The 144,136-nt window shown below is 47.1% G+C and overlaps 1 protein-coding gene across 1 annotated transcript; it reads right to left on the minus strand.

Moving 5' to 3' along the window:
- Positions 1-1,153: 1,153 nt before the first annotated feature.
- Positions 1,154-117,248, minus strand: LOC137536213 (uncharacterized). The gene is made up of 7 exons (XM_068258324.1): positions 117,111-117,248; positions 76,366-76,830; positions 70,287-70,418; positions 66,680-66,736; positions 43,943-44,080; positions 22,368-22,491; positions 1,154-2,889 (listed from the first exon to the last, which is right to left on the minus strand). Exons 2-6 carry the CDS (start codon positions 76,816-76,818, stop codon positions 22,384-22,386), a joined length of 888 nt encoding a protein of 295 aa, XP_068114425.1. The 5' UTR covers positions 76,819-76,830; positions 117,111-117,248; the 3' UTR covers positions 1,154-2,889; positions 22,368-22,383.
- Positions 117,249-144,136: the final 26,888 nt, after the last annotated feature.

A 144,136-nucleotide genomic window follows, 5' to 3' on the forward strand; every position in this document is an offset into this window, starting at 1 on the left:
CCTATACTGCCCTGGCATTTTACGGGCCCAAAACTGTGAGTAGTCTGGAAACCAAATTTCTCAAAATGACTGATCAGGGGTATAAGCATCTGCAAATTTTGATGACAGGTGGTCTATGAGGGGGCAAATTTTGTGGAACCGGTCATAAGCAGGGTGGCCTCTTAGATGACAGGATGTTTTGGGCCTGATCTGATGGATAGGAGTGCTAGGGGGTGACAGGAGGTGATTGATGGGTGTCTCAGGGGGCGGTTAGAGGGGAAAATAGATGCAATCAATGCACTGGGGAGGTGATCGGAAGGGGGTCTGAGGGGGACCTGAGGGTTTGGCCGAGTGATCAGGAGCCCACACGGGGCAAATTAGGGCCTGATCTGATGGGTAGGTGTGCTAGGGGGTGACAGGAGGTGATTGATGGGTGTCTCAAGGTGTGATTAGAGGGGGGAAATAGATGCAAGCAATGCACTAGCGAGGTGATCAGGGCTGGGGTCTGAGGACGTTCTGAGGTGTGGGCGGGTGATTGGGTGCCCGCAAGGGGCAGATTAGGGTCTAATCTGATGGGTAACCGTGACAGGTGGTGATAGGGGGTGATTGATGGGTAATTAGTGGGTGTTTAGAGGAGAGAAGAGATGTAAACACTGCACTTGGGAGGTGATCTGATGTCGGATCTGCGGGCGATCTATTGGTGTGGGTGGGTGATCAGATTGCCCGCAAGGGGCAGGTGAGGGGCTGATTGATGGGTGGCAGTGACAGGGGGTGATTGATGGGTGGCAGTGACAGGGGGTGATTGATAGGTGATTGACAGGTGATCAGTGGGTTATTACAGGGAATAACAGATGTAAATATTGCACTGGCAAATTGATAAAGGGGGGTCTGAGGGCAATCTGAGCGTGTGGGCGGGTGATTGGGTGCCCGCAAGGGGTAGATTAGGGTCTAATCTGATGGGTAACAGTGACAGGTGGTGATAGGGGGTAATTGATAGGTGATTGATGGGTAATTAGTGGGTGTTTAGAGGAGAGAATAGATGTAAACAATGGATTTGGGAGGTGATCTGATGTCGGATCTGCGGGCGATCTATTGGTGTGGGTGGGTGATCAGATTGCCCGCAAGGGGCAGGTTAGGGGCTGATTGATGGGTGGCAGTGACAGGGGGTGATTGATGGGTGGCAGTGACAGGGGGTGATTGATAGGTGATTGACAGGAGATCAGTGGGTTATTACAGGGAATAACAGATGTAAATATTGCACTGGCGAATTGATAAAGGGGGGTCTGAGGGCAATCTGAGCGTGTGGGCGGGTGATTGGGTGCCCGCAAGGGGTAGATTAGGGTCTAATCTGATGGGTAACAGTGACAGGTGGTGATTGATAGGTGATTGATGGGTAATTAGTGGGTGTTTAGAGGAGAGAATAGATGTAAACAATGGATTTGGGAGTTGATCTGATGTTGGATCTGCGGGCGATCTATTGGTGTGGGTGGGTGATCAGATTGCCCGCAAGGGGCAGGTTAGGGGCTGATTAATGGGTAGCAGAGACAGGGGGTGATTGACTGGTGATTGACGGGTGATTGACGGGTGATTGACAGGTGATTGACAGGTGATCAGGGGGGATAGATGCATACAGTACACGGGGGGAGGGGTCTGGGGGGGGGTCTGGGGAGAATCTGAGGGGTGGGGGGGTGATCAGGAGGGGGCAGTGGGCAGGGGGGGGATAAAAAAAAAAATAGCGTTGACAGATAGTGACAGGGAGTGATTGATGGGTGATTAGGGGGGTGACTGGGTGCAAACAGTGGTCTGGGGGGTGGGCAGGGGGGGGTCTGAGGGGTGCTGTGGGTGATCAGGGGGCAGGGGGGGGGGGAAATCAGTGTGCTTGGGTGCAGACTAGGGTGGCTGCAGCCTGCCCTGGTGGTCCCTCGGACACTGGGACCATCAGGGCAGGAGGCAGCCAGTATAATAGGCTTTGTATACATTACAAAGCCTATTATACTATTTCCATGCGGCGATCCGGGTGCTAGTAACCCGCCGGCGCTTCCGAACGGCCGGCGGGTTACTACGAGCGGTGGGCGGAGCCAGTCCCCGGCGGCTGATCGCGTCACGAATGACGCGATCGCCGCATAGCCACCCACGCAGCCGCCCCCGCCGATGGGCGTATTGCGGTCGTTTGGGCCCGGACTTTGCCGCCGCCCATCGGCTGGGGGCGGTCCTCAAGTGGTTAATGTGTGATTTTAGTGTGTTTTTGGTGCGTTTGTGTTAGTGTTTTTTTTTCCCGCACATACGTTTTTCTTGCGCTTTAAAGGGCATTTTTATGTATTTGCAGATTGTATATACAAAACGCATTTGTACGTGTTTTCATGCATTTTTCAGGAAGTGGAAATACATCAGAAAACATTTTTTTAAATGCATATAAAACACATGAAAAATGCCTACCACTGTGTTACCATTGACTTTAATTATATGCGTTTTTGATGCATTTTTAAAAATAATGCAACAAAACCAGCGTTTTTAAAAACATGTTTGAAAACGCATCAAAAACGCATATGCGTTTTTTATATGGCTTTTTTGATGCGGCCCATACGTGGCGTTTTCCGAAACGCTAACGTTTCTGGTAAGTGTGCACCTGGCCTAAAGGTTATTATGCTGCTGCTTATATTTTAGAGCAGAGAGGAAGTTCTGAGTTCAGGTCCGCTTTAAATATGAACATCACAAATGAGTAAAATAAAGCCAACTTTGGTATCAGTATAAAGTTGAATTCCACAGTCATGAGATTTTCAGTGGTACTATATTGTGCCACACTGTCCCCTGGTGTGTACATAGCATGTATATTCATCTGAGCGGTGACTGGATGACTGTAACATGGAAGGTTGTAGAGGATTGGCTGATGAGACACTCCAGCATAAATACCTGTAAAGGATACATGGACATAAAGTGAAACAAAAAAAATCATGGTGCAACATTTTTAAAAACTGTCATAAAAGCATGAAGATTATAAACAAATCATATTGCATTGATGGGCAGATGTTATCCGTGATCATGGAATAGCCATGATTCACAAGCATTTTTCACTATTCGGCTTCGGTATTCGATCGTTTCTGGATCACGGAAATCAGCCACGAGGCAGCCGTGATTACAAATTAGATTTGTAGCGAACGGTTCGCCGACGAACGGTTCCAGGCGAACTTTGGTGGTTTGCGTTCGCAGAGAACCGGGAACTTTTTTTCAAAGTTCGGTTCGCCCATAGACTTTATTGGCTGCCGACTTTAACGGTTAATAGCAAAGTCCCCTTACATAGTAGAAACACCAAAATTGTTGGGAATGTTAAGTGGAATAGTGGGAACAAGAGGAAAATTTTTTTTTCAAAAAGACCTTATACTTTTTGAGAAAATCAATTTTAAAGTTTCAGAGTAAAATGAGCCGATTCATTAAAAAAAAGAACCGATCCATTAAAAAAAAACAGATGATTCAAGAACCGTTAGTATAGCAGAGAATGCGTCCTGAGCAGGACGTGAAGCTGCCGGCTCCGCTGCTGTCTCTCCCCACCTGCCTGCACCTGTCACCCTCACCTAGCCTGGCACCCAGCGCACCCATGGGTGCCAGGCTAGGTGAGAGTGACAGGTGAGGAGGTGGGGAGAGACAGCAGGAGCCGGCAGCTATCCGTCCAAAAGGACGCATTCTCTGCTATGTGGGAGGCATTGGAGATCTTCAATCAACTTAATTGAAGATCGCAACATAAGAGGATACAGTTCGTTGGATCATTTACCGTGGATATTGGCGTGGGAAAAGTTTTTTAAAGGTACAGGTAAGTATTTATGGTTAATTTAGAATAATAAAATACTTTTCTCGTGGTTGTGTTTTTATTTCATTTAACCCTTTGTCCAAATGTGTAAGGGGTACTTCCTCCATGGATCTGGATTATGAAAAGGTATTAAACTTTTTTCACATTTATGGCCTAGGAAGTCCGTTAAATATTGTTTCCTGCTATCTTTTTAACATATCCTGCAAATTTGGTGTTGCTAGGATGTAAGGGGCCTTTGCTATTAACAGCTAAAGTCGGCGGGTGATGATGATAACCAACCAGAATTATAGGGGTGCAAAAGTGCTGAATTCTGCCATAGGCTTCCATTAGGCTCCCTATTTCACTTTCAAAAATCTCAAATCTTTTCAAAGGGCTATGGCTCAGCAGTGGCAAATTTGCTAGCATTGTAGGGACTCTTAGGGGGATCATGACTGGTGAGTTTCGGGCCCCTAGGCCAAAGAGGTCATAGCCTAGGGCAGGGGTGCCCACACTTTTTCGGCTCGCGAGCTACTTTAAAATTTGCCAAGCCCATGAGATCTACCGACATTTAGGTAGCTAGGTATACGTGCCTTCAGTATAGGTAGATACGTATAGGGGCCTTCAGTATAGTTAGCCAGGTATAGTGTAGTTAGGTGTGGGTGCCTTCAGTATAGTTAGCCAGGTATAGTGTAGTTAGGTGTGGGTGCCTTCAGTATAGTTAGCCAGGTATAGAGTAGTTAGGTGTAGGTGGCTTCAGTATAGTTAGCCAGGTATAGTGTAGTTAGGTGTAGGGACCTTCAGTATAGTTAGCCAGGTATAGAGTAGTTAGGTGTAGGTGCCACTCACCTCCCTCCAATTCCAGCGGCGGTGTCTGGGGCTCCTCCTGGTCTCCCCTCCTTCGGCCGCGCTGGCTAGAGTCAGTGCAGATGCGCGGCATAGAAGAAGACTCCAGTGAGCGAAGGGGGCGGCGGGCAGCGGGCGCTGACGCATTGTGCCCAGCACTGCCCCCAGCTATGACGTTGCGGCGTCCTCCATTCCCGCTGCGCCGCCCCTCTCCTCTCTGCCTCTTCCGATTGGCTAGCGGCCGACAGGGGTGCAAAAGTGGTAAGATCCCCCATAGGCTTTCATTAAGTCTCCTATTTCACGTTCCAAAATCTCACAACATTTCAAAGGGCAATGACTCAGCGGTGGCAAAACTCACCAGTCATGATCCCCCTAACAGTTCCTACAATGCTAGAAAATTTGCCACTGCTGAGCAATTGCCCTTTGAAAAGATGTGAGATTTTGGAAAGTGAAATAGGGAGCCAATGAAAGGCTATGGGGGATTTTACTACTTTTGCACCCCTGTAACTCTGGTTTGCAGAGATGTAGGGAACCCATCTTTGGAGTCCAAGTCTAACAATATGTCTTCTACCTGCATGAGACATTTCGTGAGATTCAGACGTTGCTAACGGCCATGGCTGCGATTTATGTACGTCAGAATTGCCACCATTGAAATTGCCCAAATAAACAGGTTTTTGTGACACTAAGCTATGACCTCTTCGGCCTAGGGGCCCGAAACTCACTAGTTACTATCCCCCTAACAGTTCCTACAATGCTAGAAAATTTGCCACTGCTGAGCAATTGCCCTTTGAAAAGATGTGAGATTTTGGAAAGTGAAATAGGGAGCCAATGAAAGCCTATGGGGGATTTTACTACTTTTGCACCCCTGTAACTCTGGTTTGTAGAGATGTATGGAGCCCATCTTTGGAGTCCAAGTCTAACAATATGTCTTCTACCTGCATGAGACATTTCGTGAGATTCAGACGTTGCTAACGGCCATGGCTGCGATTTATGTACGTCAGAATTGCCACCATTAAAATTGCCCAAATAAACAGGTTTTTGTGACCCTAGGCTATGACCTCTTCGGCCTAGGGGCCCGAAACTCACCAGTTATGATCCCCCTAACAGTTCCTACAATGCTAGAAAATTTGCCACTGCTGAGCAATTGCCCTTTGAAAAGATGTGAGATTTTGGAAAGTGAAATAGGGAGCCAATGAAAGCCTATAGGGGATTTGACTACTTTTGCACTCCTGTAACTCTGGTTTGCAGAGATGTAGGGAACCCATCTTTGGAGTCCAAGTCTAACAATATGTCTTCTACCTGCATAAGACATTTCGTGAGATTCAGACGTTGCTAATGGCCATGGCTGCGATTTATGTACGTCAGAATCGCCACCATTGAAATTGCCTAAATAAACAGGTTTTTGTGACCCTAGGCCATGACCTCTTCGGCCTAGGGGCCGGAAACTCACCAGTCATGATCCCCCTAAGGGTCCCTACAATGGTAGAAAATTTGCTACTGCTGAGCCATTGCCCTTTGAAAAGATGTGAGATTTTGGAACTGTAAATAGGAGGCCCAATGAAAGCCTATGGGGGATTTTACCAATTTTGGACCCCTGTAACTCTGGTTTGCAGAGATGTAGGGAACCCATCTTTGGAGTCCAAGTCTAACAATATGTCTTCTACCTGCATGAGACATTTCGTGAGATTCAGACGTTGCTAACGGCCATGGCTGCGATTTATGTACGTCAGAATTGCCACCATTGAAATTGCCCAAATAAACAGGTTTTTGTGACCCTAGGCTATGACCTCTTCGGCCTAGGGGCCAGAAACTCACCATTTATGATCCCCGTAACAGTTCCTACAATGCTAGAAAATTTGCCACTGCTGAGCAATTGCCCTTTGAAAAGATGTGAGATTTTGGAAAGTGAAATAGGGAGCCAATGAAAGCCTATGGGGGATTTTACTACTTTTGCACCCCTGTAACTCTGGTTTGCAGAGATGTATGGAACCTATCTTTGGAGTCCAAGTCTAACAATATGTCTTCTACCTGCATGAGACATTTCGTGAGATTCAGACGTTGCTAACGGCCATGGCTGCGATTTATGTACGTCAGAATTGCCACCATTGAAATTGCCCAAAAAAACAGGTTTTTGTGACCCTAGGCTATGACCTCTTCGGCCTAGGGGCCCGAAACTCACCAGTTATGATCCCCCTAACAGTTCCTACAATGCTAGAAAATTTGCCACTGCTGAGCAATTGCCCTTTGAAAAGATGTGAGATTTTGGAAAGTGAAATAGGGAGCCAATGAAAGCCTATGGGGGATTTTACTACTTTTGCACCCCTGTAACTCTGATTTGCAGAGATGTATGGAACCCATCTTTGGAGTCCAAGTCTAACAATATGTCTTCTACCTGCATGAGACATTTCGTGAGATTCAGACGTTGCTAACGGCCATGGCTGCGATTTATGTACGTCAGAATTGCCACCATTGAAATTGCCCAAATAAACAGGTTTTTGTGACCCTAGGCTATGACCTCTTCGGCCTAGGGGCCCGAAATTCACCGGTTATGATCCCCTTAACAGTTCCTACAATGCTAGAAAATTTGCCACTGCTGAGCAATTGCCCTTTGAAAAGATGTGAGATTTTGGAAAGTGAAATAGGGAGCCAATGAAAGCCTATGGGGGATTTTACTACTTTTGCACCCCTGTAACTCTGGTTTGCAGAGATGTAGGGAACCCATCTTTGGAGTCCAAGTCTAACAATATGTCTTCTACCTGCATGAGACATTTCGTGAGATTCAGACATCGCTAACGGCCATGGTTGCGATTTATGTACGTCAGAATCGCCACCATCGAAATTGCCCAAATAAACAGGTTTTTGTGACCCTAGGCTATGACCTCTTCGGCCTAGGGGCCCGAAACTCACCAGTCATGATCCCCCTAAGGGTCCCTACAATGGTAGAAAATTTGCCACTGCTGAGCAATTGCCCTTTGAAAAGATGTGAGATTTTGAAAAGTGAAATAGGGAGCCAACAAAAGCCTATGGGGGATTTTACTACTTTTGCACCCCTGCAACTCTGGTTTGCAGAGACGTAGGGAACCCATCTTTGGAGTCCAAGTCTAACAATATGTCTTCTACCTGCATGAGACATTTCATGAGATTCAGACGTTGCTAACGGCCATGGCTGCGATTTATGTACGTCAGAATTGCCACCACTGAAATTGCCCAAATAAACAGGTTTTTGTGACCCTAGCCTATGACCTCTTCGGCCTAGGGGCCCGAAACTCACCACTTATGATCCCCCTAACAGTTCCTACAATGCTAGAAAATTTGCCACGGCTGAGCAATTGCCCTTTGAAAAGATGTGAGATTTTGGAAAGTGAAATAGGGAGCCAATGAAAGCCTATGGGGGACTTTACTACTTTTGCACCCCTGTAACTCTGGTTTGCAGAGATGTAGGGAACCCATCTTTGGAGTCCAAGTCTAACAATATGTCTTCTACCTGCATGAGACATTTCGTGAGATTCAGACGTTGCTAACGGCCATGGCTGCGATTTATGTACGTCAGAATCGCCACCATTGAAATTGCCCAAATAAACAGGTTTTTGTGACCCTAGGCTATGACCTCTTCGGCCTAGGGGCCCGAAACTCACCAGTTCTGATCGCCCTAACGGTTCCTACAATGCTAGAAAATTTGCCACTGCTGAGCAATTGCCCTTTGAAAAGATTTGAGATTTTTGAAAGTGAAATAGGGAGCCTAATGGAAGCCTATGGCAGAATTCAGCACTTTTGCACCCCTATAATTCTGGTTGGTTATCATCACCCGCCGACTTTAGCAGTTAATAGCAAAGGTACCTTACATCCTAGCAACACCAAATTTGCAGGATATGTTAAAAAGATAGCAGGAAACAATATTTAACCTCCCTGGCGGTAAGCCTGTGCTGAGCACGTGCTATGCCGCCGGAAGACACCGCTCAGGCCCCCTGGGCCGATTTGCATAATTTTTTTTTTGCTACACACAGCTAGCACTAGCATGTGCAATCCAAACGTCGCCGCTACCCGCCAATCCGCCGCTATCCGTCGCGACGCAGCCGCCCCCCAGACCCCGTGCGCTGCCTGGCCAATCAGTGCCAGGCAGCGCTGTGAGGTGGATCGGAGTCCCCTTTGACGTCATGACGTCGATGACGTCGGTGACGCCATCCCGCCCGTTGCCATGGCGATGGGGGAAGCCCTCCAGGAGATCCCGTTCTTTGAACGGGATCTCCTGATCTCCGATCGCCAGAGGCGATCGAAGGGGCTGGGGGGATGCCGCTGAGCAGTGGCTATCATGTAGCGAGACCTTGTCTTGTTTTTTTAAATGGCTTTGCTGCCCCCTGGCGGATTTTAATAAACCGCCAGGAGGGTTAAAGAACTTCCGAGGCCACAAATGTGAAAAAAGTTAAATACCTTTTAATAATTAAGATCCATGAAGGACTCCATCCGCGCCCTCCCGTTCATTCCCCCATGGCTCCCGCAGTAATTCTGGCCCCGGTCGGGTCCCGACTCCCGACCCCTCCGAGCAGGTCGGGTTCTCATTCCCCACTCAATATGGCCGCCACAGATTGTCGCGGCTGCGCAGTCCGCACAGACGCGATTGCACCTGCGCAGCTCTAGTTGGTATTGGTATTACTGCGGGTGCCATGGCGGAATGAACGGGGGGACGCAGATGGCGTCCTCCATGGATCTGGATTATGAAATGGTATTTAACTTTTTTCATACTTGTGGCCTCGTAAGTCCTTTAAAAAAAATAAAAAACATATATATATATATATATATGTATATATATATATATATATATATATATATATATATATATATATATATATATATATATATATATATATATATATATATGTGTGTATATATATATATTTTTTATTATTTTTATGTGCTGAGTGTGGGAAATCTGAAAAAAAAAATGACGTGAGGTCCCCCCTCCCAAGCCTCTGTAACCCCTTGTCCCCCATGCAGGCTGGGATAACCAGAATGCGGAGCCCGCATGGTCTATACCAGAAGGGGAAGAAGGGGACCCCAGATGCCCACCCCCTCCCAGGAGAAATGAGTATAGAGGTACAAAGTACCCCTTACCCATTTCCACAAAGGGTTAAATGAAATAAAAACACAACCACGAAAAAAGTCCTTTAATTTTCTTAATTAACCAGCAATACTTACCTGTACCTTTAAAAAAAAATTCCCACGCCAATATCCTCCGTAAATGATCTAACGAACTGTATCCTCTTATGTTGCGATCTTCTATTAAGTTGATTGAAGATCTCCAAAGCCCCCCACCCACATAGCAGAGAATGCGTCCTTTCGGACGCATAGCTGCTAGCTCCCGCTGTCTCTCTTCACCTGCCTGCCTGCACCTGTCAGCCCCCATCTAGGCTGGCACCCAGTGCACCCATGGGTGCGCTGGGTGCCAGCCTAGGTGGGGGTTGACAGGTGCAGGCAGGTGGGGAGAGACAGCAGCGGGAGCCAGCAGCTTCACATCCTTCCGAGGACGCATTCTCTGCTATACTAACGGCTCATGAATGAGCCGGATCTTTTTAATGAATCGGTTCTTTTTTTATGAATCGACTCTTTTTTTTTTACTTTAAAATCGATTTTCTCAAAAACTATAAGGTCATTTTGAAAAAAAAAAATTCTCTTGTTCCCACTGTTCTTCTTAACATTCCCAGTAATTTTGGTGTTGCTAGCTTTTAAAGAAGCTTTGCAATTAACCATTAAAGTCGGCGGGGGTATATTTTCCCACGGTCAAAAGGAGAATTTACATTGAAACTTTACAATTGATTTTCTCAAAAACTATAAGGTCTTTTTGAAAAAAAATTCCTCTTATTCCCACTGTTCTTCTTAACATTTTCTGCAAGTTTGGAGTTTCTAGCTTTTAAAGCGGCTTTGCTATTAACTGCTAAAGTCGGCGGGCGCTTAATTTTCCCACGGTCAGAAGGAGTTACTTTAAATTAGATTTTCTCAAAAACTATAAGGTATTTTTGAATTCCCCCCCTCTTGTAGTCACTGAAAGATCTCAGGTGTTAGACACCTTGAAACATCTTTTCCATCACTTTTCTGGCCAGCATAAATGTTTCTAGTTTTCAAAGTTCGCCTCCCCATTGAAGTCTATTGCGGTTCGCGAACTTTTATGCGAACCGAACCTTCCGTGAAGGTTTACGAACATCTCTATTACAAATATTCAGGCCGTGATCACAGTAAAAATCTGTGATTAGATAGGTCATGATTGGGCAGAAATGACATCTCTGGGCCAATAAGAGGCCCCCCAGCCAGGCCCTAGCAACCAATCATAGGAGGGAAAGCTATGCCCTCCCCTCCTGTATATAAAGCGGCGGCAATCTTAAAATGCTCTGTCCTTGCTAGACTGTGGCACTAAAGGATCATCTCCAGGCCATTTATTGGTTCAGCAAGCTAATTTTTTTTTGTCCAAAACATAGCGTTTTTACTCCTAACAGTGCTCTTATACTGTAGTATATACTTGTATTCAGCTAGCTAGCCAGTGAGTAATTACTTAAGTTAGGTGTAGTCAGTGATGTACCTAGGGTATTTGACACCCGGTGCTGGGTCTTAAATTACACCCCCCCCCCAAAAAAAGTAAAGGAGTGTGGCATGCTAAGCACACCATGGCGGGTAATGCCAGGTATAGGTGCCCCCAGTATATGTAGCCTGGAATTGTTGCCCCCAGTATAGGTAGTGTAGTATAGCCACAATAAGCAGTGTCTCCCTACAAAATACATATGATGCAGCAGTGTTTTGCCAAAATATATAATGTGACAGCTATTAGGTAGCCAGATAACCCCCCTTTAGTGCCGGTAGCCAGATGACCTCCACCATTTATTGTATAGGTAGCTAGATAACCCCCCATTTAGGATCGGGAACTAACATTATACCCAATTACAGTATATATAGTCAGATCTCTCTTTAGTATATAGCCATTGTATATAGTCAGACCCCCCTTTAGTATTATAGCCAGCGTATATATTCAGATCCTCCCCTATATATAGCCAATGTATACAGTCAGATCCTCCTGTACATAGCCATTGTATATAGACAGATCCCTTGTATATAATCAGATCTCCAGTGTATACAGTTAGATCTCCCCTGTATATGGCCAATGTAATTCTGACTGAGTGAAACCCAGGTGTACACACACACAGAGAGAGAGACAGAAGGAAGATAGAGCGGAGAGCATCAGGAGAGAGAGACAGAGCAGAGGACAGGAGGGAGAGAGACCAGAGGGAAAGAGGAGAGAGACAGAGCAGAGAGACAGGAGAAAGAGACAGAGGAGGGAATGAAACAGAGCAAAGAGAGACAGAGCAGAGAGAGATGGGGAGAGAGACAGGCGGGAGAGACAGAGGAGAGAGAGAGACAGGGGAGAGAGAGATGGAAGAGAAAGAGAGACAGGAGAGAGAGAGAGGGAAGAGAAAGAGAGAGAGACAGAAGGGAGAGACAGGTAGAAAAGAGAGCGGAGCGAGACAGGAGGGAGAGACAGAGCAGAGAGAGACAGGAGGGAGAGAGACAGGAGGGGGAGACAGAGAGACAGGAGGACGAGACGAAGACACAGAGAAGAGAGAGAGGAGGGGGAGACAGGAGAGAAAGAGACTGAGTAGAGATAGACAGGAGGGAGAGACAGGAGAGAGAGAGATAAACAGGAGGGAGAGAGAGAGAGAGAGAGAGAGAGAGAGAGAGAAAGGAGGAAGAGACAGAGCAGAGAGAGAGAGAGTCAGGAGGGGGAGACAGAGCAGAGAGAGAGAGAGAGAGAGAGAGAGAGAGAGAGTCAGGAGGGGGAGACAGAGCAGAGAGAGAGAGAGAGACAGGAGGGAGAGAGCAGGAAGAGAAAGAGAAGAGAGACAGGAGGGAGGGACAGAGCAGAGACAGACAGGAGGGAGAGAGAGACAGACAGCAGGGAGAGAGATAGAGCAGGGAGAGAGAGAGAGACAGACAGCAGGGAGAGAGAGAGAGAGACAACAGGGAGAGAGAGAGAGAGAGCAGGGAGAGAGAGACAGGAGAGAGGGAGGGAGAGACAGACAGGAGAGAGGGAGGGAGAGACAGACAGGAGAGAGGGAGGGAGAGACAGACAGGAGGGAGGGAGAGACAGACAGGAGGGAGGGAGAGACAGACAGGAGGGAGGGCGGGAGAGACAGACAGACAGGAGGGAGGGAGAGACAGACAGGGAGAGAGAGACAGACAGCAGGGATAGAGAGAGAGAGAGAGAGACAGCAGGGAGAGAGAGAGAGAGAGAGAGAGAGAGAGAGAGAGAGAGACAGCAGGGAGAGACAGACAGACAGGAGGGAGAGAGAGAGAGACAGACAGGAGAGAGGGAGGGAGGGACAGACAGGAGAGAGGGAGGGAGAGACAGACAGGAGAGAGGGAGGGAGAGACAGACAGGAGAGAGGGAGGGAGAGACAGACAGGAGAGAGGGAGGGAGAGACAGACAGGAGGGAGGGAGGGAGAGAGACAGGAGGGAGGGAGAGACAGACAGGAGGGAGACAGAGACAGACAGGAGGGAGGGAGACAGAGACAGACAGGAGGGAGGGAGACAGAGACAGACAGGAGGGAGGGAGACAGAGACAGACAGGAGGGAGGGAGACAGAGACAGACAGGAGGGAGACAGACAGGAGGGAGGGAGACATACAGGAGGGAGGGAGACATACAGGAGGGAGGGAGAGACAGAGGAGAGACAGACAGGAGGGAGGGCAGGAGAGAGGGCGAGACAGACAGGAGGGAGGGAGAGACAGACAGGAGGGAGGGAGAGACAGAGGAGAGACAGACAGGAGGGAGGGCAGGAGAGACGGCGAGACAGACAGGAGGGAGGGAGAGACAGACAGGAGGGAGGGAGGGAGAGACAGACAGGAGGGAGGGAGAGACGGGAGGGAGGGAGAGACGGGAGGGAGGGAGACACAGGAGGGAGGGAGAGACAGACAGGAGGGAGGGAGAGACAGACAGGAGGGAGGGAGAGACAGACAGGAGGGAGGGAGAGACAGACAGGAGGGAGGGAGAGACAGACAGGGAGAGAGAGACAGACAGCAGGGATAGAGAGAGAGAGAGAGAGAGAGAGAGAGAGAGAGAGAGACAGCAGGGAGAGACAGACAGACAGGAGGGAGAGAGAGACAGACAGGAGAGAGGGAGGGAGGGACAGACAGGAGAGAGGGAGGGAGAGACAGACAGGAGAGAGGGAGGGAGAGACAGACAGGAGAGAGGGAGGGAGAGACAGACAGGAGAGAGGGAGGGAGAGACAGACAGGAGGGAGGGAGAGACAGACAGGATGGAGGGAGGGAGAGACAGACAGGAGGGAGAGACAGACAGGAGAGAGGGAGGGAGAGACAGACAGGAGAGAGGGAGGGAGAGACAGACAGGAGAGAGGGAGGGAGAGACAGACAGGAGGGAGGGAGGGAGAGAGACAGGAGGGAGGGAGAGACAGACAGGAGGGAGACAGAGACAGACAGGAGGGAGGGAGACAGAGACAGACAGGAGGGAGGGAGACAGAGACAGACAGGAGGGAGGGAGACAGAGACAGACAGGAGGGAGGGAGACAGAGACAGACAGGAGGGAGACAGACAGGAGGGAGGGAGACATACAGGAGGGAGGGAGACATACAGGAGGGAGGGAGAGACAGAGGAGAGACAGACAGGAGGGAGGGCAGGAGAGAGGGCGAGACAGACAGGAGGGAGGGAGAGACAGACAGGAGGGAGGGAGAGACAGAGGAGAGACAGACGGGAGGGAGGGCAGGAGAGAGGGCGAGACAGACAGGAGGGAGGGAGAGACAGACAGGAGGGAGGGAGGGAGAGACAGACAGGAGGGAGGGAGAGACGGGAGGGAGGGAGAGACGGGAGGGAGGGAGACACAGGAGGGAGGGAGAGACAGACAGGAGGGAGGGAGAGACAGACAGGAGGGAGGGAGAGACAGACAGGGAGAGAGAGACAGACAGCAGGGATAGAGAGAGAGAGAGAGAGAGAGAGAGAGACAGCAGGGAGAGACAGACAGACAGGAGGGAGAGAGAGACAGACAGGAGAGAGGGAGGGAGGGACAGACAGGAGAGAGGGAGGGAGAGACAGACAGGAGAGAGGGAGGGAGAGACAGACAGGAGGGAGGGAGAGACAGACAGGATGGAGGGAGGGAGAGACAGACAGGAGGGAGAGACAGACAGGAGGGAGAGACAGACAGGAGGGAGAGACAGACAGGAGGGAGGGAGACAGAGACAGACAGGAGGGAGGGAGACAGAGACAGACAGGAGGGAGGGAGACAGAGACAGACAGGAGGGAGGGAGACATACAGGAGGGAGGGAGACATACAGGAGGGAGGGAGACATACAGGAGGGAGGGAGAGACAGAGGAGAGACATACAGGAGGGAGGGCAGGAGAGAGGGCGAGACAGACAGGAGGGAGGGAGAGACAGACAGGAGGGAGGGAGAGACAGAGGAGAGACAGACAGGAGGGAGGGCAGGAGAGAGGGCGAGACAGACAGGAGGGAGGGAGAGACAGACAGGAGGGAGGGAGGGAGACACAGGAGGGAGGGAGAGACAGACAGGAGGGAGGGAGGGAGAGACAGACAGGAGGGAGGGAGGGAGAGACAGACAGGAGGGAGGGGGGGGGGGGAGACAGACAGGAGGGAGGGAGGGGGGGGGAGACAGACAGGAGGGGGGGGGACAGACAGGAGGGGGGGGGGAGACAGACAGTAGGGAGGGGGGGGGGAACAGATAGGAGGGAGGGGGAGATAGGAGGGGGGGAAGACAGACAGGAGGGAGAGATAGACAGACAGGAGGGAGGGAGAGACAGACAGGAGGGAGAGACAGAGGTGTACTGTCCAGCGGAAGTGTCACATTGTAATGTTCACCAAAGGTGTACCTGGGTGGCCCAGCTTGTCGGGAGATGAGCAGCCACAGGGAAGCGGCAGGCAGGCGGCATCTAGTTGTCATGGCTGCAGCAGTGGAGGAGCTGCAGCATGGATGGGCCCGCCTCTGGGTTCCCCGTGAGCCTGGAAGGAGGTGCAGAGCAAGTCTTCCCTTGGAAGCATTTGGCGTCTGGTGATAGTCCCAGGGTGCTGCGGTGACGCGGAGGTGGCAGCAGCAGCAGCCGTGGTGGGGATCATGGCAGACATCCCATGTGCGTCCCACGTGCAGCCCTGAGCGGCTTCCCGCTGAAGGTGGATTTCCGGAGGATGGCTGAACTGACAGCCGAGGTGACGGAGGCGGGGCCAAAAGGGGTTTTAGCCGGCTGCCAATAGAAGGGAGGCGGAGCATGTACTGCTGGCTTAAAATCTGTGATAGGTTGGGCTGGCTTCTTTGACACCCCCATCCCCACCTGTCACCCGGTGCGTGGCGCCCCTGTGCGCCCAATGGACAGAACGCCACTGGGTGTAGTTCAGTGAGAGATTGTAGTCAGTGATTGCTGTGCTTAGTGCAGTGCAGACAGGCAGGCAGGTTTGCTGATTCTATCTACTACTGCTCTCTATTACTGTCTGTATACTTGTGTTTAGCTAGCCAATGAGTGATTATTAAGTTAGTTGTAGTCATTGTAGTTTAGTGAGAGAGAGTACTGAATACTGATTGCTGTGCTTAGTGCAGGCAGCCAGGTTCACTGTTTCTACTGCTCTATTAGTGACTGTATATCCTCATATTTAGCTAGCCAGTAAGTGATTAACTTCAGTTAGCTGTAGTCAGTGAAAGTGTACTTACTGATTGATTTCTGTGCTTAGTGCAGGCCGGTTCAACTTCACACTGATTACACTGCTCTATTACTGTATACTTTTTAGCTAGCTAAGCCAGCAAGCCAGTGATCAAATTCAGTTAGTTGCAGACTTTCACTGCCACTGTTCAGTCAGTGAGTGATTGAGTGACATTTTACTGTTCTATTAGTGCACTGCAGGCAGAACGCTGTCCGCTACTTTTTGTGTTCTATATTTTACTGTATATCACTTGTATTCAGCTCATAGCCAGTGATCAACCTTAGTTAGTTGCAGTCACTGCCACTGGTCAGTCACTAAGTTTAGTCAATGACATTGTACTGTACTAGTGGTGCAGGCAGACTGCTGTCCACTAATTTTTGTGTTCTATATTTTACTGTATCTGACACTTGTATTCAGCTCATAGCCAGTGATCAACTTCAAGTAGTTGCAGTCACTGCCACTGTTCATTTACTAAGTTTTGTCAGTGACATTGTACTGTGCTAGTAGTGCAGGCAGACCGCTGTACACTAATTTGTGTGCTCTTTATTTTTTTTACTGTATATCACTTGTATTCAACTCATAGCCAGTGATCAACTTCAGTTAGTTGCAGTCACTGCCACTGTTCAGTCACTAGGTTTAGTCAGTGACATTGTACGGTGCTAGTAGCGTGCAGCCAGTTACTTTGCTGTGCGCATAGTGCAGTCAGACTGCGGTGCTGTCCAGTGATTTTCATGTTCTATTACTGTATTCAGTATTTGCGCCGTCTGCACATTTGTTTGTATTTTTTTGTTCTTTTCTGAAAAATCAATAAAAGCCCCCTGTTATATTCTGTCTGTCCCCAGGCCCACACATGTATTGACTGTAAAAAGCAGCACACTTTCTCCACCTTGAAATCTTGTGCATAGTATACAACACGGTCATGGGTGTGGCAGGAGAGGGAGTGCCATTGCCTCTGCCACTTCTGGGACTGGTCCATGGCCAGTAAGAGGGCTAGAGTTGTCGCAAACTTCGTGAAAGTCACGAAATTTCAATTACGACCAAAATCGTAATTTTGCAAATTACGTGAAATTTCATGAAATTTTGGGTAATCGTAATTGGGTCATTACGCTCATCACTACGGCTGAGGCCTTAGTTTTCCTCCTGCTGTTGCTGATGTTGAAATTTAATACTTACGTTTGTGTTCACACTGCCAGGGTACACGGATGCATACAATTTTTAGGCACAATTCTCGTACTGTGGTGCCACAAATGAGGGGCCATGCCTTTCTGTGCTGCTACTGCTGAGTCCTTAGTCCTCCTCCTCGCTGCTGCTGATGTTGGAATTGAATATTTAAGTCTGTGTTCACACTGCCAGGGTCCACGGATGTTTACAACTTCCTTCCTGCAGGGAACCAAGATAGTGAGCCGGGAGCGGGCATTTGTTTGTGAGTGGGTGCCCTTGGTTTGCCTACTGGACAGGACAATGTCTGTTCTAATGGAAGAGGGGGAGGCAGACCTGAGGCAGCTGAATCAGGAACAGGCAGCACAATCCACATCACAGGAGAAGGAGAAGGAGGACTTAGAGATATTGGAGGAGGAGGAATTGGAGGTCCCTAACCTGAATGTTGGGTGGGAGCTGCAGAGCGCCGCTGTACGGGGGTGGTGGACTGAGGTGGAGGATACTCCGCAAGAGAAGGATGACGACTAGCATGTACTTGGGGACAAAGATGTTGTTACCAATACCCACCTGTTCCCCATGGCTGCGCACATGTTACGCTGCCTTTGTAGGGACCCCCGGGTGATCTAGATGCGTAAAAGGGAGGACATCTGGATCACCTTGATGCTGGACCCAGCATCTGGGGGAGTTTATGTCGCCATCCACCACCGAGCAATGCACAAAGGAGGCCCTTGCGTGCAAACTCTTGGAAGCATTCCCCCAGCCTTCCACCCCCCACTATTGCTATTCTGAACCCTGCAACAGGTGCCTATGGCCACCACCAGCAGCAGCAGCAGCCAGCACCCCGGAGACCTGCTAAACCTCTGCAGTGCAGCTGCCCAGAGCAGAGGAGCCAGACACAGCATCCTTCTCCAACCAGCACCAGCAGCGACTGACTAGCATGGTGTCTTACTACATGGGGTCATTCAGCGGGCTTGACACCGACAGCCCCGTGGACCCCATGGAGTACTGGGTCAAGAGACTGGATATCTGGAGGAAGCTTGCCCAGTACGCCCTGGAAGTCCTGTCCTGCCCCCCTTCCAGTGTCCTCTCAGAAAAATGTTTCAATGTGGCCGGTGATGTGATCACCAAGAAGCGCTCTCGGCTGTATAACGCCTCTGTGGACAAACTCAAATTCCTGAAAATTAACCAGGCTTGGGTGGAAGGTGAGTTCCTGGCCCCTGCTGTCGGCCACAGGGGGACATGAAGGGGCTGCTGCAATTTTTTTCAATGCCTGCCTTTACAAGGCAAGTTACAACCTGCCTTGTACTCGTATTTTACCTGGTTTAGTTCATTTGTTGCTGTGGTGACACCAGTGAGGTGCCATGGTCGTTCTCTGCTGCCATGCTGACTGCTTAGTTGTCCTCCTGCTGTCGCTGATGTTCCTTGATTAAAATACTTAAGTCTGTGTTCCCAACACCAGGGTCCACAGATACTTACAATTTTTGGGCACAATTCTCATGCTGTGGTGCCACCAATGAGGGGCCATGCCTTTCTATGCTGCTGCTGCTGAGTCCTTAGTCCTCCTCCTCCTGCTGCTGATGATGTTATATTTAACTTCAAAAGTCTGTTCCTACTGCCAGGGTCCACGGATACTTACAATTTTTGGGCACAATTCTCATACTGTGGTGCCACCAATGAGGGGCTATGCCTTTCTGTGCTACTGCAGAGTCCTTAGTCCTCCCCCTCGCTGCTGTTGATGTTGCATTTTACTACTAAAGTCTGTGTACCCACCACCAGGGTCCAGGGATGCTACAATTTTTGGGCTGATTTATCGTGCTGTATGGTGCCATCAGTGAGGTGCTATATACTTCTTTTGTGCTGCCGCAGAGTGCTGCTTAGTCCTCTTGCTGCCGCCTCTCATGTCGTACTATTGAATGAAAACAGCAGTCTGTGTATCTACCACCAGGGTCCAGGGATGCTACAATTTTTGGGCTGATTTATCATGCTGTGGTGCCACTAGTGAGGTGCCATACTCTACTTCTGTGCTGCTGCAGAGTGCTGCTTAGTCCTCCTGCTGCGACCTCTCATGTCGTATTTAGTGACAAGAGCAGTCTGTGTACCCACCACCAGAGTCCACGGATGCTACAGTCTTTGGGCCGATTTATCGGACAACTTTGCTGCCATGTCATTGCTATCGATGCATTTACAAAAAAACTTTCTGGGTTTGTTTTGTGGCATCACCCACTCATCCTATTCCAGTGGTGCCACCACCGCCAGGTGCCATTGGTACTCGCCATCACCTCTGTGATTAATTAAAGTGTATTTCCCTGTTTAAACCCAATTAAATATCAATTCATAACCCCATTTAATGTGTTGATTTAACTTTAAAATCCATTTACTCAAAAAGTAAAAGTTATTTTTGGTATGTTTTTTTCTAGGTTGTAGCCCCGTATCACCTTTATAATCTATGCAATTTGGGGGATTGTATCATGTATGGGGGCTTTAAGAATAGCTTAAACACTATTCCGTGATCACGGCTGTGTTTAGACGTGGTTGCCTCATTCACGGAAAAAATCGAATTTGTGAGTCCGGATGAAATCCAGAAATCAATCACGCTGTTTCTGGATTTTTTTTTTTAATCACGGCCGAACAGTCGAATCTGTAATCGGGAGGTATCCGAGCAGCACTGTCATATTGTAATAAATTACTTAAAGTTTATGTAAGCTTCTAATTAAGAGCATCTTCCAGAGCTTCAAAACAGTATATTAAGTTGCCATTCATAAGATCAGGGCCGGATTTCACCCAAGGCCACTAGGCCGTGGCCTAGAGGCCCAGAGGAAAAAGGGTGAGCTATGGGCAACTGGCTGGTAGTGGCATTAACTGCCCAAATAGCCCAAGTGCCTGACCGCGATATTTTCTCGCCAGGAGCAAATGCGCAGTATGCGGATATCGCTACTGCGCATGTGCAGACCACTCCTGACCGCGGGAGCACGATCAGGGTGCATGCACAGTAGCGACTGACTAGCGGTGACCGGCCAGCTTAGCGGGGATCGCTGCTACTGTGCTGGCCAGAGGGACTTGAAATGGCGGCGTGGGTTTCTGGCGCAGTCAATACCTCTGCACCCCCTATTGCTATGCCACTGCTGACAGCCATTTTGCATGGTCAGCACTTCTTCGGAAGCAGTACAAGGCAGGCCATCAGGGTTCAGCACCCTGCACCCACCGTCACCACCCACCTCATGGATTGGTATCTGCACAGTCTCCACAATTTTCACTGCCTGGTTGAATCCATGTGATGTGTACAGTATGTCAGTATTGGTGCACAATAAATAACTGAGGAGTGGCAATGTTTCTTTGCATCTTCATTGCATATAAAATTCTGTTTTACAATACGGTTTTAGTTAGAGGTTTTTTTTGGTCCTTTTTAGCCGCTTACACACTCCTAGGAGTTCTGGTTCACCATGAGTTTCCTGGGCAATCTGTATGGGCTGGTGCACACCAGAGCGGTTCTGGAGCGTTTTTTTTAAACGCTTGCAGGGGGAAAACCGCTTGGCTAATGAAAGTGAATGGGATGGTGCACATCAGAGCGGTTCATTTTTTCCACAAACGCAAATTCAGGGGCTGCAGCATCTTTTAGATTTCTGAGGTGTTTCTGCCTCAATGATAAAGTATAGGAAAGTGGAAAACCGCTCTGAAAAACGCTAGATCAGAGCAGTTTTCCAGGCGTTTTTGTTACAGTAGCAGTTCAGTAACAGCTTTACTGTAACAATATTTAAAATCTGCTGCACAAAAACACTCCAAAAAATGCTAGGCACGTTTAGAAATAGTCTCTAAACAGGTAACAGTAAATTCGGGCGCCTGAGGCTAGTGGACAAATCGGGCGCCGCCATTCACTCCTATAATAAATATCGTTTAATGGGCGCCCGATAGGAAAAAAGGGCGCCGGTGAAAAATAACGTTTTAAAAGCGGCGCCCGGAGACTTAATGTTTTATTACTGCTTCTCATGATTACACATTATTTAATGATTTATACATTTTTAAATATTATTTTTAAACGAAAAACAGTACAATATTTTTTTTCAAACATTATTTTTAAACGAAAAACAGTACTTTTTTTTTACATTATTTTTAAACGAAAAAACCAACAGGGGGGTCTTAGGTTTAGGCACCAACAGGGGGGTCTTAGGTTTAGGCACCAACAGGGGGGGGTCTTAGGTTTAGGCACCAACAGGGGGTCTTAGGTTTAGGCACCAAAAGGGGGGTCTTAGGTTTAGGCACCAACAGGGGGGTCTTAGGTTTAGGCACCAACAGGGGGGTCTTAGGTTTAGGCACCAACAGGGGGGTCTTAGGTTTAGGCACCAACAGGGGGGTCTTAGGTTTAGGCATTAACAGGGGGGTCTAGGGGTTAGGGGTAGGTACAGGGAGGGTTACTTAGGCACCAACAGGGGGGGTCTTAGGTTTAGGCATCAACAGGGGGGTCTAGGGGTTAGGGGTAGGTACAGGGAGGGTTACTTAGTAATTTTTTTTTTTAACGTTATTATACGTTTCAGTATTTAAACGAAAGATTAACGTTTTTACAATTGCCGATTTAATGCACATTATTTAATGATTTATAACTTTAAAAAACATTAATTTTAAACGAAATACAGTACAATACATTTTTAAACGTTATCCATGCTTATCGTTAAAAACCCGGCGCCCTTTTTTCCCAGCGCCCCTTTTTAACGTACGCCTCTAAACATGCCTAGAATTGCTCTGAAATCTGCTTTAAAAACCTCTAGCGTTTTGCAGATCTGCTAGAGGTTTTTGGTGTGCACTGGGCCTAATACAGTACTTGGTATTTATTTTGATAATGCAAGTACTCTAGCATGACTGCAGTCATCTCATTTAAAATAATTTAGAACACTTTATTTTGCAATAAAAATGTACATACCTGGACTGGAGTTTATCTATTGCTCATTGCTGAGAATGCATCCAAGAAAAATCAAAATAAGAGAAAAAAAGAGGATGAATCCATTAGTGGCTATGAGACCCCAATAAAATGGACTTGAATGGAACTGTAAATAAATATATAAGGGAGAAACAGGTTAGGAATCTTAAAATAGGAGAAAGCTTAAGGGGAAAAAAAACAAAAACAAACAATTAACATCAGAATTATACAATGAATTCAATAGCAGAAATGGGCAGCATGGTGGCACAGTGGTTAGCGTTCTCACCTTGCAGCACTTGTTTCCTGGTTAAAATCTCAGCCAGGGCACTATCTGCAAGGAGTTTGTATGTTCTCCCTGTGTCTGCGTGAGTTTCCTCTTTGCACTCCACTTTCCTCCCACATCCCAAAAACATACAGATAAGTTAATTGGCTTACCCCTAAATTGGCCCTAGACTACGATGCTTACACTACTCGTTACATACATAGACATATGACTATGGTATGGATTAGATTGTGAGCTAAGTGACAAGACTACTCTGTACAGCGCTGTGGAAGATGTTGGTGCTATATAAATACTAAATTATTATAATAATTAAATGGTGTTCCAAATGCCAAAGTACTAATATAACACATCCTGGAGAAGTCATGTAAAGGAAACTTGCAGTGACAGAAATATGAAGACTGCCATCTTCATGGCTGTCTGTTGTACTGGACTTTTGCCTTTGCTGATGTCTGAGTCACACATGTGGGACAAGACTGGAGCCAGAACACCTGAGTGGGAAGATCAGCAGAATAGCCAGAAAAAGACTATTTTTCTAAAGAAGGTCATCAATTGCTAGTCCATATTTCTTTCACCTAGTTTCCCTCTGAATAAGGATAATACCATTTCTTGACTACCTAAAAGATTTAAAGAGTTAGCCAATAAATAGCATTATTTAGCTGCATAGTTATCTGGGTTAAAAAAAATATGTGCAGCTATCAAGTTCAACCTCACAAATCATCTCTCTGACTGAATCACAGTATCACCATCCTACATCTAGCTGTCATAGCTTTTGTTAACTTTCAAACTTAGAGAAAGGCTCAAGCCCATTTTAAATACAAGTATGGAAATTCCAGTCACTACTTTCTGTGGTAAGATATTCTACTTTGTAACCACTCTAACTGTGAAGAATCCCTTTCTAATCAGGTAGTACAAGGTCCTTTCCTTCATGCATACAATTGTGTTCAAAATTATTCAACCCCCACTGAAATTGAGTGTTTTGGCCAGTTTGACATTGATTTTGATCATTTCAGTCATCTTGTTTACAATTAAATCAAAGAGGCACTTGTAAGTCAGACAAATATAACATAACATTTATAATGAAATAACCACACATGTCTTTTCTGTGCTCACATCATTATCAGTTTTATTCAACCCCCAAGTGACATTCATTCTTAGTACTTAGTACAACATCTTTTCCAGTTATAACAGCTGTTAAACATGAAGCATAGCTTGACACAAGTGTCTTGTTGCAGCTATCTACGGGTATCTTAGCCCATTCTTCATGGGCAAAAGCCTCCAGTTCAGTCACATTCTTAGGCTTGCTTGCTGCAACTGCTTTCTTTAAGTCCCACCAGAGGTTCTCAATCGGATTTAAGTCTGGTGACTGCGATGGCCACTCCAAAATGTTCCAGCCTTTAATCTGCAACCATGCTCTAGTGCCTAGGTTCTCAACGTGTGGTACGCGTACCCCAGGGGGTACTTCTGATGGTTCCAGGGGGTACTCGGGCTTCATATACTTAACCAAGAATAACAACTTTAGAGTGTTAGAAAATGATAAATCTTATTTAAACAACACCAAATTAGTATTTTAGCTGATTAAAAGCAATAGTAAATGCTTGGAAATAGCTTAGAACCAATTATCAAGTACTACAATTAAATATATATTTGTCAAGGGGTACTTGTGATAATGTTTACTATGCCAGGGGGTACTTGGAGAGTACTGGGCTTTAAAAGGGGTACATACCAATAAAATGTTGAGAAACACTGCTCTAGTGGACTTGGAGGTATACTTGGGATCCTTGTCCTGTTGAAAGGTCCAACGTCTCCCAAGCCTCAGGTTTGTGACGGACTGCATCACATTTTCATCCAATATCTCCTGGTACTGAAAAGAATTCATGGTACCTTGCACACGCTGAAGCTTCCCTGTACCTACAGAAGCAAAACAGCGCCAAAGCATGAATGCCCCCCCCCCCCCCCCCCCGCCATGCTTCACAGTAGGCAAGGTGTTCTTTTCTTCATAGGCCTTTTTCTTCCTCCTCCAAACATAGCGTTGATCCATGGGCCCAAACAGTTCTAATTTTGTTTCATCAGTCCACAGAACACTATCCCACAACTTTTGTGGTTTGTCCACATGACTTTTGGCATACTGCAGTCGACTGTTCTTATTGTTTGGAGACAGCAAGGGGGTGCGCCTGGGAATTCTGGCATGAAGGCCTTCATTATGCAGTGTGCGCTAGAGTTGGGCCGAACGGTTCGCCGGCGAACGTGGTTCGCGCGAACGTAGGTGGTTCGCGTGCGGGTACCGCACGCGAACCTTTTGCGGAAGAAGTTCGGTTCGCCCCATAATGCACTGAGGGTCAACTTTGACCCTCTACATCACAGTCAGCAGGCCCAGTGTAGCCAATTAGGCTACACTAGCCCCTGGAGCCCCACCCCCCCTTATATAAGGCAGGCAGCGGCGGCCATTACGGCCACTCGTGTGCCTGCATTAGTGAGAGTAGGGCGAGCTGCTGCAGTCTCTCATATAGGGAAAGATTAGTTAGGCTTAACTTCTTCCTGGCTGCATACCTGTTCTGTTCAGTGAGCCCTCAGCCCACTGCATACCTGTTCAGTGATCCTGCCACTGCATACCTGTTCTGTTCAGTGAGCCCTCAGCCCACTGCATACCTGTACTGTGATCCTGCCACTCCATACCTGTTCAGTGATCCTGCCACTGCATACCTGTTCTGTTCAGTGAGCCCTCAGCCCACTGCATACCTGTACTGTGATCCTGCCACTCCATACCTGTTCAGTGATCCTGCCACTGCATACCTGTTCAGTGATCCTGCCACTGCATACCTGTTCTGTGAACCCGCCACTGTATACCTGTTCTGTTCAGTGGACCCGCCACTGTATACCTGTTCTGTGAACCCGCCACTGTATACCTGTTCTGTTCAGTGGACCCGCCACTGTATACCTGTTCTGTTCAGTGGACCCGCCACTGTATACCTGTTCTGTTCAGTGGACCCGCCACTGTATACCTGTTCAGTGAACCCGCCACTGCATACCTGTTGTGTTCAGTGAACCTGCCACTGCATACCTGTTCTGTGAACCCGCCACTGTATACCTGTTCTGTTCAGTGGACCCGCCACTGTATACCTGTTCAGTGAACCCGCCACTGTATACCTGTTCTGTTCAGTGGACCCGCCACTGTATACCTGTTTAGTGAACACGCCACTGCATACCTATTGTGTTCAGTGATCCTGCCACTGCATACCTGTTCTGTGAACCCGCCACTGTATACCTGTTCTGTTCAGTGGACCCGCCACTGTATACCTGTTCTGTTCAGTGGACCCGCCACTGTATACCTGTTCTGTTCAGTGGACCCGCCACTGTATACCTGTTCTGTTCAGTGGACCCGCCACTGTATACCTGTTCAGTGGACCCGCCACTGTATACCTGTTCTGTTCAGTGGACCCGCCACTGTATACCTGTTTAGTGAACACGCCACTGCATACCTATTGTGTTCAGTGATCCTGCCACTGCATACCTGTTCTGTGAACCCGCCACTGTATACCTGTTCTGTTCAGTGGACCCGCCACTGTATACCTGTTCTGTTCAGTGGACCCGCCACTGTATACCTGTTCTGTTCAGTGGACCCGCCACTGTATACCTGTTCTGTTCAGTGGACCCGCCACTGTATACCTGTTCTGTGAACCCGCCACTGTATACCTGTTCTGTTCAGTGGACCCGCCACTGTATACCTGTTTAGTGAACACGCCACTGCATACCTATTGTGTTCAGTGATCCTGCCACTGCATACCTGTTCTGTGAACCCGCCACTGTATACCTGTTCTGTTCAGTGGACCCGCCACTGTATACCTGTTCTGTTCAGTGGACCCGCCACTGTATACCTGTTCAGTGGACCCGCCACTGTATACCTGTTCTGTTCAGTGGACCCGCCACTGTATACCTGTTTAGTGAACACGCCACTGCATACCTATTGTGTTCAGTGATCCTGCCACTGCATACCTGTTCTGTGAACCCGCCACTGTATACCTGTTCTGTTCAGTGGACCCGCCACTGTATACCTGTTCTGTTCAGTGGACCCGCCACTGTATACCTGTTCTGTTCAGTGGACCCGCCACTGTATACCTGTTCTGTGAACCCGCCACTGTATACCTGTTCTGTTCAGTGGACCCGCCACTGTATACCTGTTTAGTGAACACGCCACTGCATACCTATTGTGTTCAGTGATCCTGCCACTGCATACCTGTTCTGTGAACCCGCCACTGTATACCTGTTCTGTTCAGTGGACCCGCCACTGTATACCTGTTCTGTTCAGTGGACCCGCCACTGTATACCTGTTCTGTTCAGTGGACCCGCCACTGTATACCTGTTCAGTTCAGTGGACCCGCCACTGTATACCTGTTTAGTGAACACGCCACTGCATACCTATTGTGTTCAGTGATCCTGCCACTGCATACCTGTTCTGTGAACCCGCCACTGTATACCTGTTCTGTTCAGTGGACCCGCCACTGTATACCTGTTCAGTGAACCCGCCACTGCATACCTGTTGTGTTCAGTGAACCTGCCACTGTATACCTGTACTGTTCAGTGAACCCACCGCATCAGTGCGCATACCTGTGCAGTTAAGTGAACCCACCTACCTACGTGAGTGCACGCAGTGTGATATACCACTCCGTGCATACCCAATATGGACAAAACAGGTAGAGGAAGAGGAAGAGGTAGTGGCAGAGGCAGAGAAAGGCCACCCGGCAGGTCTGCGCGAGGTCGTGTAAATGTAATTTCGTGTGGACCTGGCCCACAGTACAGTGCTCGGAAGAAGGCACGTCCCATCACCTCCCAAGATTGTCAGGACGTGGTTGAGTATTTAGCGACACAGAACACCTCATCTTGCTCAGCCACCAGCGCTACTACTAGCACCACTTCCGCTGCATTTGACACTTCGCAAGAATTATTTAGTGTTGAAATCACTGATGCACAGCCATTGTTGTTACAGCCAGATGAATTTTCACCAGCTAATATGTCTGAGTTACGCGGCAACACTATGGATGTAACGTGTCAGGAGGATGAAGGACCTACTGATGGTGCAAGTTTGGATTTGTCTGAGGCAAGCGAAGCTGGGCAGGATGACTACGATGATGACGGTAATAGGGATCCTCTGTATGTTCCCAATAGAGGAGATGAAGAGGGGGACAGTTCAGAGGGGGAGTCAGAGAGTAGTAGGAGGAGAGAAGTTGCTGAAAGAAGCTGGGGCAGCTCTTCGTCAGAAACAGCTGGTGGCAGAGTCCGGCACCATGTATCGCCACCTATGTACAGCCAGCCAACTTGCCCTTCAGCATCAGCTGCTGAGGTCCCCATAGTGCCCACATCCCAGGGTGGCTCAGCGGTGTGGAAATTTTTTAATGTGTGTGCCTCAGATCGGACCAAAGCCATCTGTTCGCTCTGCCAACAAAAATTGAGCCGTGGAAAGGCCAACACTCACGTAGGGACAAGTGCCTTACGAAGGCACCTGGAGAAAAGGCACAAACAGCAATGGGATGGCCACCTGAGCAAAAGCAGCAGCAGCACACAAAAGAAAAGTCACCCTCCTTCTCCTCTTCCTCCTTCAGGTGCATCATCTGCTTCTGCCGCTTTCTCCCTTGCACCTTCACAGGCACCCTCCTCCACTCCGCCTCTGCCCTTGAGCGGTTCCTGCTCCTCTGCCCACAGCAGCAGTCAGGTGTCCGTGAAGGAAATGTTTAAGCGGAAGAAGCCACTTTTGGCCAGTCACCCCCTTGCCCGGCGTCTGACAGCTGGCGTGGCGGAACTGTTAGCTCGCCAGCTGTTACCATACCGGCTGGTGGACTCTGAGGCCTTCCGTAAATTTGTGGCCATCGGAACACCGCAGTGGAAGATGCCAGGCCGCACTTATTTTTCGAGAAAGGCCATACCCCAACTGCACCGTGAAGTTGAGAGGCAAGTGGTGTCATCTCTTGCGAAGAGCGTTGGGTCAAGGGTACACCTGACCACGGATGGCTGGTCTGCCAAGCACGGGCAGGGCCGCTACATTACCTACACAGCCCATTGGGTGAACCTGGTGGTGAACGATGGCAAGCAGAAAGCGGCGGACCAAATTGTGACACCTCCACGGCTTGCAGGCAGGCCTCCTGCCACCTCCTCTCCTCCTGCTACATGCTCTTCGCTGTCCTCCTCCTCCTCCTTGGCTGAGTGGCAGTTCTCCTCTCCAGCTACACAGCCCCAGCTCCGGCAGGGCCTATGCTGCATGCCAGGTACGACGGTGTCACGCCATCTTAGACATGGCTTGTCTCAAAGCGGAGAGTCACACTGGAGCAGCTCTCCTGGCTGCTCTTAAGAAACAGGTGGATGAGTGGCTGACCCCGCACCACCTGGAGATAGGCAACGTGGTGTGCGACAACGGCAGCAATCTGCTTGCCGCTTTGCATATGGGGAAGCTGACACACATACCCTGCATGGCACATGTCATGAATCTAGTGGTTCAAAGATTTGTGGCAAAGTACCCTGGCTTAGCGGATGTCCTGAAGCAGGCCAGGAAGTTCTGTGGGCGTTTGAGGCGGATGAAGCTGCGAATGAGCGTGACCAGGAACCGTTACGGCAGGAACAGGCATGGGACCAATTTTCATCAGACCCAGCTGTTTCCTCAACACCTACGGCAGCACAGAGGGGGGAGGAGGAGGAAGAAGAGAGGTCGTGTGCAGAAGACGAGTCAGACTCAGAGGATGATGAGCAAGGTGTTTCTTTGGGGGAGGAGGAGGGGACAGCGGCAGGAGAACAACCGCAGCAGGCGTCGCAGGGGGCTTGTGCTGCTCAACCTTCCCGTGGTATTGTTCGCGGCTGGGGGGAGGAGGTTGACTTACCTGACGTCACTGAGGAAGAGCAAGAGGAGATGGAGGGTACTGGATCCGACTTTGTGCAGATGTCGTCTTTTATGCTGTCCTGCCTGTTGAGGGACCCCCGTATAAAAAACCTCAAGGGGAATGAGCTGTACTGGGTGGCCACACTACTAGACCCTCGGTACAGGCACAAAGTGGCGGACCTGTTACCAACTCACCGGAAGGTGGAAAGGATGCAGCACATGCAGAACCAGCTGTCAACTATGCTTTACAATGCCTTTAAGGGTGATGTGACAGCACAACGCCAGCAAGGTACCACTGCCACTAATCCTCCTCCCGTGTCCACGCAGTCAAAGACAGGACGCTCCAGCGATCTCATGGTGATGTCGGACATGCGGACGTTCTTTAGTCCAACGCCTCGCCGTAGCCCTTCCGGATCCACCCTCCACCAACGCCTCGACCGGCAGGTAGCCGACTACCTGGCCTTAAGTGTGGATGTAGACACTGCTGTGAACAGCGATGAGGAACCCTTGAACTACTGGGTGCGCAGGCTTGACCTGTGGCCAGAGCTGTCCCAATTTGCCATCCAACTTCTCTCCTGCCCTGCCGCAAGCGTCCTCTCAGAAAGGACCTTCAGCGCAGCTGGAGGCATTGTCACAGAGAAGAGAAGTCGCCTAAGTCACAAAAGTGTTAAGTACCTCACCTTTATCAAAATGAATGAGGCATGGATCCCGGAGGGCTGCTGCCCGCCCCAAGACTAAGTCAGTCCCCGCACACACAGCATCTCTGCCTGCACGCCGTGTGACTGGCTGCCTGGCCTGCCCCAAAAAGACTAAGTCGCTCCCAGTCCCTCCACACAGCATGTCTGCCTGCAGGCCGCTTCACTACCGTCTCCGCCACCACCAACAGGGTCCGGGACTCCAGGCGGATTGCTGAATTTTTTAGGCCGCTGCTAGCAGCGGCCGCTGTAATAATTTTTATGGTGCGTGTACATGACTGCCTAATTTTTCTGGCTGCACTGAGGGCAGCTGCAACAACAAAAGAAAAGGCATGTACATGCGCCCATTCCCCTTCGTGATCATTACCTTGCCGTGGTGAAGGGGCTTGCGTATCACAATGAAGCAATGACCGGCGCCTAGATGAGTGTCTCGGGGGGCACACAAAAGATAATAAGGTCGTTGCTTCATTGTGGTCAGACCAAATTTGATCAGCTGGACAGTCACTGTTCTGTCATTCAGCTACATCAGCCAGGCCGACCATATGGGCTGTAAAGCCACCAAAACCTGCACTCTCGCCATGGTGCGCACCAGTCCAGCACGGCCGTCACTAGTACAAACAGCTGTTTGCGGTGCGTTACACGGTGAGTTTGGTGTGTCAGTGTGAAGCAGTACCTTAATTACACTACCTGATTGATGTATACACATGCAAGATGTTTTAAAGCACTTTAGGCCTGTCATTTAGCATTCAATGTGATTTCTGCCCTTAAAACGCTGCTTTGCGTCAAATCCAGATTTTTCCCGGGGACTTTTGGCGTGTATCCCACTCCGCCATGCCCCCCTCCAGGTGTTAGACCCCTTGAAACATCTTTTCCATCACTTTTGTGGCCAGCATAATTATTTTTTTTTTTCAAAGTTCGCATCCCCATTGAAGTCTATTGCGGTTCGCGAACTTTAACGCGAACCGAACGTTCCGCGAAAGTTCGCGAACCTGGTTCGCGAACCTAAAATCGGAGGTTCGGCCCAACTCTAGTGTGCGCCTTATTTTCTGAGCTGAAACTTCAGTACCCACATTTGACAAATCTTTTTTTCAGTTCCTCAGTAGAGATGGGCCGACGGTTCGCCAGCGAACGGTTCCAGGCGAACTTTGGGGGTTCGCGTCGCCTGAACCAGGCAAACTTTTGCGGAAGTTCGATTCGCCTCTTAATGCACTATGAGGGTCAACTTTGACCCTCTGCATCACAATCAGCAGCAGGCACATTGTAGCCATTCAGGCTACACTAAGCCCTGGAGCCCCCCCCCCCCCCCTTATATAAGGCAGGCTCGCTGGCCATGACACTCACTCGTGTGCCTGCTGCAAATAGACAGACTAGGGAGAGCTGCTGCAGATTTTTTTCTCCTAGGGAAAGAGAAGTTAGGCTCTTGGCTTGCTCCTGGCTGATTTTTATTGCTAAAATAGCACCCCTCAACAGCTCTTTTTAGAGCTAATGTTTTCCTGATGTGTTTTTTTTTGTGTGTGTTGCTCACTGACACTGACATTATACAGCCCTATCTGTTGCAGCTGGACCTTGGTAATTGTTATTACTGCGCCAGCCAGGCCCTGCCTAACTATAGATACTGGGACACCTACCTATGCCTACCTAACTACTGGAGCACCTACTTACCTATACGGGGACACCTACCTACCTACCTATACTAGGGGACCTACCTATGCCTACCTACCTATACTGGGACTCCTACCTATGCCTAGCTAACAGGGGCGTCGCTAGCCCTATTTTGGGGGGGCACGTGCCCCCAATCTGTCCTGGGGTGCCACGGATCTCCGCCCGGCCGCCCCCTCTAGCAGCGGCTCCCTCCAGCCGGCAGCGCCGCCGCCGCGTCACTCAGACCTCAGGATCAGGCGGCGAGCCGGCGACCAATCGTGCGGGAGCTAGGACCCAGCACCCGCACTGATATGCGGAAGTGACATCACTTCCGCATATCGAGCGGGTGCGTCCAGCGCCCGCTCTTACTGGTCGGGTCGCCGCTGATCCTGAGGTCTGCTACGAGGTAAGGGGGGTGGGGGGAGCGGCGGCGGCGGGGGGGCCTCCCTGGCGGCACTCACTCACTCCCTAAAGGGGCTCACTGGCACTCACTCACTCCCTAAAGGGGCTCCCTGGAACTCACTCACTCCCTAAAGGGCCTCCCTGTCACTCACTCCCTAAAGGGCCTCCCTGTCACTCACTCACTCCCTAAAGGGGCTCCCCCTGGCACTCACCCACTCCCTAAAGGGGCTCCCTGGCACTCACTCACTCCCTAAAGGGGCTCCCTGGCACTCACTCACTCCCTAAAGGGGCTCCCTGGAACTCACTCACTCCCTAAAGGGGCTCCCTGGCACTCACTCACTCCCTAAAGGGGCTCCCTGTCGCTCACTCACTCCCTAAAGGGCCTCCCTGTCACTCACTCACTCCCTAAAGGGGCTCCCCCTGGCACTCACTCACTCCCTAAAGGGGCTCCCTGGCACTCACTCACTCCCTAAAGGGGCTCCCTGGCACTCACTCACTCCCTAAAGGGCCTCCCTGTCACTCACTCACTCCCTAAAGGGCCTCCCTGTCACTCACTCACTCACTCCCTAAAGGGCCTCCCTGTCACTCACTCACTCCCTAAAGGGCCTCCCTGTCACTCACTCACTCCCTAAAGGGGCTCCCCCTGGCACTCACTCACTCCCTAAAGGGGCTCCCTGGCACTCACTCACTCCCTAAAGGGGCTCCCTGGCACTCACTCACTCCCTAAAGGGCCTCCCTGTCACTCACTCACTCCCTAAAGGGCCTCCCTGTCACTCACTCACTCCCTAAAGGGCCTCCCTGTCACTCACTCACTCCCTAAAGGGCCTCCCTGTCACTCACTCACTCCCTAAAGGGGCTCCCCCTGGCACTCACTCCCTAAAGGGGCTCCCTGGCACTCACTCACTCCCTAAAGGGGCTCTCTGGCACTCACTCACTACCTAAAGGGCCTCCCTGGCACTCACTCACTCCCTAAAGGGCCTCCCTGTCACTCACTCACTCCCTAAAGGGGCTCCCCCTGGCACTCACTCACTCCCTAAAGGGGCTCCCTGGCACTCACTCACTCCCTAAAGGGGCTCCCTGGCACTCACTCACTCCCTAAAGGGGCTTTCTGGCATTCACTCACTCCCTAAAGGGGCTCCCCCTGGCACTCACTCACTCCCTAAAGGGGCTCCCCCTGGCACTCACTCACTCCCTAAAGGGGCTCCCCCTGGCACTCACTCACTCCCTAAAGGGGCTCCCTGGCACTCACTCACTCCCTAAAGGGGCTCCCTGGCACTCACTCACTCCCTAAAGGGCCTCCCTGTCACTCACTCACTCCCTAAAGGGGCTCCCCCTGGCACTCACTCACTCCCTAAAGGGGCTCCCTGGCACTCACTCACTCCCTAAAGGGGCTCCCTGTCACTCACTCACTCCCTAAAGGGGCTCCCCCTGGCACTCACTCACTCCCTAAAGGGGCTCCCTGGCACTCACTCACTCCCTAAAGGGGCTCCCTGGCACTCACTCACTCCCTAAAGGGGCTCCCTGTCACTCACTCACTCCCTAAAGGGGCTCCCCCTGGCACTCACTCACTCCCTAAAGGGGCTCCCTGGCACTCACTCCCTAAAGGGGCTCCCTGGCACTCACTCACTCCCTAAAGGGGCTCCCTGGCACTCACTCACTCTCTAAAGGGGCTCCCTGGCACTCACTCACTCCCTAAAGGGGCTCCCTGGCACTCACTCCCTAAAGGGGCTCCCTGGCACTCACTCACTCACTCCCTAAAGGGGCTCCCTGGCACTCACTCCCTAAAGGGGCTCCCTGGCACTCACTCCCTACAGGGGCTCCCCCTGGCACTCACTCACTCCCTAAAGGGGCTCCCTGGCACTCACTCACTCCCTAAAGGGGCTCCCCCTGGCACTCACTCACTCCCTAAAGGGGCTCCCTGGCACTCACTCACTCCCTAAAGGGCCTCCCCGGCACTCACTCACTCCCTAAAGGGCCTCCCTGGCACTCACTCACTCACTCCCTAAAGGGCCTCCCTGTCACTCACTCACTCCCTAAAGTAGCTCCCCCTGGCACTCACTCACTCCCTAAAGGGGCTCCCTGGCACTCACTCACTCCCTAAAGGGGCTCCCTGGCACTCACTCACTCCCTAAAGGGGCTCCCTGGCACTCACTCACTCCCTAAAGGGGCTCCCTGGCACTCACTCACTCCCTAAAGGGGCTCCCCCTGGCACTCACTCACTCCCTAAAGGGGCTCCCTGGCACTCACTCCCTACAGGGGCTCCCCCTGGCACTCACTCACTCCCTAAAGGGGCTCCCTGGCACTCACTCACTCCCTAAAGGGGCTCCCTGGCACTCACTCACTCCCTCCCTAAAGGGGCTCCCTGGCACTTACTCCCTACAGGGGCTTCCCCTGGCACTCACTCACTCCCTAAAGGGCCTCCCTGGCACTCACTCACTCCCTAAAGGGGCTCCCTGGCACTCACTCCCTAAACGGGCTCCCTGTCACTCACTCACTACCTAAAGGGCTCCCTGTCACTCACTCACTGCCTGAAGGGGCTCCCTGGCACTCACTCACTACCTAAAGGGCCTCCCTGTCACTCACTTACTGCCTGAAGGGGCTCCCTGGCACTCACTTACTGCCTGAAGGGGCTCCCTGGCACTCACTCACTGCCTGAAGGGGCTCCCTGGCACTCACTCACTGCCTGAATGGGCTCCCTGGCACTCACTCACTACCTAAAGGGGCTCCCTGTCACTCACTCACTGCCTGAAGGGGCTCCCTGGCACTCACTCACTGCCTAAAGGGCTCCCTGTCACTCACTCACTGCCTGAAGGGCCTCCCTGTCACTCACTCACTGCCTGAAGGGGCTCCCTGGCACTCACTCACTGCCTGAAGGGGCTCCCTGGCACTCACTCACTGCCTGAAGGGGCTCCCTGGCACTCACTCACTGCCTAAAGGGCCTCCCTGTCACTCACTCACTGTCTGAAGGGGCTCCCTGGCACTCGCTCACTGCCTAAAGGGGCTCCCTGGCACTCACTCACTGCCTGAAGGGGCTCCCTGGCACTCACTCACTACCTAAAGGGCCTCCCTGTCACTCACTCACTGCCTGAAGGGGCTCCCTGGCACTCACTCACTGCCTGAAGGGGCTCCCTGGCACTCACTCACTGCCTAAAGGGGCTCCCTGGCACTCACTCACTGCCTAAAGGGCCTCCCTGTCACTCACTCACTGCCTGAAGGGGCTCCCTGGCACTCGCTCACTGCCTAAAGGGGCTCCCTGGCACTCACTCACTGCTTAAAGGGGCTCCCTGGCACTCATTCACTGCCTAAAGGGGCTCCCTGGCACTCACTCACTGCCTCGAGGGGCTCCCTGGCGCTCACTCACTACCTAAAGGGCTCCCTGTCACTCACTCATTGCCTGAAGTGGCTCCCTGGCACTCACTCACTGCCTGAAGGGGCTCCCTGTCACTCACTCACTCCCTAAAGGGGCTCCCTGTCACTCACTCACTGCCTGAATGGGCTCCCTGGCACTCACTCACTGCCTGAAGGGGCTCCCTGGCACTCACTCACTGCCTGAAGGGGCTCCCTGGCACTCACTCACTACCTAAAGGGCCTCCCTGTCACTCACTCACTGCCTGAAGGGGCTCCCTGGCACTCACTCACTGCCTGAAGGGGCTCCCTGGCACTCACTCACTGCCTGAAGGGGCTCCCTGGCACTCACTTACTGCCTGAAGGGGCTCCCTGGCACTCACTTACTGCCTGAAGGGGCTCCCTGACACTCACTCACTGCCTGAAGGGGCTCCCTGGCACTCACTCACTACCTAAAGGGGCTCCCTGGCACTCACTCACTACCTAAAGGGGCTCCCTGTCACTCACTATCGGGGTCCCTGGCACTCACTACCTAACTGGTGGCGCCTGTCACTCACTAGCTAACCTGGGGGTCCCTGTCACTCACTACCTAACTTGGGGGGCTACCATATTAAGGGGGCATTCTGCCTATTTATGTGAAATGCTGTCTATTTATGTGCCTCATGACTGCTGAATTTGTCTTGTTGGGGGCCTCATGATTGCTGAATTTGTCTTGTTGGGGGCCTCATGATTTGTTGAGGGCCTCATGATTGCTGAATTTGTCTTTTTGGGGGCCTCATGATTTGTTGAAGGCCTCATGATTGCTGAATTTGTCTTGTTGGGGGCCTCATGATTTGTTGGGGGCCTCATGATTGCTGAATTTGTCTTGTTGGGGGTCACATGATTGCTAAATGCGAGACTATGGGAAAAGCTGAATCCTTATCATATGAGACAATAGCATTAAACCTACTTTTTTAGCTTTTTAAAACAGAAAATAAAACTGGGAGGTTCTAAAAAAATGAATACATTTTTCAGGAGTAGGATGGATGAAATTGTTTATCTTCACAGTTTATTTTCAACTTGGATTTTCCATAATGTTCATGTATGAGTTAAAACATTTGTACAGTATTTAGTTTAAATTGCGGTTGCCACTTTGCGATAGATAAGTGACTTTCGGATTGCAGTTTGGGCATTCGGCCTCCAAAAGGTTCGCCACCACTGTCATAATCTAATGTCCCACCGTTGCTAGGTTCATGTAAATTTGTCTCCACCCGGCCGTTACCACACCTATATTCTGGTCCAGGGCCCACCCATTTTTCGGTGCGGCACGATAAGCACGCCGCACAACGTGATCCTCATATTTTTGGCACGCTAGCTGCAGTGTGCTGAATTCTGCTGCCTACAGTATGTACAGTATACGCTGTTCTCTAGTGCCTGCACTGTGTGCTGATTTGCCTCCAGTGTGTACAGTGTAAGGTGTTACTCTGTGCCTTTACTGATTGTAAACCAGCTATATTGTATGCTGATCCCTGCTACTTTCAGTATGTACAGTATTAGCTGTAAAGCCTGGTACACACATACAATTTTGATTAGCCAATTTTAGCTCTGTTCATAAAATTCATTGTCTGTTGGCCCACTTACTGCACGGGGGTGGTAAAATTGGGGGTCAGTGATTGACCAATCAAAATTGTATGTGCGTATACATCTTTGATCTATGCCTATACTGATTGTAAATTATCCAAATAAAGGACAGGGGGCTCCATCCAATATTTCGATGGGCAGGCCTGTTATCTGTAGCTTACAACACTGCTAAGTTCATGTACATTTGGCCCCACCCATGGCCACGCCCACTCACCGCATGGCCACGCCCATTTTTGCCACGGCGCGCACAGATATACCTCCCCACCTGGTGCCCACAGGTGCCCCCGATCTCCAAGGACCCTAGAAACGCCCCTGCTAGCTAACTACTGGGACACCTACCTATGCCTACCTACCTATATTGGGTCTCCTACCTATGCCTAGCTAACTACTGAGGCACCTACCTATGCCTACCTACCTATACTGGGACTCCTACCTATGCCTAGCTTACTACTGAGGCACCTACCTATGCCTACCTACCTATACTAGGACTCCTACCTATGCCTAGCTAACTACTGGGTCACCTACCTACCTATACTGGGTCTCCTACCTATACCTAGCTAACTACTGAGGCACCTACCTATGCCTACCTACCTTTACTGGGACTCCTACCTATGCCTAGCTAACTACTGAGGCACCTACCTATGCCTACCTACCTATACTGGGACTCCTACCTATGCCTAGCTAACTACTGGGACACCTACATATGCCTACCTACCTATACTGGGTCTCCTACCTATGTCTAGCTAACTACTAAGGCACCTACCTATGCCTACCTACCTATACTGGGTCTCCTACCTATGTCTAGCTAACTACTGAGGCACCTACCTATGCCTACCTACCTATACTGGGACTCCTACCTATGAATAGCTAACTACTGGGACACCTACCTATGCCTACCTACCTATACTGGGTCTCCTACCTATGCCTGGCTAACTACTGAGGCTCCTACCTATGCCTACCTACCTATACTGGGACTCCTACCTATGCCTACCTACATACCAGAAATTTGATCAGCTGGACAGTCACTGTTGTTCTATCATTGAGCTACCACAGCCCGGCGACCATATGGGCTGGAAAACTCCCACGGCCTGCACTCTGGCCATGTTGCGCATCAGTCCAGCATGGCCGTCACTACGCAAACAGCTGTTTGCGGTGCGTTATAGGTGCCTTCAGTATAGCTAGCTAGGCATAGGTGCCTTCAGTATAGCTAGCTAGGTATAGGGGCATTCAGTATAGCTAGCTAGGCATAGGTGCCTTCAGTATAGCTAGTTAGGTATAGATGCCTTTAATAAAGCTAGCAAAGCATAGGGGCCTTTAGTATAGCTAGCAAGGTATAGGGGCCTTTAGTATAGCTAGTTAGGTATAGGGGCCCTCAGTATAGCTAGTTAGGTATAGGGGCATTCAGTATAGCTAGGTATAGGGGCATTCAGTATAGCTAGTTAGGTATAGGGGCATTCAGTATAGCTAGGTATAGGGGCATTCAGTATAGCTAGGTATAGGGGCATTCAGTATAGATAGGTATAGGGGCATTCAGTATAGCTATTTAGGTATAGGGGCCCTCAGTATAGCTAGTTAGGTATAGGGGCATTCAGTATAGGTAGTTAGGTATAGGGGCATTCAGTATAGCTAGTTAGGTATAGGGGCCCTCAGTATAGCTAGTTAGGAAAAAGGGCATTCAGCATAGCTAGGTATAAGGGGATTCAGTATAGCTAGTTTGGTATAAGGGACCTCAGTATAGCTAGTTAGGTATAGGGGCATTCAGTATAGCTAGTTAGGTATAGGGACCCTCAGTATAGCTAGTTAGGTATAGGGGCATTCAGTGTAGCTAGTTAGGTATAGGCGCATTCAGTGTAGCTAGTTAGGTATAGGCGCCTTGAGTATAGCTAGCCAGGGTACCCCTCCGTCTGTGCGCCTACATAGAAAAAAAAAGCATTGGCTCACCCAACAAGGGGATCCAGCGCCGAATTCCGCTGCATCCCCTTGCAACCGCCGATCCCCCGCTCGTCCTCTTCCGACCCCCCCGCGCCTCCTCCGCTCGCCCCTTGCATAGATGTGAGCATTGGCTCACCTAGCACCTGCCCTGGATTCCCTACCTGCCGCCAGCGCAGAGCCACAGACCCGCAGACCTCTTGCTTCCACCTCTGTTCCCCCAGTGACCCGCTTTTGCATACGCGTCATCACTGAAGCGCCGGGCGGTTACTAGAGGGAACAGAGCAGGAAACAAGAGGTCTGCGGCTCTGCGTTGGCGGCAGGTAGGTAATCCAGGGCAGGTGTTAGATGAGCCAATGCTCACATCTATGCAAGGGGCGAGCGGAGGAGGCGCGGGGGGGTCGGAAGAGGACGAGCGGGGGATTGGCGGTTGCGTGGGGATGCAGCGGGATTCGGTGGATTCGTTAAGGGGGAAATTGCGTCGGGATTCGAATCCACGAATCTCGAATATTTCTCAATATTCGAGGGATTCGTGGATTAGCCGGATTCGCCGTCCCACCCCTACATTATTCGAAACATTTTTTACAAATCAATAACTGCAAAGTGGGGTGTGCGTAATTATTCAGCCCTTTGAGTCAATACTTTGTAGAACCACCTTTTCTGCAATTACAGCTGCCAGTCTTTTAGAGTATGTCTCTACCAGCTTTGCACATCTAGATACTGAAATCCTTGCCCATTCTTCTCTGCAAAACAGTTCCAGCTCAGTCAGATTAGATGGACAGCGTTTGTGAACAGCAGTTTTCAGATCTTGCCATAGATTCTCGATTGGATTTAGATCTGGACTTTGAATGGGCCATTCTAACACATGGATATGTTTTATATTAAACTATTCCATTTTTGCCCTGGCTTTATGTTTAGGGTCGTTGTCCTGCTGGAACCTCCGCCCCAGTCTCAAGTCTTTTGCAGACTCCAAGAGGTTTTCTTCCAAGATTGCCCTGTATTTGGCTCCATCCATCTTCCTATCAACTTTGACCAGCTTCCCCGTCCCTGCTGAAGAGAAACAACTGCAGAGCATGATGCTGCCACCACCATATTTGACAGTGGGGATGGTGAGTTCTGAGTGATGTGCAGTGTTAGTTTTGTGCCATACATAGCGTTTTGCATTTTAGCCAAAAAGTTCCATTTTGGTCTCATCCAACCAGAGCACCCTCTTCCACATGTTTGCGGTGTCCCCTACATGGCTTGTGGCAAACTGCAAACGGGACTTCTTATGCTTTTCTGTTAACAATGGCTTTCTTCTTGTCACTCTTCCATAAGAGCCAACTTTGTACAGTGCATGACTAATAGTTGTCCTCTGGACAGATTCCCCCACCTGAGCTGTAGATCTCTGCAACTCGTCCAGAGTCACCATGGGACTCTTGACTGCATTTTTGGCTAGCGCTCTCCTTGTTTGGCCTGTGAGTTTAGGTGGATGGCCTTGTCTTGATAGGTTTACAGTTGTGCCATACTCCTTCCATTTCTGAATGATCGATTGAACAGTGCTCCGTGGGATGTTCAAGGCTTTGGAAATCTTTTTGTAGCCCAAGCCTGCTTTAAATTTCTCAATAACTTTATACCTGACCTGTCGGGGTGTTCTTTGGACTTCATGGTGTTGTTGCTCCCAAGATTTTCTTAGACAACCTCTAAGGCCATCACAGAGCAGCTGTATTTGTACTGACATTAGATTACACACAGTTGCACTCTATTTAGTCATTAGCACTCATCAGGCAATGTCTATGGGCAACTGACTGCACTCAGACCAAAGGGGGCTGAATAATTATGCACACTCCACTTTGCAGTTATTGATTTGTAAAAAATGTTTGGAAACCTGTATGTTTTTCGTTCCACTTCTCACGTGTACACCACCTTGTATTGGTCTTTGACGTGAAATTCCAATAAAATTGATTCATGTTTGTGGCAGTAATGTGACAAAATGTAGAAAACTTCAAGGGGGCCGAATACTTTTGCAAGCCACTGTACTACAGTATAAGAGTACTGGCAGTTGGCTGATGGTGTAATGGTTAAGGGCTCTGCCTCTGACACAGGAGACCAGGGTTCGAATCTCGGCTCTGCCTGTTCAGTAAGCCAGCACTAATTCAGTAGGAGACCTTTGGCAAGTCTCCCTTACACTGCTACTGCCAATAGAGCGCGCCCTAGTGGCTGCTGCTCTGCTCTGGCGCTTTGAGTCCGCAAGGAGAAAAGCGCAATATAAATGTTATTTGTCTTGTCTTGTCTAAAAACACTGTTTTTGACAAAAAAAACACGCTTGCTGAAGTAACAAATGTCCTGGAGATGATCCTCTCAGTGCCACAGTCTAGCAAGGATGGAGCTTTTCATCATGGCATCTGCTTTTTATACAGTGGTTTGCAAAAGTATTCAGCCCCCTTTAAGTTTTCCACATTTTGTCCTATTACTGCCACAAACATGAATCAATTTTATTGGAATTCCACGTGAAAGACCAACACAAAGGGGTGTACACGTGAGGTGGAACGAAAACCATACATGATTCCAAACATTTAAAAAAAAAAAATAACTGCAAAGTGGGGTGTGCGTAAGTATTCAGCCCCCTGAGTCAATACTTTGTAGAACCACCTTTTGCTGTAATTACAGCTGCCAGTCTGTTAGGGTATGTTTCTACCAGCTTTGTACATCTAGAGACTGAAATCCCTGCCCATTCTTCTTTGCAAAACAGCTCCAGCTCAGTCAGATTAGATGGACAGCGTTTGTGAACAGCAGTTTTCAGATCTTGCCACAGATTCTCGATTGGATTTAGATCTGGACTTTGACTGGGCCATTCTAACACATGGATATGTTTTTGTTTTAAACCATTCCATTGTTGCACTGGCTTTATGTTTAGGGTCGTTGTCCTGCTGGAAGGTGAACCTCCGCCCCAGTCTCAAGTCTTTTGTAGGCTCCAAGAGGTTTTCTTCCAAGATTGCCCTGTATTTGGCTCCATCCATCTTCCCATCAACTCTGACCAGCTTCCCTGTTCCTGATGAAGAGAAGCACCCCAGAGCATGATGCTGCCACCACCATATTTGACAGTGGGGATGGTGTGTTCAGAGTGATGCGCCGTGTTAGTTTTCCGCCACACATAGCGTTTTGCATTTTGGCCAAAAAGTTCCATTTTGGTCTCATCTGACCAGAGCACCTTCTTTCACATGTTTGCTGTGTCCCCCACATGGCTTGTGGCAAACTGCAAATGGGACTTCTTATGCTTTTCTGTTAACGATGGCTTTCTTCTTGCCACCAGGGCCATATTTACCATAAGGCACTGTAGGCATGTGCCTACAGGTGCCTGATGATGGAAAGATAGCTCACTCCCCTCCCTCTCTCCCATCTTGCCTATACAGAGTCCTGAGAAGAGCGTAAATGAGGATACTCACCTGGGTCTCAGCATTCCACTGACCAGATCTCCCTTCAATTTAGGGTAACTCTGGCTACCTAATGCTAAGGGACACCTGTATCTACCTATGATGGGCAAGGGAAGTAATGGAGAAGTGACATCTGGGCAAGCCAGCACACTTGTGGTGCAGTTCGGCGGGAGTTTGTAGGTTCATGGAGGGGGAAGTTTAGGGTGTCAGGACATCTGTGCCTATAGGCTCTTGTGATGTAAATCCGGGCCTGCTTGCCACTCTTCTATAAAGGCCAACTTTGTGCAGTGCACAACTAATAGTTGTCCTATGGACAGATTCCCCCACCTGAGCTGTAGATCTCTGCCGCTCATCCAGAGTCACCATGGGCCTCTTGACTGCATTTCTGATCAGCACTCTTCTTGTTCGGCCTGTGAGTTTAGGTGGATGGCCTTTTCTTGGTAGGTTTACAGTTGTGCCATACTCCTTCCATTTCTGAATGATCACTTGAACAGTGCTTCGTGGTATGTTCAAGGCTTTGGAAATCTTTTTGTAGCCTAAGCCTGCTTTAAATTTCTCAATAACTTTATCCCTGACCTGTCTGGTGTGTTCTTTGAACTTCATGGTGTTGTTGCTCCCAATATTCTCTGAGACAACCTCTGAGGCCGTCACAGATCAGCTGTATTTGTACTGACATTAGATTACACACAAATGCACTCTACTTAGTCATTAGCACTCATCGGGCAATGTCTATTGGCAACTGACTGCACTCAGACCAAAGGGGGCTGAATAATTACGCACACCCCACTTCACAGTTATTTATTTGTAAAAAATGTTTGGAATCATGTATGATTTTCGTTCCACTTCTCACGTGTACACCACTTTGTGTTGGTCTTTCATGTGGAATTCCAATAAAATTGATTCATGTTTGTGGCAGTAATATGTCAAAATGTGGAAAACTTCAAGGGGGCCGAATACTTTTGCAAACCACTATACAGGAGGGGAGGGCTGAGCCTCCCCTCCTATGACTGGTTGCTAGGGCCTGGCTGGGGGCCTCTGATTAGCCCAGGGGGATGTCATTTCCACCCATTTCCGCTAACCTGACCTAATCACGGCTTTACCTACTGCGATCACGAACATGAATGCATTCTGAATATTCTTATTCATGGCATTGTCGTGGTCGATTTCCGTGATCCAGAATCGATTCAATCAAATACCAAAGCCAAATAGTGAAAAAATGCTTGTGAATCACGGCTAATCCGTGATCACGGAAAATATATGCACACCACTGCTCATTAGTTACAAGAAAAGTACAGCACTAGTAAGGTAGCAAAGCAGCATACTGTGCAGTTTATTTTGAGTAATTCAGTGTATGATTGCTCTAAAAATGGTACAGTACAATCAAAACTTACACAGACATGGGTTGATCCCCCAAAGTTGGTAATTTCCACGAAGCAGTCAACTGCATCATTAAAATCCTTAATGTTGAGTGCTAAATCAATGACACCTACGATCATGGTCCCTATAGTCAGGATGATTGCAGTGGAGATCTGCAGAAATAAATAAATAAATAATAGATAAATAAAGAGAAATAAGGATAGTCTGATGTAGTGATGCTCGGATACCCCTATCCATGAAGTCAAGTAAATCCGGAAATTCTGGATTCCCTCATCCATGGATTCGACAAACCCGGGCGTGGCTAAAAAAAATCTGGAACCGTTGTGATTAAAATCTGGACTTGAAACTGAATCACAAATTCGAACCGGATTTTTGCCATGGTAATCCATGGCCGTGGATCTGGATTTTCTTTTAATGTTAATAGCAAAGCCCCCATACATGCTACAATTCCCAAAATCACATGGATTATAAAGGTGATAAGGGGCTACAACTTAAAAAAAAATCAAAAAGGACTTATGGTTTTTGAGAAAAACTGGAAAACTGAAAAATATTCTGTGATTATCACCCGCCGACTTTAGTGGGTAATAGGAAAGTCCCCTTACATTGTACAAACACCAAATTTGCCAGATATGTTAAGAAGAACAGTGGGAAAAAGAGAATTTTTTTTTCCAAAAATACCTTATACTTTTTGAGAAAATCGATTTGAAAACTTCAAAGGAAAAAAGTATACATTTAAATGTGTTAATGACAGTTCTTAGGAAAACAATTCTTGCAGACTTTAACAGTTAATAGCAAAGACCCCTTACATCCCAGCAACACCAAATTTGTAGGATATGTTAAAAAGATAGTGGGAAACAATATTTTTTTTTAAAAAAAATTTTGTGTGCTGAGTGTGGGAGATTAAAAAATAAAATGGCATGGGATCCCCCCTCTTGAGCCTCTGTAACTCCTTGTCTCCCATGCAGGCTGGGATAGCCAGAATGTGGAGCCCCAGCAGACTGGGGCTTCGCACCCTGAGCTACACCAGCCCGCATGGACCATGGTATGGGGGGCCCTTGTCCAATCCATGGACAAGGGGCTCTTCCCCACCTCTGGTGCCCCAGGAGGGGGTGGGGCGACGACTTCCTGGGGGGTTCATCGGGGCATCTGGGAGTCCCCTTTAAGAAGGGGACCCCAGATGCCCACCCCCCTCCCAGGAGAAATGGGTATAGAGGTACAAAGTACTCCTTACCCATTTCCACAAAGGGTTAAAAGAAATAAAAACACAACCACGAGAAAACATTTTTTATTAATTTTAATTAACCAGAAATACTTACCTGTACCTTTAAGAAAATGCCATGCCAATATCCTCGGTAATGTCCCACAACGACAGTATCCTCTATCTTGCGAACTTCAGAAATACTTACCTGTACCTTTAAGAAAATGTTCCCACGCCAATATCCTCTAACTTGCGACCTTGATTGAAGATCTCTGACGACCCGCGCAACTGCAGCCACACACCACCGGTCCCCGCACAGCTCTAGCTATACCTAGTATACCTAGTATAGCTAGAGAGCCAAAAGCATCTTTGAAGTTTGGCTCCAAGGCTCCTCATTGGTCTATTAACAGACCAATGGGGATCAGAAGGATATTCATTGGTACAGGTAAGTATTTCTGGATAAATTAAAAAAAAAATTCTCGTGGTTGTGTTTTTGATTCTTTTAACCTTTGTGAAAATGGGCAAGGGGAACTTTGTACCCCTATACTAATTTCTCCTGGGAGGGGGCAGGCATCTGGGGTCCCTTTCTTAAAGGGGACTCCCAGAAGCCACCATGAACGCCCCCAGGGAGTCGTCACCCCCACCTCCTCCTGGGGCACCGGAGGTGGGGAAGAGCCCCTTGTCCATGGATTGGACAAAGGCTTGGAGGAAAAGGGAAAGGCTTGGCTGCCACTCTCCCCCGGAGCCCCCCATACCATGGACCATGTGAACTGGTATAGCTCAGGGTGCGAAGCCCCAGTCGGTCAGGGCTCCACATTCTGGCTATCCCAGCCTGCATGGGAGACAAGGGGTTACAGAGGCTCAGGAGGGGGGACCCCATATCTTTTTTTTAATTTCCCACACTCAGCACAAAAAAATTACATTTTTAAAAAAATATTGTTACCCACTATCTTTTTAACATATTCTGCAAATTTGGTGTTGCTAGGATGTAAGGGGCCTTTGCTATTAACTACTAAAGTCGGCAGGAATTGTTTCAATTACCACATTTAAATGTATACTTTTTTCGTTTGAAGTTTTTAAATCGATTTTCTCAAAAAGTATAAGGTTTTTTTGAAAAAAAAATGTCCTCTTGTTCCAACTCTTCTTCTTAACATACCTTGAAAATGTGGTGTTTCTACAATGTAAGGGGACTTTGCTATTAACCGCTAAAGTCAGTAGGTGATAATCACGGAATATTTTTCCTGTGAGCCCACGATCACGACCCGTGATTGCTGACCGAATATTTTCAACCATGGAATTTCCGTGGCCAATTTTTGTGATCCAGAATTGATCACGGAGTCGGATCCAGAAGTTGAGTAGTGAAAAAATTTCCTCGGATTTGGAAGTCGAATAGTAAATAAATGCTTGTGAATCACGGCTAATCCCTGATCACGAGTTCTCGGTGAGCATCTCTAATCTGGTGACATTGTTAAAAAGTAAAAACAACATTCAGTATAAATGACAAACTCAGAAAACACAATTTGAAACTCAGTGAAGTGTACAAATTTGTTTCCCTGTGCTTTAAAGTGGACCTGTCCTGAACTCTTGTACAGGACACAAGGAAAACATAAAGGAAATGCACCCTGTATGTATTTAAAGAGTTTAGGCTATGTCATTTGTGTCTAATCACTACTTGTAATTTGATATCCCTCCTGTGTCACATGACTGCCTATGGCAGATGAGCAGATAAGCCCATTTGAAAGTACAGGCTGTAAACAATATGTCTGCTTCCATGAATCAGGACATAGAAACTGTGCAGATTTATTTTAGGATTTGTATCAGCTGTAGCAAATACATGTTTTTTTGTTTAAAGGTTACTATGCTGTTGTGTATCTTTTAGAGCAGAAAGGAGTTCTGAGTTCAGGTCCACTTTAATGTGTATATAAAAAGGGCTTGTGGGAGTTGTGGGAGGCCTCATTCCTTTACACCTTTTGCACCTTTGTACAAAATTATGGAATTATGGAAAAGGAACTAGAGATGTCCCGAACTGTTCGCACGCAAACTTATTTGCGCAAACTACGCAATCATCATTGGGCTAAACTTTGACCCTCTACATCACAGTCAGCAGACACATGGCAGCCAATCAGGCTGCACTCCCTCCTGGAGCACCCCCTTATAAAAGGCAGCAGCATTGGCCATGTTGTCACTCTGTGTGCTGCTTAGAGTTGAGCCGAAATTTTCGTAATTTCGCATTACTATAATTACGCATGCGAAATTTGCGATTACGTTGCGAAATTAGCGTAGCGAAATTGCCATTAAAATCGTAATTGAAAATACCGTAAGCGTAATTTTCAACGCGAAATTTCGCATTTCGTTCATGTCGTAATTTCGCATTAAACGCTACCGTAATTTCGCATTAAACCGTAACGCTCCGTATAATATAAAAAAGCCGCCGACTTTAAGGGTTAATAGCAAAGCCCCCTTAAATGCTAAGAGCCTCAAATTTGGAGAATATATTAAGGAGATCAGGAGGAATAAGAGGAAAAATTTTTTTTTCAAAAAGACCTTATAGTTTTTGAGAAAATCGATGTTAAAGTTTCAAAGTAAAAATGTATACATTTAAAAACCCGCCGACTTTAACGGTTAATAGCAAAGCCTGCTTAAAGTTTAGGAACACCAAATTCCTAGGGTATATTAAGGGGATCATTGGGAATAAGAGGAAAAATTTTTTTTTCAAAAAGACCTTATAGTTTTTGAGAAAATCGATTTTTAAGTTTCAAGGGCGAAAATGTCTTTTAAATGCGGAAAATGTCAGTTTTTTTTGCACAGGTAACAATAGTGTATTATTTTCATAGATTCCCCCAAGTGGGGAGAGTTTTACTTACTTCGTTCTGAGTGTGGGAAATATAAAAAAAAAAAACGACGTGGGGTCCCCCCTCCCAGACCTCTTTAACCCCTTGTCCCCCATGCAGGCTGGGATAGCCAGAATGCGGAGCACCGGCCGCGTGGGGCTCCGCACCCTGACTATACCAGCCCGCATGGTCCATGGATTGGGGGGTCTCGGAAGGGGAGGGGCAGCCAAGCTTTCCCCTCCCCCTCCGAGCCCTTGTCCAATCCAAGGACAAGGGGCTCTTCTCCACCTCCGATGGGCGGTGGAGGTGGAGGCCGCGATTTCCTGGGGGGGGTTCATGGTGGAATCTGGGAGTCCCCTTTAAAAAGGGGTCCCCCAGATGCCCACCCCCCCTCCCAGGAGAAATGAGTATAGAGGTACTTGTACCCCTTACCCATTTCCTTTAAGAGTTAAAAGTAAATAAACACACAAACACATAGAAAAAGTATTTTAATTGAACAAAAAACATAACCACGAAAAAAATCCTTTAATATTCTTAATTAACCATTAATACTTACCTGTCCCTTTAAATAAATGATCCCACGCAATATCCTCGGAAATGTTCTATTAGTTACAATGTAACAAAGTTATTACAATGTAACAACTTTGTTACATTGTAACTACGCCGCACCCGACGTCACTCGTCGCTCAGCCGCCGCAGCATACATTTACGCGTCCGTGCAGGATGCTAAGTCCCCGCAGCTTCCGCTGTCCACCCCGCCCACATCTGTCACCCACATGTGGGTGACATGTGGGTGACATGTGGCAGAGGCGGGGAGGGCAGCGGAGCCGGCGGGGACTTAGCGTCCTTCACCCGACAGAGCTCTGAGCTATATAGCTCAGAGCTCTGTAAAGCATCTTTGTATTTTGGCTCCAAGGAGCCCCATTGGTCCTTAGCAGACCAATGGGGTTCCTTCTGATTTGAAGGAACCCCATTGGTCTGCTAAGGACCAATGGGGCTCCTTGGAGCCAAAATACAAAGATGCTTTAGAGAGCTCTGAGCTATATAGCTCAGAGCTCTGTCGGGTCCGTGCAGCGCAGACGGGTATGCGGCGGCGGCGAGTGACGTCGGGTGCTGCGTAGTTACAATGTAACAAAGTTGTTACAAGGGCTCGGAGGGGGAGGGGAAAGCTTGGCTGCCCCTCCCCTTCCGAGACCCCCCAATCCATGGACCATGCGGGCTGGTATAGTCAGGGTGCGGAGCCCCACGCGGCCGGTGCTCCGCATTCTGGCTATCCCAGCCTGCATGGGGGACAAAGGGTTAAAGAGGTCTGGGAGGGGGGACCCCACGTCGTTTTTTTTTATATTTCCCACACTCAGAACGAAGTAAGTTAAACTCTTCCCACTTGGGGGAATCTATGAAAATAATACACTATTGTTACCTGTGCAAAAAAAATGACATTTTCCGCATTTAAAAGACATTTTTGCCCTTGAAACTTAAAAATCGATTTTCTCAAAAACTATAAGGTCTTTTTGAAAAAAAAATTTTTTCCTCTTATTCCCACTGATCCCCTTAATATACCCTGGGAATTTGGTGTTCCTAAACTTTAAGCAGGCTTTGCTATTAACCGTTAAAGTCGGCGGGTTTTTAAATGTTTACATTTTTCCTTTGAAACTTTAACATCGATTTTCTCAAAAACTATAAGGTCTTTTTGAAAAAAAAAAATTTTCCTCTTATTCCTCCTGATCTCCTTAATATATTCTCCAAATTTGAGGCTCTTAGCATTTAAGGGGGCTTTGCTATTAACCCTTAAAGTCGGCTGCTTTTTTATATTATACAGAGCGTTACGGTTTAACGCGAAATTACGGTAGCGTTTAATGCGAAATTACGGCATGAACGAAACGCGAAATTACGCGTTGAAAATTACTCTTACGGTATTTTCAATTAAATTACGATTTTAATGGCAATTACGCTACTGTAATTTCGCATCGTAATCGCAAATTTCGCATGCGTAATTTTAGTAATGCGAAATTACGAAAATTTCAGCTCAACTCTAGGCCCAGCACATTTAGTGCATACCTTTTACTGCATCTGTGTGACTGCACATTGTAATATATACCAGCAGTCACTGCATACCTTTTCACTGCACCTGTGTGGCTGCATATTGTATTATACCACCAGCGGTCACTGCATACCTTTTCACTGCACCTGTGTGACTGCATATTGTATTATACCACCAGCAGTCACTGCATACCTTTTCATTGCACCTGTGTGACTGCACATTGTATTATTATTACATAAAAGAACATGCACACCAGACAAAAGATGCTTTTAAATGCAATGCTTATTATTGAAGTGAAAAACTTGTACATAAACCCCAATAAACGGGCAGGATACAAACATATACATATTAGCACAATTCTAACTGAACAATGAGAAATGACACAATGTTACAATATCCTGACAAACACAGAGATGGAGGAAAGTCAGAATTTACCCATTTACCCAAATTCTGTCTTTCCTCCATCTCTGTGTTTGTCAGGATATTGTAACATTGTGTCATTTCTCATTGTTCAGTTAGAATTGTGCTAATATGTATATGTTTGTATCCTGCCCGTTTATCGGGGTTTATGTACAAGTTTTTCACTTCAATAATAAGCATTGCATTTAAAAGCATCTTTTGTCTGGTGTGCATGTTCTTTTATGTAATATACATGTATTTTTATAACATTGCACCCTGCGTGATTGTACATTGGTCTATATAGTTTGATGGTCTATTTATATGGGTGTGCAGACCCTAATGTATATATGCACATTGTATTATACCACCAGCGGTCATTGCATACCTTTTCACTGCACCTGTGTGACTGCATATTGTATTATACCACCAGCAGTCACTGCATACATTTTCATTGCACCTGTGTGACTGCACATTGTATTATATAAAGCCCTGTCTCTTGCAGCTGGCCCTTTCTAATTGCTATACTGTGCCAGGCCCAGCACATTCAGTGCATACCTTTTACTGCATCTGTGTGACTGCACATTGTAATATATACCAGCAGTCACTGCATACCTTTTCACTGCACCTGTGTGGCTGCATATTGTATTATACCACCAGCGGTCACTGCATACCTTTTCACTGCACCTGTGTGACTGCATATTGTATTATACCACCAGCAGTCACTGCATACCTTTTCATTGCACCTGTGTGACTGCACATTGTATTATACCACCAGCGGTCATTGCATACCTTTTCACTGCACCTGTGTGACTGCATATTGTATTATACCACCAGCAGTCACTGCATACCTTTTCATTGCACCTGTGTGACTGCACATTGTATTATATACCAGCAGTCACTGCATACCTTTTCACTGCACCTGTGTGACTGCACATTGTATTATATAAAGCCCTGTCTGTTGCAGCTGGCCCTTGCTAATTGCTATACTGTGCCAGGCCCAGCACATTCAGCGCATACCTTTTCACTGCACCTGTGTGACTGCATATTGTATTATACCACCAGCAGTCACTGCATACCTTTTCACTGCACCTGTGTGACTGCATATTGTAATATACCACCAGCGGTCACTGCATACCTTTTCACTGCACCTGTGTGACTGCATATTGTATTATGCCACCAGCAGTCACAGCATACCTTTTCATTGCACCTTTGTGACTGCACATTGTATTATACCACCAGCAGTCACTGCATACCTTTTCATTGCACCTGTGTGACTGCAAATTGTATTATATACCAGCAGTCACTGCATACCTTTTCACTGCACCTGTGTGACTGCACATTGTATTATACCAGTCACTGGCACTGCATACCTTTCACTGCACCAATGTGACTGCATATTGTATTATACTGCCACCAGTCACAGCATACCTTTCACTGCATCTGTGTGACTGCACATTGTATTATACCAGCAGTCAGTGCATACCTTTCACTTCATCCCCCTAATATGGACAAAACAACAGGCAGAGGCAGAGCCAGGCCACCTGGCAGGTCTGTTCGAGGTGGTGCTGGCATGATTTTGTGCGGCCCCTCAAGCAAAGTACATTATTCAGAAGGCACATGCCATCAACCCCCAAGATTGTCATGACGTAGTTGACTATTGAACGCACAACACCTAATCTTCCTCAGCTTCCACACTCAACCGTGACATATCTTTAAGGTCAACTGCTGCCGCCACCACCAAAGTGCCATCATCCCAGGGCTCAGCGGTGTGCACATTTTTTTTTGTGTGTCTGCCTCAGATGACAGCAATACTATCTGTACTCTCTGCCATCAAAAATTGAGCCGTGAAAAGACCAAGACCCGCGTAGGGACAACTGCCTTACGAAGGCACATGATGAGAAAGCACAAACAGCAATGGGATGACCACCTGAGGAAAAGCAACACACAAATGCAAAGCCACCTTCCGCCTCCTCTTCCTCCTTCAGGTGCAGCATCTTCAGCCGCTTTATCGCTTGCACCTGATAGCAGCGGCCGCTAACAAAAGGATTAATAATTTTTCTGGTGCTGCAACAACAAAACAAAAGGCATGTACATGTGTCAATTCCCCTTCGTGATCGTTACCTAGCTGCGGTGAAGGGGCTTGTGTATCACAATGAAGCAATGACCTATATGAGTGTTTTGGGGGGCACACCCAAGATAATAAGGTTGTTGCTTCATTGTGGACAGACCAAATCCGATCAGCTGGACAGTCATTGTTGTTCTGTTACTGTGCTACCTCAGCCCGACCATATGGGCTTGAAAACCATCATCGTCTGCACTCTCACCATCGTGCGCACCAGTCCAGCATGGCCATCACTACGCAAACAGCTGTTTGCGGTGCGTTACACAGTGAGTTTGGTCTGTACACTACTTACACTACCTGCTGATCCATATCTACACACGCTAGATGTTTTCAAGCACTTTAGGCCTCCAATTTAGGTATGCAATGTGAATTCTGCCTTTTAGGGATTATAACCCTGCTCTGCGTCAAATCCATAATTTTCCCTGGCACTTTTGGCATGTATCCCATTCCGCCATGCCCCCCTCCAGGTGTTAGACCCCTTGAAACATCTTTACATCCCTTTTGTGGCCAGAAACAGTGTTTGCAGTTTTTGAAGTTCGCCTGCCCATTGAAGTCTATTGCGTTCGCCGAGTTCGCACTTCGCGAACAAAAATCCGTGGGTTTGTGACATCTCTACAAGGAACCTATTCTCCCCTCTGGTACCCACTACCGAGGAGAAAGTGTGTAAGGACTAGCTAAGTCGAGGCTTTTCTATTAAGATCAAAGGGGTTTCTTCCAGGAACTCATTAATTAAAAGTTAATATTTATTATTTACTAGTTAAAAAACGGGCACTAGGCCATAGCCATGACCACCCTCCCCAGCTTTCAAGGGCATAAAGAGATGATTTGCATGTTTGGGAGTGATGCATCATGGGAAAACATGGTTGCTCACTTACAGCTGAATTATTGCAGAAAAAAAAAATCCTATTTCATGTTACTGTGATAGCATTTTTTGGTTTGAAGCTGCAAATTTTGGCAAATAAGATGCAAAAATGTTGTTGTTCAACCCTGGATATCGTTAAAACTAGCCTTCCAAAGGCAGCATTTGTGTGAGGGCGGTACAAGCCTAATTGTCAAATTAACCCCCCCCCCCCCCACTTACACTAACCTTTCCCCTATATTTGCACACTAACCCCCTTACCAACTACTAACACTAACTGTGTGTGCCTAACACTAACCCAATAACCGGATAATTGAAATAACCCGGTGCCTCATGAAAACCCTGTGCCTAAATTACCACCTTGATGCTTGGTTATATTATAGCCAAGCACATCTTTCCAGAGAGACCCCTGTCACTCTGCCAATAGCTGCAGTTTTGGCACCCCAAACTACACACTGTGCATGGTTGTAGCTGCTAATTACATACAGTGCTGCTTGGATACCCCTTTTCAAAATCCGAATTGAATTCGGATCCGGATACCCAGATATTCGGATTCGAATCGGATATCCGAATCCGAACGTGTTAGTATCCGAGTAAATTTTATATATCCGAACCCAATATCTGGGATATCCGGTCGGATTCGGATACCTGGATAGAAAACCGGAAGTGGCCTTCAAATTGGTTAAATTCTCTCTCTCTCTCTCTCTCTCTCTCTCTCTCTCTCTCCCCCTCTCGGACTCTACGCCTCAAAACTGAATTCTGACCTGAAAACCTGCTCGGATATCTGAACTAAGTATTCAACCAGATATCCGGATTTCAGATAGATATCCGAGTTAACTCGGATAATGCTATTCGGATTTTAACAGATATCCGGAATCCGAAACCGGGTTCGGATAGCTGAAAAAGTTAGATTATTTGGGTAGTTCAGATACCGGAATATTGGATGAGCACCACTGATTAAATAGCAGCCTATAGCGGCTCCCAAAATACTTGCCATGCCTTGTGCCCTTTTTACTTGCTTCGAGCCTGACAACCTTCATCAGACACCCATGTTATTAAACTCCATGGTGGTATAGAAGTGGTAAAGAGGCGCCCAAAATACTCTAAAATCAATAAAATAACAAAAATGAGGTGGCTTACCTCACAGACGACAACTCACTTTGATAAGGAAGTTTCATTGGAGATTTAGCACAGGCAACGTGTTTCGTGGGACCAAGCCCACCTCCTCAGGCCAAATAAAGTGCCGTTGTGGTCTAACAACCGCATTTGGGGTGCCTCAAATGCGGTTGTTAGACCACAACGGCACTTTATTTGGCCTGAGGAGGTGGGCTTGGTCCCACGAAACGCATTGCCTGTGCTAAATCTCCAATGAAACTTCCTTATCAAAGTGAGTTGTCGTTTGTGAGGTAAGCCACCTCATTTTTGTTATTTTATTGATTTTAGAGTATTTTATAGAAATTTGGAGCCTCTTTACCACTTCTGTGCCATATCCCCCCTACTTGCCTGGGTGGGGAACCTTACGCACCTGAACCAAGGTGGGATCCCACCACCTGTGGTAATCAAGGTACACAGGATCTTTTTGCTAAGAGAGCGACCAGACCCAGAACTGCTGGTATACCTGAGTGGAGTCAGGTTTAAGCACTCCACTTGCTTGAAGTGGTCGGTTGCCCCGTGTGCAACCCACCTTTGTGAGTACCCATTTTTCAGAATTTTTTTTGAACACCTATTTGAGACATACTGCACCATTTGCGCTCCCGTTGTCTTTGTGTTTTTTCCCCTCCAGTACTGTATACTCCCTGGCGGTATGATTATTTCCAGATTTATTTTCCAAAAGCGGTGACATTTTTTCACAAGTTTTGAGACCCTAAAAACCATACCACTTGATAGATCTGCGGCAGCCCTGCACATTCCATACCTCCAATGGATCCAACTCGGGATTACTGCTCTGAACTGCGTATTTCCATCCCGAGCCTGACTCTGGGATACCGCTAAAGAGGTTAAAGTCAGTTGTTCAATATCTTCTATAAAGCATTACAGAAAGTGTAAGCACTGTGTACACATATAATAACAATTTCTAAGACAACCTGATTCAGTTGTCACATTTACACTCATATAAACACTACCGTATATAGTCGACTATAGGTCGATGAAATTTAGGACTGACTGAAAGTATAAAAGAGTAGGGGTTGCCTCGCATTATACTCGAGTAAGTCCAAAAATGTTTTCTGCTTTATAAATGTATGCTTAAACATGACTAAACAGCATTTCATGTTTTGCCACAGAGTGAAAATATATGTGTGTAATAACAACTTTGAATTAGGAGTTTCATGATGAAAAGTGTCCTCTTGACTTGCATTCAGGGGATTGATTCCCCCCTTTTCCCCATTGCTACATACCCCGCTAACTGCAGGATAGACTTATACTTGAGTCATTTAGAAATTCCAGCTCAAAAGGGTCAAATATTGGGATTGACTTAAACACAAGGCTGACTTATATTTGAGTATATACAGGTAGCATTTTTCTGGACGTAAGTCATTCTTTTAAAAAATCTTCAACTAACAGTTTGCTCCGTGTAGATCACCAGATAAAATGTTTACAAGCCAACGGCATTTGACTGTACAACATATTTTGTATCGATACTTTTTTATCCTTGTCTTCCCAATAACCTTTACCTCATTTATTCTTCTTAAAGTTTACCTGAGACAAGACTTGTCTCAGGTACCATACCTAACTGGGGCTTCCTTAAGCCCCCTTAGGGCCACTCTTCCCGCACCAATTCCCCAGGCTTAAAGATGTTGCGAACATCAAATTTTGTGTTCGCGAACGCGAACTTCCGAAAATATTCGCTAAAATGCGAACCGCTATAGACTTCAATGGGCAGGGCAGGCAAATTTTAAAACCTACAGGGACTGTTTCTGCCCACAAAAGTGAAGGAAAAGTTGCTTCAATGGGTCTAACACCTGGACTCAGGACTGTGGCTTGCCGGAGAGGGATCCCTGACAAACGTCCCACCAAAAATTACAGAGTTGACACAGTCGGGTTTTAGTCCCTAAAGGGCAGAAATCACAGTACATTCCTACAAATATTGCACTGGAGTGGTACTGTGCCTGCAACTTAAATAACAAGTAACACGCATGCTAACCTAGAAAAAAAACACATATACTGTATAAGTAGATACATCCTAATTCTACATACATAACAGATTTATTGCACTCTCCATGTTATGATTCCTGTAAATCTTATAAAGGAAAAGCAGAGAATCCTATTCCACACAGTTTCCATATTGGTTACCTTTAACCTCCTGACATCATTTCCTCCCTCACTCTTTTTTTCTCGTCTTGCTACTTGTGTATTCATTACTTCCTCTCCTCCCAGAGTTGTCAGACACTCCTACTGAGGTCTATACTAGGAAGTGAACTGTCTTATGTCATTAGATGGAGGGGGAAATAAAGGGAAGAGGAGGAATATAGTATAAATAGAAAGACCCCCCCCCCCCCCCAGCATGCAACTGTATGGCAATGGCAATTAAAGGTTCAGTGCTCCTAAGGTACAGTATGTGATAACTCCAAATCATAACAGCAGAAAAAGTTTTGAAAGTTTTGAATGCAGCATTAGCATCTTTATCACTTAATACACTAAGACCAGTTTTTGTTGAAATTGGAGTTTGGAGTGTTACGTACAAAATAAAAAACAGGAGACCGATGTGCTAGCCCTCAAAAGGGCTATTTGGGGTGCTTTCAGCAAGTAGTCCGTGAGGAACAAGAACACAGGCCTAGCTTATGCTTTCCTTACCTATCTGCAGCAAGTCTGACCCTGCTCTCACTAACAGTTAGAGTTGTCTCGAACCTCCAATTTTAGGTTCGCAAACCTCGAACCCGAACATGTGAAAAAGGATTGCAAACTTTTCGAACCGCCATAGACTTCAATGGGCAGGTGAACTTTCAAAACTACAAACACTAATTCTGGCCGCTAAAGTAATGGAAAAGATGATTTAAGACAAGACAAATAACATTTATATTGCGCTTTCCTCCTGGCGGACTCAAAGCGCCAGAGCAGCAGCCACTAGGGCGCGCTCTATAGGCAGTAGCAGTGTTAGAAAGACTTGCCTAAAGTCTCCTACTGAATAGGGGCTGGCTTACTGAACAGGCAGAGCCAAGGTCCGAATCCTGGTCTCCTGTGTCAGAGGCAGAGCCCTTAACCATTAAACCATCCAGTTCCTGATGTGCTAGCCCTCAAAAGGGCTATTTGGGGTGCTTTCAAGTAGTCCGTGAGGAACAAGAACACAGGCCTACGGAGTGGGATACATGCCAAAAGTCCCGGGGAAAAATCTGGGTTTGACGCAGAGCAGGGTTTAAGGGCAGAAATCACATTGCATTGCTAAATTGGAGGCCTAAAATGCTTTAAAACATCTTGCAGGTGTATACATCAATCAGGTAGTGTAATTAGTGTACTGCTTCACACTGACAGACTAAACTCACTGTATAACGCACTGCAAACAGCTGTTTGTGTAGTGATGGCTGTGCTGGACTGGTGCACACAATGGCGAGAGTGCATGCGATAGCGGTTTTCAAGCCCATATGGTCAGGCTGAGGTAGCTGAGTGACAGAACAACAGTGACTGAGTGTCCAGCTGATTGAATGAAGCAACAACCTTATTATCTTCTGAGGTCAGGCGTGCCCCCCAACCACAACACACTCATTTAGCCGGTCATTGCTTCATTGTGATACGCAAGCCCTTTCACTGCAACAAGGTATCAATCATGAAGGGGAATTGACACATGTACATGCCTTTTGTTTTCTTGCTGCAGCCGCAGTGCAGCCAGAAAAATTAGGCAGGCATGTACACGCACCAGAAAAATTATTATAGCCTTAAAAATTCAGGAATCCATCTGAAGTCCTGGACCCTGTTGGTGGTGGTGGAGAAGGCAGTCAAGCAGCCTGCAGGCAGAGATGCTGTGTGGGAACCGACTTAGTCTTGGGGCAGGCAGTCACACGGCATGCAGGCTGAGATGCTGTGTGTGGGGACTGACTTAGTCTTCGGGCAGGCAGTAGCCGTCCAGGATCCATGACTCATTCATTTTGATAAAGGTGAGGTACTGAACACTTTTGTGACCTAGGCAACTTCTCTTCTCACTGACAATGCCTCCAGCTGTGCTGAAGGTTCTTTCTGACAGGATGCTTGAGGCAGGGCAAGACAGAAGTTGGATGGCAAATTGTGACAGCTCTGGCCACAGGTCAAGCCTGCGTACCCAGTAGTCCAGGGGTTCATCACTGCTCAAAGTTTCTACATCCACACTTAAGGCCAAGTAGTCGGCTACCTGCCGGTCAAGGCGGTGGTGGAGGGTGGATCCGGAATGGGTAAGGCGAGGCGTTGGAGTAAAGAATGTCCGACATCACCATGAGATTGCTAGAGTGTCCTGTCCTTGCCTGCGTGGACATGGGAGGAGGAGGAAGATTACTGGCAGTGGCACCTTTATTCCGTTGTGCTTTGACATCACCCTTAAAAGCATAGTTGACAGCTTGTTCTGCAAGTGCTGCATGTTTTCTACCTTCTGGTGATTTAGAAACATCTCAGCCACTTTGTGCTTATACCAAGGGTCTAGTAGTGTTTCCACCCAGTACAGGTCATTCCCCTTGAGTTTTTTTATGCGGGGGTACCTCAACAGGCTGGACAGCATGAAGGACACCATCTGCACAAAGTCAGATGCCACCGTACTAGCCACCTTGTCTTGCTCTTCCTCAGTGATGTCAGGTAAGTTCTCCTCCCCCCCCCAGCCACAAACAATACCATGGGAAAGGTGAGCAGCACAAGCCCCCTGCGATGCCTGCTGCGGTTGTTCTTCCGCCTCCTCCTCCAAAAACCACCTTCCTCATCTGACTCCTCTTCCACAGATGTTTCCTCCTCCTCCCCCTTCCACTGTGATGCTGCAGGTGTTGATGATGCCACAGGTGATGTTTCCAAAATCTCTTCCTCCTCTTCCTGTTCCTGGTCACGCTCCTCTACAGCTTGAGCCACCACTCTACGCACGGCACTCTCCAGGAAGAAAGCTTATGGGATCAAGTCGCTGATGGCGCCTTCACTGCCACTCACTAGGTTTTTCTCCTCCTCAAACGTAGGGATGGTCGGAATGCCAATTTCCGATTCCGCGGTAAATCCGCATTCCGTCATGTACCAATTACCGATTCCGCTTTTTGCTACCAATTTCCGCATTCCAATGCGGAATTTCCACCCGACTTTAACATCGATTTTCTCAAAAACTATAATGTCTTTTTGAAAACTTTTTTTGCCTCTTGTTCAGAAGATTCTGTTTTATAAACCCTGAAAATTTGGTGTTTCTAGGACTTACGGGTGCTTTGCTATTAGCCGCTAAAGTCGGCGGATTTTTACTGTAATGTAAAATCCAGAAAATAGGCAGATGCAGATTTTCTAGTGCGCCTACCGCACTTGCATTACCGATTTCCGCATTCCGATGCGGAAATGCAATTTCCGATCGGAATTTCGGAAATTGCATTTGCGCGGAATCCGAATGAGCATTCCTACTCAAACGGAAGCATGAGCCTGCAGGCATTACGCATTAGTGTCCTCTACTTTGGCCATAACATCCCCAGCTCCCAAGAGCATGTCCTTTCACTGTAGTTGTAGTAGAAGACAAAAAACACAGGGGGTCCGGGAGCCCAATCTGGTGCAGCACGTTATTATGTACGGGATTAATTTCACAAAGACAGTAAGTAATATACTCACAAGAGTGGGTTGGTAATTGAGGCAACCACTCATTTTCGCCGGTGGGGAAATACCGTCCCCACTCGGCCTTTATTCTTCTTTTGGTCGCTCCCCAAAAAGGTAGATCCGTCGGAGATTCTCCGACGTTGATCTTCCCCTAGGATCAAGGGGTACTAACTGATTTTTAGTAGGGTAGTAGGATAATTCAGATCTATGTGGTTCTATATGGTAGGTACAACATTAAGGAGACAAAATGGTGTGATCCTACCTTCTAGATGTCCCTTATAGGAAATATACAGATCAAGCCGTATACTTGTATAATTGAAGTTTATTTGGGGCACAGACTTTCACTGTAGTTGTACAGATACTGTTTGGCGGCTTTCTCCTGTTGTAGCAGGCAGTCAAACATCAGGAGCTTTAAATTCCAGTGAGTCAGCAAGTTGTAATTCCGCTGAATATCATCCAAGCGTGCCATGGTTGTGTAGGACCGCCTGAAATGCCCAGACACCTTCCTGGACTGCTTCAGGACCTCTTGTAAGCCTGGGTACTTAGACACAAATCTTTGGATTTTAAGATTGAGCACATGTGCCATAAAGGGTACATGTGTCAACTTTCCCAAACTCAAAACCGAAATAAGATTGCTGCCGTTGTCACACACCACGTTGCCGATCTCCAGTTGGTGCGAAGTAAGCCACTGATCCACCTGTTTGTTCAGAGCAGCCAGGAGAGCTGCTCCAGTGTGACTCTCGGCTTTGAGGCAAGACATGTCTAAGATGGCGTGACACCATCCTACCTGGCATGTGTAACGATCGGTGTCAGCAAGAACAGATTTTCTGATTATTGGTGATCTGCAGTATCACCAATAATACAGATGTTATACCTGATTATGTGGTGATCTGCAGAATCACCAATAATGCAAGTATAGCAAGACACAGGACACCCAGGTGTAAGATTGTGTTTGGTGCAACAGTAAATATAGATAGAGATACCCACGATTCCAGAGGAGCTGGTGAAGGAGAAGTGAGCGCTCACTTCTGCATCTAGACCCATTGAGTTATACTCCTGTTTGCCTGATGAAGCAGGACCACACCTGCGAAACGCGTTGCACTAAGTGGAGTTAAATAAAACATTTTTTGTATTGATATATTGTGACTCAATTGAGTTCTATATTTTTGAGGGAGGTAAGTCCACCTGAACATCCCCCTCTTTTAGACGGTTTTTAAACATTTTTATTCTACTCTGGCGCCTCTGTACACCAAGCCTTGCTGAAAAGCTGACATTGAAGGGCATGTTGGCTAGCTGTCTATAGGTGGCGGTACATGCCGCCACCGGACACTGCCACAAGCTGTTTCTGATGATGACGAGCTCCCCCTGCTTCTTTCAGCAACCCGTCTCCTCCTACTCCTCTCTGACTCCCCCTCTAAACTGTCCCCCTGGTCATCATGTCTATTAGGATTCCACGTGACATCCATGGCAGTATCATCATCATAATCATCCTCCACAGCTTCACTTCTATCAGACACCTCCAAAACTGCACTAACAACAGGTACTTTATCATCCTCACACCTTAGGTCCATACTGGTGCCTAACTCAGACATATGAGGTGGTGGTGTAACATGCTCAGCGCTGTCATCTTGTAACAAGAATGGCTGTGAATCAGTTAATTCCCCACCAAATAACTCCTGCGAAGTGTCAAATGGGCGGATGTGGTGCTAGTAGTAGCAGTGGTGGCTGCGGAGGAAGATATGTCACGATTCAGTGCGGAAGCTGAGGAAGATGAGGTGTTCTGTGTTAAATAGTCAAATACGTCCTGGAAATCTTGGGAGTTGATGGCACATGCCTTCTGAACACTGTATTTTGGTCCAGGGCCACACAAAATCAGGCCACCTCAACCTCGAACAGACCTGCCGGGTGGCCTGCCTCTGCCTCTTGTTTTGTCTATATTGGGGGGAATGAAGTGAAAGGTATGCACTGACTTTACTAATACAATGTGCTGTTACACAGGTGCAGTGAAAAGGTTGCAGTGACTGCTAGTATAACAATGTGTGGTCACACAGGTGCAGTGAAAAGGTGACTGCTGGCACAAAAATGTTCGGTTACACAGGTGCAGTGAAAAGGTGACTGCTGGTACAACAATGTGCGGTTATACAGGTGTAGTGAAAAGGTGACTGCTGGTACAACAATGTGCGGTTACACAGGTGCAGTGAACAGGTATGCAGTGACTGGTATATAAAACTGCGTGCTGTTACACAGGTGCAGTGAAAGGTATGTACGGACTGGTATTACAAATGTGCAGCTGTCACACACACAGGTACAGTGAACAGTTATGCAGTGAGGTGAGTAGTTTTGTATAGCGCTTCCCTGCGCATTGCTTTGCAGTCCGAGGGGGGAGCACGGAGGGTGACCAGGGGAGAGAGAGGGAGGGAGAGGTGGGCTGCCCTCCCCACGGCTGCGGATCCCCCTCCATCACAGCGCTCCTCTCCCAACAGCGCCCAGTGCGCCCGCACGGGCCGCACGGCCCTAGAAACGGCCATGATGGAGGGCAAGTCTGCCATCCATTCAAGTGAAAGGTATGCACTGACTCCCAGGTATAATACAATGTGTAGTGACAGATGCAGTGAAAGGTATTCAGTGACTGGTGGTATAACAATGTGCGGTCACACAGGTGCAGTGAACAGGTATGCAGTGACTGGTTTTTAAAACTGTGTGCTGTCATGCAGGTGCAGTGAACAGGTATGCACCAGAGCTGGGACAAGGTCCTCCAGCACCCAAGGCTGAGACACCAAAGTGCGCCCCTCCATCCCTCCCACCCCAACCGTCACACACTGATTGCTGTTAGACTAAGAGGTGCCACAGGGCCCACAACATCCCCAACACCTTAATATCTAGTTATCTGACAGGCAGTCACTGCCATGTATCCCCTTTTTTTATTTATTTCTGCTTCAAACACAATTAGGAATGACAGCTGAATGAATTGTGCGCCCCCTCCTACACTGCGCCCTGAGGCTGGAGCCTCTCCAGCCTATGCCTCGGCCCGGCCCTGGTATGCACGGACTGGTATCAATACAATGTGCAGCTGTCACAGACACAGGTGCAGTGAACAAGTATGCACGGACTGGTATTACAAATGTGCAGCTGTCACACACTCACAGGTACAGTGAACAGGTATGCAGTGACTGGTATATAAAATTGCATGCTGTTACACAGGTGCAGTGAAAAGGTTGCAGTGGCTGCTGTTACAAAACTGCGCGGCCACACAGGTGCAGTGAAAAGGTTGCAGTGACTGCTGATACAACAATGTGCGGTTACACAGGTGCAGTGAAAAGGTGACTGCTGGTACAACAATGTGAGGTTACACAGGTGCAGTGACTGCTGGTACAACAATTTGTGGTTATGCAGGTGCAGTGAATAGGTATGCAGTGACTGGTATATAACACTGCGCGCTGTCACACAGGTGCAGTGAACATGAACAGGTATGCATGGTTGGACTGGTATTACAAATGTGCAGCTGTCACACACACAGGTGCAGTGAACAGTTATGCAGTGACTGCTAGTATATAACACTGTGTGCTGTCACGCAGGTGCAGTGAACAGGTATGCAGTGACTGGTATCAATACAATGTGCAGCTGTCACACACACAGGTGCAGTGAACAGTTATGCAGTGACTGGTATATAACACTGCGTGCTGTCACGAAGGTGCAATGAACATGAACAGGTATGCACGGACTGGTATTACAAATGTGCAGCTGTCACACACACAGGTGCAATGAACAGTTATGCAGTGACTGGTATATAACACTGCATGCTGTCATGCACGTGCAGTGAACAGGTATGCAGTGACTGGTATCAATACAATGTGCAGCTGTCACACACACAGGTGCAATGAACAGTTATGCAGTGACGGTTCAATTCCCAGCAACGGTGAGTTGGTTTTTGACATGCTACAAATCCTTAAGCATGCTACTTTATCTCTTGAATTGATCATAATGGTACATGCTAGGCTGGCTTCAGCATTTAGTGTGGTTGGTGGTATAGCGGTTAAGTCAGTTACCTAACACACACTAAGACCTGGGTTCAATTCCCAGCCATGGTGAGTTGGTTTTTAGCATGCTACAAATCCTTAAAGAGACTCCGTAACAAAAATTGCATCCTGTTTTTTATCATTCTACAAGTTCCAAAAGCTATTCTAATGTGTTCTGGCTTACTGCAGCACGTTCTACTATCACCATCTCTGTAATAAATCAACGTATCTCTCTCTTGTCAGACTTGTCAGCCTGTGTCTGGAAGGCTGCCAAGTTCTTCAGTGTTGTGGTTCTGTGATGCATCTCCCCCCTCCCGGCCCCTCTCTGCACACTGCCTGTGTATTATTTAGATTAGAGCAGCTTCTCTCTTATCTTTTACAAGCTGGATAAATCCTCCTCTGAGCTGGCTGGGCTTTCACATACTGAGGAATTACATACAGGCAGAGCTGTCTGCACTCTGCAGGAAGAAACAGCCTGACACTTCAGTGGAAGATAGCTGCAGGGGGGAAGAAACACACAAATGATCTCTTGAGATTCAAAAGGAAGGGTGTATACAGCCTGCTTGTGTATGAATGTATTTTCTATGTGTGGACATACTGTACATCAACCTACTTCCTGTTTTGGTAGCCATTTTGTTTGTTTATAAACAAACTTTTTAAAACTGTTTTTAACCACTTTTAATGCGGCGAGGAGCGGCGAAATTGTGTCAGAGGGTAATAGGAGATGTCCCCTAACGCACTGGTATGTTTACTTTTGTGCGATTTTAACAATACAGATTCTCTTTAAAGGGAACCTTAACTGAGAGGGAGATACATGTTTCCTTTTAAACAACACCAGTTGCCTGGCGTCCTGCTGATCTATTTAGCTGCAGTAGTGTCTGAGTCACAACCCTGAAACAAGCATGCAGCTAATCCAGTCTGACTTCAGTCAGAGCACTTGATCTGCATGCTTGTTGAGGGGCTGTGGCTAAAAGTATAAGTGACACAGGATCAGCAGGAGAGTCAGGCAACTAGTATTAGTTTAAAAGGAAAAATCCATATCCTTCTCAGTTTAGGTTCCCTTTAAGCATGCTACTTTTTCTCTTGAATTGATCATAATGGTACATGCTAGGCCAGCTTCAACATGTAGTGTTGTTGTTGGTATAGTGGTTAAGTCAGTTACCTAACACACACTGAGACCTGGGTTCAATTCCCAGCCCAGGTATGTAAGCTGGCTTTTGAAAAACTACAATTCCCTGGAAGATGATACCCTGAGAGAGAGAGAGAGAGAGAGATTTTCCGGAATATTCTGCGGAAATAAAAACAATTTCGTTTTAGAGGTTTAGCAATTCCGTTCCGACCGCCGCAATCGGAATTGACCTAATTCCGGCTGGAATCGCGGAATTAAGAATTTCGCGGAATCCAGTGAGCATCCCTACTTTTCAACAACAAACATCAGCTTGAAGCAAGCTATAAGAGCCTAACTAAGCTTTCCCTATCTCTGCAGCAGGTTCCTCTCCCTTCTCTCACTACTGCAGCAACACTGAGTGAGATGATGACCGACGCTAATGCCTAATAAAAGGGGGGCTCCAGGAGGGAGTGCAGCCTGATTGGCTGCCATGTGTCTGCTGACTGTGATGTAGAGGGTCAAAGTTTAGCCCAATGATGTAGTATAGGAGGGTCGAACTCGCGATAAAGTTCGCGTTTCGATGTGAACGCGAACCACTGATGTTTGCACAAATACGTTTGGGACAACTGTACTAACAGTCAGTAGCCAGCAGAGAATAAATCCAATATGGCACCGCAACTGCTTTTTAATAGGGGGGGGGGGGTGTCCAGGAGGGGGTGCTAGCTGATTGGCTGCCATGTGTCTGCTGACTGTGAGGTAAGAGGTCAAATTGTGGCTCCATGATGATGTATAAGGGGTGGGTCGAACACGCCAAATGTTCGCAGGTCACTGAGAACGCGTATAGCGGAAATTCGCCTGGAACTGTCCATCGGTGAACAGTTCAGGCCATCTCTACCCAGGCGGCTCTGGTTCCCCTCCCCCCCTGTCAGCCTGAAAAAAAGTCATGGGGCGTTGCGCTTGTGTGGCTCAGCCAGGTATGCTCCCCGGTCGTGTTCCCATCCCTGGGAATGATCTGCACAGACACAGAAGTACTGCACAGACACAAAAAACTCCCAGGGATGGGAGCGTGACAAGGGAGTGCGCCTGGCTGGGCCATGCATGCGCAATAAAGTGCAACTTGGACAGTCTTTTAGGCTGAATTGCTGGGGTCAGGAGCCACCTGGAATCACCTAGTGACGATTGGCCCTAAGGGGGCTTAAGGAAGCCCCACGCTTCTCATCTTAGGTTCCGTTTTTGATCTGTGTCCTATCCAGAAAGATGAGTTCCTCTAATAAAATGGTGAACTGGCAAGGGGAGCACATGCGCACACACACTCACATAAAAAACTAACACTGAATAAATGTGGGACAGAACATCAGCTACTGTATGTGCACATATTTCGCATACCCAGCTGCAAACAATACTTGCATCTCCATCAAGTACAATCACTCCCATTTGAGTGGTTATCTTACCTTGCAGCGGGGAGGTGAAACATGAGCTGCAGCATTGATGATCCCTGTGATGATGTGCTTAACAAAAAAAAATACAAATTAATTAGAAATAAATTGAGAATTTAAACTGATTTGCGCTATAGTGTATTTGTTGCAAAGTGGGTTGTGTCTTTAACTGATTCCAGAACTGCCTGATTGGCTCACAGTCATCACATGGTCTGTCCAGCATAACAGGAGCTGACACAGCCAAGATACTGAAATCTATGCCTCAGCAGAGATAGGAGGCTGCAAACAAGGTGTAGATTTCAATAGTGTGGGTGCAGAACCAGTAAAAACTTTATTTATTTTGGGCATTCACCTTTCTTTGCAGTACACACTAAACAGTAATATAAGCATCAGCCACCAGAGAAGGGACATCAGAAGCAGTGATGCTCAAATCCGGATCCGGGAGACACCCGGATAGTTGCTATCCGGATATCTCCCAGTAAACCTGTGCGGGCTGGGCGGGGGGCGTGGTCAAGCTTACCTGTCTGACGTATTCTTCATCCATCCCTCAGCGCCTCCCACGAGGCGTTCCACTCCGGCTTCAGGTGAGTACTAACACTTCCTCCTTCCGGGTTGAAGGAGGAAGTATTTATAGTCACGTGATGCGCATGGACCGCATCGTGGGAGGAGCCAGGGACGGACAAAGAAGACGTCAGACAGGTTTACTGCGAGACATCCGTATAGCAACTATCCGGGTGTCTCCCGGACCTAGATTTGAGCATCACTAATCAGAAGTACTAACTCTTGCATATGCATGTATATTTCTGCCACAATTAATTTTTTTCTTCCATCATAAACACAACCTGCGCATCAGATCATCAATTTAGCAAAATTTCTGACTACTCTGTGACACTAATGTGATCTGTGACAGAGTAACCCAGAGTTTTCTATAACATAGTACAAGACTTTCATCAGGGCCGGGCCGACACAGAGGCCCGAGAGACCCCTGCCTTTGAACGCAGTTCAGCAGGTCAGGATGGGGCGCTTTCATATGCATTTCAATCTACAGGCAGTACAGGAAAAAAAGTTTTTTTTCTCTCCTGTCCTGAGAGACAGAAAACTAAGGGTGCAAAGAGAAAAAGTTTTCTGCACAGTTGTTCTAAAGACTGCATCTGCTCTGCCTCTGATAATTCAATTCAATTCACTTTACTGTCATTGTGTAACACAACGAAATTACTTTTCATGACAACCCCACGGTGCATATAGGGAACATAGTGATAGTAACAAGGAAGAGAAGAAATTGTACACATATGCCAGGTATTACAGATATTTAAACAATTTGTACACAGTGTTAATTATTTCAGAGAGGATTCAGAGTTCATCAAGTTTATGGCGGATGGGAAAAAGCTGTCTTTCAGTCTGTTTGTGTGTGTGCGGATTGATCTAAAATGTTTACCTGATGGAAGGAGCTCAAACAAGGCATTTCCAGGGTGAGTGTTGTCCTTGATAATGTTTTTGGCCCTTCTCACGCTGCGAGTATTATACAAAAGTTCCAGTGATGGTAGTTCAGAGCCAATAATGGCTTCTGCGGTTTTAACAACTCGCTGCAGGGCCTCTAGTAGCCTTCGTGCAGCTGTTGTACCAGGCCGTCATGCAATTGGTCAGAACGCTTTCTATAGTGCTTCTGTAGAAATTAACCAGCAGTTTCTGTGGGAGGTTAGCGCTCCTTAGTTTTCTCGTTGTTGTGCTTTGCCAGTTAGAGCTAAAGCATTGTCAGCCCAGGACAGGTTCTCTGCGATGGTGACTCCCAAAAATTTGAAGCTGGAAACTCTCTCCACAGCCTCTGCATTGATCATTAGCGGTAGGTGAGTGGTCTTTTTGGTGGTCCTAAAGTCCAGAATAATTTCTTTAGTCTTCTTTAACAGGTTGTTAATGTCGCACCATGCAGTCAGGTTCCTAACTTCTTCTCTGTATGCAGCTTCCTCATTGTCTGATATAAGCCCAATGACAGTCGTATCATCTGCAAACTTAACAATTATGTTTGAGGTATGGATAGGCTGGCAGTCATGGGTGAAAAGTGCATAGAGGAAAGGGCTTAATACACAGCCCTGTGGCACGCCAGTGCTCAGGGTAAGGGTGGAGGATGTCTGTTTTCCTAGTCTGACAGTTTGAGGGCGATTAGTAAGGAAGTCCAATAACCAAGTACATATGGAGGGAGCAAGACCTAGTGCCTAAGTAGTGTAGACTAAGAACTGTAGGCACAGTACCTGACTATTTAGGACACACCAGTAAGGGCTCTCAGCTGGTCTGCAAGTATGTTTGTTTTTTTAACTCTTCTTCACAGACTTTTGTCAGTGACATCATCCACCAGCTGGTGCACTCCCAGAATGGAGTAGTAATTCAGGAAGCCGGCCCAGTCAAGCACGACTGGCCAACGGAAAATGAAATTCTAAGGGTAAGGGGAAAGTTGTGGTGTGTATAAAGAGAAAGCAGCCCTATGCCCCCCTTCTGCATCCTGAACCTGTACTCTGGAAATGAGAGCAGGGAGACAGGGGTACAGCCATTCAGCCTTCTGTACTTCTGCCTACCCCCCTCCACTCCCAGTACTGATAAGGACCTGGACTTACAGGAATGACAATGAAGTGTCCTAATGTTGCCATGCTAGAGTAAAGGTAGCCATTTGGCCTATACTGGGGCCCCTTTACCTGAATTCCTATACTGGTGGCCCCTATACCTGGCTACATATACAGGGGCCACCTGTACCTGGCTACCTATACAGGGGCACTTATACCTAGCTACCTATACTGGGGACACCTATAGCTGGCTACTTATACTTGGGCATCTATTTCTGGCTACCTACATTGAGGGCACTTATGCTTGGCTACCTATACTGGGGACTCCTATACCTGGCTACCTAAAGACCCATAGAAACAAAAAGTCTTCAAGTGATCTCTACTACTGATAATTACTGTATGCATACCTCTAGCTACAGTTGTCCTTTAAAGGATATCAAAGGCTTGCAGTCACTGAAAAATATATACAGTATTTGTGCGTGGGGAGGTGTGCAGATGCCTACTGCACCTTCCGTGTGCCAGTGTCCCTTTCCATTGTGCAGTAAAAGGCCCTGGCAGCATCATGACCGCACTTCCCGCTCATCTCCTTCTACTGTATGTACGCTACTGTGCAGATGCAGAACTCTCCCAGACACGGGAGCATGACGGGGGTGCCCGCTCGGCTGAGCCACGCATGCACAGAAAAGCATGGCAGGCCAGATTGCTGAAGAAGATAGCTAGTGAACGGAGGAGCAGAGAGCATGGCGAGGGAGGCCACACTCCTCATGGGGCTATAGGAAGCTCCAGGTAAGTATAAATAAACACATTGGGGCCACCTCAGGTTCCCTATAATGATTTTACTGACGGGATTTGTTGTTGGATTTCAACAACACTCAACACTTGGTACAGGAAGCAAGAGGATAAATCAGTATTTCACAGACTGAATTAAGGCAGAAGTGAGTATTACGCCTGTATTTACCTAAACGGCACCTTAGCCTAGTGACAAAGGTGCTTTACTCTAAATTAAATAATTACATTGGACATTTTAATTGGGAGAGTTATACAGTAAGATATGTTTTTTTTACACTTACTAATATTGCTCCCCAGAAGGGAATGCCACAAGAAATAGTCCTAGATCTCCGGGCATGTTGATTACTTGCTAGTGCTATTCCAATACCAAGTCCAATATGTACCATGGCACTCACCATCATATAAAAAAAGATCTGTAAGGCAAGCCAAAAGGTTAATATATTTACTTACCAATGCACATGCATATAGAATTAAATGTATATACTGTATGTATAAATGTTGCTACTGTTGTAATATGGACATCTATACAAACTAGCAAGCCCACTGATTGTTAGTTTACAGAACTCTAAACTCACAGCTAGTATAAAGTAACCTGGATTTTGCATCTTTTTCTAACGCAAACCTGACAACCGACTGCTATTGTAAAGGAAGCCTATATGCTATACTATGAGAAAAGTCACATGATCAACTAGACAGCTCACTATTTGATGTCCTGTAACTTATTACCAGGATCTGTAGGTTGTTCTGGCAATTTGTTTGCATTATTAACAATTAAACTATCCCTTCATCAGTCCTGTGGTAGACGAGCATTGACTCCCCCTTACAAAACTGAATACACAAACTTCCACAGTGCTAGGAAATGATATGATGTTAACATGTGTGTTATATTACCATGGTAGTTTGTCTATTCAGCAGCATTTTACACAGAACCAGACAGAAATGGAAGCATGCAATCACTGGGTTATACGTATGTATCTGCAATTATGAGAATATTTAGGCACCAATACCCATGATAAACTGGTAGCACATCATCCCTGTCAGTGAACCTGCACCGCTCCGCTTTACCTTTGGATATGCTGTCCCAGTGCCAGTATTTACAAAGGACCAGAGCAGGATCGTCCCCCATGCAACCTGCTTGGGGCCTAGTGGGTGCCCCACCTGCCATTTTTTTTCTTACTTCTCCACACTTTAACTGCTTGCCGACTGCATCACGCCGATGGGCGTGGCTGCGGGAGCAGCCCCGGGACCAGCTAACGCCGATAAAGGCCTGGGGCAGCAGTTTGCAGGAGATCGCCTGCAGGCTGCACGCATCTCCTGCCTGGTGGGCGGAGCAGAGCTCCGCCTTCAGTCTCCGGGTGGCGATCGCCGATCAGAAGACTGTTACACGGCAAAACCGCCGTGTATTTACATGTACAGTGCTGCGATCTGCAGCAGCGCTGTACTGGGGACAGCCGTGTGACACGGCTGTCCTCCTAGGGGACAAAAGAGCGATTGGCTCTCATAGGCAGAAGCCTATGACAGCCAGTCGCCGTGATTGGCTGGCTGGGGGGAGGGAGGGAATTTGGAAAAAAAAAAAGAAAAAGAAAATGGAAAGAAATATTTAAAAAAATATATATATTTATTAAAAATAAATGTAAAAAATAAATGTAATAAATGTAAAAATAAATATACAAAATAAAATATTTATTAAAAATAAAAATGATCAGACCTCACCAACCGAGAGCTCTGTTGGTGGGGAGAAAAGGGGGGGAATCAATTGTGTGCAGAGTTGTACGGCCATGCAGCTTGGCCTTAAAGCTGCAGTGGCCAATTAAGTAGGAAATAGCTTGGTCACTAGAAGGGTTTAACACCATGGTCCTCAAGAGGTTAACTTACCAAAAAAAAACCCCAAAAAACATCAGTTCATCAAAGCACCCATGTGTTCCCGACTGTTACCTTTCCAGTACTGTGAAGAATTATGTTTATATTGTTTAAACAAAACATGAGAGGCAGAGGCAGGCGTATTAGAGGAGAAGAGTATAAGAGGCAGGAGAGAGGAGAAGAGTATGAAGTAGGGAAAGCTTGCAAGGAACTGGAGGCAAAAAACAGCATGCAACAGCATCTGGGGCCAGCCGGCCAAAGCCAACATCTATTGTTACCACAATGCCATCAGCACAAGACTCAGCAGTGTGGCATTTGTTTTGTGTGTCTGTGTGAGAATCTGCTCAGCTGCCTGTGCAGACATGCAGCTTTTTGACCACTGTTCAGGTCTGCATTCTGCAGGTCTCTTTAAGAGAGACCTTTTGTCAGTTCTGCAGCTTGCTGCAGAGGAATTTGCATACGTTTATCATGCAAATTGCCTAGCCACATCCATTGTGGGCTTGCTCTATAAGTACTATCTGTTTCCCACAATGCTGGGCTGGTCATAAGGACTCCTTCCTGTGAAACACTCCTGGAGGAGTGTCAGCCATGCTCTTTGTTTGAAGATCAGCTTAGAGTTATTCCTGGAACTTGCACTAGGCAGGTTTCCCTAGTACAGTTAGGATTGTTTATCTGTTTTGTTTGTCTGTTGCGATTGTCCTGTCCCAGCGACAGGAAATCGTTCTGTGTGTCTGGGTGCTAACCGCAACAGCGGTTGTTGCTGGTAACCCCTTCTGATCTGTTTGCCTGGATCGTGCTAGCCTCTTTTCGCTAGTGCTGTGGATCCTTCTATTCTGCCTCCCTGGATCGTACTAGCATCCTGCGCTAGTACTGTGGATCCTTCTGTTCTGCTACTCTGTCTGCCTGGATCGCACTCGCCTAGCGCTAGTGCTGTGGATCCTTCTGTTCTGCTACTCTGTACCTGGATCGCACTAGCATCCTGTGCTAGTACTGTGGATCCTTCTGTTCTGTCTTCCTGGATCACGCTAGTCACTTTCGCTAGTGCTGTGGATCCTATCTCTCGCTTGTCCCTGTTTTCATGTGTCTATTTTGTCTGCTACGAACGCTTGCTGGAGGCTCGGTGAGGTAACTGTTAAGCGCTCGCGTCCTCTGTTACATGTTTGTCTGTTGATGGTTAGTTAGGCGTGCTTGTCTCTATTGTGCTTATCACGTGGAGACCGCGCATGAACGCGTGCACTGTTGCGAATGAGTGCGGTGTTCGCGTTCAGTTAGCGTTTGTTGTTTTCCGTATCTCCTCATTGTATGATTTGCTGTGCCTTTGCTATCCTCGTATTCTGTTCTGATCTGCCTTGTGTCACTTTTGGCAATCGCCTTTCTTGCGGTTGCGTTTCTGTTTCGTATCTGCTGTTGTGTGTGCGCTGTCGCGGGGTGGCGACTAGATTGGCGCACACACATACAACCTGTCCCTTTGCTCGTTCTCATTCGCAATCGCTACTCTTGCGATTGCGTTCTGCACTTCGTACAATTCCTGTCTGGCATCTGTGGAGGTACAGAGGATTGGTTCCTCTGCACTCCTCAGCACCATCTGCCGACAGGAATTTCCCTCTACGGGTGCGTAGCACCTTTTGCTGGGTTCCTGCAATTATACGCTTGTGGAGGATTTCCGCCGTATCAGCGCACGCGTGGTGCGCCGATCACGGAGAAAGTTCCACAATTGTTACAGTCTGCCTCTGACAACAGCATTGCCTGTGTAACCTGTGCCATGAAAAACATAGGCGTGGGAAGGCCAAAACCAAACTGGGTACAACTGCTTTGCGAAGGCACATGACCTCTCATTACAAAGCACTATGGAAGTAAAACCAGAAAAAAAAGCAGCAGACAAAGTGAAAGCCACCCTCCTCCTGGTCCAACTTCTTCATTGCCTACCTCTGCGCTCCTTGTCCCTTCTCAATCACCCTTCAGTCCGCCTTCCACCTTAACAAAACATTTTTGTTTTTAAAGTACATGCCCAATTTTCAAGGCCTCTGCTACAGCGGCTGCAACAAAAAAAGTTTTTTTTTTTTTCAAAAATATATATGCTAAAATCTTCTCTGCTACAGTGCATACAACAAAATAACTTAAAAAAATGTAAATGTATATGCCAAATTCTTCTGGCCTCTACTACTGCTGCTGCAACGAATACGTTTTTTTTCCTTTCAAATGTATATTACAAATTCTTCTGACCTCTGCTTCAGTGGATACAAAAAATTTTTTTTCAAAAAAGTAAATGTATATGCCAAATTATTTGGGTCTCTGCTACAGCGGATGCAAAAAAAAAAGGTTTTGTTTTTTTTGTTTTTTTTTTTTTTTGGGGGGGGGGGGAGGTTCCTAAATATATACATGCCAAATTCTTCTGGCCCCTGCTTCAGTGGATACAACAAAAATAACTTTTCAAAACTGTAAATGTACTGTATATGCCAAATTCTTTGGATCTCTGCTACAGTGGCTGCAACAATACATAATTTTTCAAACACGTATATGCCAAGGACTGGAAATCCGTGATTGTGTGCACTCCCACGAACGTGTGCATAAGGACGGCGACCATCGTCACTGTCAGGAACCGGCCGCACAGCACGCCTGCAGATACGGTTCCCGACTGCGGGTTTGACCAGATTGTGAGGGGAAGCAGCCTTATTCAAGCTAACACAAGGTTGTCACCCGTCAAAACACTTCTCACTGCCACCACTAGCTGCTGCTAGACACTTCAACAAGTCCCACACTGCTGTCGAGTGGCCTGCACGCAGCCCAGCGTTTTTGTATTCGGGTCCGCTTTGCGCTTTAGGCCAAATATGGGAACGCCACACACACAATACAATCGTACAGTAGCAAGGGACAATCAGGCACTGAACTTGTAATGCAAATTACACTGCAGTCTCTGCAGACTATGAGTTTTGGCTGGTACAGCAGAAGTCAAACTTATTAAATAAATATTTAATATTCCAGAAAAAAAGTGGAACAGTGCAGAAAATAATATATACAAAATATTTACAAAAACAAAGTAAAAAATTATGAAGCCACACAACAAGACAGTTTGCTTAAAAATAAAAATGGGAATAAACGTTACCAGCAGGGACAGAGCGTTGTTTGCGGGAGCCCGCGGTTCTGGTTGGACCAGGGCAGTTCTAGCGTCTTTGCTATCTCCAGGGAACTACAACACTAAATCTTCCTAGCTGAGGTTTTATAGCCAGATTTGTGGCCTGGGGCCACTCAAATGTCCTGATCCAGTAATAATCCAATTCTTCAGGTGTGACAGCACATCTTGGCTTGCTGTGACATGCAAATTTCCTGGTTTCCTGTTAGCCTTTTAAGTTCCCAGACTCAGTTGGTCCTGATTTGTATATTGGTACAATGGAGCTGTCTACATGCATTCAAAGTTCAAAGCAATGCAACACCCTTCCAGCAGATTCAGGACAAAAGCGGGGGTCGTTAGGTAATTACCTGTTTCCTTGCTGGAGACCGCAGTGTCCAGAGGAACTAAATGCTAATGTACTTCACACTGCCATACAGACAATCACATTAGCAGCTTCCTTGAGCCAGGTGACAATTATACCCCCCAAAGCCAGACTTGCTTTTAGCAGGCATACACATATGACACAGACAGAAAATGAAACTTGGCTTCAAATAGATACAAGTTATACCAAATGGCCGCTGTATTATATGCAATATCACAAATGGCTTCCGTGTTATGACAGTCGCTACACAAATATTGACACCAAGAGGACTAACATTTACATGCTGGAAGTGTCAACTGGTAAAAACAGTTATTCGCTCACCTGACGTTATCACTACGGCTTTGATCTACATGTACACGCCGGACGCCTTAAAGCACTTTATTCAACAAATTTACAAATGTAATGTGATTTTTGCCCTTTAGAAATTATAACATGTCTCTGCGTAAAATAAATATTTTTCTGTGCAAATTTTGCCGTGTATCCCCCTCTGGCATGCCACTGTCCTGGTCTTAAAACAACTTTTACATTAATTTGGTGGCCAGAAATAGTCCCTATAAAGTGTTAGAATTCACTTGCCCATTGAAGTCTACAGCAGTGCGCCATGTCCACCGGTTCGAAACGGTCATGGAATTGTTAATCCATCACTATTGCGCACATAGCACAACTTGAGTCATGTACACAACACATGCACTAGTCATATAACATGCATCGCACAAATAGCATAATGCACAGTATACAATCAATGTGAGTTCCGCTATGCATGCAACATGTTACATTGATGGGGCAAATACCACTAATGTTCTTTAATATCTTTGTTCCAGGATGGTTAAAGATTACTCAGTTATAAGTTATGAAAAAAAACAGTACTGTCGCGGGGGATGCTAATCCCACCTTCACTCATTTCTTTGGGTTTGAAAAACTTCATACATGTTAGTATGTTCCACAGACACCCCAATGACCTAACTGAAAGCAAAAAAATAAGAATACAATTTGAATACTAATCACTTACTGCGCGAAATGGCAATGGTAACTTTCTCATGCACCAACATGTGTTTTGTGACCCGAGAGCTGCAGGATTTTGAGCACTGGCAACCAATAGGTGACTTGTTGTTGGGGCGCTGTAAGGGATATTGTTGAAGGTGGTTGTTGGTTGTACATTCCTCTGTGGAGCATTAGCTGGAACATGCACCTGGGCTCCATTGTGAGAAGTAGGCCATACTGGTGCATAGGAGACATCGTTCTCTGCAACTGGAGCACTAGGAGTGACATTCAGCTGGAAACCCACAGGATTGGCACACAATGATGGAAAATTACCGATAGTTTCATAAGCTGGAGGAGGTTCATGATATTGTTGGTTAGGATATGGAACTAACACAGGTTGTTGAGGATATGCCGCGATTCCAGTGTTGTAGTGAGGAGATCCATAGCACTCACCATCTACGCCATTACCGGGAGTGGGCATCACCAATGTAAACTGTGGGGGGAAAAATAGTTTATTCTGTAACTTAAGTAAAAATAGTCTTAAAATTAACATTCAATAAGGTAAACAAGAAAGGAATATGACAGAACTGTATTGGAACTATGGCACAATGCATTGTTTACAAGGAAATATTGGTAACTAAATCCTTCACGTCCCTCTCAGTTCAGGTGTTCTTTAAAGGACACCTGAGGTGAAAATAAACTAATGAAATAAAAAATTGTATCTATCTTCCTTCTCCTAAAAATGACTTTTTAAGATATTCCATAGTTTTATTTTATATTTAAATCTACTTTTTAAGTTTCTACTCTTTTTTATTGTTTTTGCTCAATGACACATTCATTGAAGTATGCCAGAGCTAAAATCTATAAACCATTGGTCCTTTTTATCTCTTTCCTGCTCTCAAAAGCCATTTTCTGCTAGGAAAGTGTTTTATAGTTAGAATTTCTTATCAGTGAGGATCACACTATAGTCTGACTCAGGTCTGACTCAGACAGGAACTGCCACTTACATACCTGATGTTTAACTCTTTCAGGCAGAGAATGAAAAAAAAAGGAGCACAGCATAGTTATTTGTTTGCAAGACACTGTACATACACATATCTGGCACTAGTAAAAAAAGGGCGCACAGGGATAGTGGACAAAAAGGGCGCCGCCATAGACTGCAATGCAAAATATCGGCTATTCGGCGCCCGACAGGAAAAAAGGGCGCACGAGAAATAGCGGTTACAGGGATCGTGTTAACAAAGGTTTCCGTTTACAGGATAAAGTTTATAACAAATATCGTTTACAAGTTCGTTTAGACTTTGTATTATACTTATTTTTTCGCTTGTAAATTTCGCTTATATGGGTTTTAACTAGTTTTTTTCGTTTTAAAAATGCGCTTATAAAACTATAACAACTAAAATTTCGTTTACACTTCTTTTATCATTTAAAATTCGTTTTCATATGTATAATGCTTAAATAACGTTTCTAAAGCTGATCGTATTAGAAATACATCGCTTATGGTATTAACTTTGTTTTTACACTTCTAATGCGTTGATTATAGTTACTAAAATATCGCTTTAAATATTACTGTTATTTTAAGATTTCTACGTGATTTTAAGGCTAGTTATTCCATTACAAATTACTGTTATTTTAAGATTTCTACGTGATTTTAAGGCTAGTTATTCTATTACAAATATATAAATTATTTTATTCATGTTATTTGGAGTGAAGTATTTTAAGGATTAAATATATTATTGTTTATATGTGTTTAGCGTGTTTTGTGCAGTGGGGATGGTTAGGTTTAGGCATTACTAGGGGGTTTAGGGGTTAGGGATAGGTACAGGGAGGGTTAGGACCAGGGTGGTGGTTAGTTTTAGGTTTAGGCACCAACAGGGGGGTCTTAGGTTTAGGCACCACCAGGGGAGTCTTAGGTTTAGGCACCAACAGGGGGGTCTTAGGTTTAGGCACCAGAAGGGGAGTCTTAGGTTTAGGCACCAACAGGGGGGTCTTAGGTTTAGGCACCACCAGGGGAGTCTTAGGTTTAGGCACCAACAGGGGGGTCTTAGGTTTAGGCACCACCAGGGGGGTCTTAGGTTTAGGCACCAACAGGGGGGTCTTAGGTTTAGGCACCAACAGGGGGGTCTTAGGTTTAGGCACCAACAGGGGGGTCTTAGGTTTAGGCACCAACAGGGGGGTCTTAGGTTTAGGCACCACCAGGGGAGTCTTAGGTTTAGGCACCACCAGGGGGGTCTTAGGTTTAGGCACCAACAGGGGGGTCTAGGGGTTAGGGATAGGTACAGGGAGGGCTCTGTATGAGAGTAAGGTTAGGTATAGTTATAGTACAATATATGTAATAAATACAATTTATTACATTATGTGTATTTACACAAAGGGGGGTCTAGGTGTGAGGGATAGGGATAAGGAGAGATATCTGTGACCCTAAAGTTAGGTATAATTGTAGTAAAATACCTGTAAAACCTACCATTCTAGTACTATGCTTAATACAAGTGTAAATATCGTTTTTGCTATAGACGCTATTTGACGTTTCATTTCAGAATTCGTTTACTGTTATAGACGGTATTTTGCCATTTCATTTCCGTTTATTTAACGTATTTAGCACTAAATTATCGTTTAAAACCTCTTAAACGAAAAATACGGTTTTGCATTCAAACTTCTAAATTCGGCTACACCCTGCGCCCTTTTTTCCAGGCGCCCTTTTTTGATATACGCCACATATCTATCTCATTATGCCACATATATCCTTCAAAGCACAACCTACCAGAGGCCAAATTACTTAAGATAAGCACAGAGCTACTGTATGTTCACAATGGATTCACTGTGCATGGTCCACTCCTCATCTCTTTACACCAGGTTTCCATAATCACTCTTTGACAAATCTGGTTTGTTTGTATGGAAAAACAGGGGGCAGATTACTTAATGCATTTTTTTTTATCTGTGGATGAGCATACCTATGACAACGTTGTGAAGTTATGGACACACATCAAATTCTAAGCTCAGCCATTCTGTCAATAATGAAAACAATAATTCTAAAATCTGGCATGAAGCCAGTGGACAACTATCATGCAACGGTGTACTGATATTTAAAGAGCGGTCCAGCACCATCTTGCTTACATCCACAAGCTGGCTTTTATATGGAGTCACTCATACACCTCTTCTGACAGGGTGTGGAAGGAATCAGGTCCCACTTCCCTTGGTTACTGAGTGATAACTGGACACTTATAGGCCAAAACCTTTACTCTTTATGACATTTAAAAATCAAAGGACTCACAAAACATGTTGCGTGCCCCAAGCTTGGCTTTATCTTTATACTATTGTTGTAATGTTTATGCATATTGGGGACCATTTCTCCTGATATTTTTGTATAAGGCAGTCAGATGCTGAGAGCAAGGAATGGAGGATGACCAGCTATACTGTCTGAGAGCTGGAGTTCTAAAGTAGAGCGGATATTCCTGCGAATCTGTACTTATTCAAGAGTTTTGCTTCCGAAAACTCTGGCACAATGGCACTAATCACTAAAGCTTATATGTCCTGGGATATTCAGGACACAGCAGATGCAGCAGAGCAAGCTGTGACTGTCTCAATCACTGCACACCAGGAAGTAAGGAAGATGCACGGAGCTCTGGAACTCAGTCTGTGTGTACAGCTAGTGATGTCACGAACCTCCATTTTTTGGTTCGCGAACTTTCGCAGGAGGTTCGGTTCGCGCGAACTTTCGCGAACCGCAATAGACTTCAATGGGGAGGCGAACTTAAAAATTTAGAAAAATTTCTACCGGCTGGAAAAATGATAGAAAACATGTTTCAAGGGATCTAATACCTGGAGGAAGACATTATTGAGTGAAATACACATCAAAAGTCCCAGGCAAAAATCTAGATTTCACATAAACCCCTATCACAAATCTCATTCAATGTTCAATTACAGGCCTACACTGCTTTACAACATCAGGCAATGTATAACTGCCTCCTCCCTCTCTCCTTCCTCCCGGAGGGAGTAGGGTCTCATCTTCCAGGGGATTGTAGAATTTCAAAAGCCAGCTTATATGCTTTGGCCAGGAATTGAACCCAGGTCTTGGCCGGGAATTGAACCCAGGTCTGAGTGCTTGGTAGATAGCTCTCTTAACCGCTATTCCACCACCAACACTACATGCTGAAGGCAGCCTAGCATGTACCATTATGATATATCCTAGAGAAAAATGAGCTTGCTTAAAGATTTGTAGGCTTTCAAAAGCCAGCTTACATACCTTGGCCGGGAATTGAACCCAAGTCTGAGTGCGTGGTAGATAGCTCTCTTAACTGCTATACCACCACCAACACTACATTCTGAAACCAGCCTAGCATGTACCATTATGATATATCCTAGAGAAAAATGAGCTTGCTTAAAGATTTGTAGGCTTTCAAAAGCCAGCTTACATACCTTGGCCGGGAGTTGAACCCAGGTCTGAGTGCGTGGTAGATAGCTCTCTTAACCGCTATACCACCACCAACACTACATTCTGTAACCAGCCTAGCATGTACCATGGGTTCAATTCCCGGCCAAGGTATGTAAGCTGGCTCAGGAGAATGATTGGCAACAATGCTGACTGTGATGTAGAGGGTCAAAGTTCTGCTCAATAGAGCATTAAGGGGGGAATCGAACTTCCGGGAAAGTTCGCTTTCGCAGGCGAACGCGAACCACCCGAAGTTCGCCTGGAACCGTTCGCCGGCGAACCGTTTGGGACATCTCTATGTACAGCAAAGCAGGGTGGCTTTAGAGCAGGAGAGCTGATTTACTTTGACATGTGGCCTCTTGTCTCTCCCCAAGTCCTGCCGCCCTTCTGCCCAAGACCATGGACTTTGTGGCCTTTCCAGAAATCTGGCCCTGTCTGTGTCTGCCAGCGTACTGTCATTGTTTCTGTCAGCATATTGTAAAGTCTGTGTCCTGTCTCTGCCAGCATAGTGTGGTGCCTCGGTGTCTGCCAGTGTAATGTCACAATTCCTGTCAGCATATTGTAAAGTCTGTGTCCTGTTTCTGCCAGTGTAGTGTGGTGCCTCAGTGTCTGCCAGTGTAATGTCACAATTCCTGTTAAAAAAATGTAAAGTCCAGTGATGCTCGGATGTCTCGATCCACAAATTCAGGGACCACAGCCGTTGCCCAAAATAAATCCGCCTCCGGCATAATTGGATCTGGATTTCGATACGCGTCCACGGCACGACGCGGATTTTCGGCCGTGAATGACACGATCACGGCCAGATCCATTTCCGGATCCGGATTTTCTTTCAACATTAATAGCAAAGCCCCCATACATGCTACAATCCCCCAAATTGCATGGATTATCAAGGTGATAAGGGGCTACAACTTCAACATAAAAAATTCCAAAAATATATATTTTTTTTAATGGATTTTAAAGTGAAATCAACACTTTAAATGGGGCTATTAATTGGTAATAAGTGGTTTTAAACAGGGAAATACACGTTAAGCAATCACAGAGATGAAGGTGAGTCCCAATGATACTTGGCGGTGATGGTACCACTGGAGGAGGATGAGTGGCTGACGCCAAAATGGCCCAGAGAGCTTTTTGTAATCTGTTGGGGGTTTTTTGCAGCGATTAGCAATGGCATAACAGCAGAGTTAGTGGACCTGGGCAGTGTGAATGCAGACTTTAGTAGCGACTAAATCAGAAGGTCAAAGCGGCCTGTCAGTGCGGCAGCACAGAAGGACCATGGCAGCTCACTGGTAGTAGCACAGTGTAATAGTGCTGCCCCAAAAATTAGATGCATCTGGTAACCAGGGCAGAGTGAACGCAGAGTAGTACTAGTAGCGACTGAGTAAGGAGGACAAAGCGGCTGGTCAGCTCAGCAGCACAGAAGGACCATGGCAACTCAGTGGTAGTAGTACCACAGTGTAATAGTGCTGCCCCAAAAATTAGATGCGCCCCGTGACCCGGGCAGAGTGAACGCAGAGTAGTACTAGTAGCGACTGAGTCAGGAGGACAAAGCGGCCGGTCAGTTCAGCAGCACAGAAGGACCATGGCAACTCACTGGTAGTAGTACCACAGTGTAATAGTGCTGCCCCAAAAATTAGATGCGTCCGGTGACCCGGGAAGAGTGAACGCAGAGTAGTACTAGTAGTGTTGATCGAACACCCAGATATTCGGGTTCGGGTCGGCTCGGCCAAACATGGTCCAGATGTTCGGCATATTCGGCTGAACACCGATCTTAACCACTTGAGGACCACAGTCTTTTCGCCCCTTAACCTCCTTGCCGGTTATCCCAAACTCAGTTTGGGGTAACCTGCGCAGGAGGATTTCTCAGGCCCCGCTGGGCCGATTTGCATAATTTTTTTTCCTACATGCAGCTAGCACTTTGCTAGCTGCGTGTAGTACGCGATCGCCACCGCTCGCCGCCGATTCGCCGCTACCCGCCGCGCCGAGCCGCCCCCCCCCCCCGCCCCAGACCCCTGCGCAGCCTGGCCAATCAGTGGCAGGCAGCGCTAAGGGGCGGATCGGGATTCCCTCTGACGTCACGACGTCCATGACGTCGGTGACGTCATCCCGCCCGGTCGCCATGGCGACCGGGGAAGCCCTGCAGGAAATCCCGTTCTCAACGGGATTTCCTGCATACTCTGATCGCCGAAGGCGATCGGAGTGGGTGGGGGGATGCCGCCGCTCAGCGGCTATCATGTAGCGAGCCCTGGGCTCGCTACATGATTTTAAAAAAAAAATTTAAAAAAAGTGCGGCGCTGCCTCCTTGCCGGATTTTTTAGAACGGCAAGGAGGTTAAGGACCAGAGCCTTTTTTTCCATTCAGACCACTGCAGCTTTCACGGTTTATTGCTCGGTCATACAACCTACCACCTAAATGAATTTTACCTCCTTTTCTTGTCACTAATACAGCTTTCTTTTAGTGCTATTTGATTGCTGCTGCGAGTTTTAGTTTCTATTATATTCATCAAAAAAGACATGAATTTTGTCAAAAAAATGACTTTTTTTAACTTTCTGTGCTGACATTTTTCAAATAAAGTAAAATTTCCTATACATTTGAGAGCGAAAGTTATTCTGCTACATGTCTTTGATAAAAAAAAAAAAAAAAACATTCAGTGTATATTTATTAGATTGGGTAAAAGTTATAGCATTTACAAACTATGGTGCCAAAAGTGAATTTTCCTATTTTCAAGCATCTCTGACTATTCTGACCCCCTGTCATGTTTCATGAGGTGCTAAAATTCCAGGATAGTATAAATACCCCCCAAATGACCCCATTTTGGAAAGAAGACATCCCAAAGTATTCAGTGAGAGGTATGGTGATTAGAGTTGGGCCGAACCTCCGATTTTAGGTTCGCGAACCGGGTTCGCAAACTTCCGCGGAAGGTTCGGTTCGCGTTAAAGTTCGCGAACCGCAATAGACTTCAATGGGGATGCGAACTTTGAAAAAAAAAATTATGCTGGCCACAAAAGTGATAGAAAAGATGTTTCAAGGGGTCTAACACCTGGAGGGGGGCATGGCGGAGTGGGATACATGCCAAAAGTCCCCGGGAAAAATCTGGATTTGACGCAAAGCAGCGTTTTAAGGGCAGAAATCACATTGAATGCTAAATGACAGGCCTAAAGTGCTTTAAAACATCTTGCATGTGTATACATCAATCAGGTAGTGTAATTAAGGTACTGCTACAGTAGCGGGTCCACTGAACAGAACAGGTGTGCAGTGGCGGGTTCACTGAACAGTACAGGTATACAGTGGCGGGTTCACAGAACAGGTATGCAGTGGCAGGTTCACTGAACAGAACAGGTATGCAGTGGCGGGTTCACTGAACAGGTATACAGTGGCGGGTTCACTGAACAGAACAAGTATACAGTGGCAGGTTCACTGAACACAACAGGTATGCAGTGGCGGGTTTACTGAACAGTACAGGTATACAGTGGCGGGTTCACAGAACAGGTATACAGTGGCAGGTTCACTGAACACAACAGGTATGCAGTGGCGGGTTCACTGAACAGTACAGGTATACAGTGGCGGGTTCACAGAACAGGTATGCAGTGGCAGGTTTACTGAACAGAACAGGTATGCAGTGGCGGGTTCACTGAACAGGTATACAGTGGCGGGTCCACTGAACAGAACAGGTATGCAGTGGCAGGTTCACTGAACACAACAGGTATGCAGTGGTGGGTTCACAGAACAGGTATGCAGTGGTGGGTTCACAGAACAGGTATGCAGTGGTGGGTTCACAGAACAGGTATGCAGTGGCAGGTTCACTGAACAGGTATGCAGTGGTGGGTTCACTGAACAGGTATGCAGTGGTGGGTTCACAGAACAGGTATGCAGTGTTGGGTTCACAGAACAGGTATGCAGTGGTGGGTTCACAGTACAGGTATGCAGTGGTGGGTTCACAGTACAGGTATGCAGTGGTGGGTTCACAGAACAGGTATGCAGTATTGGGTTCACAGAACAGGTATGCAGTGGTGGGTTCACAGTACAGGTATGCAGTGGTGGGTTCACAGAACAGGTATGCAGTGTTGGGTTCACAGAACAGGTATGCAGCCAGGAACAAGCTAAGCCTAACTAATCTTTCCCTATGAGAGACAGTCTGCAGCAGCTCGCCCTACTCTCACTAATGCAGGCACACGAGTGACCGTAATGGCCGCCGCTGCCTGCCTTATATAAGGGGGGTGGGGCTCCAGGGGCTAGTGTAGCCTAATTGGCTACACTGGGCCTGCTGACTGTGATGTAGAGGGTCAAAGTTGACCCTCCATGTGCATTATGGGGCGAACCGAACTTCCGCAAAGGTTCGCCTGCGGGACGCGAACGCGAACCACGGAAGTTCGCATGGAACCGTTCGCAGGCGAACCGTTCGGCCCAACTCTAATGGTGAGGTCATAGAAGATTTCATTTTTTTTCACAAGTTAGCGGAAAATGACACTTTGTGACAAAAAAAAAAAAAAAGTTTCCATTTCTTCTAACTTGCGACAAAAAAAAATGAAATCTGCCACGGACTCACTATGCTCCTCTCTGAATACCTTGAAGTGTCTACTTTCCAAATTGGGGTCCTTTGTGGGGTGTGTTCACTGTCCTGGCATTTTGGGGGGTGCCTAATTGTAAGCACCCCTGTAAAGCCTAAAGATGCTCATTGGACTTTGGGCCCCTTAGCGCAGTTAGGCTGCAAAAAAGTGCCACACATGTGGTATTGCCATACTCAGGAGAAGTAGTATAATGTGTTTTGGGGTGTATTTTTACACATACCCATGCTGGGTGGGAGAAATATCTCCCCATGACAATTTTTTGATTTTTTTTTTACACACAATTGTCTATTTACAGAGATATTTCTCCCAGTCAGCATGGGTATGTGTAAAAATACACCCCAAAACACATTGTACTACTTCTCCTGAGTACGGCGACATATACTGGGACATATACACCTGCCTACATATAGAGTTGGGCCGAACGGTTCGCCTGCGAACGGTTCCATGCGAACTTCAGTGGTTCGCGTTTGCGTCCCGCAGGCGAACCTTTGCGGAAATTCGGTTCGCCCCATAATGCACATGGAGGGTCAACTTTGACCCTCTACATCACAGTCAGCAGGCCCAGTGTAGCCAATTAGGCTACACTAGCCCCTGGAGCCCCACCCCCCCTTATATAAGGCAGGCAGCGGCGGCCATTACGGCCACTCGTGTGCCTGCATTAGTCAGAGTAGGGCGAGCTGCTGCAGACTGTCTCTCAGGGAAAGATTAGTTAGGCTTAGCTTGTTCCTGTCTGGCTGCATACCTGTTCTGTGAACCCACCACTGCATACCTGTGCTGTGAACCCACCACTGCATACCTGTGCTGTGAACCCACCACTGCATACCTGTTCTGTTCAGTGGACCCGCCACTGCATACCTGTTCTGTTTAGTGAACCCGCCACTGCATACCTGTTCTGTTCAGTGGACCCGCCACTGTATACCTGTTCATTGAACCCACCACTGCATACCTGTGCTGTGAACCCACCACTGCATACCTGTGCTGTGAACCCACCACTGCATACCTGTGCTGTGAACCCACCACTGCATACCTGTGCTGTGAACCCACCACTGCATACCTGTGCTGTGAACCCACCACTGCATACCTGTTCTGTTCAGTGGACCCGCCACTGTATACCTGTTCTGTTTAGTGAACCCGCCACTGCATACCTGTTCTGTTCAGTGAACCCACCGCATCAGTGCGCATACCTGTTCTGTTCAGTGGACCCGCCACTGCATACCTGTTCTGTTTAGTGAACCGCCACTGTATACCTGTACTCTCGCCATGGTGCGCACCAGTAAAGCACGGCCGTCACTACACAAACAGCTGTTTGCGGTGCGTTACACGATGAGTTTGGTGTGTCAGTGTGAAGCAGTACCTTAATTACACTACCTGATTGATGTATACACATGCAAGATGTTTGAAAGCACTTTAGGCCTGTCATTTAGCATTCAATATGATTTCTGCCCTTAAAACGCTGCTTTGCGTCAAATCCAGATTTTTCCCGGGGACTTTTGGCATGTATCCCACTCCGCCATCCCCCCCTCCAGGTGTTAGACCCCTTGAAACATCTTTTCCATCACTTTTGTGGCCAGCATAATTATTTTTTTTTTTCAAAGTTCGCGTCCCCATTGAAGTCTATTGCGGTTCGCGAACTTTAACGCGAACCGAACCTTTCGCGAAAGTTCGCGAACCCGGTTCGCGAACCGAAAATCGGAGGTTCGGCCCAACTCTACCTACATATACTGGGACATATACCCCTGCCTACATATACTGGGACATATACCCCTGGCTACATATACTGGGACATATACCCCCTGCCTACATATACTGGGACATATACACATGTCTACATATACTGGGACATATACACCTGCCTACATATACTGGGCTAATCCATCCGGCGCGTGCGACGAGAGGAGGTAAGTTCCGCCCGCTGCCAGCCGCTGCACACTTCATTCCGGACTCCGGAGGGGACAGCGAGAGAGGGAGGGAGAGCCCCCTAAGGTGAATGCCCATAGCTCTCCCTCTTCTCTGTGCTGCTCCCCTCCTGCTGGGGGCACACCTGGCTACATATACTGGGACATATCCCCCTGGCTACATATACTGGGACATATACACCTGGCTACATATACTGGGACATATACCCCTGCCTACATATACTGGGACATATACACCTGCCTACATATACTGGGACATATACCCCTGCCTACATATACTGGGACATATACCCCTGCCTACATATACTGGGACATATACCCCTGCCTACATATACTGGGACATATACCCCTGCCTACATATACTGGGACATATCCCCCTGGCTACATATACTGGGACATATCCCCCTGGCTACATATACTGGGACATATACCCCTGGCTACATATACTGGGACATATACCCCCTGCCTACATATACTGGGACATATACACCTGTCTACATATATTGGGACATATCCCCCTGGCTACATATACTGGGACATATACACCTGCCTACATATACTGGGACATATACCCCTGCCTACATATACTGGGACATATACACCTGCCTACATATACTGGGACATATACCCCTGCCTACATATACTGGGACATATACCCCTGCCTACATATACTGGGACATATACCCCTGCCTACACATATTGGGACATATACCCCTGGCTACTTTTTCTGGGGACATATACCCCTGCCTACATATACTGGGACATATCCCCCTGGCTACATATACTGGGACATATCCCCCTGGCTACATATACTGGGACATATACCCCTGCCTACATATACTGGGACATATACCCCTGCCTACATATACTGGGACATATACCCCTGCCTACATATACTGGGGACATATACCCCTGCCTACATATACTGGGCACATATACCCCTGCCTACATATACTGGGCACATATACCCCTGCCTACATATACTGGGCACATATACCCCTGCCTACATATACTGGGCACATATACCCCTGCCTACATATACTGGGCACATATACCCCTGGCTACCTGTTCTGGGGACATCTCTACCCCTGGCTACCAGTTCTGGGGACATCTATACCGCTGGCCACCTATTTTGGGGACACCTATAGACCTGGGGCTACCTATTTTTGGGGAACCACTGCTGTCAGATTGAGTGTATTTTGGGGAACTGCTGCCAGGTGAGAGGTGTGCCAGGTGAATTTGTCTTGTTGCGGGCCTCATGATTACTGACTTTGTCTTGTTGGGGGCCTCATGATTTGTTGGGGGCCTCAAGATTGCTGAATTTGTCTTGTTGGGGGCCTCATGATTGCTGAATTTGTCTTGTTGGGGGCCTCATGATTGCTGAATTTGTCTTGTTGGGGGCCTCATGATTGCTGAGTTGGTCATGTTGGGGGCCTCATGATTGCTGAATTTGTCTTGATGGGGGGGGGGGGGGGGGGCGCCTCATGATTGCTGAATTTGTCTTGTTGGGGGTCACATGATTGCTAACTGCGAGACTATGGTAAAAGCTGAATTATCATCATATGAGACAATAGCATTAAACCTACTTTTTCCGTTTTTAAAACAGAAAATGAAACTGGGAGGTTCTAAAAAAAATGAATAATTTTTTTCAGGAGTACGATGGATGAAATTGTTTATCTTCACAGTTTATTTTCAACTTAATTTTCCATAATGTTCATGTATGAGTTAAAACGTTTGTATTTAGTTTAAATTGCTGTTGGCACTTTGTGATAGTAAAGTGACTTTGCAGTTTGGACACTCGACCTCCAAAAGGTTCGCCACCACTGTTCTAATCTAATGTCCCACCATTGCTTAGTTCATGTAAACTTGTCTCCACCCACGACCACACCCACATTCTGGTTCATGACCACACCCATTTTTCGCGCCGCATGACGTAGCTCCATTTTTTGGCGCGCCACACAACACCAGCCCAAATTTTTTGATCCCCACTTTTTGCCCCCCCCCCTGGAAAATTTTCTGCGGACGCCCATGTTTAGGGCCCCTAAAATTCCAGGGCAGTATAGGATCCCACAAATGACCCCATTTTAGAAAGAAGACACCCCAAGGTATTCCGTTTTTTTGTCACAAGTTAGCGGAAATTGATTTTAATTGTGTTTTTCACAAAGTGTCATTTTCCGCTAACTGGGCTGGGGTCTAAGGGTGTTCTGAGGGTGTGGGTGGGTGATTGGGTGCCCTAGGGGCAGATTAGGGTCTAATCTGATGGGTATCAGTGACAGGGGGTGATTGATGGGTAATTAGTGGGTGTTTAGGGTAGAGAACAGATTTAAACACTGCACTTGGGAGGTGAGCTGACATCGGATCTGCGGGCGATCTATTGGTGTGGGTGGGTGATCAGATTGCCCGCAAGGGGCAGGTTAGGGGCTGATTGATGGGTGGCAGTGACAGGGGGTGATTGATGGGTGGCAGTGACAGGGGGTGATTGATGGGTGATTGATAGGTGATTGACAGGTGATCAGTGGGTTATTACAGGGAAGAAGAGATGTAAATAATGCACTGGCGAATTGATAAGGGGGGGGGTCTGAGGGCAATCTGAGCGTGTGGGGCGAGTGATTGGGTGCCCGCAAGGGGCAGATTATGGTCTATTCTGATGGGTAACAGTGACAGGTGGTGATAGGGGGTGATTGATGGGTAATTAGTGGGTGTTTAGAGGAGAGAACAGATGTAAACACTGCACTTGGGAGGTGATCTGACATCGGATCTGCGGGCGATCTATTGGTGTGGGTGGGCGATCAGATTGCCGGCAAGGGGCAGGTTAGGGGCTGATTGAAGGGTGGCAGTGACAGGGGGTGATTGATGGGTGGCAGTGACAGGGGGTGATTGATTGGTGATTGATAGGTGATTGACAGGTGATCAGTGGGTTATTACAGGGAAGAAGAGATGTAAATATTGCACTGGCGAATTGATAAGGGGGGGTCTGAGGGCAATCTGAGCGTGTAGGCGGGTGATTGGGTGCCCGCAAGGGGCAGATTAGGGTCTGATCTGATGGGTAACAGTGACAGGTGGTGATAGGGGGTGATTGATGGGTAATTAGTGGGTGTTTAGAGGAGAGAACAGATGTAAACACTGCACTTGGGAGGTGATCTGATGTCGGATCTGCGGGCGATCTATTGGGGTGGGTGGGTGATCAGCTTGCCCGCAAGCGGCAGGTTAGGGGCTGATTGATGGGTGGCAGTGACAGGGGGTGATTGATGGGTGATTGATGGGTGATTGACAGGTGATTGACAGGTGATTGGCAGGTGATCAGGGGAGATAGATGCATACAGTACACAGGGTGGGGGGGTCTGGGGAGAATATGAGGGGTGGTGGGGTGATCAGGAGGGAGCAGGGGGCAGTTTAGGGTTAAAAAAAATAGTGTGTTTGGTGCAGACTAGGGTGGCTGCAGCCTGCCCTGGTGGTCCCTCGGACACTGGGACCACCAGGGCAGGAGGCAGCCAGTATAATACACTTTGTAAACATTACAAAGTGTATTATACACTTTGTATGCAGCGATCCGGGTGCTAGTAACCCGCCGGCGCTTCCGAACGGCCGGCGGGTTACAGCGCGGGGGGGTCGGAGCCAGTCGCCGGCGACTGATCGCGTCACGAATGACGCGATCGCCGCATAACCACGCCCGCCACCGCCACCGCCGATGGGCGTATTGCGGTCGTTTGGGCCCAGCCCTTGCCGCCGCCCGCCGCCCATCGACTTAAGGCGGTCGGCAAGTGGTTAATGGAAGTCAATGGAGACCCGAGCTTGCCTGCTTTGCAGGCCTGGAAATGACTTGCAAAATGATGGAAACTTCTGCAAAATGGGTTGGAAATAGTGGGGGGGGGGGGGGCATTTTACACATAGATCTTAGGCTCAGAATAAAAGCAGGAACTCATGTTTCCAGAGCAGTGAGCCAATTATACTTGACTGCCAATAAAACACATAAAACTCCCAAACAAAGACATATGTGTATGGGGAAAAACTGCACGCTTAACCCCCTTGGCGGTATGAAAAATACCGCCAGGGGGCAGCGCAGCAGGTTTTTTTTAATTTTTTTTTTTTTAAAATCATGTAGCGAGCCCAGGGCTTGCTACATGATAGCCGCTGCTCAGCGGCATCCCCCCAGCCCCGCCGATCGCCTCCGGCGATAGGCGATCAGGAAATCCCGTTCAAAGAACGGGATTTCCTGGAGGGCTTCCCCCGTCAGCGACGTCGGGACGTCATTGGGAGACCCGATCCACCCCTTGGCGCTGCCTGGCACTGATTGGCCAGGCAGCGAAGGGGTCTGGGGGGGGCGCGCGCCGCACCGGATAGCGGCGATCGGGCGCGCGGCGGCGGCGATCGGGGTGCTGGCGCAGCTAGCAAAGTGCTAGCTGCGTCCAGCAAAAAAAAATTATGTAAATCGGCCCAGCAGGGCCTGAGCGGCACCCTCCGGCGGCTTACCCCGTGTCACACACGGGGTTACCGCCAAGGAGGTTAAGGCCAATGCAGTTTATCGCCATGCATTGATAAATATAATAGAAATTAGATATTCCTGAAAAGCTGTCCTAGTACCAATGGGACCGGCAACGCTAACCCAGCACACAGGATGGAAGTGGAGGTACAGGAGAGCAAGGCTACGCTTTGTGACACAACCCAGGCCTTACATGAGCAGGGATGCTCGAATGTACCCAAATTCGATTTGAGTAAACTTGAATTCGGGTCCGGGTCAAATTCGGGTTCGGCCGTGATCACGACGACCAGTAGAATTCAAATCGAATTCGGACCGTGATCGATACTTGAATTCGGGTTTCGAATTCATGATCACGAATTCGGATGGCCTTAAAGCAATTTTTTTTTTTAAAGGGAAATCACTATTAAATAGGTGTAATTAAAAAAATAAATAAAAAGATGGAAAACTTTTTTCCTGCATTTCTTGTTTATTCTTCTTCACCTTCTACTTTTTCTTCTCTCCATCTTTGGCGAGATTGCTCTTCTTCACTCAGTGATGTCAGGTAATGTCTGACTGCCTTATCAACTATCCATGGTTCTTTCTCTACCATAGTTAAAGCTTACTTCTATTTTTTCAAATTACTTTTTCTACTGGTTCTACAGTACCTTCAATGAAAATGTTAGTGAGGGCAAGTCTGGCATCCATTCAACTGTGCAATTAACTTTCTTTGGTACTTTTTCAGTACCATGGTGTCCACGGCGGGTAACAAACAGGCCGGGGAATCCTGCTTCAATTCCGTTCCGGAGTTGGAACCTAAGAAACGGCTACCACAAGGAAGGCAGCAGGCACGGCAGGGGATACACTGGTCCTGACTGTGAGGGTAAAAGAAAGAACCGACCAGGGCTTTTTTGAGGCCCTGCTGTAAAGGACGAGCTGCCGAGATCTACAGCTTAGGTGGGGGAATCTGTCCATAGGAGAAGTATTAGTCGTGGCTCGAGTGGTGTCCACTGCGGGTAACAGGCCCGGGAATCCTGCTTCGATTCCATTCCGGAGTTGGAACCTAAGAAACAGCTACCACAAGGAAGGCAGCAGGCACGGCAGGGGGATACACTGGTCCTGACTGTGAGAGTAAAAGAAAGAACCGACCAGGACTTTTTCGAGGCCCTGCTGTGAAGGACGAGCTGCCAAGATCTACAGCTTAGGTGGGGGAATCTGTCCATAGGAGAAGTATTAACCGTGGCTCGAGTGGTGTCCATGGCGGGTAACAGGCCGGGGAATCCTGCTTCGATTCCGTTCCGGAGTTGGAACCTAAGAAACGGCTACCACAAGGAAGGCAGCAGGCACGGCAGGGGATACACTGGTCCTGACTCTAAAAGTAAAAGAAAGAACCGACAAGGACTTTTTCGAGGCCCTGCTGTAAAGGACGAGCTGCCGAGATCTACAGCTTAGGTGAGGGAATCTGTCCATAGCAGGGGATTCACTGGTCCTGACTGTGAGAGTAAAAGAAAGAACCGACCAGGACTTTTTCATACATTAAAATTTAAGATCATCTTGAAACTTTTTTGTCTCTTCAAAAATATTTCTTTACTATATATCCTATCCTTGTACTTATATGGTCAGTACGGCAGCACAGAAGGACCATGGCAACTCACTGATAGTACCACAGTTTGATAGTGCTGCCCAAAAAATTAGATGCATCCGTGGACCCGGGCAGTGGGAACGCAGATTTTAGTACCTAAACACATGATACAACATGTTTTCCGGGGTCTGAGGCACATACAGATGGTCCCAATCATCATCATCATCATCATAGAACTCTTCTCCTGACCCCCCCACCACCTCTGCCATCCCAACATCCCCAGACACAGACCCCTCAACGTCCTCAACATTAACTTGGGATGCTGGCCCGAGCCCAACCTCCTCCTCCACATCAGGCCCCATCATCTCCTCAACGGCAGCCCTCAATAATAGCCCTGGTGCCGGACCGAGGGACACAACGCTCTTGTCCGGAGAGGGCTGCTGCTGACCACTGGCTGCTGGGGTGGATCAGGGGCAAACCCAGGATTTTGAAGGGGGGGATTCCACGAAAGGTCTCTTTTAGAAAGCTGCTCACTACTGCGCATATGTGCAATCTAAACCACCTGGCTGGAACCTAGCACAGAGGGTGAGTGAGCTAGGAGGCAGGAGGTGCAGTGAGAAGACAGGATAGTGGATTGTAAACAGGGGTGGCTTCCAAGATGTTTTTTTTTGCGGGTGCTATGCAAGTGCTAGATCCACTGCAGGGGTAGCTGACCTGTGGCACACATAGCGCGCCGCGGCAAAAAATTGGCTTGTCCGTGCACTGGAAAGTGGGCGCGGTAATGACGGGTTAAGAGCAGGGCCAAATGTTCATGAACTTAGCAGCAGTTAGAAATTCACTGACAGTGGACATCAACAGGAAACTTTATATGAAGGCCCCTCTCCTAATTCAAAAGGATATCCTACATACTATACATATAGCAGAGATCAGGGGTGGATTTCTACTTTTTAACACCCAAGGCCAGCTATCACCACAAAACTGGCCTAACAATCACTATGATAGGATAAGATTTTGAGCTCCTCTGAGGACAGTCAGTGAATTGACTATGTACTCTGTAATCTGCTGCAGAAGATGTTAGTGCTATGGAAATATACAATAACAATATGGTAGGACATTAGATTGTATAATACCGCGCCACAAAGTTCACACAATGGTTACCAGTCCGTTCACAATAAACAGTTCATGGGATCGCTGCAGAAAAAATCCAGTCACTGGGTCATATAGTTCAATTGTACTGCTGCGCTCTCCAATCCTGAAATAAAAAACACACTCCACATAGGGCAGTATTGTTCAAATTCCGTGCCCCCAATTAACACCAGTGTCTTGTGCTCCCCCGGTGTCATACACTCATCCCTCGTCCCCTCTCACTAGATGCTCACCAGATTGTTACCACCTCAGTTTTTCAGGTGGATCTTAAGCATATCAATGTATTGACTTGTTCCTATAAAGCAAAAAAGAGCTCCACATAGAGTAGTACAGTTCAAATCAGACAATTCAGGCAATTCAAGTGCTACACACACTCCAATCGTGCAACACCACCCGTTGATCGTGTTCCTGCACCAATCTGCATGCCACACTGCTCACCAGATGCAGCCCACCTACACATACAGGTGGACACTGCGCTTATTACTCCAATTACTTCAACGATCCTCAGTAGTTCAAACAAGCCTCCAGCAAGGGCTTTCCTTTTATTTTCACTAAAATTGTTGCTCAAAACATAAAAACAAAAAGACGCATATAGCGTATTACTGACAACAGTGCCTCAGTGCGCAGCCAAATTATTGCACTTACGCCTCCTGAAGCTCTATATGCATATCGTACAGGTGGATATCAATGCCCATCCGTCTGGCTCCCGGGTCCGCTCCGACACTTCTGCGTCCTCCCGTTCCGCCTCCACGCCTGCCCGCAGGGTATATCCTGATGCGCTTTAATGCCCATCCGTCTGGCTCCCGGGTCCGCTCCGACACTTCTGCGTCCTCCCGTTCCGCCTCCACGTCTGCCCGTAGGGTATATCCTGATGCGCAAAGCGCATCAGGATATACCCTGCGGGCAGGCGTGGAGGCGGAACGGGAGGACGCAGAAGTGTCGGAGCGGACCCGGGAGCCAGACGGATGGGCATTGATATCCACCTGTACGATATGCATATAGAGCTTCAGGAGGCGTAAGTGCAATAATTTGGCTGCGCACTGAGGCACTGTTGTCAGTAATACGCTATATGCGTCTTTTTGTTTTTATGTTTTGAGCAACAATTTTAGTGAAAATAAAAGGAAAGCCCTTGCTGGAGGCTTGTTTGAACTACTGAGGATCGTTGAAGTAATTGGAGTAATAAGCGCAGTGTCCACCTGTATGTGTAGGTGGGCTGCATCTGGTGAGCAGTGTGGCATGCAAATTGGTGCAGGAACACGATCAACGGGTGGTGTTGCACGATTGGAGTGTGTGTAGCACTTGAATTGCCTGAATTGTCTGATTTGAACTGTACTACTCTATGTGGAGCTCTTTTTTGCTTTATAGGAACAAGTCAATACATTGATATGCTTAAGATCCACCTGAAAAACTGAGGTGGTAACAATCTGGTGAGCATCTAGTGAGAGGGGACGAGGGATGAGTGTATGACACCGGGGGAGCACAAGACACTGGTGTTAATTGGGGGCACGGAATTTGAACAATACTGCCCTATGTGGAGTGTGTTTTTTATTTCAGGATTGGAGAGCGCAGCAGTACAATTGAACTATATGGTAGGACATTAGACTATGACTATGGTAGGATTAGATTGTGAGCTCCTAAGAGGACAGTCAGTGACATGACTGTAATCTGTAAAGTGCTGCAGATGGTGTAAGTGCTATTCAAATACATATTTGTAATGAATAGCGGAGATGCCGCCGTGTGGGCAAGCGGCATGGCGGCTATCTCCGCGTTCCAGCTGGTGGCTTCTGCCGCGCAGCAACATGCTGCTGGTTCGCCTGGTCCTTCTAGTGCACACAGATTGATAGCTACGCGCGTGCGCGCGCGCGCGCCAGGCAACAGGATCTTTATGCTAGCAGAAGGGAAGTCAGCTGATCATGCCGATCAGCTGACTCCAGCTATGCTCCGGATTGGCTGAGTGACTGGGGCGGCACTGTGGAGCGCTCTGGGTATATATAGGACTTGCTTGTCAGTTGCAAGTTGTCTGCTGTTGCGAATGCTTACGTGTGAGCACTCAGACCCTAGTCAGTTCTTACAGTGTGTTAGAACCAGCCGGAGCTGGGAATTCACACTTAGTCAGATTCCGTTGATAGCCTTAAAAGTATTGTTGTATTGTGAGATTTGCTTACCATTCTGTAGACTAGTTCCCAGGTGTTGAAACCAAGGACTTCACACCTAAGTCTAGGAGATTGCTACATTGCTACTGTTTACGTGTTAGACTAGTTCCCAGGTGTTGAAACCAAGGACTTCACACCTAGATTAGGATTGTTATTTATACTGTTACCTGTTATGATCTCTGGCTTTCCTGACCACTCTCCTGCTTACTGATTCTGTACCTCCGCTTATCTGATAACCTGTTGCCGACATTGCCTGTACCCGGATACCGAGTCTTCCGTCTCTGTACTTTATCTGTCCGTGTGTTGCCGACTAGGCTTGTCTGACCTTTCTGGCTGTCGCATAATCCTTGAGTGATCAGCCTTACTGTACTATCCGTGACACTTGCTCTTCAGGTGTTCATTGGCTGCAAGCACAGGCTTATGGTCACCTGCTCCTCAGGAGACCATCTTGCAGCTCAGTCAGTGGTCTCTGTCCCTTAGGAGTCCACTGGCTGCAGTACAGTCTGATTCCCTGCCCCTCAGGGAATCCTTGGCTGCAGTACAGTCTGATTCCCTGCACCTCAGGGAGTTCCTGGCTGCAGTCCTATCATATATCTCATTACACCAGTTACCACTCTTACTGCGCAGTCAGTGGTCCCTGCTCCTCAGGTTTCCACTGGCTGCAGTACCATCTGATTTCCTTCTCCTCAGGCAATCCTCGGCTGCAGTTCTATCATAATCACTCATTCCACCAGTTCTCTCTCCTGCAGCTCAGTCAGTGGTTCCTGCTCCTCAGGTGTCCACTGGCTGAAGTACAATCCGAATTCCCTGCTCCTCAGGGAATTCTCGGCTGCAGTACAGTCTGTATTCCCTTCACCTCAGGAGATCATCTTGCAGCACAGTCAGTGGGAACCTGCCCCTCAGGGGTCCACTGGCTGCAGTGCAGTCTGATTCCCTGCTCCTCATTAAATCCTTGGCTGCAGTAGTGTCTGTATCTCCCGCTTCTCGGGAGATAACTTCTCATATTACTGTTGCACCAAACACAATATCACATTGGGTGTCCTGTGTCTAGCTATACTAGTATTATTGGTGATACTGCACATCGCCAATAATCAGAAAAAAATCTGTGTTGCTGACACCAATCGTTACAATATTAATAATAAGGTAGGACATTAGATGATGACTATGGTAGGATTAGATTGTGAGCTCCTCTGATGACAGTCAGCAACGTGACTATGTGCTCTGTAATGTGCTGCAGAAGATATCAGTACTATATAAATACATAATAATAATATAGTAGGACATTAAACTATGACTATGGTAGGATTAGATTGTAAGCTGAGGATAGTCAGTGAAAGGACTATGTACTCTGTAAAGTGCTTCAGAAGATGTCAGTGCTATTAAAGGGAACACAAGATGAAGCTAGGGTTTAAACAGAGATATCTACTTAAAGAGGAACTCCAGTGAAAATAATGTAGTAAAAAAAGTGTTTCATTTTTTACCATAATTATGTATAAATGATTTAGTCAGTGTTTGCTCATTGTAAAATCTTTCCTCTCCCCAATTTACATTCTGACATTTATTACATGGTGACATTTTTACTGTGGGCATGTTATGTAGCTGCTCCTAGCTGTTTTGGCTGTTAGAGACAGCTGTAAACAGCTAATTCCTGTCTGTGAACATTGTTACATTGCGGCAGTTTGCCCAGAGTACCGCGGTACTCAGAGCTTCTTGTGGGAGGGGTTTCAGCACAAAATCAGTCATACAGCGCCCCCTGATGGTCTGTTTGTGAAAATCATTATATTTCTCATGTAAAAGGGGTATCAGCTACTGATTGGGATAAAGTTCAATTCTAGGTTGGAGTTTCTCTTTAAAGAGCCAAATACTGATTCTGCTTTCCGCTACCAATTTCCACATTCCAATGCGGAATTTCGGCCGGAAATCGCGGAAATTCCGCCCGACTTTAACATCGATTTTCTCAAAAACTATAAGGTCTTTTTGAAAACTTTTTTGTGCATCTTGTTCAGGATTCTGTTTAACAAACCCTGACAATTTGGTGTTTCTAGGACTTACGGGGGCTTTGCTATTAACCGCTAAAGTCGGCGGATTTTTACTGTAATGTAAATGCAGAAAATAGGCAGATGCAGATTTTCTGCATTTTACATTACAGTAAAAATTCGCCGATTTTAGCGGTTAATAGCAAAGCCCCCGTAAGTCCTAGAAACTCCAAATTTTCAGGGTTTATTAAATGGATTCTCTTGAATAATATGCAACAAAATCTTTCAAAAAGACCTAACAGTTTTTGAGAAAATCGATGTTAAAGTCGGGCGGAATTTCCACGATTTCCGGCAGAAATTCCGCGATTTCTGGCGGAAATCCGCCTAATGCACTTGCATTACCAATTTCCGCATTCCGATGCGGAAATGCAATTTCCGATCGGATTTTCGGAAATTGCATTTCCGCGGAATCCGAATGAGCATCCCTAGTCCCCTCCCTTAATCAAAGCGACCCCCTTCCACACCGTGGCTGCGCTCCTCTTGTTATGAGTGCGGACACACATGCGCAGTAGCACGGAGTTGCTCCTAGCAAAGCAGCTCCAGCTTACTGTGCTGATGAAAGAGGAGGCAAGCAGCCCTAACATGATTAGTGGCAATCCATTGTAGCCAATCTTCTGGAGGGCTGCGGTGAGCGACGAGGGACATCAGAGCACTGAAGGAAGCCTCAATAGGATCCTGAGGCTTCCATCTCTTTAGATAAAGAAAATTTTATACCTGGCTTGGGTTGGGTACACTTTAAATACATTGGCATAAGTTTACAGACAGTGAGGACAGATAAAGCATGAAAGAGAAAGTGGATAGAGAAAGCAAAGTAGAGGGGTTGGCAGGGAAAATGAGACAGAACAGCAGGCATAGAGCAGTTGAAAGGAATGGTGGGAGAGCTAGGCCAGAGGGAGAAAAGAGAGAGTGCAATAGTACAACTATTAGTTAGATTACAAGTACAGTATATGCCATATGTACTATTCTATTTGCAGAGTCAGACCATAATCATTCAGCTTTTACAGCCCCCCAACCAACATAAAACACACACACACACACATCCCTCCCCCCCAGTGGACTCAAAACACACACACACTCCCCCCCCCCACCCACACACACCCCAGTGGTCTCACCCCAAACATATTGCCTTGCCTCCTTGTCACAGGAGCCCTAGTGGTCAGACCGCAAATTGCCTTCCAATCGGTTTCAGCACACAGACCATGCAAGCTTTAATCGCGATCTTTGCGCAGAAACAGACAGAAATTTGGGCAGGAGCCCGACCAGAAGGAAGCCTGTGAGGTACGGTAATTACAACTTACACACTATTTCAGGGTATCTGCCACCGCCACTGGTATGGGCCAGTGGACCCAACTGACTGACTAGTCCTGCAAATAAAAACGGTTAAACACACTTTATTCTGTCTGGCTAGTAACAACAGTAGGGTCTCTTCAGAAGTCTGAGTTCAGTTTCTGTGTATGCTGAATAATAGGGTAGCGGAACAGTGAATGACTTTGATAAAGTCTTTCATTCACAGGCAATATAAATAATATATACAGACAATCATTAAAATCAACAATTATTGAGACAATAATAGCGCAGTATGAAAAAAAAGGAAAAAAATACTTAGTTTCATGGAAAAATGTCCTTTTGTGGGAAGAATCATAAAGTCCTTGGTAAAGTCCTTTGTTTCAGCTTAATTTAAAATCCAAGCAAAACGGTTTCAAGTTCCGCAAAGCTCTTTGTTTCAGAGCAAAATTCAAAGTTCAGCAAGATGGCCACCAACCATGTGTCTTCTGGCTGGCAGCAGACCATTCTCATATAGATGGAATTTGGAGGACTGAGGGAAGGGCCCCTCGCAGATACTTTTGATGAAGCTGGTTTGGGGGTGTGGCAATTCTGGCCCCCTCTGAATTTCCAAGAGATTTCCAAGAGATTTTAGGTTTTAAACTTACAAACTGCCGTAACTCACAAACGATACACGTCATATTTAGGGGGATAAAAGATTTATACTTGTCGGAAAATACAGATTAATATGACATCAGACATGGCTAGTGCAGCGGACCCAGTTCTTGAGAAGGGTCATACCTCAATAACCGGATGGGCTATCACAATGAATTTCATATCAGCACGATGGCCAGATTTTACCGAATAAGACTATATGAATTTAATATCTGTGCGATGTATGGTTGCAATATAATCGACAAGAAACCATACCTCATATGCATTCAGATGGCCCGTGGTCGGTGCCGGATAGTCTGGAGTGAAAGCAGGTTTTGAATAGCCCCCTGCTGGGATTAGCTTCCTTGGCTCTGAAAAGACTCCTGGTTTGTTAATTAACATCTGAGTGTTACACCTCTGGCTTAATTAGCAAGTCACAGGGCCAGGTTTCCTGCCAGCTGGTAAAGGGGGGAAAAAAACTGCCTTTTTTAAAAAAAACAAGAATGTCAGTCTCTGATTGCTTGCTCGACTACAATCAATGGCAATCGGCGCAATAAACCGATTGCGTTCTCGTTTCTCACGACTGTTCCGTGACACTCCTGTAAAGCAAACATTCTGTAAGCTCCGTACTGCAGATCAGCCTGTCAGTGCACTCACCCTCACACATGCCTGACATTCCTGACGCTGCCTGCAGAGTCCGGGCTGCACTGAGAGGGAAAGGCTGCAACATGATTGAATAGCACAGAGTGTATATGCACAGAGGGTGATAACAATTGCAGAGTTGCAGGCACAAATGATGGCACATGATCTCAATTACCACCCCAGCCCGTTCTTCCTCCCTCCTGTGCAGAGCTTTCAGCGGCTTTTTCACATTACCTCTGTGTTCAAGCACTATTCCCTTCCTCCTTCAGCAGGTCTGCTGGTCTGGCTCTATGCAGCTCCATTTTACCATGATGCCAAAAGGAGGGACAGAGAGCCAATCAGACCTGCTGGAGGAGGAAGAAAGTAGAGCGTGCACGGAGAGGGAAATATGATAGAGCCACTGCAAACAGGATCAGATAGCCTCCCTGGCCTCTGCGGATCTATCCACTCTATATCTACCTGACGGCAGCCCCACCTACAGTCTCGGTGCAGGGGGGGTGGTTCCAGACACCCGAAACACCCCCTTCGGTGCGTCAGTGGTGGATGTTACATGGGGCGTTGGCTGTTGCTGCTGTTGGGAGTGCTTCTCACAGCGGAGGTCTGTGAGGAACTCATGATGGGCTCACGAAACGTGGTGAACGAACTGCAGTGGCAGACTCAATCTGACTGTCTGTAAATAGTAACTGAAGCGAATCACTGGCTAACGAGCTGAATAATACCAGTGAGCAGTGAGCAGTACGACATAACTGAAGGGTATCACTGTCAAATGAGATGATTAATACCAGTGAGCAGTGAGCACAGTAGAACATAAGTGAAGGGTATCACTGCCAAATGAGATGATTAATACCAGTTAGCAGTGAGCACAGTAGAACGTAAGTGAAGGGTATCACTGCCAAATGAGATGATAATACCAGTGAGCACAGTATAATGTAACTGAAGGGTATCACTGCCAAATGAGATGATTAATACCAGTGAGCAGTGAGCACAGTAGAACATAAGTGAAGGGTATCACTGCCAAATGAGATGATTAATACCAGTGAGCAGTGAGCACAGTAGAACATAAGTGAAGGGTATCACTGCCAAATGAGATGATTAATACCAGTGAGCAGTGAGCACAGTAGAACATAAGTGAAGGGTATCACTGCCAAATGAGATGATTAATACCAGTGAGCAGTGAGCACAGTAGAACATAAGTGAAGGGTATCACTGCCAAAAGAGATGATTAATACCAGTGAGCAGTGAGCACAGTAGAACATAAGTGAAGGGTATCACTGCCAAATGAGATGATTAATACCAGTTAGCAGTGAGCACAGTAGAACATAAGTGAAGGGTATCACTGCCAAATGAGATGATAATACCAGTGAGCAGTGAGCACAGTAGAACGTAAGTGAAGGGTATCACTGCAAAATGAGATGATTAATACCAATGAGCAATGAGCACAGTAGAACGTAAGTGAAGGGTATCACTGCAAAATGAGATGATTAATACCAGTAGTGAGCAGTGAGCACAGTAGGATGAAAGTGAAGGGTATCACTGCCAAAAGAGATGATTAATACCAGTGAGCAGTGAGCACAGTAGAACCTAAGTGAAGGGTATCACTGCCAAATGAGATGATTAATACCAGTGAGCAGTGAGCACAGTCGAACCTAAGTGAAGGGTATCACTGCCAAATGAGATGATTAATACCAGTGAGCATTGAGCACAGTCGAACCTAAGTGAAGGGTATCACTGCCAAATGAGATGAATTATACCAGTGAACAGTGAGCACACAGTACACAATTTTACTCACAAAACTTGCTGAATGACCAGCCCTGGCAGTGGCAGTGTGCAGTGGCGGCTCCAGCTTCAGATTTTTGGGGGGGCTCAAAGGGGGCATGAGGGCTGGCAGGCCGGGCTTGGGGGGGGAGGAATTTGCTGCGGCGAAAAATTGGGCGTGGTCATGATGTCATGTGGGTGGGGCTAACTGTAATGTAGTTGTACCAGCTAACGTAGTTACATGGAAAAAAAAATGAAGTAAACGCACATAATGACAGGTAGCCTTTCACCAGTAAATGCACATAAGAATCAGCTTTTCAGCAGTTAATGCACGTAATGACAGACAGCGTTTCCCCATTAAATGCACATAAGAGACAGCTTTTCACCAGTTAATGCACATAATGACAGAGTGCATTTCTGCAGTAAATGAACATAAGAGCCTGCTTTTCACCAGTTAATGCACATAATGACAGACTGCATTTCCGCATAAATGCACATAAGGGACAACTTTTCACCAGTTCATGCACATAATGACAGACAGCATTTCCCCAGTAAATGCACATAAAGGACAGCTTTTCACCAGTTAATGCACATAATGACAGACAGCCTTTCACCAGTTAATGCCCATAAGAGACAGCTTTTCACCAGTAAATGCACATAAGAGACAGCTTTTCACCAGCTAACGCACGTAATGACAGACAGCCTTTCACCAGTAAATGCACATAAGAGACAGCTTTTCACCAGTAAATGCACGTAATGACAGACAGCTTTTCAAGAGTAAATGCACGTAACGACAGACAGCTTTTCACCAGTAAATGCATGTAATAACAGACAGCGTTTCCCCATTAAATGCACATAAGAGACAGCTTTTCACCAGTAAATGCACGTAATGACAGACAGCGTTTCTGCAGTAAATGCACATAGGAGACAGCTTTTCGCCAGTTAATGTACATAATGACAGACAGCGTTTCCCCAGTAAATGCATGTAATGAGAGACAGCGTTTCACCAGTTAATGCACATAATGACAGACAGCCAGTGTCCCCAGTATATGTAGCCAGGCGTATAGCTGTCCCCAGTATATGTAGTTAGGCTAGTAGTGATGGTGGGCTGGGGCCCCAGGGCACCTCAGGCCTGGCTGGTGGTGGGCTGGAGGCTTGAGACCTGGCTGGTGGAGATAGGCTGGGGGCCCCAGGGCAGCTAAGGCCTGGCTGGTGGTGGTCGGATGGGGGGCCCCAGGGCAGCTTAGGCCTGGCTGGTGGTGGTCGGATGGGGGGCCCCAGGGCAGCTCAGGCCTGGCTGGTGGTGGTGGGATGGAGGGCCCCAGGGCAGCTCAGGCCTGGCTGGTGGTGGTGGGATGGAGGGCCCCAGGGCAGCTCAGGCCTGGCTGGTGATGGTGGGAGGGGGGCCCAAGGGCAGCTCAGGCCTGGCTGGTGGACTGGTAGGTGGGCTGGGGCCCCAGAGTCAGGCCTGGGGCCTGGGGGTTGTTGGTGGTGGTGCTGCTGGTGCTAGGCTCAGGAGGCCTGGGGGGGCTGCGGCAGAAAGACAATTTGGCAGTTGACTGGAGAGGACAGCCACCGCCCACCGCACCCACCTTGTCGCGGAGTTCCGACTTAGTTCCAACTTCCAAGTCCTGCTGCCTGGCTAGCCTGGCTGTCAGGTCCAGAGTCCAGCCCCGCTGTCCGTGTGTCGGTGCCTGGGTGTCTGTCTGTCACACACAGCGTGACTAGCCTGCCCCGCAGAGAGAGTCTGACTGTGTGACGCAGTCACACTTTTATAACGCCGCTATACGCGGCGCCGGCGAGTCGCCACCACCACGTTACCCCTGGGGTGGGCCGCTCTGCGTGACTCACTCAGCTGAGCCTGCGCCCGGCCCAGGGACAGAACAGAACGGAAGCGGACATGTCGGCCGGCCAGGGTGGGTGGGTCCGTGGGACTGATCGCTGCTGGGGTGGGTGCCAGCCCAAGCCCTTGCCCAGTCGCCCTCCTCCCAGAGTCCCAGACTCCCAGGCAGCCCTCGGCTCCACTCACTGCAGTGCAGCCAGAGAGTGACGACGAGCCAGGTCGGGTCGGACACAGCCGGCGGCGGCGGGGGGCTTTGAGGGGGGCTAATGAGTTGCCAGCTGGGGCTTAAGCCTGGGTAAGCCCCAGCGTGGCGCCGCCACTGGCAGTGTGACTGTCAGTAAGTAGTAGCTGAAGTGTATGACTGGCTAGCTGAATATAAGTGAGTAGTACTCTGAACCTGCCTGCCTGCACTAGTGTTGGGCGAACACCTGGATGTTCGGGTTCGGGCCGAACAGGCCGAACATGGGCCAGATGTTCGGCATGTTCGGCCCGAACCCCAAACTCAATGGAAGTCAATGGGGACCCGAACATGCCGCAATACGGCCCCCCTATGGGGTCGCAGGCATAAGGGGGGAGCATGCCCCGATCGTGGGGGGGGTCGGAAATTCCCCCCACCCCCTCTGCTAGCGCTCCCCCCTCTGCCCGCTTCCCCATAAAAAAAGTTTGTTGAAAGTTAATAGTACCGGTGGCTGGCTCAGTGGCTGGCTGGCAGTGTGTGAGTGAGGAGGAGGAGTCCGACTAGGACGCGTCACGCGTACCCTTGTGTGACGCCGTCGATACGACATATCGAATGCGTCATGGAGTTACCAACGATAGTTCTTCGCAAACCAACCAAACTGACAGTTTTTGGTTTAAATACACTTTTTTTTCCCTTCACCAAAGGGCTGGAGAAATCTTTTCATGGTCAGCTAATGAGCCTCCTGTTGAAAAGATTCTCTGCCAGCACAGGGGACCCCCTGAGGTGTTTATGACCTCATCCATCAGGTGAAGGGTAGATATCAGTTGACAGAAGCTCATAAATTGTAGCTTTCTCCAGCCTGATCGGCACCGACACACCAGGAGTCCGACACCTAGCTGCCTTGTGGCCTGAGTTGAAAGGAGACAGGAATGATCCTTATCACGCCATCTGGGCACCCAAAGATTCAACAAAACTGTAGAAACTGTATTTAATAAATAGGCACAGTTTGGTAATATTTCTGGTGTTCCCAAGATCGCAGTTCCCTCAAATTCACGGAGTTTATTAGATTCCACATGACACTGGTCCTGAGAGATTTTCAGCCCTCTGGATCTTTCGGAACCAGTGCCAGTAAGGTGAAAGGGGGGGACGGTGCTATTAGCGATCCAGACTCCTCGTGTTTGGTATTAGCAGATTCACACACTTACGCTGATTGTGAATATTCATTCGGGTTCGTGATATTACCTACGGGCATGCCGAGAGCGGGCAAAATATGAATTGGCCCAAAACCTCTCCCTGCCTAAGGGGGCATTGCCTTATTCAAATTGCAAGGCTGGACTTGTATGTGTCATAACTCCTCCCACCTACAATGAGGAACAAAACTGACATGATCCAAAAGTCCAGTGTCCTTTACCTTCAATCTGATGCCTAGTAACATCCTGGCAGCCCGCAGGGACACGGGCAAAACCTCTATCTTTGAACTTTCCAACAAAGGCCTGTTGGCCGCATGGCAACCGCCATTTTGGGACTTTCGCCAAAGACTTGCGATTGCCGCATGGACTACCAATAACGGTATTTGAACTGCATATAATCAGACATTCTGTTCTCTTTTCCTCTCTTCTCTCTGTCAATCAATCTGTTCTAAAATAAGCTATGTGTATGTAGTTTAGAAATAAACTAACGATTTTATCGTTCAGTCTTGTGCCTTTTCTGGTCATCTGATTGCTGCTATAACGAGTCTGCCATCTGAAGAGTCAGTCATACTACCGCATTGTTTTATGATTTGCTTATGATTGTTGATTTGCTAGCTAGGTTGTAAATAACCGTTTCTTCCTTCTAGGGTTAGCTAGTACCAGATTTCCTGTGCGAAATCGATAACTTCGTTTCTCGATTATAAATACAATTCGAGATTGCATCATATAGGGACCCAGTAACCTTTCTTTAACGTCACATTGCTCACAGTCTTTAAGCCGTCGGAAGTGATTATTCCCCGAACGGTGACTTGAGCGTGTTGAACGTGATTGGGCTGGCTACCGTATTATGATAGCGCGGGAGTCTCTTTCCTCCGTGAACTTGAGAGAGTGGTGGCAGTTTACTTTATTTACCCGATTTCCAGCGCGAAATCGATATTTTTTTAGTTTACCGATTGTATATACAATCAAAATTGTACATGTATGGGCACCTCCAACCAATCTTAACCGTTTACTACGCACACAGTGAATTTGCCTCCAGCAGTCTCTAGTGCATGAGACCTGCATGGCAACAGTGGCCTAGTAATACGGGATTGGTGGATGTTTGTCCCATTACATATTGTTGGCAGCTGCGCGACCAATCTTTATTGTCAGTCTGTTCACCGTACTTCCTGCGTATGCTAACGGGAGCAGATTAGACGGGATTGGCATGCTCTGTCGCCCTTTTCTTCTTACCTCTGACGATCCAGCAACCGGTCTCGTTGTCCGTCTGCGCCCGTACTTCCTGCGTACGCTAACGGGAGCAGATCTCGACGGGATCGCGGGGCTGGATTGTCACATTGGTTGGCAGTGGTGGTGATAGCACACCCCAAAACCAGGCATAGCCAGCTTTTGGGAAATCAGAGCGCAAAGATCTGACAAACTCAGTCTTTGCAACCAGAATAATAAGACAGTGGTCGCTAAGTATCCTGTCTTGCAGAACCGAAGTTCTGGGCACAAAACGGTACACATTGATAGGGAATAGATTGGTCTACATTTCCTAACCTTTTCTTTGCTATACCCTATTCTTTCTTATACTCTTCTCTTCTGAATGTCTGATTCAGTTCAGGATCACCAAAATTGGTCAGTTCCTGACATGCAAGCCCTCTGCGAATCGCACGGCATTGCTGCTTGCAGCACAGACAAGGCTGAGCTGGTGGCATTACTCTAGAGATGGAATCCTTGTCGCCGCCTTGCTTAATGCCTCTATTACCTGCAGTCCTGATAACCCCGGAGTGGTTGGCAAACCTGACCGGCGAGGATCTGCGCTTGTACCAGGAGTTCCAAGAATGTCAGCGCCAGCATGAGGCAGAGATGCTCCAGCATGAAGCACGGATGCTCCAGCGTGAAGCAGAGCACCAAGAGCGACTGCGCCAGTGGGATCTCCAGGACAAAGAGCTACGGCTCCAGCGTGAATTGGAGTTGGCAAACCTGACCGGCGAGGAACTGCGCAGATACCAGGAGCACCGAGAGTGTCTGCGCCAGCGGGATCTCCAGATCGAAGAGCTACGGCTCCAGCGTGAATTGGAGTTGGCCCAGCTAACCCAATCAAATCAGCACTCTTCACTATGTGTTTCGGTGGAGAGATGCGAACCTCTACCCGTGACCCCCACAGCAAAACTTCCTGCCATGGAAGAGGGGACGGAACGAGACTTTCCTGTGCGCACCTCTGAGAGGGCGTACCATCAGGTTCCTGTACCTGACAGCCAGAGAACCCTGGTGCTGGACAGTCACAGAACACTGTCCCCAGACTTGGAAGGAGGTAAGCCTACTGCATTCGCTCCTCCTGGTCCGGTGAGCTTTGTGCCACCGAGACCTGCAGCTGCTGCTATTGCTGCACCCCAGTCTGACACACCTGCCATTCGCACGTGTAATCTTTGTGGCGCAACTGGCCACATACAGTTCTTCTGTCCCAAGAGGAAAAGAACGACCATCCCTAGCCCGAAGATGGCTAGCAACCCTGATCCGTCACCTGCATCACCCTCTGCACAGCCTGTCAGCATGTCAGAGATGCTCTACGGTTCTGGAAATCTTCACAGTGCTCCAGTGGACGACCAGATCATCTTTTGCTCCAGTGCTCCAGAAGCAGATGTTTCCTTGGTCTGTTCCGACCTTGCCAGACAGGAAGATATTCTCCCACAAAAGCTCCTCACCCTGACTGAAGTCAGGCCCAACCACCACAACCCTGTTATCCCAGGTCCCGAGAAGGCCGGATGGGGGGTGGGTTTTCCAGAGTGGGCTGTTGCTGAGTTTCCCTCTCCTCCTGTGCTTGGCACTGATCTAGGCACGCTTGTGTGCCCTTCGGAATTTTCTGCTGATATGCAGGAGTTCCCAGCAGGACTCCCTGACAACCAGGTACTGTACAAGCCTTGGGGAAAACAGGGAGATGTCAACCCCTTACCTGCTAATGCTACTGTACCTAACGCCGCTGGGCGGGAGGTACCCTCAGATTTATATGTACCAGCAACTGACTGTCTTTTATCTCTTTCTGCACCTGTTATTACTAATGAAATTGCATGTGTCAGTGATAATTGTGATAGAAACGCTGTACATTCTTTGGCCGTTACATGCTCTATGGCCAGCCGCATGAACTCAGAGCTGACAGCAGGGATTCCCTCTGACAATTCTGACTTTCAGGCGGGTGACACACATGCTAAAACTGACATATCATGTTATGCAAATGCTTTTGATAATGTTGTGCATGTTTGTGAGAGTACGCTTGATGACGCCTTCAGTGTCACCGGTAGTCCGGACTCAGGACTATCTGGAGAAGTCTCGACTTCCCCTGATATCTCTGACCCCCAGACCAATGTCAATATTGACGTGATTTTGATTTACCCAAAAGGTGATGTTTATTGTGGTATACCTGTGCAGACAGACACACACAGTACTGTTAACCTGAGCTCAGAGCCTGCAGGCATTCCTGTCAGCTCTGACCCCAGAGAGTTTGATTTTCAGCAGCTGACCTCAGATCACACTAGGCAGCTGGCTGAGACTTGTAGTCCCACATCCGTGAGGATACTACAGAGCGACTCCAACCTGCGTGCGCTTAGTGGCCAGACCGCTAAGCCGCCAGCAGTAGAAGCTCCACTACAGGTGTACAGGGAGAATGGTAACTACTCCAGTGAACCCATTCCCCATGTAACTGTCACCCCAGGTGAAAGCACGGTCCATGTGGATCTGTTAGAAGCCCAGTCAGATAGAACGCAGTTAGTTCTGGGAGAGCACGGCCAATTAGAACAGGAAGACACCGGTCCCCTGCCAGGCTTGATAGCTCCCACACGAGAATTGGCGGATGATGTGAAAGTCACCCCCCACCTCTCGTACTCCCCGAAGGCCTCGCTGAAGCGCACTGCGCCCCCACAGCGAAATCTTCGCAGCAACCCTGGGCAGGATACAACAGCTCACAGAAGGGACCCGGGGACTCCCAAGCCCTTACGGCAGATCCCCTTCCGCGCCTCTCCGGAGGTGCAAGCAAAAGTAAAGATGAAATATGAGGAGATGTTACAGATGTCTGTCCTCCGCAAATCCTCTAGCTCACAGACCACCATGTTCTGTGAGGCCTATAGGATGCCGGACGACATCCTAACAACCGTTGCGTATCCCATGACTCCCCTCGGTGATCTGTTGGATTGGTTGGAATCCGCCAACTACCTAACGATCATAGATCGGAGCTACGGATACTGGCAGATTCCAACCGTGCCCAAGGCACGCCTGGAATCCACATTCACCCTGCCCTTGGACTTAAACGCCTCGATGCGGATGTCTTTTGGCATGATGAATGCCCAAGCCACCTTTCTCCAGGCGTGGAACGACCTGTGGAAGAGCAAGCATGGTTGTACACTCACGTACCCGGATGACATCCCTGTGTTCCCCACCCGACTTGGGAGCAACACTGCGATCACTCGTCCCTGGTACTAGGACAGCTGTCAGCTGACAATCTGACCGTTGAACCAGACGCAGATCAGATTGTCATGACAGAGGTACAGGCCTCTCTGGGAACAGCGGGATACTACAGGACGTTTGCGAAGCCCTGTAGCCGCCTGGCTAAACCACTGACCAACATAAAAAGGGCAAACCCCAAGGTCATGTGGAACCCGGGCTTTCCCGCTGTAATGAGCCAGGTAGCAAGTTGGTATTGCTTCAGTCAAGGTCCTGCTAACCTATCCTTCCCCAATCTTGGAAGGGGAGGAGATGTGACGCCGTCGATATGACATATCGAATGCGTCATGGAGTTACCAACGATAGTTCTTCGCAAACCAACCAAACTGACAGTTTTTGGTTTAAATACACTTTTTTTTCCCTTCACCAAAGGGCTGGAGAAATCTTTTCATGGTCAGCTAATGAGCCTCCTGTTGAAAAGATTCTCTGCCAGCACAGGGGACCCCCTGAGGTGTTTATGACCTCATCCATCAGGTGAAGGGTAGATATCAGTTGACAGAAGCTCATAAATTGTAGCTTTCTCCAGCCTGATCGGCACCGACACACCAGGAGTCCGACACCTAGCTGCCTTGTGGCCTGAGTTGAAAGGAGACAGGAATGATCCTTATCACGCCATCTGGGCACCCAAAGATTCAACAAAACTGTAGAAACTGTATTTAATAAATAGGCACAGTTTGGTAATATTTCTGGTGTTCCCAAGATCGCAGTTCCCTCAAATTCACGGAGTTTATTAGATTCCACATGACACTGGTCCTGAGAGATTTTCAGCCCTCTGGATCTTTCGGAACCAGTGCCAGTAAGGTGAAAGGGGGGGACGGTGCTATTAGCGATCCAGACTCCTCGTGTTTGGTATTAGCAGATTCACACACTTACGCTGATTGTGAATATTCATTCGGGTTCGTGATATTACCTACGGGCATGCCGAGAGCGGGCAAAATATGAATTGGCCCAAAACCTCTCCCTGCCTAAGGGGGCATTGCCTTATTCAAATTGCAAGGCTGGACTTGTATGTGTCATAACTCCTCCCACCTACAATGAGGAACAAAACTGACATGATCCAAAAGTCCAGTGTCCTTTACCTTCAATCTGATGCCTAGTAACATCCTGGCAGCCCGCAGGGACACGGGCAAAACCTCTATCTTTGAACTTTCCAACAAAGGCCTGTTGGCCGCATGGCAACCGCCATTTTGGGACTTTCGCCAAAGACTTGCGATTGCCGCATGGACTACCAATAACGGTATTTGAACTGCATATAATCAGACATTCTGTTCTCTTTTCCTCTCTTCTCTCTGTCAATCAATCTGTTCTAAAATAAGCTATGTGTATGTAGTTTAGAAATAAACTAACGATTTTATCGTTCAGTCTTGTGCCTTTTCTGGTCATCTGATTGCTGCTATAACGAGTCTGCCCTCTGAAGAGTCAGTCATACTACCGCATTGTTTTATGATTTGCTTATGATTGTTGATTTGCTAGCTAGGTTGTAAATAACCGTTTCTTCCTTCTAGGGTTAGCTAGTACCAGATTTCCTGTGCGAAATCGATAACTTCGTTTCTCGATTATAAATACAATTCGAGATTGCATCATATAGGGACCCAGTAACCTTTCTTTAACGTCACATTGCTCACAGTCTTTAAGCCGTCGGAAGTGATTATTCCCCGAACGGTGACTTGAGCGTGTTGAACGTGATTGGGCTGGCTACCGTATTATGATAGCACGGGAGTCTCTTTCCTCCGTGAACTTGAGAGAGTGGTGGCAGTTTACTTTATTTACCCGATTTCCAGCGCGAAATCGATATTTTTTTAGTTTACCGATTGTATATACAATCAAAATTGTACATGTATGGGCACCTCCAACCAATCTTAACCGTTTACTACGCACACAGTGAATTTGCCTCCAGCAGTCTCTAGTGCATGAGACCTGCATGGCAACAGTGGCCTAGTAATACGGGATTGGTGGATGTTTGTCCCATTACATATTGTTGGCAGCTGCGCGACCAATCCTTATTGTCAGTCTGTTCACCGTACTTCCTGCGTATGCTAACGGGAGCAGATTAGACGGGATTTGCATGCTCTGTCGCCCTTTTCTTCTTACCTCTGACGATCCAGCAACCGGTCTCGTTGTCCGTCTGCGCCCGTACTTCCTGCGTACGCTAACGGGAGCAGATCTCGACGGGATCGCGGGGCTGGATTGTCACACCTTGTATGCGTCATCACGTAGAGGACGTGAGGTCAGAGAAAGGGCGGAAGTACCACAAGGGTACTACCGCTGAACCGCCCGCTGCCCGGCCTCAACGCGTCCTAGTCGGACTCCTCCTCCTCACTCACACCACTGCCAGCCAGCCACTGCACTGAGCCAGCCACCGGTACTATTAACTTTCAACAAACTTTTTTTATGGGGAAGCGGGCAGAGGGGGGAGCGCTAGCGGAGGGGGTGGGGGGAATTTCCGACCCCCCCCCCCGCGATCGGTGCATGCTCCCCCCTTATGCCTGCGACCCCATAGGGGGGCCGTATTCGGGCGAACAGGGGCCCTGTTCGGCCCTGTTCGGCGGGCATTGAGTAGTTCGGGCGAACCCGAACTAAAAAGGCCGAACACCATAAGGTGTTCGGCCGAACTCGAACATCACCCGAAAAGGGTGATGTTCTGCAGAACCCGAACAGTGGCAAACACTGTTCGCCCAACACTAGCATGCACTAAACACACTTATTAGTAATCACCAGTACACTCTGACTACACTGACTACAACTAACTACAGTAATGACTCACTGGCTAGCTAACTGAATACACGTGTAGTATAAGAGCACTGTTAGCAGTAAAAACACTAGGTTTTTCACACAAAAATACACTTGCTGAAGCTACAATGGCCTGGAGATAATCCTTTCAGTACCACAGTCTAGCAATGACGGAGCTTTTCCATCATGGCCGCCGCTTTATATACTGGAGGGGAGGGCATAGCCTCCCCTCCTGTGATTGGTTGCTAGGGCCTGGCTGGGGGCCTCTGATTGGCGCCAGGGAAGTCACTTCCGCCTACTTCCGTAATTCATGCCCTAACCACATGACTTCTGCGCCGTTTTCACGAGCGTGAATGCGTTTGGATGTACGCATTCACGGTCTGCCGAAGCGGCATATAGTGAATGAAAATTGGTCCACGGCGATGAAAGTCCGTGGCGGATAGCTGAATATTGGTCGTGGAATCACGGCAACTCGTGATCATGACCTGTCGGTGAGCACCACTGGTAAAGTCTATGTCCTGTCTCTGCCAGTGTAGTGTGGTGCCTCAGTGTCTGCAAGTGTACTGTCACTGTTCCTGTTAGTATTATGTACTGTGTCCTGCCTCTGCCAGCGTAGTGTGGTGCCTCTTTCTCTACCAGGGTACTGCCACCATTCCTGTCAGCATAATGTCCTGTTTCTGCCAGTCAGTGGCGTAGCTAGAAACCTCTGGGCCCCGATGCGGATTCTGGATGTGCCCCCCCCCCTCCAGGCAACAACAGCCCCCCCCCCGCCGCAACACCCAAAGCACACACATATCCAAATCCCTATAGCTGTGCATGGCATGGCTATATCAATTCAGCTTTCCAGCAGCATGGGTGCCACGTTCAATTTGCAAACATACGCAGCACCCAGAGGAAAAAGGGCAATTAGTAGCAAGATGCCAGTCTGAAGAAAAATAATCGTTATGTGTGCAGCATTCACCAGATAATAATTGTTATGTGCGCAGCATTCATCAGAAAATAAACGCAATGTGGGAGCATTCACCAGAAAATAATCGCAATGTGGGAGCATTCACCAGAAAATAAACGCAATGTGGGAGCATTCACCAGAAAATAAATGCAATCTGGAAGCTTTCACCAGAAAATAAATGCAATGTGGGAGCTTTCACCAGAAAATAAACGCAATGTGGGAGCTTTCACCAGAAAATAAACGCAATGTGGGGGAATTCACCAGAAAATAAACGCAATGTGAGGGTATTCACCAGAAAATAAACGCAATGTGGGGGCATTCACCAGAAAATAAACGCAATGTGTTAGCATTCACCAGAAAATAAACGCAATGTGGGAGCTTTCACCAGAAAATAAACGCAATGTGGGGGCATTCACCAGAAAAAAAACGCAATGTGGGAGCATTCACCAGAAAGTAAGCGCAATGTGGGGGCATTCACCAGAAAATAAATGCAATGTGGGAGCATTCACCAGAAAATAATCGCAATGTGGGGGCATTCACCAGAAAATAAATGCAATGTGGGAGCATTCACCAGAAAATAATCGCAATGTGAGGGCATTCACCAGAAAATAATCGCAATGTGAGGGCATTCACCAGAAAATAAACGCAATGTGAGGGCATTCACCAGAAAATAAACGCAATGTGAGGGCATTCACCAGAAAATAAAGTCTTTAGACGTGCTAACCAGGGTGCTAAGTAGGTTAGCACCGGATTTCTCAATCAGATCGCACGCTAACTTTGTCCCATAGGCTTTAATGGGCACTTCGCGCAGAGCGCCGTGCGCTCTGTGCAGTGCGCGCTTTTACTCGTGTAAAGTTTTACGCGCGAAAAGTTCGTTTAGACGTGCTAAGGGGGTTGTCACAGGCGTGCTAACAGTTAGCACTGCTTTGTGAATCAAGCCCAATGTGGGAGCTTTTACCAGAAAATAAACCTGTACAAATAAAAAAAAAATCACTCACCTGGCCAGCCTCTGACGTGAGCTCTCCGACGTGCAGCCAGCCTCCCTCGTGCAGCTCCTTCAGCGACGATCCTCCTGCAGTGGAGCAGCAAGTTTCTCCCGCGCTGACAGGCAGAGTGCAGGGCTATGCGAAGATGGCGCCCGAAGCCCTGTACTGGAGACACAAATAGTCTCTAGTACAGGGCTTCGGCAGCCATCTTGCCGTAGCCCTGCTCTGCCTCCGGCAGCCAGTCCCCACAGTGCGATGCGGGGATTTCAACACCTGGGGGGTCCAGGCCCCCGGGCCCCTCCCCCGTCTCTTTAGGAGGTGGGCCCGGTCACCACGGCGACCCATGCGACTGCGGGCCCTACGCCCATGCTGCCAGTGGAAAGTATTTCCTCTGTGTCTTCCGGAGTATTGTCACTGTTCCTGTCAGCATAATGAAGAGTCTGTGTGGGCCATGTCTCTGCCAGCATAGTTGCCTTGCCTTCTCCCTGCCAGTGTAGTGTCCATGTTCCTGTCAGCCACACCCTGTTTTACAAATCAGAGTTTGGCAACTGGCAACAGCAATGCAACTAAAATAAGGCATCATTATGCTAGGTACACACAATGCAATTTTCTGACAGATTAACTGTCAGATCGATTATTTCCATCATGTCCGATCTGATTTCCATTTGATTCCTCAAACAATTTTTCATAGAAGTGAATGGAAAACCAATCGAAAAATCAATCGGAAATCAGATCAGACATGTTGGTAATAATCGATCTGAGAGCAAACCTGTCCGAAAATTTCATCGTGCATACCTAGCATTAAAGGGAACCTTAACTGAGAGTGATATGGATGTTTCCTGTTAAACAATACCAGTTGCCTGGCAGTCCAACTGATCTCTGTGGCTGCAATAGTGGCTGAATCACACCCTGAAACAAGCATGCAGCTAATCAAGTCTGACTTCAGTCAGGGCACCTGATCTGCATGCTTGTTCAGGCTGTGGCTAAAAGTATTAGAGACACAGGATCAGCAGACGATTCAGGCAACTGGCATTATTTTAAAAGGAAAAATCCATATCCTTCTCAGTTTAGGTTCCCTTTAAGCATGATGAGGAAATGTAGGATCAGGTTCATCCGTTACATTAAGTTGCTTTAAATATTGAAAACAATCTTCGTACAAATCCACACGTGTTTTGTATAATGTAGCTCCAAACTGAGCCACATGGATGGGCAGCAGTCAGGCTAAATATATACATTAGTTCCTGTCAGTTGCCACTATGTATGTTTAATATCCAACTGGCATCTTTAGCCCTTAAAACCTTTACAGTAATGTAGATGTTATTTTACATTTTCTTTATGATGATGTTGGTAATGAAATGATCAGATATATTATCCTGTGAAAGTCTCTGTTATGCTAGTTTTGTTTTTATTTGGGGAGCCCAGAGCATAACTAATTCAAAGGCTTTATGAAAGATTCAGTAACAAATAATCATACATACAAACCACATAAACCACATTATGTGAGTTGTACGTATGATTATTTGTTACTGAATCTTTAATAAAGCCTTTGAATTATTATTGCTCTCGGCTCCCCAAATCCATTGTTGCTCCATAGATATACCAATGGGTGAGACGAGCGTATAAATATAAGGTTAGATATCCCGTTACTCCCAGTTTTAATAGTTTTGTCTTATGTGGGATCTTTTTTCTTGAAAGTGTGGTTTGAGTTAACATACATCCTTCCTTACATGAGTACCCCACTTGTGTATGTAAGGTAAATAATCACCTACTAACTAGTATAAACACTGCTGAAATAGGTAAAACTTATAAGTAAAAACTTACTCAGAAGAAAAAGCTTGTCGCTGTGGATCTCAATGCAGTGCGGGGCTGAATCTCCTTTTTTTGTAAGAAGTTCTTTGGCTGCCTGCTGCATTTTTATGGCCTGTTTGGATTACAACGATTCATGTCTGCACCAGGCAATGTTCTGGAGGAAGTACAGGCAGTGAGTCATGCAAAATGGACTGCTGCCAAGAAATACAACGCAGGCAAATGAAATATGACTAGTGCAGATTGTACTATTCCAAAATAATGTGATATCAGTAAAGATGCGGCATTAATACTTACCTCTCTTCCTTATCTGCTCTGTGATTCACTAATTGTGTCTTTTAACACATGCGTGCATAAAACTTTACTGCACTGCTCGTTATATGATCATTATTATCCATTTATATCAATGTAGTGCTGACTAGGGATGAGCAAAAATGCCATTGTTATTTTCACATACATTTTTGCAAAAATAATGCTAAATTTGATTTTTGACTGAAAATGCCATCGAAAATATGTTTTATTATTTTTTGCATTTTCACAGTAATTTTTTTTTGGCAGTAAATTGTTGCTTTTCCATGTTTTTGTGCTTTTTGCAAATAATCAGGGTAAAATATCGATTTTTCACAAAAATACAAGCTATTTTTGTGAAAATTTTCACTGAATCAGAAATAGCATTTTCGATGGGAAAATGACTTTGGCAAAACTTTGCAAGCAACACTGGCTCTGACACCTTCCAGGGTGCTTTACAGATTACACAGTCAATTTCCCAACTGTCACTAAGGCCTAGTGCACACCAGAGCGGTTCGGCTGCGGTTTGCGATCCGCTTGCGGGTGCGGATCCGCTAGGGTAATGTATTTCAATAGGCTGGTGCACACCAGAGCGGGAGGCGTTTTGCAGAAACGCATACTCCCGGGCTGCTGCAGATTTTGGATTGCGGATGCGTTTCTGCCTCAATGTTAAGTATAGGAAAAACGCAAACCGCTCTGAAAAACGGCAGTTCAGAGCGGTTTTGCAGGCGTTTTTGTTACAGAAGCTGTTCAGTAACAGCTTAACTGTAACAATATCTGAAATCTACTACACCAAAAACGCTTCACAAAACCGCAAAATGCTAGCTGAAACACTACAGAAAAATAACAAAAAGCGTTTCAAAATCTGCTAGCATTTTGCGGATCTGCTAGCGTTTTTTGGTGTGCACCAGGCCTTACAGGCAACTGCTGGCGGCCATACAAGCAGTCTACAGCCGGGATCCGTGGCATCCCATATTGAGATAAATAGAAGTGCTCATCTCAATGCATGAACTGTCATTTGTGCAAACATTGCAGTCTATCAAATTTTCCAAGACACTGCATGTAGCATCTAGTGGTGGTTGCATTTTAAGGTTCAATGTCCCCCTAGTTGCTCAAAATGCAAAGTGACTGGGAACATTGCTGCCTAATGCTTTTCTGTTTGGTTAGATCCTTACCAGGGATATAATTTATTTATTTATTTATTTTAAGTATTTATATAGCGCCGACATATTACGCAGCGCTGTACAGAGTATATTGTCTTGTTACTAACTGTCCCACGGAGGAGCTCACAATCTAGTCCATATAATGGACCTATCTAGGGTCAGTGATGCAACATTTTCAGAATAGTCAGCTCAGGTACTAAATCAGTACAATACACCACACAAAGTAGTGATGTGTCTGCACTCCTACTCTTCCCCCTCTCTTTTATAGCACTTTTCTATAGTAGAAGTTATAAAATACAAACCAAGCTTTTTAATTTTTAGATTACAATAGTTTAAAGATGCATAACCCATTCTGGAGATAGCCACAGTGTGTTGGTAGTGTATTTGTGACAAGATAAAATAATTAGAATAGAAGTCAATTCCTCTCATTTCTATTTATATATAGAATATATAAATACATAATAATATTACAGTAGGCCATTAAACTATGACTATGGTAGGATTAAATAGCAAGTTCCTCTGAGGACAGTCAGCGTACTCTGTTAAGTACTGCAGAAGATGGCAGTGCTATGTAAATACATAATATGGTAAGACATTAGACTATGGTAGGATTAGATTGGGAATGCTTCTCAGGACAGTCAGTGACATAACTATGAACTATGTGCTCTGTGAAGTGCTGCAGAAGATGTCAGTGCTATAGTTATACATAATAGACTGTCAATTCAATAATAACATGCGCTAAAAAGTGTACATATAGAAGTACTTCACTATTTATTCAATTGTTAAAATCATAAAATACACACCTTCAATTTCAAATAATCCACCATATATAGTGGCGACCCTGGACTATAAAGATAAGAGAATTCACTGGCCTCCTGTGCATTACCAATTCCTCCTGATGAGGGCCAACGCATTGGCTGAAACGCGTAGAGGTTGTTTTTTCTGCTATAAAGACATCTGCTAAAAAGCTCTGGACTTAGGTGGCTGTGTAAGCGCGCAGCAGCCACTTGTAAACAAAGATCCAGAAGCCGTGTGGTGACGTCACCCAAAAAGAGACGCTGGCCGGATCAGTTGATCATCTGAGCGGAAGTGCGGCGAGCGAGGTTTGAGTCTTGCAGTCTGAACCTTCGTATGCCGCCGGAAGACGCCGGTGAGACAGAGAGGCAGCGGGCAGAGTGTGGGAGCACGTAAAGAGGTCAGAGCGGGGGAGTCCTGCTACAGGAACTTATCGCTGTGAAAAGCGGCTGCTAATCACCCATCCTAAGGGACACGTGAGTCTAAATTGACGGAACTGTAACTAATCAGGAACATTGGCAACAGTGCGATTCCCGTTATAGAAGGAATCCTAAGGAAATTATTCCGATTGGATTAAGGGAGAAAGCCCTATAAAGGAACATTAGTCCTTTCTCGTGATTTCAGAGAAGTCTTTAATACTGGTGAAAAAGGATTGAATAGAGGGGCCCTCTATGTTGTATGTGAGTGGTTGAATGAGAGTTGAACTATATATGGTGGATTATTTGAAATTGAAGGTGTGTATTTTATGATTTTAACAATTGAATAAATAGTGAAGTACTTCTATATGTACACTTTTTAGCGCATGTTATTATTGAATTGACAGTCTTTTAGAATTTTTTGGGGGTTGAAGGGATTCCCCCATATAACGTGCAGCTCACTAACTCTTTCACCTAGCGCTAATTGTACTACTTAAAGAATTAGTTATACATAATAATATACAGTGGCTTGCAAAAGTATTCGGCCCCCTTGAAGTTTTCCACATTTCGTCACATTACTGCCACAAACATGAAACAACTTTATTGGAATTCCACATGAAAGACCAATACAAAGTGGTGTACACGTGAGAAGTGGAACGAAAATCATACATGATTTCAAACATTTTTTACAAATAAATAACTGCAAAGTGGGGTGTGAATAATTATTCAGCCCCCTTTGGTCTGAGTGCAGTCAGTTGCCCATAGACATTTCCTGATGAGTGGTAATGGCTAAATAGAGTTCCGCTGTGTGTAATCTAATGTCAGTACAAATACAGCTGCTCCATGACCACCTCAGAGGTTGTCTGAGATAACATTGGGAGCAACAACACCATGAAGTCCAAAGAACACACCAGACAGGTCAGGGATAAAGTTATTGAGAAATTTAAAGCAGGCTTAGGCTACAAAAAGATTTCCAAAGCCTTGAACATCCCACGGAGCACTGTTCAAACAATCATTCAGAAATTGAAGAAGTATGGCACAACTGTAAACCTACCAAGACAAGGCCGTCCACCTAAACTCACAGGCCGAACAAGGAGAGCGCTGATCAGATATGCAGTCAAGAGGCCCATGGTGATTCTGGACGAACTGCCAAGATCTACAGCTCAGGTGGGGGAATCTGTCCATAGGACAACTATTAGTCATGCACTGCACAAAACTGGCCTTTATGGAAGAGTGGCAAGAAGAAAGCCATTGTTAACAGAAAAGCATAAGAAGTCCTGTTTGCAGTTTGCCACAAGCCATGTGGGGGACACCGCTAGCATGTGGAAGAAGATGCTCTGGTCAGATGACTGAACTTTTTGGCCAAAATGCAAAACGCTATGTGTGGTGGAAAACTAACACTGCACATTACTCTGAATGCACCATCCCCACTGTCAAATATACTGGTGGCAGCATCATGCTCGAGGGGTGCTTCTCTTCAGCAGGGACAGGGAAGCTGGTCAGAGTTGATGGGAAGTTGGATGGAGCCAAATACAGGGCAATCTTGGAAGAAAACCTCTTGGAGTCTGCAAAAGACTTGAGACTGGGGCAGAGGTTCACCTTCCATCAGGACAACGACCCTAAACATAAAGCCAGGGCAACAATGGAATGGTTTAAAACAAAACATATCCATGTGTTAGAATGGCCCAGTCAAAGTCCAGATCTAAATCCAATCTAGAATCTGTGGCAAGATCTGAAAACTTGTTACAATCTGCATCTGCTGATAAATTCCTGCATGTACTACCTTTGCTTCACCAGCAGATGTCACCAGCCTCTGTGAATTTGCAGCCTGAACTTTCCTCTGCCCACCAGCAGAGGGTGGACTTTCTGGATATCTCTCCACAGACAGGGAGGAGGCCTGGACTATCACATGGTCTTTCAGCATGGCATTTAAGCCACACCTGAACACTCAGTACTTGCTAGCTCTTTGTTCCTGGTTCTAGCCATCCTGCATTGAGTTCCCTGTTCCTGGTGTTATAGGTCCTTGATTCCCTGCTGTATTGATTTCCCGGTTTGACCTTGTGCTTTGTTTCACCGACTATTCTTTGCCTAGCGATTACTGTACTGTTTGATCTCCTGTGTACGACCTATGCTTGCTGACTATCCATGTGTCTCCTCCTCGATTGTGAATCTTGCATTTATATATATATATATATATATATTGTGTTTACTATTCTGGATCCAGGGTCCGTGTGCACACAGTTCTATACACTGGCTCTACTCTGCATAACTCGCTTTCTGCAGAGAGGTCCTTGTATAAACCCCGATTTTCATATCTTTGTATACTTATTCAATGTATCTGCCTGTATTATTTGATGCAGTGTATGTATGTGTGTAGAAAACATTGCCTGCAAGTCAATGCTGATTGTTTCCGTGCATGAGGTTAATGCACAGCATTACTTTATTTTCATTTAATAATAAATTCTTATTATTCATTTACTCCTGGTTTTGTCAGTCTTTTCCTAAACAGTGACATCTCTGCCTGGTCGCGAGTTTGTGCGTTTGTTTCTGTTTTGCTCCAGGTGCAGCGCACAAACTCCATGCAAACTTAACAAAACTGCTTTTCGCAAACGCTGTCCACCTAATCTGACTGAGCTGGAGCTGTTTTGCAAAGGAGAATGGGCAAGGATTTCAGTCTCTAGATGTGCAATGCTGGTAGAGACATACCCTAAAAGACTGGCAGCTGTAATTGCAGCAAAAGGTGGTTCTACAAAGTATTGACTCCCCCTCAGTCAATACTTTGTAGAGCCACCTTTTGAATAATTACGCACACCCCGCTTTGCAGTTATTTATTTGTAAAAAATGTTTGGAATCATGTATGAGTTTTGTTCCACTTCTCACATGTACACCACTTTGTATTGCTCTTTCACGTGGAATTCCAATAAAATTGATTCATGTTTGTGGCAGTAATGTGATAAAATGTGGAAAACTTCAAGGGGGCCGAATACTTTTGCAAGCTACTGTACATAATACTAATATGGTAGGACTTTAGCTCTGCCTTGACATAGGAGACCAGGGTTCAAATCCTGGCTAGGGTCAGTAATTATTCAGTAAGGAGTTCAAGGCAAGAGTCCCTAACACTGCAGGGTGGCCTCTTGAGCGCATCCCATCCCAGTGGCTGCAGCTCTTGAGTGCTTCAAGTCCAACAGGAGAAAAGCACTACACAAATGTTCAGATTATTAGACTAGGATTATGGTAGGATTAGATTGTGAGCTCCTCTGAGGACAGTCTGTGACATGACTATGTATTCTGTAAAGTGCTGCAGAAGATGTCAGTGCTATATTTATACATAATAATAATAATAATAATAATATAGTAGGAAATTAGACTAGGGCTATGGTAGGATTAGTTTGTGAACTCCTTTGAGAATAGGGACGTGTATACGTCTATATCTATATTTGTACTCTGTAACATGCTGCAGACGAGGTCAGTACTATATTTATAAATAATAATATGATAGGACATTAGACTTTGACTATGGAAGGGATTAGATTGTGAGCTCCTCTGAGGACAGTCAGTGACATGACTATGTACTCTGTAAAGTGCTGCAGAAGATGTCAGTGCTATATAAATACATCATAATAATATGGTAGGATTTTACACTATGACTGTGGTAGGGATTAGATTGTGAGCTCCTCTAAGGGCTCTTTCACGTTCTCCTACACGTTGAATAGCCTGCGGCGTATCGTCAGGATGCTTCGGTGAGATGCAATCAGCGGCAGTAACTATTAATTGAACCCGACGGGAAAACTACGGCTCCCAACGATTAAAAGCTCGCGGGTGCTTGGACTTTCATTTTACCTTGGGTAATGCAAAGTTTTGACTTTGCGTTGAAACGCAGCAAATGGGCTCTCTTGTGAAAGAGCCCTCAGAACAGTCAAGTGGCATGACTATGTATTCTGTAACGTGCTGCAGAAGATATCAGAAAGCAAGAGAGAGCATGAATAATAGTAACTTTATGAAAGAGAGATGGACGATGGACGAAAATGAAACAAGATGGAGAGAAATGTGGGAAAGAGAAATAGAGGGCATAGGAAAGATGGGGAGGGAGGGACAAGACAGAAAGCATGGGGAGGAGGAGAAACAGCAGAGAGATCTCACCAGGACTGCAGGCTTCCTCTGTTCTGTTTGGCAGAGACATGCACTTATTTGGGAGAGAGGAGATGTCAGGGGGGAGGGGGGAAGAGACACACACTCTGAAAGAACAAAAAATAGATAAGGGATATGAAAGTGGTCTAGCAAACAAGCTAATCTAAACTGTCCCCAGCTTACAGAGGGAACACTATGCACTCCTGCCTCTCCCCTCTACCCAGAGGAGCTCCCAGCTGCACAGCAGTTCTCTCCACTCGGATCCATCTGAAAATGGCGCCTGCGATTAATGGCACACGGTGTTGACGCTAATCCGTTTATCCCTAACCCCTAGACTCCCCCTGGTGGTGCCTAACCCTAACCACTTTCCTGGTGGTGCCTAACCCTAAGACCTCCCTGGTGGTGCCTAACCCTAAGACCTCCCTGGTGGTGCCTAACCCTAAATCTCCCCTGGTGGTTCCTAACCCTAACCTTGACAGTTAAATCCATTCACCGTTTTGTAGTTAAATAACTTCTACAGTTTGGCTTATGTAGGTTAGCTATTGATAAATAACGTTACTGTGTGCAATATAACGTCTGTTGTTTGGCATTTGAACGGCGCTATTGATAACTAACGTTACTGTGTGACGTTTTTCTTCTTTTTTTCCCTGTGCGCCATTATTATGCAGTACTAACGATAAATAGCGATAAGCGTATCTTTTTTCTATGCATAGGCGCTGTGCACCATTATTCACTGATCTGCTCCACTCACCCTGCAGATTCACTCATTGCTGGCCGGGTGAGTCCACATAATGGTGTAGTGCAGGCTGTATGACATTGTAATATGAATTTGTTATTGCCGCCATCTACCTGGGAAGACAGGGGGCGTGGCAGCATATCTAGTGCAGAATGTAGAATAGAGCAGTGAACAGCCTGAAACAACAACAACATATAACATTTGTAAAGCACTTTTCTCCCGTAGGACTTAAAGCGTGTGCACATATTGGTGATGCTGTCGGGTGCTCAGGGCCGGCGCTACCATAGAGGCAGAGGAGGCAGCTGCCCCAGGGCCCCACAGCTTGTAGGGGCCCCCAGTGGCTACAAGAGGAAAAAAAGTTTTCAAATCGGCCTTATAGTTTTTGAGAAAATCGATTTTAAAGTTTCAAAGGAAAAAAAATACACATTTAAAAACCTGCCGACTTTAATGGTTAATAGCAAATCCACATTAAATGCTAGAAACCCTAAATTTGCAGGATATGTTAAGGAGATCATTAGCAATAAGAGGAAAAAACAATTTTTCAAAAAGACCTTATAGTTTTTGAAAAAATTGATTTTAAAGTTTCAAAGGAAAAAAGTATACTTTTAAATGCGGTAAATGTCACTTTTAGTAGCAAACCTAACGGTAGTGTAATTTTACATGCATCAAACGAAAGTGCAATAAATTTCCTGACGGGGTTTCCAGGGGGGTCTATACGCAGCCGCAGCGCTTTGGCCAGGGATCGCTATACAGCCGCAATATGGCTGTATGAAGATCCCTGGCATTTTTTCCTATTTTCCCAATTTTTTTTTATGTTTAGAGTGTGGGAATTTTTTTTTTAATTATGTGGGGTCCCCCCTCCTGAAACTTTTTAACCCCTTGTCCCCCATGCAGGCTGGGATAGCCAGAATGTGGAGCTCCGACCGCTTGGGGCTTCACACCCTGACTATACCAGCTGCAAAAAAGGTCCCTTAATGACGATTTTTGCTCCGTGGTATATGTTGGGGGGGCCCCCCAGATTTATTTTGCCCTGGGGCCCCATTGTTGCTTAAACCAGCCCTGCCGGGGTGCTCACACTAGCCAGGTGCTGGTGAGGCCAACAACCGCAGCCTCTACTGATGCCGGGAGGGAGTTAAAGAGGAAAGAAGTAGGGCCTCCCTCCTCTTCGGCTGGCGGCCCATAAGACAGGGGAAGGAGGCGCCTGGGGGGAAAACACCACCCATCCCCCCAAGCCAGTCCGCCTCTGATTGTAATCTCTATAACAATAAGTCCTTCTGTAGAGTTCCCCATAAGGGCTGCCATAATTATCTTTTATATATATAACAAGTTCTGCAAACATGTTCCCCAATATGTAGCTGTCATTCCACCATTCCCTAAATATCCTGTATAGTATTCTGCCCCATATATATGCGCCCAATACATGCGTTGCCCAATACATGCCGACAACTGCCCGAATAATATCACTTGCCATTCTTATGTTCTTCACAACAATATGTCCTACCATAAAGGCCCCGTAACACATGCTGCCATGATTGCATTCCACATTTAGCAAGTGTTGCTACCAGGGCCCTGAAGATTCACCAAACCATATTAACCACTTGAGGACTGTAGGCTTACTTTTTTTAAATTAATTTTCTCTCCACCCCGCCAACCAATCACAGCGATCAGCTGACATAGGCATCAGCCTGTGCCTCCAGGAGTGATCAGAACCGATGGATTGTTACCATTGCTTGCTAATTGTCTGCGCCATAGCACTGCCACTTGGTGAGTTGCACTAAATCTAAACACCCCTGGTGTACTACAGCTGCAAATAACACTGCAGGCTGGAGTACTGCCAGGGTGCAACACAAACCACTGCATTGAAATGAAGTGCTTTGATAATAATAATAATAGTGGCGAAGCTAGGGTATTTGACACCCGGTGCGGATAATTTAACGACAACCTCCCCCCCCCCAAAAAAAAAAATAATAAATGAAGCATGCTGCGCCAAAAATGGTTGTGGCCATGACATCGCATGGGCAGAGCTAACTGTAATGTAACTGTGTAACAGTAAGGCAGTGGGCTAATATAGGTAGCCAGAATAGTTGTCCCCAGCCTATGCTGGGGACAACTATTCTGGCTACCTATATTAGCCCACTGCCTTAGATTTAGGTTAGATAGGTAGGTGCCCCCAGTATAGGTTGTTAGGTAGGTGCCTCCAATATAGGTAGCCAGTATAGTTGCCACCAGTATAGGCTAGCTAGGTAGGTAGGTGCCCCGAATACCGGTTATATAAGTAGGTGCCCCCAGTATAGATTACATAGGTAGCTGCCCCCCAATACCAGTTAGATAGGCAGGTGCCTCCAGTATAGGTTAGATAGGTAGCTGCCCCCCAGTATAGGTTAGATAGGTAGCTTTCCCCCAGTATAGGTTAGATTGGTAGCTGCCCCCCAGTATAGGCTAGATAGGTAGCTGCCCCCAGTATAGGTTAGATTAAGTAGCTGCCCTCAGTATTGGTTAGATTAGGTAGCTGCCCCAGTATAGGTTAGATTAGGTAGCTGCCCCCAGTATAGGTTAGATAGGTAGCTGCCCCCCAGTACAGGTTAGATAGGTAGCTGCCCCCCAGTATAGGTTAGATAGGTAGTTGCCCCCCAGCATAGGTTAGATTGGTAGCTGCCCCCCAGCATAGGTTAGATTGGTAGCTGCCCCCCAGCATAGGTTAGACAGGTAGCTGCCCCCCAGCATAGGTTAGATGAGGTAGCTGCCCCCAGTATAGGTTAGATTAGGTAGCTGCCCCCCAGTATAGGTAAGATAGGTAGCTGCCAGCGATGGCTGGCATGACCATAGAGATGATAACATGTCTATGGTAGGTAGCTGCCCCCCAGTATAGGTTAGATTAGGCAGCTGCCCCCCAGTATAGGTTAGATTGGTAGCTGGCTGCCCCCCAGCATAGATTAGATAGGTAGCTGCCCCCCACCATAGGATAGATAGGTAGCTGCCCCCCAGCATAGGTTAGATAGGTAGCTGCCCCCCAGTATAGGTTAGATTAAGTAGCTGCCCTCAGTATTGGTTAGATTAGGTAGCTGCCCCAGTATAGGTTAGATTAGGTAGCTGCCCCCAGTATAGGTTAGATAGGTAGCTGCCCCCCAGTACAGGTTAGATAGGTAGCTGCCCCCCAGTATAGGTTAGATAGGTAGTTGCCCCCCAGCATAGGTTAGATTGGTAGCTGCCCCCCAGCATAGGTTAGATTGGTAGCTGCCCCCCAGCATAGGTTAGATAGGTAGCTGCCCCCCAGCATAGGTTAGATGAGGTAGCTGCCAGCGATGGCTGGCATGACCATAGAGATGATAACATGTCTATGGTAGGTAGCTGCCCCCCAGTATAGGTTAGATTAGGCAGCTGCCCCCCAGTATAGGTTAGATTGGTAGCTGGCTGCCCCCCAGCATAGATTAGATAGGTAGCTGCCCCCCACCATAGGATAGATAGGTAGCTGCCCCCCAGCATAGGTTAGATAGGTAGCTGCCCCCCAGTATAGGTTAGATTAGGTAGCTGCCCCCCAGTATAGGTTAGATAGGTAGCTGCCCCCCAGTATAGGTTAGGTAGGTAGGTGCCGTGCCCCCCCTCCCCCCATAATAGAAGGGGAAGTCAGCCGTGAGGAGGGCAGCCCGACCTCTCCCTCCCTTCTTCTCCCTGGGCCACCCTCCGTGCTCCCCCCTCCGACTGCAGAGTTGGCGCTGGTCTTCTCCTTTACATAGATGCTTATACACATACTGCTTCCTGCTAGGAGAGGAAGGGAGGGAGAGGATGGGCTGCCCTCCCTGCGGCAGACTCCCCCCTCCATTACAGCGCCCCCCTCCCTCAGCACTCAGGGTGGCCGGGATCACCCCACCTTGTGCGGGTTGCACTCCCCGCCCCCCTCACAATGCTTGTGATAATAATATGGTAGGCCATTTGACTATGACAATGTTAGGATTACATTGAGAACTCCTCTGAAGGACATGACTGGGGGCTCTAAAACTGTAAAGCGCTGCAGATGTTACTGCTGTATCAATACATATTGGTAATTAAAGTAATGTGAAGCATAAGTCGTGGCCTTGATTGCAATCTTTGAGACTCTGTATGCCCTTGTAATGGATAGCGGAGATACTGCCACAACAGCAAGCGGCATGGCGGCTATCTCCGCATCGCAGCCGGTGGTTTCCGCCGCACAGTTACATGCTGGTGCTTTGCCTGGTCCTTCTATCGCTCATAGACTAAGGGCTACGCATGCGTGCGCCGAGCGAAAGGACCTTTATGCATCTAGAAGGGGAGTCAGCTGATCACTCGGTCAGCTGACTCCAGCTATGCTCTGGATTGGCTGGGTGATTGGGCCGGCACTATGGAGCACATTTAGTATATATAGGACCTGCCTGTCAGTTGTTCTGTGTCTGCTGTTGCATATGCTATGTGCTCTCAGACCTAGTCAGATCCCAAAGTGTAGTAGAACCAGCTGGAGCTGGGAATCCACACTTAGCCAGATTCTGTTGATAGCTTAAAGTACTAATTGCATTGTATTATTTGTTATGACCTTCTGCTAGTTTGACTATTCTTCTGCTCTCTGATTCGGTACCTTTGCCTATCTGATATAGTTGCCGACTCTGCCTGAACTTCTACTCTGATTTAGCTTCCTGTCTCTGTACCGTATCTGTCCGTGTGTTGCCGAACCTGCTTGTCTGACTCTTCTGCCCTCACCAGGGAGCTTAGTCCTGGTGAGGGACTCTCAGTTTAGTTATCACCTGTTCCTCAGGTAGATAGCTGCAGTATAGTCTGAATCATCTGCTTCTCAGGTAGATAGCTGCAGTATAGTCTGAATTACCTGCTCCTCAGGTAGATAGCTGCAGTATAGTCTGTATCACCTGCTCATCAGGTAGATAGCTGCTGTACAGTCTTAATCACCTGCTCCTCAGGTTGATAGCTGCAGTAAAGTCTTAATCACCTGCTCCTCAGGTTGATAGCTGCAGTACAGTCTTAATCACCTGTTCCTCAGGTGAATAACTATTACAGGACTGTCTGGATCTCCTGCCCCTCAGGGGATCACCTGCTGCAGTACAGTCTGAATCACTCGCTCCTCAATGATCACTCAACATTGTCTCATTGAGCATCACCCGCTCCTCGGGTGAAACTATCACTACTCCTCTGTGTCTCCAGCTTGCTGGAGTACTGATTACTGTGTTCTTTAGAGATACCCCCTTCTACCAGCCCCTCTGGGATAGTGGGTATCTCTATCAATATTTATTGTTGCACCAAACACTATCTTACACCCAGGGCCGGCCCGCTCATGAGGCGGGGTGAAACTTTTGCCTTAGGCGGCAAAATTCCAGGGGCGGCACCCGCCCGTCCGTGGGTGCGGGGAGCCGGCCGCCGAGCTGGAGGGGTAGCTGGCAGGATGGGGGTATTGGGCCTAGCGGCGGGGAGGGGGGTCGGACCCCCCCTCCCTCGCCTGGGTCCCCCGTCCTCCGCTCCCCTCCAGCCTTAAATACAAGCAGCCGCTATGTGTAAGAGGCACGGGCGGGTAGGACTCACCTCTTCCTCGTTCCAAGCGTGCGCTCCACTGACGCAGCGTTGCAGGAAGTGACGTCAGTGGAGCGCACGCTTGGAACGAGGAAGAGGTGAGTCCTACCCGCCCGTGCCTCTTACACATAGCGGCTGCTTGTATTTAAGGCTGGAGGGGAGCGGAGGACGGGGGACCCAGGCGAGGGAGGGGGGGTCCGACCCCCCTCCCCGCCGCTAGGCCCAATACCCCCATCCTGCCAGCTACCCCTCCAGCTCGGCGGCTGATAATAATATGGTAGGCCATTTGACTATGACAATGTTAGGATTACATTGAGAACTCCTCTGAAGGACATGACTGGGGGCTCTAAAACTGTAAAGCGCTGCAGATGTTACTGCTGTATCAATACATATTGGTAATTAAAGTAATGTGAAGCATAAGTCGTGGCCTTGATTGCAATCTTTGAGACTCTGTATGCCCTTGTAATGGATAGCGGAGATACTGCCACAACAGCAAGCGGCGTGGCGGCTATCTCCGCGTCGCAGCCGGTGGTTTCCGCCGCACAGTTACATGCTGGTGCTTTGCCTGGTCCTTCTATCGCTCATAGACTAAGGGCTACGCATGCGTGCGCCGAGCGAAAGGACCTTTATGCATCTAGAAGGGGAGTCAGCTGATCACTCGGTCAGCTGACTCCAGCTATGCTCTGGATTGGCTGGGTGATTGGGCCGGCACTATGGAGCACATTTAGTATATATAGGACCTGCCTGTCAGTTGTTCTGTGTCTGCTGTTGCATATGCTATGTGCTCTCAGACCTAGTCAGATCCCAAAGTGTAGTAGAACCAGCTGGAGCTGGGAATCCACACTTAGCCAGATTCTGTTGATAGCTTAAAGTACTAATTGCATTGTATTATTTGTTATGACCTTCTGCTAGTTTGACTATTCTTCTGCTCTCTGATTCGGTACCTTTGCCTATCTGATATAGTTGCCGACTCTGCCTGAACTTCTACTCTGATTTAGCTTCCTGTCTCTGTACCGTATCTGTCCGTGTGTTGCCGAACCTGCTTGTCTGACTCTTCTGCCCTCACCAGGGAGCTTAGTCCTGGTGAGGGACTCTCAGTTTAGTTATCAACTGTTCCTCAGGTAGATAGCTGCAGTATAGTCTGAATCATCTGCTTCTCAGGTAGATAGCTGCAGTATAGTCTGAATTACCTGCTCCTCAGGTAGATAGCTGCAGTATAGTCTGTATCACCTGCTCATCAGGTAGATAGCTGCTGTACAGTCTTAATCACCTGCTCCTCAGGTTGATAGCTGCAGTAAAGTCTTAATCACCTGCTCCTCAGGTTTATAGCTGCAGTACAGTCTTAATCACCTGTTCCTCAGGTGAATAACTATTACAGGACTGTCTGGATCTCCTGCCCCTCAGGGGATCACCTGCTGCAGTACAGTCTGAATCACTCGCTCCTCAATGATCACTCAACATTGTCTCATTGAGCATCACCCGCTCCTCGGGTGAAACTATCACTACTCCTCTGTGTCTCCAGCTTGCTGGAGTACTGATTACTGTGTTCTTTAGAGATACCCCCTTCTACCAGCCCCTCTGGGATAGTGGGTATCTCTATCAATATTTATTGTTGCACCAAACACTATCTTACACCCAGGGCCGGCCCGCTCATGAGGCGGGGTGAAACTTTTGCCTCAGGCGGCAAAATTCCAGGGGCGGCACCCGCCCGTCCGTGGGTGCGGGGAGCCGGCCGCCGAGCTGGAGGGGTAGCTGGCAGGATGGGGGTATTGGGCCTAGCGGCGGGGAGGGGGGTCGGACCCCCCCTCCCTCGCCTGGGTCCCCCGTCCTCCGCTCCCCTCCAGCCTTAAATACAAGCAGCCGCTATGTGTAAGAGGCACGGGCGGGTAGGACTCACCTCTTCCTCGTTCCAAGCGTGCGCTCCACTGACGCAGCGTTGCAGGAAGTGACGTCAGTGGAGCGCACGCTTGGAACGAGGAAGAGGTGAGTCCTACCCGCCCGTGCCTCTTACACATAGCGGCTGCTTGTATTTAAGGCTGGAGGGGAGCGGAGCACGGGGGACCCAGGCGAGGGAGGGGGGGTACGACCCCCTCCCCGCCGCTAGGCCCAATACCCCCGTCCTGCCAGCTACCCCTCCAGCTCGGCGGCCCCCCAGAGTGCGCCCCCGGGGGGGGGGTGGCGGCGGAATTTTTTTTTTTTGCCTCAGGCGGCAAATAGTCTAGGGCCGGCCCTGCTTACACCTGTGTGTCCTGTGTCCTGCTATACTTGTATTATTGGTGATTCTGCAGATCACCACATAATCAGGTATAACATCTGTATTATTGGTGATACTGCAGATCACCAATAATCAGAAAATCTGTTCTTGCTGACTCCAATCGTTACAGCCCTATTTCACACACTAGCTATTGACATGAATCTTAGTTGCACCATGGATTGTCCAATATAAATTTGCCTAACCATGGCAGTGGTCATACAAGCATCTACAGTTATCAAAGCTATTGATAATCTGGCTGAGTGCTGTTTGCAAACTGGACATTTCTTAAGGTGTTTGCTGCTATTGGCCACATGCAAATACATTTGTGAATCACAGGTTTATAAAGTTTAATAAGTCCTATTGCTTGTTCCGTTGGCTGAAAAAATATAATTGAGCACAACATGGGACGTCAAAGGCACACATGATGTTTTGGCTCAAGGTTAGTGGGATGTCGGCTCACCATGCTGCAGCTAGAATTCCAGGAAGTGTTAATTCCTATTCCCCCTCTGAGTCGTAGCAACTTGAAAGTAGAAGTAATTTGGGGTCCAGTGATTGCCGGTGATGGCTGGCATGACCATAGAGATAATAACATGTCTATGGCAGTGCCCAGGTGAGGCTCAGTGCGGGGAAGAGCGAGCGCCGAAATAACCTGCTGAGCATTAGCATAGATAATAAGTATATAGTGAATTGAATGCTTATGTTCTTTCAAATATTTGGGTCTAAATTCTTGGATGTACATGATAATAAGGGCATTGTGCACACAGAGCAGGTGCTGCTCCTGGCAGCTTAGTTTTGATCATATTGGTCTAAGTTATGAAGGCCTGCTAGCAAAATAAGGTTTGAGTACAGAGATACAAATGAGGTGACTTAGGATACCTTTTTATATGCTCTCCAGAGCATATTTCAGTTTTATCATATTAATAATATTTAACCACTTCAGTCTATCTGGATGATTGGGGACGGGGGCAAGGGTTCCAGGAACCAATCTCACTGCCTGCAATGAATGGACATGATCCCGATCAGAGGCCATGTCCATTCATAATAATGAAAGTAAAGGAAAGTTTAAAAAAAATCACAAAAAAACAGCACTTCCTGGTTAAACAGGATTGTGTTTCTAATGCCATCTAGTGGCAAAAAGTTAAATTACACACACCACACATTTTTAATTAAAAAAAAAATAATACAAAGAATCTCTTCTAAAGCCACCTACCCCCCAGTTACCAAACAAACGCATGTAATTAAAAAAAAGTAAAAAAAAATCCATAAAGAGTTGCCTTAGGGACTTAGGGAGTAATATACCCTCACGACATACATATTAAAAAAGGCTGCTATTTCAGTACATAAGGGCTTGCAATTGACCAGACACACACACACACAGAAAGAAACCCAAAACAGAAAAAATACATCTTTATTTCCAAATAATATTGCTGCCGTACATTGTACTAGGAACATAATTTACATGTTGTGATAGCCAGGATTAATGGCCAAATCAAATGGGTGGGTTTTATTTATAATAGCATTACCCATTTTAAAACTATAGGTATTGGAATTGGAGAAATAGTGTATTGTTTTCATATTGTTCCTTGTCTTTGCCTATAAAATGCATAGAAAATAATGTAATTACTGAAAACGAAGTATCGCCCACAAAAAGCCTAATTTGTGGTGAAAAAAAAAACAAGATCTAGATCATTTATGTGTGAGAAGTTGTGATAAAGTTATGGCCAAACGAATGGGAGGAGCGCTGACAGGCGAAAATGGCTTTTGGCATTAAAGGTCCTGTGTCATGCTCCTCCAGTGCAGATGCCGACCTCGCCAGGTTGGCATCTACTTGTGCTCCAGCGTGCGGCTCATTGAGTTGCACTGACGTCATCCAGATTGTACTGTGCAGGCGCAGTACAGTCCGGATGACATCAGCGTGTCTACATGAGACGCACGGTGCAGTGCAACTAGGTCTCTGATATCGGAGGCTGGAGGGGATGCCGGGTCACCGGTGGCGAGGCGAGCTGCGGCGAGGGCACAGTACAGCTGCCAGGAGCTGGAGGAAGCCCGAGGTAAGTTGATTTTTGTTTATTTTTTACCGTAGATGTGTCCTTTAAGGGTAAAATGGCCTGTAGGCTGAAGTAGTTCATTTTGCAATTTAACCTCTTAGGGACTACTGCCTTTAAACACCCCAAGGCCATTTTTTTTGCAAATTAGGGCTCTGCAGCTTTGTTGGCTTGCTGCAGAGCCGCAGATCCATACACACAAATGAATCCCCCCTCCTTTTTCTGCCCACCAACAGAGCTTTCTGGCAGTGTGTTTTTTTTAAATTAATTTAATTATCTTTTTGTTATATAACATTTACTATTTTTTATGTATTTTTTTTTACCCAGCCCTCCCTCCCCCACCAGCCAATGATATCAGCCTATGAGTGCCGATCACTCCTGAGCCTCCAGAAGGGACAGCCGACATCTGTCCCCAGTACAGCATTGTCGTAGACTGCAGTACAGTGTTGCTGTAGATGTATAACAGTCTCCTAGCAGTGATCGGCAATCAACATTCAAGCGGAGATGCGCACACATCGGCACGCACAATCCCCTGCAGAACACGCCCCCAGGACTTGACGCCAATTGCCGTTACACAGTCCTGGGGGAGCTGCAGCATTCACACCAATTAGCGTGACGCGGTTATTAGGTAGTTAAAATCCACATTAGATTGAGTGTAAAGTTATGGATAGATGAAAATGACCTGTTAATAACTATATGGTCTAAGCTGTCTGCTTTCATAAAAATAGTCCTGTTGGATCTCCTGCTCTATTTACTATTTTACTAGCCACAGGCACAGCTATCCTGCACCACCACCAGCACGGCACCCAGTATTCCATTTGGTCCTACTTCGATTGGCTTTACCCCCAAAAAAGATTAATATTATTAGTTACTCTGGCCCATGCAATTACTTCTGGCCTTTTTCTCATACAGAGGCTGACTGTAACGATCGGTGTCAGCAAGAACAGATTTTCTGATTATTGGTGATCTGCAGTATCACCAATAATACAGATGTTATACCTGATTATGTGGTGATCTGCAGAATTACCAATAATACAAGTATAGCAAGACACAGGACACACAGGTGTAAGATAGTGTTTTGGTGCAACAGTAATTTTTAATGGAGATACCCACTATCCCAGAGGGGCTAGTAGAAGGGGGTATCTCTGAGGAACACAGTAATCAGTACTCCAGGAGGCTGGAGACACAGAGCAATAGTGATAGTTTCACCCGAGGAGCGGGTGATGCAAAGTGAGACAATTTAGAGTGATCACTCGAGGAGCGAGTGATTCAGACTGTACTGCAGCAGGTAATTCCCTGAGGGGCAGGGAATCCTGACAGTGCTGCATTAGCTAGTCACCTGAGAAGCAGGTGATTAAGACTGTACTGCAGCTATCAACCTGAGGAGCAGGTGATTAAGACTGTACTGCAGCTATCAACCTGAGGAGCAGGTGATTCAGACTGTACTGCAGCTATCAACCTGAGGAGCAGGTGATTCAGACTATACTGCAGCTATCAACCTGAGGAGCAGGTGATTCAGACTATACTGCAGCTATCTACCTGAGGAGCAGGTAATAACTAAACTGAGAGTCCCTCACCACGACTAAGCTCCCTGGTGAGGGCAGAAGAGTCAGACAAGCAGGTTTGGAAACACACGGACAGATACGGTACAGAGACAGGAAGCTAAATCAGAGTCGTAGTTCAGGCAACTTATATCAGATAGGCAAAAGTACCGAATCAGAGAGCAGAAGAATAGTAAAACTAGCAGAAGGTCATAACAAATAATACAATTCAATTAGTACTTTAAGCTATCAACAGAATCTGGCTAAGTGTGGATCCCCAGCTCCTGCTGGATCTAGCACACTTTGGGATCTGACTAGGTCTGAGTGCTAACACATAGCATATGCAACAGCAGACGCGGAACAAGTGACAGTCAGGTCCTATATATACTAAACATGCTCCATAGCGCCACCCCAGTCACTCAGCCAATCCAGAGCATAGCTGGAGTCAGCTGACCGAGTGATCAGCTGACTCCCCTTCTAGATGCATAAAGGTCCTTTCGCTCGGCGCGTGCGCGTAGCTCTTGGTCTATGAGCGATAGAAGGACCAGGCAAAGCACCAGCCTGTAACTGTGCGGCGGAAACCACCGGCTGTGACGCGGAGATAGCCGCCATGCCGCTTGCTGTTGCGGCGGTATCTCCGCTATCCATTACACTGACATTCATTTGGTAGGTAATTGCTTAATTTTTCAGGCCTTTAGTGTGTCTGCCAAAAATGTTTTAGGCAGGTAATTGGCAACTTATTCAGGCTTCCAGTGTGGCTGCCAAACAATGTTTTAGGCAGGCAATTGACAAATTTTTCAGGACTTATGTGTGTCTGCCAAACAATGTTTTAGGCAGGTAATTGACACATTTTTCAGGACTTCTGTGTGTCTGCCAAGCAATGTTTTAGGCAGGTAATTGACTCATTGTTCAGGCTTCTGTCTCATACAGAGGCTGAAATTAAAATATTTATTAGGCAGTAATTTGAGAAATTTTTAGGCCTCCAGTATGGCAGCCAAAAAACATTTTACGCAAGTTATTTTTTCCTCAATATAAGTTGTTTTTTTATTGAACAATGCAAATGTGTTACATACTTTAAAGATCAGTGGTATATAGTATATAATATAAACATGTAATACAAACAATTAATACAAACAATTATGAACAGGGTACACCGGGGTTAAAAGGTAAAAGATGGCATTGTGTCAGAATATAACATATCACATGGTAGTCCTATAGTAATGTGAATTATCTACTTTGATCCTCCTAGGATCGTTGATGTGAGTATGAATGTTAAGGGGGGCCCCGCTTATGTTCTGGTGTGAGGTATAAACTTGTTGTTATCCCTTTCTCCTGGCCTTCTCTACCTTCTAGTACCTAGGGGCAGAAGGCTGGAAAAGGGAATGGGGATTGGGGATTTCGGGGGTTTGATCCCTACTAGGATACTGCAGATCAGAGTTCTCAACGGGATATTCATAATGTGTTCTTCCATGGTAGCCCATTGTTTGGTGGAAGGTTTTATCCACCATTACTTAGACATATTTAATAAAGAGGAATGATAGTATTTTTCGATACATGGCAAACCCAAACCTCCTTTATTAGTCGGAAGGGTCATATATGTCTATGATATTCTGGGGGGTCGTCCTTTCCAGATAAAGTTTGTAGTAATTTTTTTTAAATTAATGAAGAACGTTTTCTTTAGTGGGATATTTATTGTGATTTTACGCAAGTTATTGACACACAGCTTATATACACTGGAGATGTATATACAATTTATATACCGTATATACTCGCAAGCAAGCCAAATTTTTCACCCCCAAAAAGTGGCCCAAAAGTGTGGGGGGGGGGGGGTCGGCTTGCTTGCGAGTCATGTGCCACAGTGCCAGTATGGGTAGGTGGGTAGGTAGTGCCCCTCCCCGCTCCCCCTGCGGCCGCCGCTGCTATTACCTTAGGCTGTGCCGCTTCCTCTAACCCCGTCCTGCTCCGGGGGTAACTTATTCACAGCAGCGCGCCCCTCGACGCTGCTGTGTGATGACGGAGGAAACCATAGAGAGCGGCTTCCTGTAGCGGCGATATGTATCGCCGTTACTATGGGAACAGCTCTCTATGGTTTCCTCTGTCATCACACAGCACCTCCGAGGGGCGCGCTGCTGTGAATTAGTTACCGCCAGAGCAGGACGGGGTTAGAGGAAGCGGCGCCGCCTAAGGTAATAGCAACGGCGGCCGTGGGGGGAGCGGGGAGAGGCACCACCTACCCACCCACCCACCTACTCATACTGGCACTATGCTAGCTATACTGGGGCACGATACTAGCTATACTGGGACACTATGCTAGCCATACTGGGGCACTATGCTAGCTATACTGGGGCACTATACTAGCTATACTGGGGCACTATGCTAGCCATACTGGGGCACTATGCTAGCCATACTGGGCACTATACTAGCTATACTGGGGCACTACCTACCCATACTGGGCACGATACTAGCTATACTGGGCACTATGCTAGCTATTCTGGGGCACTATACTAGCTATACTGGGGCACTATGCTAGCTATACTGGGACACTATGCTAGCTATACTGGGACACTATGCTAGCCATACTGGGCACTTTACTAGCTATATTGGGCACTATACTAGCTATACTGGGACACACTGGGGGGGATCACGCGGCCAGCATTTCCTACTCCCGGCTTATATGGGGGTCAATCATTTTTCTCTGGTTTTTCAGGTAAACGTTGGGGGGTCGGCTTACATGCGGGTCAGCTTGCTTGCGAGTATATACGGTATGTTTCCAGAACAATGTATCTCCTATTAATTTCCAGTGTATATAAGCTGTGTGTTCTACATGTTGTCAGTATACAGAATCAGTCTGATGAAGGCTTCATAGCCGAAAGCTTACTCCTTTTCTTCTATCATAGCCATAGCCATTGTGATTCAAAACTTCTTTCTTTTAATAACTCAGGACTGCACACAAATTCCAGAGCAATGCTGACATCTAGTGGTGTTTAAAGAAATGTAAGATATAAGCAATGTAACAAAAATAATAATAAACAGGGTGAAAGAATATTAAAAGGAGATACAAACCACAGCAACAAAAAGACAATGAAAAATATGATAGAATACACAATAAAGTCAGAAATAAACAAAAATAGATGAGTAAAAACTCATGAGTAAAAAGATGGAGGATAAAAGTGAAGTAGATGGTTTAGGTGAATGGCGCTCAGTGTAGAGCGCCATAACTAGTTGATGCAGTAGCATTAATGTTATACTGTGCAGGGGTACCCCAAATTACTTCTCTCTCTAAGTTGTTACAACTTGGAGGGGGAATAGTATTTAACGCTGCCCGACATTTGAGTGGCAGCAGGGTGAAGTATAATTTGGCTCACCCTGCACCCAGCTTACCGGCAGAGTATATATATATATATATATATATATATATACGTATATATATACGTACGCGGATAAGTTCACACTGCCATAATGTTCCTCCCATGAGCGCGGAATGTAACAGACCAGCAGACAATGTGAGGCAATAGGATCTGTTCACATCTGCCCGTTTAGAATGAATCCATTCATTCAGTTTCATTGAGCAGAACTGAAGGCTGTGCGGTATGCAGTAATTTCAGATACAAGCTACTTACACAACGGATGTTGATGGAATAAATAGAAGCCTATGAGGACTGACAGTGCAGGGATGCAGTTTTGCTGTCTTAGAAATACGAATCAATTGCGCCTGTCTTTTGCCTGATGAAGCAGGTAAATTCCTGTGAAATGCATTGCTTTTTGGAGTTTATGATTAAAGAATTTCTCTACTGGATACTGACTGTTTGAGTCTATATGGGGAGGTAAGTCAACCGCTACCCCCCATTGAACTGTTTCTAACCTGTTTCACTCTATTTTGGCATCTCTGTTCATTAATCAAGAACAAACTATGATTCACTACTGTCTGCTTGACATATAAACTTTATTAAATACTGTACACATACTATACCCAACCCATTAAAAGAGCAGTACTGCGGTGCAAGCCTAAGCTAAACACAGCCGGCTGTGTCACATACACGGATCTCCACTGCATACAGCCACACTTCCACACTCACTGATGTTTATACTCCCGGGAGTTTTTATGAAACAGTCTGCATGCAGCAAGCTAGAGTCACATAGCACCAGGAGGTCAGTGGTTAGTCATGCAGGGGCTGTAGCCAGATTGTTAGTGCAGCAGTTCCACGTTAATGGCTGGCATGTGCCTCATCAATGTTTTCATGCAGCGTTAATGGTGCTGGACAAAACTTGCATCGAGCGCATAAAGCATAATATGGGTTGCCACTGAGGGCTCTCACCACCTCCTACGCAATGTCCCACTTCGCTGTAACTGCTCAGCAGTCTCCCGTGGTGCGCTCTGTGTCCTGCTTAGTCCACTCCGCTGTCATGGGTATACAGATGCCGGCATACTTGCGCTATGAATCACGCTTCCTGCTGTTCACAGTCTCGCTGTTCGAGACCCGGATGTGACGTCACCGCACTGCCCCAGCATCACTAGTATCGGCCGCCCACCGGCCTTCGTCAGATGAAGCGTGATTCATAGCGCAAGTATGCCGGCATCTGTATACCCATGACAGCGGAGTGGACTAAGCAGGACACAGAGCGCACCACGGGAGACTGCTGAGCAGTTACAGCGAAGTGGGACATTGCGTAGGAGGTGGTGAGAGCCCTCAGTGGCAACCCATATTATGCTTTATGCGCTCGATGCAAGTTTTGTCCAGCACCATTAACGCTGCATGAAAACATTGATGAGGCACATGCCAGCCATTAACGTGGAACTGCTGCACTAACAATCTGGCTACAGCCCCTGCATGACTAACCACTGACCTCCTGGTGCTATGTGACTCTAGCTTGCTGCATGCAGACTGTTTCATAAAAACTCCCGGGAGTATAAACATCAGTGAGTGTGGAAGTGTGGCTGTATGCAGTGGAGATCCGTGTATGTGACACAGCCGGCTGTGTTTAGCTTAGGCTTGCACCGCAGTACTGCTCTTTTAATGGGTTGGGTATAGTATGTGTACAGTATTTAATAAAGTTTATATGTCAAGCAGACAGTAGTGAATCATAGTTTGTTCCTGGTGTCACATTGTCACTACTGGCTCCCCTACAATAGGGTAGACATAATTATCTTACATGATTCAGGCGCAGGATATTGTTGGAAGGCCTTAGTGTTCATTAATCAAATAATCTCAGTCCAGGTGGAGGGGTGTTACTCCTATCCATATCCATTTCATATCTACAGGGATTTTAGTCCGAGTGGGATCGGGTTTAATCTCCTCACCTGCTGTGATTACGTTTTTTTTTTTATATAATATATCAAACTATAATGTGCTTATTTAGTACACTGTTAGGGGCTCTCAATTGTTCTTTTGTGTTTTTCAAGTTCTCAGTAGGCTGGATGCCACATGTTGTGACACTTAACTCACCTGTCTTAAGTCACCAGAAGGGAAGTGATGGTATCATATCAGGGCCAGATTGATCATAAGGCACTATAGGCACATGCCTGTAGAAGCCTAAAGATGGAAATTAGCTCACTCCCCTTCACAAGTGACTCCCTCCCTCCATCCCTATGCAGAGTCCTGATGACAGTGTAAATGAGGTTACTCACCTAGCTCTCTGAATTCCACTGATGAGATCTACCTTCAGTCAGGGGCACATCTAGCTACCTAATACTTGGGGGAACCTCAAACTATTTAATATTGAGGGTACATCTAGCTACATAATACTAAGAAGTGCCTGTAGTTACCTTTGATAGGCAAGGGAGAAGGGACAGGTGGGACAGCCAGTGATGCGGTTGATTGGGGGCGTTGTGGGTTCATAGAGGGTGAAGTCTTTAGGCTCCTGTGAGGTAAATACGGACCAGGCTGGTATATAGATCAGAGCCTCTGCAGAAGCATTATGCTCCCCATTGGATTACAACAGACCGATGGGAATACTCTCTCCCCAGGGTGGTTCACTGAGTGGTCTGTTGCAAAATGGGGAGCTCCATAATGCTTCTGCTGGGGCTACAATCTGCATACTGGCACTTTTCCTTGCAGTGGATCCAAGTAGCAGTGGCAGCGACAGCAGTGGAACTGAAAGTGACGGCAGCAGGAGGACTAGATGAGTGGTGGCATCAGCAGACAGGATGCACAACGACGGGTATGCAAAAGGGCCAATGAACACTAGAGATGTAGCGAACGGTTCGCCGGCGAATGGTTCCAGGCAAACTTTGGGGGTTCGCGTTCGCCTGGACCAAGCGAACTTTTGCGGAAGTTCGATTCGCCCCATAATGCAATATGAGGGTCAACTTTGACCCTCTGCATCACAGTCAGCAGGCACATTGTAGCCATTCAGGCTACACTAAGAACTGGAGCCCCACCCCCCCTTATATGAGGCAGGTTTGCCGGCCATTACACCCACTCGTGTGCCTGCTAGAGACAGACTAGGGACAGCTGCTGCAGACTTGTTCTCCTAGGGAAAGATTAGTTAGGCTCTTGGCTTACTCCTGGCTGATTGTTATTGCTAAAATAGCACCCCTCAACAGCTCTTTTGAGAGCTCTAATGTTTTCCTGATGTGTTTTTTTTGTGTGTGTGTGTGTTGCTCACTGAATTATACAGCCCTATCTGTTGCAGCTGGACCTTGGTAATTGTTATTACTGTGCCAGCCAGGACCTGCCTAACTATCTATACTGGGACGCCTACCTATGCCTACCTAACTACTGAGGCACCTACTTACCTATACGGGGACACCTACCTACCTACCTATACTAGGGGGACCTACCTATGCCTACCTACCTATACTGGGTCTCCTACCTATGCCTAGCTAACTACTGCGTCTCCTACCTATGTCTAGCTAACTACTGGGACACCTACCTATGCCTACCTACCTATACTGGGACTTCTACCTATGCCTACCTACCTATACTGGGACTCCTACCTATGCCTAGCTAACTACTGGGACACCTACCTATGCCTAGCAAACTACTGGGACACCTACCTATGCCTACCTACCTATACTGGATCTCCTACCTATGCCTAGCTAACTACTGGGACACCAACTTATGCCTAGCTAACTACTGGGATACCTACCTATGCCTACCTACCTATACTGGGTCTCCTACCTATGCCTAGCTAACTACTGGGACACCTACCTATGCCTACCTACCTATACTGGGTCTCCTACCTATGCCTAGCTAACTACTGGGACACCTACCTATGCCTAGCTAACTACTGGGACACCTACCTATGCCTACCTACCTATACTGGGTCTCCTACCTATGCCTAGCTAACTACTGGGACACCTACCTATGCCTACCTACCTATACTGGGTCTCCTACCTATGCCTAGCTAACTACTGGGACACCTACCTATGCCTACCTACCTATACTGGGACACCTACCTATGCCTACCTACCTATACTGGGACTCCTACCTATGCCTACCTACCTATACTGGAACTCCTACCTATGCCTAGCTAACTACTGGGACACCTACCTATGCCTACCTACATACAAGAAGATAATAAAGTTGTTACTTCATTGTGGACAGACCAAATTTGATCAGCTGGACAGTCACCGTTGTTCTATCATTGAGCCTACACAGCCCGGCGACCATATGGCCTTGAAAACTGCCACGGCCTACACTCTCGCCATGGTGCGCACCAGTCCAGCACGGCCATCACTACACAAACAGCTGTTTGCGGTGCGTCACACAGTGAGTTTGGTGTGTCAGTGTGAAGCAGAACTCTAATTACACTCCCTGATTGATGTATACCCATGCAAGATGTTTTTAAGCACGTTAGGCCTGCAATTTAGCATTCAATGTGATTTCTGCCCTTAAAACGCTGCTTTGCGTCACATCCAAATTTTTCCCCGGGACTTTGGGCATGTATCCCACTCCGCCATGCCCCCCTCCAGGTGTTAGACCCCTTGAAACATCTTTTCCATCACTTTTGTGGCCAGCATAATTTTTTCTATTTTTCAAAGTTCCCATCCCCATTGAAGTCTATTGTGGTTCGCAAATTTTTCGGCGAACCGAACCTTCCGCGAAGGTTCGCGAACGGGGTTCGCGAACTGAAAATCGGAGGTTCGCGACATCTCCAATGAACACTGCAAGAGATACAAGGTGGTAAAAAGAAAAAAAAAAGA

This window comes from Hyperolius riggenbachi, chromosome 10 (genome assembly GCF_040937935.1).
Source record: "Hyperolius riggenbachi isolate aHypRig1 chromosome 10, aHypRig1.pri, whole genome shotgun sequence".
NCBI lineage: Eukaryota > Metazoa > Chordata > Amphibia > Anura > Hyperoliidae > Hyperolius > Hyperolius riggenbachi.

What these genes read in the sequence shown, in the direction of transcription:
- LOC137536213 (XM_068258324.1), bottom strand. Translation starts at nt 76,818, where the DNA reads ATGCCCACTCCCGGTAATGGCGTAGATGGTGAGTGCTATGGATCTCCT. An exon ending in TTTCACCTCCCCGCTGCAAG is followed by an intron (nt 44,081 to 66,679) that starts GTAAGATAACCA and finishes TTATTTCTGCAG; the next exon opens with ATCTCCACTGCAATCATCCT. An exon ending in GGGGATCAACCCATGTCTGT is followed by an intron (nt 22,492 to 43,942) that starts GTAAGTTTTGAT and finishes ATTTATTTACAG; the next exon opens with TTCCATTCAAGTCCATTTTA.